The sequence below is a fragment of the Carassius auratus genome, chromosome 20, assembly GCF_003368295.1.
Source record: "Carassius auratus strain Wakin chromosome 20, ASM336829v1, whole genome shotgun sequence".
NCBI classification, from domain to species: Eukaryota; Metazoa; Chordata; class Actinopteri; order Cypriniformes; family Cyprinidae; genus Carassius; species Carassius auratus.
This window is the reverse complement of record NC_039262.1, coordinates 18,401,848-18,546,026: the sequence shown is the minus strand read 5'-3', so window position 1 is coordinate 18,546,026 and position 144,179 is coordinate 18,401,848. Positions and strand designations below refer to the sequence as shown.

General features: G+C 37.9%; 3 protein-coding genes, 1 long non-coding RNA gene and 1 other non-coding gene across 5 annotated transcripts; 1 reads left to right on the top strand and 4 right to left on the bottom strand.

Moving 5' to 3' along the window:
• Positions 1–1,526: 1,526 nt before the first annotated feature.
• Positions 1,527–10,217, bottom strand: LOC113037848 (uncharacterized). Its single transcript, XR_003274693.1, has 3 exons — positions 10,048–10,217; positions 1,723–1,902; positions 1,527–1,649 (listed from the first exon to the last, which is right to left on the bottom strand). It is a non-coding gene; the product is annotated as an uncharacterized LOC113037848 (long non-coding RNA).
• Positions 10,218–31,873: 21,656 nt separating this feature from the next.
• LOC113121103 (leucine-rich repeat-containing protein 52-like) lies at positions 31,874–81,353 on the bottom strand. Its single transcript, XM_026291345.1, has 2 exons — positions 80,508–81,353; positions 31,874–32,466 (listed from the first exon to the last, which is right to left on the bottom strand). Exons 1-2 carry the CDS (start codon positions 81,154–81,156, stop codon positions 32,135–32,137), a joined length of 981 nt encoding a protein of 326 aa, XP_026147130.1. The 5' UTR covers positions 81,157–81,353; the 3' UTR covers positions 31,874–32,134.
• A 5,849-nt stretch (positions 81,354–87,202) lies between these two features.
• On the top strand, positions 87,203–87,318 carry LOC113037976 (U5 spliceosomal RNA). The gene has a single exon (XR_003274720.1). It is a non-coding gene; the product is annotated as a U5 spliceosomal RNA (small nuclear RNA).
• A 7,178-nt stretch (positions 87,319–94,496) lies between these two features.
• LOC113121102 (transcription initiation factor IIA subunit 1-like) lies at positions 94,497–103,204 on the bottom strand. Its single transcript, XM_026291344.1, has 11 exons — positions 102,956–103,204; positions 101,096–101,197; positions 100,845–101,001; positions 100,677–100,752; positions 99,935–99,966; positions 98,348–98,362; positions 97,003–97,157; positions 96,119–96,220; positions 95,770–96,021; positions 95,486–95,575; positions 94,497–94,771 (listed from the first exon to the last, which is right to left on the bottom strand). Exons 1-11 carry the CDS (start codon positions 102,983–102,985, stop codon positions 94,664–94,666), a joined length of 1,119 nt encoding a protein of 372 aa, XP_026147129.1. The 5' UTR covers positions 102,986–103,204; the 3' UTR covers positions 94,497–94,663.
• Positions 103,205–107,590: 4,386 nt separating this feature from the next.
• Positions 107,591–141,526, bottom strand: LOC113121101 (forkhead box protein N3-like). The gene is made up of 6 exons (XM_026291342.1): positions 141,335–141,526; positions 122,604–123,154; positions 114,688–114,836; positions 111,511–111,569; positions 109,205–109,313; positions 107,591–108,185 (listed from the first exon to the last, which is right to left on the bottom strand). The coding sequence occupies exons 2-6, from the start codon at positions 123,138–123,140 to the stop codon at positions 107,708–107,710; spliced, it is 1,332 nt and encodes a 443-aa protein (XP_026147127.1). The 5' UTR covers positions 123,141–123,154; positions 141,335–141,526; the 3' UTR covers positions 107,591–107,707.
• Between the last annotated feature and the right edge of the window lie 2,653 nt (positions 141,527–144,179).

Here is a 144,179-nt window from a genome sequence, read left to right as displayed (position 1 = left end):
TATCTATCTATCCATAATACATTTACATTTAGCAGACGCTTTTATCCAAAATGACCTAGCATTCAGGCTATACATTTTTTTTTTTTACCTAAAATGTGTTCCTTAGGAATCAAACCCACAACCTTTTGCACTGCTAATGCAATGCGTTACCACTGAACCACAGGAACTATTTAAAATTGAATATTTTTATCAGCTGAATGGACTCTCATTCTGACGGCACCCATTCACTGCTGAGGATTTACTGGTGGGCAATGGATGTAAAGCAACATTTTCCCAAATCTGTGCTGAGGAAGAAACAAACTCATCAACATCTTGGATGGCAAGAGGAGGTGAATTTCCAGCAAAATGTAATTTTTGGGGGGTTTACTATTCCTTTAAGCCCGCAGTATATTTAATTTCTGATGTGAACTCTGTGCACATTGTGTACAGCCAAACACATAGCCTTACAAAATACTAACTTGCAATATATTTTTGCTCATAAAGGTAATTGATCAGGTTCCATTTATTAACATTATGTAACTACATTAATTACCATTAACTATTTAAAATGGTTCTAAAGCTTTTATTGATCTTAGTTCATGTTAATTTAAACATTTACTAATACATACAGTAATTAAAATCAAAAGTTGCATCTGTTCATTTTATTTAATGGAACTGAGCTAACATGAACTAACAATGAAGAGTTTTATTTTCAGATTTAACTTAAACATCAATAAATACTGTAGGAAACTCACAGCAAATACACTTTCGCCAGCAAAGATGTGTGATTTTCCAAGAACACATACTGCATTTCAGAGAATGTAGGGACATTTTGTTTTGGGACCCTTTAATTGTAAACACATTCCCTGTTTCCATTGCTCTATCCTACACATGACTTTTTGAATGCAAAGTGGGTCTAAGACACAATATCAAACATTTATAGAATGGGTGGGAGGTGTCTAGCTTCCTTTTTAGAATCATACCCTGAAGCAGAGATCCCATTTGCAACGGATTCGTTTTCTACGATCTGTTTGAAGTTGTGCTGTGTCAAGTATCAAGTGGAATAAATTCTCTCATTCCTTGTTGAAATCCATGCCAACCCCAGCCTAACTGCAGAGTGGGGTACATGCCACGGCTGTATCTGGGATACAGGGAACAGCGAGCTGGATAGTCATGATACGTAACGAGGCACTAAAGAGATTAGCTTCATCTCGACACATCACACTTTCTTTGATATCCATCAGATTTATCAGAGGCTTCACTAACTGAAGCATATAGAGTTGTTGGATCCAGCTATGAATGTTAATTGGATAAAAATACCTGAAAATATTTAATATTTAAATATCAGATGCACAAAAATCTGTAATATTTAGTTTTTTTGTCAAACACTTGCCGATTCTTTCATTTATTGGTATCAGTCAGTATTGTATATTCAATTGTTTATGCTCATTTGCATTTTTGCTTGTGAATATGAAGATAGTGAGAGGAAACAATCAAACTTTATTTGCAAAAAAAACAAAAAACTTGGTTTAACCTGTGAATGTCTGTCTCCTTTCCTGCCATGGGGATGATGGGTAACAGGGTCCTCTTGTAAGATGCAGCAGGGCGAACAACATCATGGTTGGAGGGTCGTAGCCCTAAACTTTGGAGTCCTCTTTTCCAGGGATTACCTGACAATAAAGAGCTATGGTTAATTTATTAAACGCTCCAGCTTCTTTTAGAGAGATGTATTCCCTGACGCACCTGTTTTGATGGAGATGAGGTCTCTGTGAAGTCTGCGCTGTTCTCTGGCCAGTGTGTTGAGGTGGTAATGTTTAGCCTGGTCGAGTCTCTGCAGACCCTCGGCCAATCTAGCTTCGGCCCTCCTTTCGTCTCGTCGCTGAGCCTCACCAGGCCAAGGCAACCAGTCTCCACGACGCATGCCTGATGATCAGAAATATCACAAAAAAGATAAAGCTATACCATAACAAAACACACTCAAAATCAGACCAACAGCACAAATGTACAGGCATGTCTTAATTTCTTCTTGAAAGTAAAAATAACGGCTAGTGCAGTGGCTGCGATATACATAAACCTACCAACATCTGTCGCCATGATATTGCTAGAGGAGAAAAAATAATCTTATGTGCATAACATTGGTTAATGGAAATGCATTTTTTTATGAACATAAAATGTTTGCAAAAATCTGTAATGGAAACACAGCTAGAGAAGCCCCCTTATTTCAGTTCTGAATGATTCAGTGTTTTGAAAGAATGGGTCGAGTGATTGCTTCAATGATTAACTGTAACCTACAGAAAGTGCATTAACAATCAGTGAAATGTCCCATTACCAAAACATCAGTGACAGATTCATTATTTACAAAAATGTCTTTCAAATACATAATCCAAAATATAAACCATGTGTATGTCAAACATAACCATATTGAGGAAAACATATACATCTACATAAACAAGCTCTCATTTTCAGTATAGTAGACTGAACAAAATTATAAATGCAACACTTTTGTTTTTGCCCCCATTTTTCATGAGCTGAACTCAAAGATCTAAGACTTTTTCTATGTACTCAAACTGTCAGAAACTGTTTCAGGGAAGATCATCTGCATGCTCATCTTCCTCATCGGGGTCTCGACCTGACTGCAGTTTGTCATCGTAACCGACTTGAGTGGGCAGATGCTCACATTGGATGGCATCTGGCACTTTGGAGAGGTGTTCTCTTGCGGATGAATCCCAGTTTTTACTGTACAGGGCAGATGGCATACAGTGTGTATGGCATCGTGTGGGTGAGCGGTTTACTGATGTCAACGTTGTGGATCGAGTGGCCCATGGTGGTGGTGGGGTTATGGTATGGGCAGGCATATGTTATGGAAAATGAACACGGGTGCATTTTATTGATGGCATTTTGAATGCACAGGGATACCGTGACGAGATCCTGAGGCCCATTGTTAGAGATAGGTATAAACGGAGGGCGGAGCCAGCTCCAAATGGGTGGGACTTCAGCTCCAAGTGGGCTGTACAAACCTCCAGAGCCTTTTGATTGGTTTATTTAATGTCACAGGGTTAATGCACGCTGCAAATTCCCCCCCCCCCCAAAAAAAGAAAGAAAAAAAGACGACGTCAACTTCCCAAGGCTTTTCAGCGTCAAGAAAGAGGAGTTTTTGAAGGGGTAAGTTTAGACTTGTACAACGTATTACAAGTTGCGAAAAAGTACAGTATCTTGGCGGTTGGTGTGTTAGTCTTGACGTAGTTAAATCATGATTACAAGCTCATTGCATTCAAGTTTGAAAACTGGAGGACATTCATGTGCAGTTTTTACCTTCAAAACTCATATTTACGATTATTCCGAGAGCACGTTAAGACAGCATTAGCAGCACAGATAGATTACATCTTTATTGTGTATGTTACCCTTTTCTGCTAAATATTTCTGCAATACATATAGGATTTACGCTGCAGATTACGGACACTGAAGACCATGAGCAGTTATTGTTACTAACGTTACGTAAAGTATGCAGGCCTATGTATTATAACTGCACTGATATTTAAGCGATCAATAACTATTAATAGATTTAGTACAGTGTTCCATAAGAATGAGTCTTCGTTATAACTCCTAACAGATAATGCTTGACTTTAACAAAGCTGGTCATTGTTTCAAAACCTGCTGTTATATTTTTAAAATGTTATCTATTTTTACGTGTAACGTTAATCCAAATAATATAATGCAATTGAAACATTTGGTTTAATTACCAAATTCATTTTTTTTATTTAATAATCTTAACAGTGGATATATGAGGATAACTGCAGTGTCCACTACCATGCATTACATATCAACAGGTGTAGAATTAATTTTGTCATTGTAGGAAACACAAACAAACAAAAACATTATGTGTAAACTTTGTGTTACAGAAAGTTCAAGTCTGGGTGGCCAGAAGTTACATTTCAGTGATCTGGTTACCGCCTCTCTCTGCAAACCCAAAGAATCACTTTCCTGTAAACTGTTTTTTTTGTTCTTTCTATGCATCAAGATGTGTCATTTATTTTTTCTGAAGATTTTTGACTAATGTGTGTGTATGTGGGTCTTTGTGTGGATAAATTATGTTCATACTTTAAAGGTGGACATTTGCAACAGCGCTTGTCCCTAAATTGCTCCAGGGGTATGGTCAGAGACTGTCCTAAATGACAAATGATGGAATGTAAATGACATTACATTCTGTAGACGTCTCACATAAATGTGCATTGTACTTTAGTTAATGTTAACTTGTCAACAGTGAATTATTTTAGGATGTCATTGGACTGAATGTTTAGTGATTAATGACACTTCATTCCAGTAAAAATATAATCCATAGTCTTGGAGTGAAAGCAGCAGCAAAGTGTTCCAATGCTGATAAAAATCGAGCAGGTTAAAACCTCAGGTTCCTTAAATATCTGTTCTACCGGACAGTATGGTGTTGAACAGATTTTTTAATGGTTTTGAAGTCTGATGCTCACCAGGCCTTCATTTATTTGTTCAGAAATGCAGTAGAAAAAGTCATATTGTAAATTGTAATAATATTTTACAATAACTCTTTTCTATTTGAGGCAGCAGCGGATCTACCCCAATCATCATTAACGGGACCCCAGTGGAGAGAGTGAGCAGCTTCAATACCTTCAAATGCCCTGCAAAGAGTAGCTGAGCACATCTCCAGAACATCTCTCCCCTCTCTGCAAGACATCCACACCAGAAGATGTAAATCTAGGACTGTTAAGATCCTTAAAGACCCCACCCACCCTGGAAATCCACTGCTAGAGTCAGGCAGATACTTCTGCAGTCTGATGGCAAAGACGGAGAGGCTCAGGAGGAGTTTCTTCCCTCATGTTATCAGACTACTAAACATGGACATTAAACACACTGCACTTTATAGACTGGTTGTTTAGGGCTTCCCAATAACTCTTTGCACACTGCACTTTTTTGACAACCTAACTATGCAACTCATCCTCACTGTACATTGTCTACATCTCTGCACATCATCTGTGTAGCAGTATCTATGTAGCATCTCTACAAATCATCTGTGTAGTAGTTTAATACAGTATATTGTGTATATTTTATACAGTATATTTTTTTCCTGTTGTTTCATTATTTTATTTTTTTTGCACAGTCTAAAAAGAGTATGCCAGACCTACATTTCACTGCTTTTCGCATGTCATAAAACAAATAAAACTTGAATTTTTTATGTTGTGGAGTGTTAACTGTGATTTGAGTTGGTGATAAAGAGGAGATGGGGAAAAGAGTGTCTTAAATTTGGACTTTGGTACCAATAATATTTTCCTCTTAAGTTTTGGAATGTTTTTTTTATTATTATTAATTCTTGTATTACTATTTAGATTTTTTTTTCTTTTTTTTTTACAATTAAATGTTTATTTGTAAATTTACTTCCACGTGTGGCTTTTTGTAATGTTGTTTCACCTAGAGCCAGGGGGTTTGTAACAATCTAAACAATATAATTTCTCCCACAGATTTCAAACTTGCATTAAAGAAAAACATTAATATACAGTAAACATTTTATTGCTCTAAATTACTCATTCATTTCCTTGATACTGATATAATTATAAAATTAATATAATTTAATATACTTGAATGTTTGTAGTTGTCAGAAAATTATATAACCTCTTGTTAACAAAATGTAAACTACAATGAAAAACAATAAATCTGTTTTTCATTAGTATCGCTACTTTATGCCGTCCTCATTCGCGCGCACCCCGGCAATGACGCAATGTGAAATTTCCGCTTAAACTCCGCCCATTTGTAAAGTCCCGCCCACTAGCGGCAAAAGTTCCTCCCACTTGGAGCTCTCCGTGAAGTCCAGCCCACTTGCGGCAAAAGCTCCTCCCACTTGGAGGTCTCCGGGCTGCAGCGATACCTACTTGCATTGTTATGCTATTCATCCACGAACCTCACCTCATATTGCAGCATTATAATTGCAAGGATCTGGAAACAATTCCTGGACGCTGAAAACATCCCAGTTCTTGTATGGCCAGCATACTCACCAGACATGTCACCCACTGAGCATGTTTGGGATGCTCTGGATTGGCGTATACGACAGCGTGTTCCAGTTCCTGCCAATATCCGGCAACAAGAAGAGTGGACCAACATCCCACAGACCACAATCAACAATCTGATCAACTCTATGCGAAGGAGATGTGCTGCACTGCATGACCCCCCCGGAACCCCCCAAAACAGTAAAACTGCGGCCTTTTATTTTGGCCATTTTGGTTTAATCAGCATCTTGATATGCCACACCTGTGAGGTGGATGGATTATCTCGGCAAAGGAGAAGTGCTCACTAACACAGATTTAGACAGATTTGTGAACAATATTTGAGAGAAATAGGCTTTTTGTGTACATAGAAACAGATCTTTGAGTTCAGCTCGTGAAAAATGGGGGCAAAAACAAAGGTGTTGCATTTATAATTTTGTTTAGTGTATATTCTCTCGATGGGCTTTCTGGGATGTCAAGCTTGACTTTGTTACTCATTCCATTGTTATGCACAACCATATTCAGCACATCCATCTCACTTGCATTATTAATTTAAAAGGGGGGTGAAATGCTATTTCATGCATACTGAGTTTTTTACACTGTTAAAGAGTTGGGTTCCAATGCTAAACATGGACAAAGTTTCAAAAATTAAGTTGTACGTTTGAAGGAGTATTTTTGTTCCAAAAAAACGTCTTCCGGTTTGTCACAAGTTTCGGAAAGGTTTTTTTGAGTATGGCTCTGTGTGACGTTAGATTGAGCGGAATTTCCTTATATGGGTCCTAAGGGCACGTCTGCCGGAAGAGCGCACGCTCCCGTATAGCAGAGCACAGCAGAGACATCACTGATCAGAGCGAGAGCGTCGCGAAAAATCACAAAATAAGTGTGTTTTTGGTTGCCAGGGCAAGACAACCCTGCACAGATTACCAAAAGAGAAACAGCATTAAGGGACAAGTGGATGGAGTTTATTTTTACAGAGCATCAACGGAGTTGTGCAAGTGTTTTTGTTTGTTCCCTGCATTTCGAAGATGCTTGTTTTACAAACAAGGCCCAGTTTGACGCCGGATTTGCATATCCTTTATTTCTTAAGGATGATGCAATCCCAACGAAAAAGGGTCACGATTGTGTGTTGGAACTGCAGGCGGTGAGTAAAACTGCTTCAAATATCTCTGTGTTGTTAACTTAGCTATCAGCGCGTAAGCACATCAAGTAAACAACATGCGATGTTGTCATCAAACTGCACTTTCCACATGTACAGCTTAAAAAAAAAAAAAAAAAAAAAAAGACGACATAAAGTGGAACTTAGTCATTTTCCAAAACCGCTAAGCGAATATATACAGTTTCAGTACATACCACATAGAGACGTCGTTTGCTGATGCTGCTCTTGTTAAATTTCAGCCTCTGGATCTGTGTCACAGCTTCCAGACGCTTTCAACGCAAAAGCTTACTGGCGCTTGTGATTCTTTAGCTCCGCTCACAAGTCACGCCTCCAGCCGGTCGTGTTTTTCCGGGAAAAATCGGTACAGACTATCTTTCTCTTATAAATATAATAAAAATAAAGACTTTTTGGAGTTATGAAGGATGCAGTACTACTCTATAGGTACTCAAGATTAACAGGATATTGAGTGAAAACGAGCATTTCACCCCCCCTTTAAATAAGGCTGAAATGAGAGATATAGATATTTGCTAAAAAAAAAAAATCTAAATGGTAAATAAAAAATATATAAAAAACAACAAAATTACTCAAACTAAAATTTAACTAAAATAAAAACCTATAATGATATAAAATCTTATTTAAAATATGAATAAATACTATAATACTATTGTGTGAAATAAATAAACAAATAAATACATAATACATAAATAAAAACATACATAAATACATACACACAACACTACCAGTGACAACCAGTGACAGGCTTCTGCAGATTAGAAGATGACTACAATTTGGTCTTCAGGAGAACGTCAGACGTAGATGACTTAAACACCCAGTAATTTCACAAGTTTTTAAAGACACATGTAACATATTCAAAATGTTTTAAGGCAATAGTCCTTTCCAACATCAAGGATTAAAGAGAGAGAGACAGGGCCCACAACAGGATAAGAGATACAAGCTTTGATGAAGCACGTCCTTCACAGCGTTCATCAGTCAAACGTGAGGAAGCGGCTTTCAGTCTGTTTGGGTCATTGTGAATGAGTTATGGGCTTGAATAAAGCAAAATAGAAGCACTGCAGATAAATCCTTAGATCTCTCTGTTCCATCTGCCCTATTAGCTTGTTATAGATTACAAATAAACTATCGACGTCTGGTCTTTAATCACATGCTGTTGGCCTTGGTGTAACTGATCAGAGTTGGTGATACTGTGCATACCCATCTAGAAATAAGTATAGCATTTTTACTGTCCTATTTATGTTTATATAGTCACAGAAAAGATTAGTTTAGATCAGTTTATCTCTAAGGACAGGGGGATATTGCTATCTGATAATATTATTGAAGTACTTGCAAGACTGAATTCTCCTGTAATTTGCTTTAAAAAAAGAGTATATCCATTAGTAAGGTGACTTGCTAAACTGGTTACTATGGAAGCCTGTTTCTACCGTGTGAAAGACAAAACCAAACAAGGTCATTACAACTTTTTGTCCTTCTATAAAGAGAGAAACTTTATTATAGAATTATACAAAAATTGATTGTATTAAAGAGTATTTGTAGAATAACTGTGAGATATAAACTCTGAATTCTTAATTGTTTTTATCCTCACAATTCTCAATTTATATCCCACAGTTCTGATATTTTCTCTGAATTCTGATCTGAAAGTTATTTTTTTCTGCCATATTATATATATATATATATATTGTGAGTTAAAAGAATGTTTTATTTATTTATTTTTATCCTGTGGTGGAAACTAGCTTCCACAGGTTTAATTGTGCATGTAAAGTGAAATGTCATAATAAGTAATAAATAATTTTTGTTTGCTTGCTTGCTAATGAACAACTCTATATCAACTTTTAGATTTTTTTAAAACTTCCCTTGAAATCTCTTCAACCAAAGTACTGATCTTAATATGTTTGTGTCAGTAAAATATTCCTAATTCCTCTTATCACTGGCTCATACCAGGCCTCTGTGGTAATCTTTACCTTAGACCAGCTTACTCATGCCTTTGCACATTGCATATGAAATCTCTATTAATGATTAAGTCAAAGCTCTCAGAGCAAATCTTTGTGTTTCTAATCTAGTAGAAATAGTTCAGATCTGTGTTCACATGGCCAGTGACTTGTATTAAAATCAACAGCCATCACAATCCATTTTACTCCTGCATTTCAATGCATTTCTGACTAAAACAGGATATTTAAAAAGAAAAAAGTATGATGGAGCTTGAATTGATCGAGAATTGAGATTTATTATATATATTATATAAATTTAATTTAATTTAATTTAATTTAATTTAATTTAATTTAATTTAATTTAATTTAATTTAATTTAATTTTTTGGAAAACATTCACAATAAAACCAAGTGCAAGCAAAAAGTCAATTCTGATTTAGTTAACTTTAACTCATTCACAACTATCAAATATTAACAATCAAGAACCTTAAAGCCTGAAAAAAAAGGCTTTTTTGTTTGTTTTTCAGCAGTGCATATTACTCATCGGCTCAGATAGCAGCAGCATGTTGTATTATGTTTGAAGAGGCCATGAAGAGCATTAGTCTCAATCAGAAATGGATTCCAGCAAGGACTGGAAAATCATTTTAATATACCTGCTTTAATTAGCGATCATTACCACCATCTGAAATAAATTCCTCATCTTCAGTTAAATCATTTAAAGGTCGAGTCCATTACGACAAAAGCATAACAATGGCAAAATTGCTTTCCCCCCACACACACATCAAGAGCTTGAATCACAGTCTCCGGTGAAAAAGCCTTTTGTGCGCACAGCTGAGAAACAGCAGCGGTCGCTGAAGTGCTCTCATTAAACTAAAATCTTCTTCTTTTTTTTACATAAAATTATGTTAAGGTTTGTAGCATTAGTAGTTCATAACGGCAAAAAAGAAATCATGAAAGGAACTTACTTTAAAGTCAGTCAAGCTTGAAAAGTAACCGATTTCAAACTAAGAAACAGGATCCATCTTCCAGTGCTAAAGTGAAAAAAGTTAACACTTTGACCATATATGTAATGAAATACAGACGAAAAAACAGCAAATAATCCAAAGTAATGTTTAGTTTTAGCTAAATGCCCTCGGGGCTGTAGTTCCTCACAATGAGATGCACACAATGTCTTCTTCTTTAGTTTGTTATTCAGACTCCTCTGTCACCCAGATGGTTACTAAGGGTAACTAGGGTTCTTGACAAAATAATGAGCAGTGACCAGTGACAATGACGAGCTCTCCATGGATACCAGCACACATTTATATTTGCTGGCATGGATAAAGAAGGGAAGATCAAAGCAGCTTTATAACCTGTTCTTTTAACGGCTTTGAACATCTTAAGGGCAGATGCAATTCAAAGCTTTTATGTTAGCAAACGTTTGGTTAGTAACTTATAAATCGTACTACAAGTGTGTAATAATGTTCTGTAATTGCCTTTAACACTTTAAGTGCTTGTCATTATGTAATCTGACAAATTTTAGCACAATATTGATATTAAAAGCACATAATAATGTAATGCTGTAAACATATCCCATTATTTGCACTTACTTTATCATAAGGTAACATAGGCTGCCTGTGATCCGGTTGATCTCGTCTCGTCTAGATAATTATTACTTGAATGTAATGAGATCAAACCCAGAGTGTTTTCTGTTGTGAGAAAGTTATAGCTTAGTTACACAAGAAATGCAATATTCGGTAACACTTTAGAATAAGGTTCCATTAGTTAACGTTAATGTATTAACATGAACAAACAATGAACAATAAAGTTTTTACTGTATTTATTCATCTTTGTTAATAATACAGTTATTCATTGTTTGTACGCTAATTCCAAGTGCATTAACTAATGTTAACAAACACAATTTTTGATTTGAATAATGCATTAGTAAATGTTGAAATTAACATTAACTTATATTAATAAATGCTGTAGAAGGATTGTTCTTGCTTTGACCATATTAACTAAAGTAGTTAACTAACATTTACTAATGGAAACTTGTTCTAAAGTGTTACCCAATATTCTCTAATGCGTCATTAGCATATCCAAAAAAATAAAACATTTAATAAAAAAAAAGAAAGAAAGACTTTGAATGTTTTTAAAAAAGCTTTGTATGCTTAACTTTGAATTAATTGATTAACAAATATATAGTGAAATATTATTCATTTAAAATAGCTATTTTATTTCCTATATAGATATATATAGTTGCATATATACAAAAATTAGAATATCATGGAAAAGGTTTGTTTTTTTTTGTAATTTAATTAAAAAAGCTAACTTTCTTATATTCTGGATTCATTGCACACAAACTGAAATATTTCAAGAGTTTTTTGTTTTAATTCTGATGGTTATGACTTACAGCTTAAGAAAATAAAAAATTTTGTATCTTAAAAAAATTAATATTCAACACTCAATACTTGGTTGGGGCTCCTTTTATATGAATAACTGCTTCATGAAGGTGATCAGTCTGTAGTATGTGCAATTTATTAAATTGATTGTGTGTGAATATGATCAGAGTGGTTTCAGATTTTGATCCTGAAATTGTGCGATGCTTTAAATTTTGACCAATACGTTTGCTATAGATTTTCATTTGACTTTGATACCTGCATATACAAAATAAATACTCACTATACACACATTTTCTCCCTGAATCTTTAATAAAATTCTTTGATTCTCAGCTATATGAGAGTTTTCAACCAGCACAAATGTTGCCGGAGGTTCTCGAACTAAAGAGTTTCTTACATCGCTCTTATATATAAAAAAAAACATTGTTTATTTTTTTCTGCATAAATGACCATATTACCTTTGAACACACCATGTTTTTCCCAGTGAGCTGGATTTAAGTTCGGCCCGTGACGCCTCTCTCATTCAAACATGAGCAGCCTCAGGCTAACTTATAATAGGATCTGAGCAATTTGGGTCAGTCTTGTAATGGCAAATCTCTAGCCCCATTGAGAATCACACTAAAGAAAAGCCAAAAGCGCAAGTGTTTATCTGAAAGCCAGCCTGGAGCACTGTCAGCCCAAGCTCTAGATTATTGGTTAGGGTTAGAGTTAACTGGCACATGTTTAAGAAAGATAACATTATAGACTCACAAGGATGGCAACATTCACCCTATAGCAAACTCAGTCAGGAGCAAACTAACTAAAGTGAAGATTTGTTTCAAAAAGTAATACATAAATACTCAAATACGGATTTCAAACCATCAGTAAACTATCATGCAATACTTCCAAATAACAGCAACAATCTGTCATTCTTTATTTTAATTTTAGACATGAATGTGGGAAAAATTATGAACAATGACATACTATATTGCTTCTTAAAACTTGGAATATACATAGAGTGCATAAGCTGTTAAAAATAGTTTGATTGTATGTTTGGTGTTGTTGGTTGTTTTAGGGCCCATTTACTCCAAGAAAGATCAATAATGAAGTTTTAATCATTCTAATTATGTGAGAATAAGATACAATACCAACACAGAGGAACATTTTAACAATTATAATGAACGATAAAAACATTGATAACCAATCAGAATCCAGTAGTTTGTGCATTTAAGCACTAAATTAATTAATCAAATTGTGATTTAGTTTGATTCGTTCATATAGTTCACACACAGAATTGTCTGCAGCGGTACTGATGTAATGATAAACTACAAAAATACTCACTAAAAAGCCACTGTTGAAAAACCTACATGCTTTATATCAGTTATAATGTGGCTCATAATTTTAATCTGTCTTAGGTAAAGTAAATGGTAGTTTGGTAAACACAGGTAAGCCCCGTATTTTTTTTTTTTTTTTTTAGTAAAAATCACAAAACATTTTATACTTGCAGGCTATTACTTTTTCCAAAAAGTTGCAGAGCTCACACACAAACACGCGGCCTCGCCCACAAAAACAATTATATTTTCATCCAAATCAATACTTAGCTCCCTCAAGAATGAGTGATGGGCCCATCAGTGGGATATACGCCTTTTAATCTTCGGTTCTTCATAGCTCACTCTGTTCTTATATTGATCCTGAAAGCATGGAACAACAGGCCTGTTTTTAGCACACGCCTGCAGCACAGGGCGAGCTTTCTAACCCCACCCCTCTCTCTTTCTCTCGGCTACCCCCAGAAGCTTTCATGTGAGCACAGATTCAAGCTACTTTTATGCACTATTACAGTAGCTCCGCCAGAGGCCTTCGATGAACAGATTATTCCAAGCACAAGGTTGAAACAGGCTTGTGTGCTAAATAACCAACTAGACAACAAACACTGGAGTGATTTGACGCATTATTAAAGTCTGTGTGAAATTACTTGAAAAGTAGTTTTATTTCCTTTTAAGGTTTCTATTTGTAGGTCCTTTTATGACTGATATATATATATATATATATATATATATATATATATATATATATATATATATATATATATATAGATAGATAGATAGATAGATAGATAGTGATTTGAGCGCATTTCTAATTCACAAAACATAGTGCTACAACTCATCTTGTATATCGACACTCCTTGGTCTCTCTTAAAGCCAGAGAAAGACAGAGAGATTGGGTCAGTGGTTTGCATTACGCTGGAAGCTTCTGCTGATTCAGCTTTTCAAGCTATAGAAAAGAAAGCTATAGAAAAGAAGAGAACAAAAGTTCTCCAAACACTCATACACGCCCACAATGCAGCACTACAACACACACATGCACTGCAGCACATCCAGTGCTGTAAGATCCGTCTCAGTTCACTATGCGATGTGGAGACATGCCAAGGTGCAGAACATACTGGTTGTGCCTTTACCAGTTCTTCCTCTCACTTTAGTCATACCAGGAATATTTTATTGCATCTTATCACATTGTCTTACCTTGTCTTCGATGCTGTGATCACATGAGTCCTGTCTGTGCAAATGGACGTCTGTCATCTGGTCATTCTTATTGCTGATTTCTTACACTGCTGATGTAGTATAATAGATAACTGATGTCATGTTGGATGACCCATTCTTATTCACACAGTTTTTGATTCTGATGTCAGCCAATGCATCTCTTCTGGCAGTCAAAATAGACTCCATAGTGGAAAAATAACATACAAATACCAGCATTCAAATGCATACAAATGTGATGTTAAATATGGTAAACAGTTTTTAAGGCACCCAGTCCTCTGTGTCTAAAACATCCGGGTTTTTTTTGTTTTTTTTTGCACTGACGCTGATGAATTTGGGTTATCTACATACTTATGCTCTGCTATACACTGCAAAACACTTTATAGCCCTGAGGGTCACTGTGAATGTGTGTGCGCCATGGTTATATTTAGAATATAATTGTTCAGTGATAATGATAGAAATCCCTCACCGCACAGTGTATTATACACACAAGGAACAGAATGACATGCTGGTTATAGCAACTGCATAACGTACATAGCAGCAGTCAGATGAATGTTGTAGCTGTTTGTTCAAGATATGTATCTGCCAGTGGTGACCCTGCTCCAATTACACAGCTAATTATTTGACACCAGCTCAAAGAGCAACACGTTACAGGCCCCCACAAATGAATCATGTGTGCTGAGTGATAGATATGAGTTTAAATGTATCAATATGTCAGTACGGCTGTACTTTGAGATTACATTTGCAATTTGTGGCCCTCTCTGTGAAATTCAGGCTAATGTCTCAAAACCTAATTATGAGATAACAAGCATCAAAGTTTGATTTCAACCATTAATTTTACTATACTTTCAATCGTTTGACATGGCCTTTCTCAAGTCAATATTAAAGTCTAAATATATAGGTTAAAAATATAAAGATATAAAGGATATAAAGGTTCAATTTTCACATAATGTTTTTTAACTTATGTAGGATGATTTTATGTACAAACCCGATTCCAAAAAAGTTGGGACACTGTAAAAGTTAAAAAAAAAAATGAATTGAATAATTTACAAATCTCATGAACTTATATTTTATTCACAAAAGAATATAGATAACATATCAAATGTTGAAAGTGAGACGTTTTGAAATATCGTCAAATATTGGCTCATTTTGGATTTCTTGAGAGCTACACATTCCAAAAAAGTTGGGACAGGAAGCAATAATAGGCCGGAAAAGTTAAATGTACATATAACAGCTGGAGTACCAATTTACAACTTATTAGGTCAATTGGCAACATGACTGGGTATAAAAAGAGCCTCTCAGAATGGCAGTGTCTCTCAGAAGTCAAGATGGGCAGAGGATCACCAATTCCTCCAATGCTGCCGTGAAAAATAGTGGAGCAATATCAGTAAGGAGTTTCTCAGAGTAAAAATTGCAAAGATATTAAAGTTATCATCATCTACAGTGCATAATATCATCCAAAGATTCAGAGAATCTGCAACAATCTCTGTGTGTAAGGGTCAAGACCGGAAAACCATACTGGATGGGACAACATTCCTATTCCTGAACTTGAGCAGCTTGTCTCCTCAGTCCCCAGACGTTTGCAGACTGTTATAAAAAGAAGAGGGGATGCCACACACTGGTAAACATGACCTTCTCCCAACTTTTTTGAGATGTGTTGATGCCATGACATTTTCTCAGTTTAAACATTTGATATGTCATCTATGTTGTATTCTGAATAAAATATTGAAATTAGAAACTTCCACATCATTGCATCATTGTTTTTATTCACAATTTGTACAGTGTCCCACATTTTTTGGAATCAGGTTTGTAGAATACCTGTTTGTAGTAAATAACACACACACACAAATATAAATGACTTTAGCTGGGTTTACACAGAGAGGGTCACATTTATTCAATTGGCATGTGCTGTTTTCCATAGTGAGAACTCATAGAATGCAGAAATACAGGAAATTCAGAAATTCAGAGTTCGCAAGTAGGAACTTTTAAGTGGAACATCCTTTCAAGTTAGAGTTCCAACTCGGAATGTTAGAGGAACCACAAATGACTTCAGAATTCAATATGGCTGTTCAGTGCATCAAAAGGAGCAAAACAGTAGTAATATATTGTTTATTAGCATTTCTGCTTGCCTCTGTTTCTGTCCCTCTTTTTTTTTACTTATTTGGTCATCTTTCTCTCCTTGTTTAGCTTGATTAGTCATCCCATGTACCTGTGTTTCTCCAATCATCCCCTGTATTTAAGTACCAGTCTGTCTCTGTCGGTTTCTATGTGTGTTTGCCCAGCTTCTATTGTGGATTATCCCGTGTTTTTCACATTAAAGACTGTGAAAGCTACTTCCTGCAGCAGTGTTAACATGACACTTACAAATGGACACATCCATCTTGGTGTTCCTACTTCTGTATACAAGTGAGGTGGTACGAATTATTTTTTATGAATTACTAAAGGGACACCTTTGTACCATCAAAGGGTATATATTTTGAAGGCACATATTTGTACCTAAAGTAAAGTTACATTCACCTTGTAGACTACATGCTAGCACATTTTAAAAAGCTATCACAGCAGTTTTATGACTTGTTTCTTAACACTGCCAAGTGAAAATTTGTCTTATCAACCATAATTAAGCGAACAAAGCTATGAACTCATCAAATGTTTTACCTCGTGTTGAAAAAGTTGGATAAATCTTGATGTTATAATGAAGGAAAGGTTGCATTGTATTTGTAGAGGTGACATAGCAAATGGCTTGCATTAGCAAAACTCATTAAGAGACTGTTGTTTTTTCTGTCCTACAATCTCTGTGGAGTAGTTAAGTTAGAAAAGAGCGGAGATTGAGGTGGGGTAAATCTTGCCAAAGCAGGAAAAGGTGCCGACCTGCCAGAGAAAGATCCCAAACGAGCATCCAGAGAGCACCCAAAGGATGTGCAGTTCTGTAATGAGCTTTGTTCTCCAGGGAGGAACCTTCTCTATTAATGAATCTGGTCTGCTATAAAAAGAGCCAGGCACATGGAAAGGAGAGGGGAGGGGAGGTCAGACCAGGGTGTCTGTTGCATACTTTGGGGGAGTGTTGCCATCATGCCTGGGCAAAAATGGTAGATGCCAAGGTCATTAAGTTTTTCAAAATGCTTTTGTATTTTATTCCCGTAGCTCAATTTTTAAAGGGTTACACTACAACACCAATGATGTGGGTTAGATTCCCACATAATAAAATATACAAATACTTAATAAAAAGTACATCTTGAAAATCCAAGAATGTAAATGTATTTTTATCTGTTTTCCCCCACATTATTTAGTACTTCCCTCCATCCAAAAGACTCCAGGCCGGACTGGGCCTTTATAAATAGCATTTGGGGCATTATGCCAACCTTCTGTCTCATATTAATAACCTCTCTCAGTTCATTTCAACGTTCTGAGGATTTACTGGTTTATCCCTCTGTTTGACCGTAAGCATTGTGTGGGTGTGAATGGATCCAAAACATTTCAGTTTTCCAAATTAAATGTCTTTGTATGTGTGCAAATAAATCTAGGATTGAAGACATCTCTGTTTGTGTGTGCATTGATGTGGTGACTAGATTTGTGTGTTTGCCATCTCTGCCCCGCTGTGCCGTTGTCCTCATGACACACATAACTGTCAGCTGCGATTGTGTTTCCAGTGAACTGGCAGTCGGCACAAGCCCTGGAATACCCCTGTGTTTGTGTGTTATGCATTTCTAGAACAGAAGGAGAGAAGAAGAGGAAGATAAATGAGAACAGGAAAACTGCAATGGCCAATGTGCAGGGGCGTTATATGTATGAATTCCAGTTAGGTAATAGCTTAGCCAGCTTAGCTCACCCTCATGTTGTTCGATGATGTGCATTCAGTCTCGCAAATTAAAAAAAAAAAATGCTGAATAAAGATCCTTCTTGCCAGGCTTGGCGTTAATGATGTAAACGATCACAATGCAGCACGTTTTAATATGAAGCATTGCAAATGAGATTTCCAGTGAATAATAACTTCAATTTTGAGTTTCCTCACCCAAAGCTACTGTATTACTTCTGAAGAGTATACATATATAACTTGTCAGCTCATCATGCTTTTATTTACAGATTTCAAACTTACTGTTTGAAGTTTCTTCTTCAACCTAAACAGGCATTTAATACAAATACTTGTCTGTTAGTAACCAGGTGTTTTAAGCTTTGCACTGCCTATGAGTAAGTTATAACCTTTATTTCCTCCAGGGTGGTCTTTTGTTTGTGTCTGTGCTCTGACCCATTTATCTGCCACTATGACTCATATTATAGCTGAGACCTGCATGTGTACATATTAAACTCCCTAGCACTGGCCTCCATCTCTGGGTGCTAAACTTACAGTGCAATCACAGAACAGTACAGTGTCATGCTCGACGCTTGGGAAACCAGATTTTTCTGTGTCTTCTTTGATGTACTATCAAAGGTTCTTCTCAGTTGAAAGCATAAAAGCAGAAAATTGTGTTAGGTTACCATTTGAAAGCCAGTGTAAAATTTGATTCATTCATGTCTGCAAGAAAAGGTCAAATTTTGAACTTTTAAAGTTTGTTAAAGCACATTACTAGTCAATTAATCAGAAAGGTTAATCAACACAAAAAGTGAATTCGGTTACGTTTGGTTAAAACAGACTTCAAACAAAATCACACTCACCAAGTTCACTCAGCACCAAATATAATGTATAAAAACTAAGCTGCATAAAAGCATAATCCAGATTAATCATGGCTATAACATCATAACCACAAGCTTATTAACATATAACTGCCCACATTTTAATTTTAACATGTATTCAGTAACTTGATCCACCTTGATAAATGACAAACTGTGCAAGTGAACCAATCATAAAAGAGATTATTTACATACACAAGTTAAACAGTGGCAAAATAATAGCATGTTCAATTCTAAAGCCACCAAAGTGTGCGAGTGCAAGCGCGCATGAAAGAGAAAGAAAACAGCAATAAAACAAGGAGGACGCCTTATTTTTCACTCAAATGACCTTTAATGTTATAAATACAAAGTTGACAGGCATGGACATGTGAGCCACACACACACACACATGTCCGGCCACACGCATGCTTACACACACTCTCATGTGGCTCACTTGTTCAGTCTAAGTGCCTCTGCACCAAAGCAAAAGGGATCAACTATTGAGCTTGTCTGCCTGCGTCCTCTTCATTTGTGCTAATACAGGTCATGTTTCACACCAGAGTAAGAAAATAAAACAGCAAAACAAATCAACAACAAAAAAAGTCCAGAAACATATTCTATTATTTTTCTGTTTTAGTAAAAGATATGTTACTTAATATAAGTTACTATAGTTTTATTAATTAGACCGAGCTTCTTGCAGAGCTGACAGAGCCCTAAATGTTCATACGGTGAGGAGTTTCTTGACTTGATTTCCTAAACACCAAAGTGTGTGAAGCATGTGTACTTTCCCACTTCACCGGTCCCGTACAAAGCACAATCCCATTACGACAGAGAAGAAAAAGGCCAAAGCATGAAAGACCATGTTCATAAAATGGTGACTTTACATTCAGCTTCTGCTTTACTGCAAGGATGGACATTGAGGTGCATTCAACAACCATTAAAGAGTGCAGTGGCATGGGGATTTCTTTGTCACTAAGGTATATATATATGACAGATTTTTTTTTTTTTTCTGTGAAATAATTGACCCTGGTTTCTATTGTATATTTAAGTTTTTGCACTTTTTGGACATGAAAGTCAAAGTGCCATTTGAAAGTGCCAAAAGCATAACAACAGAGGGAACACATGATACATGACCAACATGTTGAACAGGACAACTAACTGAATCATATTTGGCTACCTTGAGATTATTTGCCATTTTAGATAAACATTTAAACTTGGACATTTTAACTTAAATGTTTTACTAAACATCTTCTACTAAACTACTAACAATTTTCTGCTTTCAATAATTGTGGGCTACTACTAATGTGATGATCTCAGTTTAGTTTTCTAGCCATTCTCACACATCATCCCTCATTTACAAATCTCTATGAAGGTTGAATTTGTGTAATTTTTGTGTGTGTGTGTAGAAATGTGACAGACTCAGTGTGTGTGTGTTTGGTGTGTGACCAGTGGGGTAGGGGCTGTAAATAGGTCAGGGGCCCCCTTGGGCCCCTGTGTGATTCTGTGTGTCACCCCTTACACAACGAGCAGGCAGCTGTCTGAAATATTCACATTAAATCCCTACTGAATGTGGAATTGTCAATGTACACGCAAGCATTTGCATTTAAAGAACGGGTTGCTCATATGTGAATGTCAGTAAGCAGAGATTAAATGCTCGTGAATATTTCATGTTCTGCTTTTGGAAAACAACTGCAAATGAAAAGAGTCTCCACTTTCTCTCTTGTCGTAAAACAACTTAGACATCTTCCGAGGCCTCAAAGTCACCTGTTTATTGCTCCTGGAAGGCAGACTATGTGTGTGACCATGATATTGACTGATTACATCAGATGCTTTGATTATGTCTGAGAGATGTCCTCAACTTTAACCCTCCCGAATGCAGTATTATGAGCAGTGTTGCAGGGAATTAACTTAAAGTGGTGATGCTACTATATTGTGCAGTAGTGTGCTTTTTCAGCTGTTTTCAAAACATATAAATGGGAGTTTTGCATGCATTACCTGTTAAAAAAAAAGTGCATTATTGGGATGTTTGATTAATTTTAACCAATGTTTCATTAGTATGGTATGGTTAAAAAAAAATAAAAATTAAGAAATCTGCAATTTATTTGAGTTCGATTCAAATAAATAAAAATAGAGTGCCAAGTAAGTTATTTATGATTATGACTGCAAGGTTATTATGATAGGATTGCAAATCTAATAAACCTTATGATATCTAATGATAACTATGTTAATTACATCCTTAAAAAGATATTTATTTGAAGGAAGTGTGTCTATAATTTAGCCATTGTAAATTATGACTAGTCTGTAGCTTGATAAGCTGCAGTATCAAAGTAACTTCTGAAACACTGATTCTGAATGTGCACCAATAGCACAAAGACACAAAGAGGGTGTGAAGAAGAGAATAACTAATAAATAAAAGTTTTCAGTCTGCCAGAGATGATAAAGGGCTGATCCAGCTCTGTAGAGTGTGTTTGTGAGCATCAGTGTTCTCTTCCTGCTCTGAGCTGTTGTCACACTGCAGTCGAGCCTCTGCTGTGTTACAGGATGCCAAGAGCTCAAGAGGGGTTATCAGAATGGAAGACCTCTCACACACACTGAGCAAGTGTTTGGTAAGGGAGGTGATCTGACTCCACTAAATTTCCCAGTGAACTGACACACACCCCATACAAATGATCAGTGACCATATGTGTGGGGCTAATGTGGGAGATGTTGTTTCAGAATGTTAAGAATGTTCCTCAAATTATGTCCCGATGCCATTTGATGATGCACCATATACAAGGTCATAATGAAAACATATAGTGCTGAGAGCTGCTGTCATTCTTTGCTCTTTAGAAGAATGCAGCAGACATAGCAAGAGCAAGGTTGTGTTTAAATTAAACATAATCATGAAAAAGTATATATACATTCTAGAGTTAAATATATATATATATACATAATAGAGGGAAAATATCAAACTGTCTACACCCACCCAACTGCTAATGGGAAAATCAACATGACGCTTGAAGTGGATGAAAGCATTGCGAGTCAAGGCAGAGGAAAGTCTCTAAGCTTTGGTTCCCAGTGGAATCCTGTCACCCACTCTGATTTAGTCCTCCTCTTCCTTAAGACAGAGGAAGACGGCTTACAGCAGCCTTTATGGCACCACCCTCACTAAACCAGCACTAGAGAGATACGAAAGAGGAGGGCAGAGTCAGAACAGAGCTATTACTGAGCAGCCAACTGCAGAAGAGACAAAAAGAGACTAGATGGCACGGCTAGAGATGAGACAAAATGAGATGAGAGACAACAAGAAGGAGAGGACACAGGATTCAAGAATGAAACAAGACATATGACAAGATAAGAGACAAAATGAGACGAGAGACAAAATGAGACGAGAGACAAGAAGAGGCCAGACATGTTGGGAGATGAGAAAAGACAAAAGACAAGACTAGTGAGACAAGACAAATGGCAAGAAGAGAAGATGAGACGAGAAGAGAAGAGAAGAAATGAAAAATGAGACAAGTAAATGAGACACAACATGGTGGGACAACAGGAAAAGACAAGAAATGAGACAAAACAAATGATAAGAACAGACAAAATGAGACCAGGAGAACAAGAAAGAAACAGAGATAGGACAAAACGAGGAGAGAATATGAGACAAGGAGAAGGATGAGGAGAGGACAGAAGAAGAGATGAAACAAGACTAGGAGAAGACAAGAGACAAGACACGGTAGAGAAGAGACAAGACAGGTAGACAGAACAGGACACAAGATGAGATGAGACAAGGCACTACAATCAAGAGAAGAGAAGAGAAGAGAAGAGAAGAGAAGAGAAGAGAAGAGAAGAGAAGAGAAGAGAAGAGAAGAGAAGAGGTGTGATGAGACAAAGAAGAGAGGACAAGAGAGGAGAGTATAGAAGATGAGACAGAACAAGACAAGTAAGGAGAAGAGAAATGAAGATAACAAAAAAAGAGACAAGAAGAGAAGACAAGGAAGAGAACAGATGAGACAAGACAACAAGACAAATGATGGGAACAAAACAGATGAAAGGAGACAAGAAGAAAAAGACAGAAGGTAGAGAGGAAACGAGCCGAAACAACAAAGAGAAGTAATGAGATGTAACAAGACGAGGAAGAGAGAAGAGGAGAAAAAAAGGGTTTTAGCGACTCTCAGTTGAGGAAATTCTGCATAGCTCCATGACTGATGGACAGATCGTGACAGACACACCTCCACAGACAGCAAATAGATCCAGCAAATCTAAAGTCTCACAGAGCCCAAATTCAGTCCTGTGCTGCTGAAACTACAGCAAGTCATTCTTTTAGCCACACTGCCTCTGGTCCCCAAGCTCCAATCCAAACCAAATGTTTAAAAAAATAACTATTAGGTATAGTTTAACTATATAGATCAATATTATTTTCTAGACTTTTTACTAAAGGCTGAACCAAACATTTCTAAAATCAGCGACTCTCTGCACGCAAATCTAATTTGAAACTCTAATGAGCTTTCACCCACACTTTCATTTTGGTTATTGGCACAACAAGAATGTAAGAGAAAAACTGTGTCTCAAATCCTAACAAGAATGCATCTACATTGACATAAAAATGTATAAAAGTTGTACTTTTAGGTGCACAACAGCTTGTCCCTTTAAGGGTACTGTCTCAGTGACAACCTTGTACCTGACTCTTACCTACCTAAAAGGCATACTATTATGAACCTTTTTATGGGTAGATAAGCTACAATGTTGTCAAAGTTGTTGAGGGACAGTGTTCCATTAAAGATTGGTCATGGGAGTTTCCTACTTCAAATGTCAGCTCTACAATTATAGTATTCTGCTAGCAAAGTGATGTATAATGAAACAAAATCACAACACTCGCTTTGTTTTCAAGAACACCGACTTTATGTACCAAGCAGTAAATTTGGAAATTATGGTATGATGAACAATTTATTAGACAAGTGGAATAATGTTCACCTAAAACCAAAGAGGATTTAATTGGCTAAATAACTTTTAAAGAGTACTCAATTCATAACCTGGTTAGAAATCATATGAAATTGCTTGGTTTATTTTGTAGAAACTATCGTTACATCCAGAACACAATCTGAAAATGTGCAAAAAATTTACCTTTAGTGGTACAACAGCTTGTCACCAGGACAGTAACCTCAAAGGAGGTGAGTAGTACCTTAAGGGTTCATACGTTTTACCAGTGTTGGGGGTAACGCATTACAAGTAACACAAGTTACGTAATCAGATTACTTTTGTCAAAAAAAGTACTTTTCAAAAAGTAATGTCAGTTACTTTGTTTTCCTATTGTCACAGTGTCTGGGTTGTTGTTCCCTGGGGTTCCACTAGATGTCCTCCTTTCTCACGGTGTCTGTCACCAGATCACTTCCTGTTCCCTTATTTGGTCACCTTCCTCCTTGTTGTGTAATTGATTGTCCCCCACCTTTCTCCTGTTCCCTCATTATCCTTCTGTCTATTTATACCCAGTCTGTCTTATTCTGTATTACGGAGTCCTTGTTTAATGTTGAGTATTATTCATGTCCGTCAACCCTTGCCTTGCCTTGCCTTGCCTTGTCTTGTTTTGTGATCGTGTCATATTTATGTTGTTTGGATTATGTTTGGTTTTGACCTCTGCCTGGACTGTTTACCCCTTTGGATTATCCCTAAATAAACAACTTACCTGCAATTGGTTAATTTATTTTTTTATTATTTCTTAAAGCTGTGGTAGGGAACTTTTGACGCTCTAGCGGTTAATAAACAGATCTGCTTGCGTCTTGCGGAAGAACATCGTAGCCGGAACTACTTCTCTCTGTTTATGTCTATGAAGAATCACAAAGGTAATGGGTTACTACGCCGCGGTACCCCCGAAGCAATCTAAAATATTCAGAATATAAACACTTATTATAGGTGCACCCTAGTGATTCAGGACAAGCTAAAAACACGGTTTGGAAAATGGATTCATGGTGTACTCGCTTACTATATACATTTTTCTACATTTTGAACACAAACAAAGTTACGGACCGCAGCTCTGATTGGTTGGGAGGAGCCAGAGGAGCTTGATTTTTTCACAGATTATCTGTCTCATATTCTACTGTCAGGACATAATGACAGGTTTAACAAATATGTAAAAAATATATTTTTACAAAAGTTACCTACTGCAGCTTTAAGAGTGTTGAACCTCCTTCTCTTGTGTTCTACTGTACAGATTTGAATTTACTTTTCCTTCAGCCTGAGGCTTATTCATTAAATTTTTTGGTGTGAAAAGGCTTTTACATTTGCTATAAATAGAACTTCTTATATTAAAAACAATCAAACCATGCTCATATTTAAATATTAACATGAAAGTAACGCAAAAGTAACGTAACACATTACATAATTAGTTACTTTTTTAGGGAGTAACGCAATATTGTAATGCTTTACTTTTAAAAGTAACTTTCCCCAAAACTGTGTATTACTACTCTAAAGCCTGAGACACACTGCACAATTTTCAGCTGTCTCAGACAAAAGATTGATATCATGAAACAAACGTTTCGATTTCTGTGATCATGGCTCCTAATCTGTGGTTCTGTGTCGTACAGTGAGAGAGGTTCAAAGATGGCAGTTGTCACGGTCTTCTGTCCAAAGATAGCCTACAATACAGCATTATCAATGCACAGTGTGTTTGCTGGTACGATCAACGTTTACTGACCAAACTATAAAATGTGACATGATGTAAACACTACATGGTGCTAAAACATAAAACTGCTTAACTCAAGCTCTTATGCCTTTCTCTTTCGCCGGTTCCACTTTTTGTCAGCACAAAAAAAAAACCTACAACTGCTTAACCTATAGCATTATCATGTTTTTTTTTGTTTACCACTAGGGCATGCTGATAACATTTTATTCTTCTATAGTAATGTGTACAGTCTACACACATGTTGTAGCCAAGTTTATTAGATCCATGTCGCACAGTGTGACATGCAGTGACTTGCTACAATTAGAATTGCTACAATCGTGCAGTGTGTCTCTGGCTTTAGGTCCAAATTTGCACCTTTTAAAGGAAAACTCAGACTTTTTGGGACTTTAGCTTATTCATAGTATTCCCCAGAGTTAGATAAGTCCATACAAACCTTTTTCATTTCTGTGCGTTCTGTAAGTGTTATTTGACGCACCCACCGCTAGCCTAGCTTAGCACAAAGACTGGATGTCAATGGATACTGTTAGCATAGTAATCCCAATAAGTGACAAAATAATGCAAACATTTTCCTATTTACATGTTGTGATCTGTATAGTCACCGCGTGTACAAATAACAAGGCTATATGAGACAGAGACCATTTTTAATCGTATAAATACTGGGAACTATATTCTCACTAGGCGTAGGAGCACAGCTAACGTTACTTGGGCGGAGTGGATACTTGGGCAGAGTGATTAGCGCAGCACACGAGACTCGCTGTTGATGGTTCCGTAAACAAAACAAGTGACTAGCTAGACGTGACTCGTGATCATGGCTGACTTTGAGGAATCGTCAGACTCAGAGGAATTTTACTGTGTATCAAACCAAGATCAAGAACCATGTAGTTTTGAGCCAGAATACACAGACGAGGAGTTACAAACTTTGGAAGCTGTAAGACAAGATGTCAAAGGGAGAATCAGAACAGACACAGACTGGTGCTGTAAATGTGGAACAAGCCAACCTATGCCGACAGAAACAGAGTGACTTTGTTGTAATGAATGGGACCGGGTATTGCCATCAATGTCAAGGCTTGATGACAATCAAAATATTTGCGTCACTACCACGGAAGATTTCTCTGCCCTAATACACCCGACAGTTGTCGTTTTTTTTTCCCATTGTGACAAGATCAACTGGAAGAAACGCACCATGCCGAGTGAACCTAATGGTCAGCGGTCCACCAAGTAAGTGATTTTGTTATAATAATCACGAGCAGTGTGTTCATGACAACACAATAATAACAATAAAGGGGATACACGGAGCCCCTATTCACGTAATAGTGTCACTACTAAGGTTATATTACATTAGCATGGCACTGTTACAGTACGGCTAATGTTAGTCATCTCAAAACATAACGGAACACTTACCCCAGCAACAGGTGATCCAATTTGTCCTGTCTTTATTATCGATGGGATGGCTGTATCCTTTAGCACGCGTTTCATGGTCCGTGTGGCAACTTGCATTTTTTCAAAATAGTCGTCCAAAGTAAAATGTTCAGAGCAAATGAAACACTTCGTGATGGTGTTTACAGGTGTGTTTGGATCTATTTTCAGAGCAAGTAGCCATCGATTCATCAGGTCAGCGTTTTGGGTTGGAATTCAATGAAACATCATAGTATTACCTGGTCTCCGCTGTTTATTGTCGCAGCTCTTTACAATACAGCAAACACCCATGATTGTACACTATAAATTTACTATCTAGTGATTGCTGACTCTATTACTCCAACTCTGAGCGAACTCTGCTCCTCATCACGGCGCGTTTCGTGTGCTGCGCTAATCACTCCGCCCAAGTAGTCACTCCGCCCAAGTAACGTTAGCTGTGCTCCTACGCCTATTGAGAATATAGTTCCCAGTATTTATACGATTAAAAATGGTCTCTGTCTCATATAGCCTTGTTATTTGTACACGCTGTGACTATACAGATTACAACATGTAAATAGGAAAATGTTTGCATTATTTTGTCACTTATTGGGATTACTATGCTAACAGTATCCATTTACATCCAGTCTTTGTGCTAAGCTAGGCTAACGGTGGGTGCGTCAAATAATACTTACAGAACTCACAGAAATGAAAAAGGTATGTATGGACTTTTCTAACTCTGGGGGATACTGTGAATAAGCTAAAGTCCCAAAAAGTCGGAGTGTTCCTTTAAAGTTAGATAAGGTACAAAGTTGTTCCTCGAAGGATAATGTCCCAGTGACAAGTTTTGGTATCACTAAAGGTATAATTGTTTGCACGTTTTTATGAAAGGGCATCATAGAATATAACCAAAGATATAGATTTCTTATTTTTTTGCAAGCCAACCACTCAGTGACTCAAATCAGATTAGCACACTGCTAGCTTACTCTACACATATCCTTACAGACCTAAATGTAGACGTGAAACCTTGAAACTTTCCACAAAGCATTAGCTACATCCACCAATTATCATGACCAATGAAAATAAATGCTTAAAATGATAATGCTGATGACCACTGTGGATTCTAGCTGCATCTATCTGTATGAAAATGCTTTGGTGCATATTACATATACTTCAACCTCTATTATTAATACTCACTGCTAGCAGCTGAAGATTTGTTTGTGCATTCACAAAGAAATAGCCGGAGTTGTGTTGCTAGTTCATTAGCGTTCTGTTGAGTGTATGTGTGTGTCTCTACAGATTTTCCTGACACAGGCCATCCCTTCTGCATTGCTGATTGTGCTTGCGGTTTTGGAGCTGAGCAGACTGCAGTGTTGTGGCACTGTTAGTGCCTGGAGACTCAGATAAACTCCAGCTCTAACACTTAACTTGACTTTCGGATTACACTAGTAGGGAGCCCCGCACATGACATGCAGGAAAAAACTTTACTTATTCGTTCCCTCGATTTACTATTCCGTTCACTTGATTTATAAATTGTGCGCATGATTTACTAATTCTTTCCCGCAATAGTACTAGGGAATAATAGGGAACGCAATAGTAATTGTGTACATGTTTTAGTACAGTGAGGGAAACGAATTAGTAAATAATGCGCACAATTTTATTTTTTTTCTTGCATGTAATATGCGGGGCTCACCTGTTATGTTACACATTAATATTCATAGAGGGATAAAATAATAATACAACTCCCCAATTTCTCTCTTCTTCTAAAGGGCAATGACATAGTCATGCATGATCACTCTCAAAATTCACGGGAGGTGAAAGCAGCACACACACTTCAGTTGTTGCTTTTGATGCTAGAAAGTTTAGTACCTCTATGGTCCATCCTCATATTGATGCTGACATCAGCATGATTCATGCAACCTCTAGTCTATGTATCACAACATTTTTAGCAGTATTTTTCTTTCATTTGTTTTTGAGGAAGTGTCTTTAGGTATTTCCTGGCTCAACTGTACAAACAAAATCTTGTTCCCCCTGAAGACATGGTACTATTAGTCTTAACACTTTCAAAACAAATTTGACATGGTGACATACCACTGTAACCTGTAATCTGAAATGGCTCACCTTCTAACAAGTGAGAGACAACAGAATGAGAGAGACAATGAATGAGAGGCTGAAATGTAGGTGAGATAGGCGTGCCAACACACACACACGCACACACACACAAACATTCATTCCAGGGTTGTGACCTGAAGTTGAGACTCCGGAGATGAAAAGACCAGCTTGTTGGTTTTTGATTTTTCTAGACTTCTTATTTCAAATTACATTTTCAACAGGGTTTAATGAGAATGTGTATGTGTAACAGAGGCATTCCCTGACCTCTAGAGATGCAATAGCGACGGATGCTAGTGGCTAAAGTCTTCAGTGCTAGAGGCTAGTAGCCATCTTCTTAGTGGGTCCGCCGCCCATGCCGTAGACCCAAGTTCGAGACTGTGATGAGAGGGGCGGGTCCGAGAGCTGTGGGAACGGAGCTAGGCCGGTGGAGTAAATGCTAATGCGCAAAACCTGTGCCAATCGGTCTTGAGTCCCACGGCACTCCGGAAGAATAAAAGGAGTGACGACAGTGGGACTAGAGACCGGTGAGTGGTGCAGATGACGAGATTTAGCATATAGTCTACCAGCCTTACTCCATTCCCACAGCTCTCGGTCCCGCCCCTTTCATTACAGAGATTCACTCGGAACAAGAATGAGGAGTGGCAGTTATGACCCGGAAGAGAGGGGTTTCACATGTGCATGTTTTAAGATGGAACTGTCTTTTTGACTGACTAATGGCAGATAGGATTGGGACCCCTAAAGGGGACATGGTGATAAAAAACAATATGAGTTGGAAGAAAAGATGCTATCTCAATTGAGCTTTTGTGTTTTTTCACATTGAAATATAATTCCTTTTACAATCACCATTTTGCTTTAGTGGCTCTGTAGATGGGAGTGTCTGGGAAGCCTGTTCGGAAAAGGTCATAATTCCATTGGGTGCAACTTGTTGTGCGGGAATTACACACTGCGGCTCTAAGGGAAATGGAGAACAAGAATTCAAAAGAATATTAGCAAAAGAATATATAGATTTTTAAAAGCAGCAGCTGAGATTTTGAGAGCAGCCCAAGCCATAAGCATTATTCCCTTAAACTCTTTTACCCGTTACAGATGGATTTAGCAACCCTCAATCATCCAATAACCCCCAAATCAGCTTTCCCTCTCGTCTAAAAACTCTAGAAATGAGAGGACGTGACTTCTCTACACTTCTCTTTCTAAAGTTGAATTTAGGGACAAAACATGTTAAACCGGATGGGCGAATTTGCCAAAAGAGTTTTGTCACATTTTGTATGTTGTAATTCAGGAGTAAAACAGCTCCTTTTCTCTAATCACCAACACTCCAGCATCTCACCAGGTGCTAACTGTGTTGGAATAGTGCTCAACCATAAAGAAGTCACAAAAGATGTTGTCATTTGCCTGGAAAAATTTACTTTGCACTATTGCAGCTGACAGAAACCAATTTGGTTCAAACAAGACATTTGTGTACATTTTCTAATGATAATGGCAGCAGTAATTCATCCAGTGACGATCAAATAATGGAGAATATCTGTAGATCCAGACATGCTGTGCAATAGAGAACACTGTCAACATTTTAAAGAGACAATTAAGGTTCTGGATTGCAGTAATAATGCTGCAGAGCAAAGTATGCCAGATTATATTAGTCTGCTGAATCCTCCACAAACTAGACGATAAGGTTCTGTGCTAAAACTAATTTTTGAATGTGCCATTATCATCATTTCTTAATGGAATTGTGTTAAACAACCAGAAAACACAAACTAAAACAACACTCTCAATGGGCGCAATTCCTTCCAGTGCTGATGGTGCAGTGTGAAGATAGAGGGGTCACTTTATCTCTGCCCTTGAGTGGCATGATGTGGTAGCCACAGGAGGAATCACATTTGATTAAAAAAAAAAAAGACCTGCCAAAATTATAGAATGCTGACATATTTTATTCTCCCCCACCTTTACTGCAATGAGCCACACGCACTCACACACACACGCACTAACACTCACACTTTTCCCTCTATTGCTCTCAGTATCACCTGGAGGTGTTATTGCTGGACTGGTTACATCTTGTGTGTAAGGCTTTTCGGTGCAGTGCATACAGGCTTACTGAGATCAATAATGTCCCTTCCAATACAGGGCTCAACAATAAGGATGGTCCAATGGCCCAGGGCCAGTGGCAATGTTTTTGTCCAGTTCACTTGCCCTGTTGAGCCAGTGCATTCATTAATTATCTATGTGTGGTTTTATGCCTTGCAAAATTGTTTTCGTATTTACTATGTTTTAAAATGCTATTTATTCCTGTGATGACAAAGCTGAATTTTCAGCAGCCATTAATCCAGTCTTCATTGTCACATGATTCTTCAGAAATCTTTTTTTAATATGCTGATTTGGTGCTCAAGAAACATTAATTTTAAACAATGTTAATATTAATAGTATTATTTTCAGTGTTGAAAACCGTTTTGCTAATTAATATTCTTGTGGAAATCATAAAACATTTATTTTTATTTTAATAAATTGAATGCATCCTTGCTGAATATATTTATTAATTTTTAAAAACAAATACTGACCCAACCCAATTTTTTATTTTGATGATAAAAATGTATCTTTTTTAAACTTAAAATGTACATTATAATATTTCTTATAATTTGCCCATATAATTATTATTCATCAATATTTATATTATATTAGTCAGGGCGAAAACTACTAACCAGACAGGGCAAGCAGAAAAAATCCTTATTGTAAAGGCCTGGAATTTTTTTTTTTTTAATCAATCCATCATTTGTGCAGTCAGTCAGTCTGTGGCCACCTTAAAAAGCTTTTTCAGCCTTGCATGGAGTTGTGCAGACAGTTTAGAAGTGTCTTCCATCTTCTATTCGTTCATTTCACACTGCATGAATCTGGAGAGACTGCCTTGTATATCCTCCATTTTTATGCCTTTCTTTGACCAAGCAAGTAAATAAAAGCTGAGATAGGTTACTGGATAAGTCTTCAAGCCTCTCTACCTCTCTGTCTTTTCCCCTATTCCTTCCTGCTTGCCGTCTCTCTCTTAAGAGTGAAACACAGTGTTGTCACCCTGCCCCAATTACACTACTAACAGAGAGCATGGTGTGTGTGTGTGAGCATTATTTCTATGCTTTTAACCAAGACCAACCATCAGATCTGTCAGAAAAAGACAAGTTCTCTGTGACCACCTATAAGAATATAAATAAATCTAATCAGTCTGTCCTGTCCTGCCCTGCTCTTATCTTAATCTAACACTACTGTTGACACATTCTAAAAAAGTGCACTTTAAACCTCTTTATAGAAAAGAAAAACTCCTTTTCTCTGTCCGCAGCTCCCTGTCTGTTCATCAAAGATTTCTCAGCATCCCTTTGTCCTCTGGTCACACCTGCATGCCTGGTTTGCTCAGGTCCCCATTGCCATGGTTACCCCCTCCTCGACTTCCTGCCCCTCGGGTGACTGTCTCCTCCTCATCCTCGCTGTCGAGCTCCTCGCTCTTCCTCTTGCTGTAGCGCTCGTACAGAACCATGAGCACGCCCATCACCCACGCCGACACAGTCCCGGCACTGAAGATGACGAAACCGATGGCGATGAAGAACAGGTAGTCCCAGTAACCCAGTCCCTGGTGGCATTCCGATCGCAGCTGCATGCCCACCTCCGCCAGGCGCTGACCCAGCATGTCTGGCGGCCCCTGGCACACCGTCTGCCCCTCATCTAGACAGAAGTTAGAGAAGAGACAAGGATGGTGTACTTTCTTCAAAAGGGACAGTAAACATTTTATAATGAGACAAGCATTTCTATTTCAAAGAAATACTGTCTTTTTTAACATTCACTTTATATTCACCAAACAATCCTGAAAAGAGAACTTCAAAAATAGGGTAACCCTTTATGTATAATGCATTATAAAGGGCAATTAAAGGGTAAAATACATTATAATTATTAATAATCTATGCTGTAATAAATCATATCCTACAAATAATTATAACCAAATTTAAAATGCATAGTGTAAAGATAAACTTATATGTTTTATAATGTATTAACTGTAGGTATAATCTATTATTAAAATTATTCACAAGACTGTACAGTGCATTAAAAAGCATAATTAATGCATTTAAAATGCATTATACAAGCAGTTGTCAACATTAAACGCATGAAATGTTTTCGAGAAGCAAATCGGCATATATTTTCTTAAAGAACATGTGACACTGAGGACTGGAGTAATGCTGCCATTCTGAAAGGAACCTTAAGAATTAGTTATGAATTAAGTTACAAATTAATACAGACATTCTTATGATTAATAATATTAGTGTTAATAATAATATGTATGCATGTACATTTTAGCAAACATACTAAAACCTGAAAAACAATGTTTACTATTAAACATGCTGAACGTGCATACGTTTCTAAATCTGAAACAATTATATCCTCTGTGTCACACACACACACACACACACACAGTGTCTTGATCCCTCCAGCAGTAGTCCTGAGGAGGATACAGGTCAGTAACCATCATCCCCGTCTTTAAATCTGAGCCCAGAAGAGCATCAGCCTGTCATCTCAACATATCAGCCTGACAGAATGATCCACAAACACACACACACACACACACACACTGAGACTGAGGCTGAACACAGCTCAGCTTCTGTGATCCTCAGTTTTTCATTACATACAGTGGGAACTCAATAAAAAAAGTAGTTAAAGAATTCTCTTTTCTTCATTTGTCTTTTTGACATTACACTCAATATCTTTCGTCTTATTAACTAACGTCTGGCCATTTGGTGATCTGAGTTGTTAAGAGAAATGATGCCACGTCACCTTTAATCAAAAAGCACTATTTCCTTCATTACAAAGACGAGAAGAGACTGTGAGAGAGCAGGGGCGGCAATAAGTCACCTCTGGGTTTGATTGTCCTGGAAAGATTCCTGCATTCAGCAGAGATTTAATGAGCAACTCCACCAGCCAAATGTGCTTCAGATCTCAGTGTTCAGTCATTACGAGATGACAGCACACTCCATTATTTTTTTATTTAAAATAAAGCCCGAAAATTAACCGGCGCACAGGCAAAGCAGGCAACAGTCAAGCATGATATATGTATAAAGTTTCTTTTAAATCGTGTCCTACTTAGTTCACATTTTTGAACTGTTTTTGAACTGAATTTTTGAAGTGTTTCAAATGTCAAAGCACCTATGAGGAATGTGTACATTAATAACAAGTTTTTTTTTTTAAATGTTTTGTGATTTACAGAAACTAGGAATGTCCATATAAAAAAAAAAAAAAAAGAATTCCAAAAATTAAAAAAAACTGATTAACTCTTTTTAATCACTGAAGTCTTATGGCATTTCCATGCGCTCTTGATTTACCTGATCAGTTTTTTCTTCTCTTCTCAGAAGTTTTACCAGTAAAATATTTGAGTAGAAATTCAGCATGTTCTTTAAACAAATGCCGGTGTCGTTTATTTATTTATTTTTTTTCCTCAGTTTTCCCAGATCAAAGGTTGAGAACCACTGAATCTATCTGTATCATTTTATTTTCTATTTGCTAAAGAAATATTCTGCTCAGCAATCTCCGATCTCCTTCTAGTTTACTGAAATGCACTGATTGGTTACAAGAAATGTGAGAATCAATTAAGTTAAATTTCGCTGACGAAATCACGAAGGAAATCATTGAATTATTTTTATGTAATGTAACTATTTTCAGAATCGGAATCAGAATGAGCTTTATTGCTAAGTATGTTTACACATACGAGTAAGTTGTTTTAATGACAGAAGCTTCTGCAATGCAACAGAATTACAGTGACAGAACCTTAACACAGATAAAAAAAATTTTAATAAGGAATAACAATATACATATTTACAATTGTATATGCAGGTACAGTATATTCCAATAGACAGTTTCGTATGTGCAGGTAAATTATGTGCAAATTTGAAGTGTAGACTAAGTGTGTGTGTTAGATAAATAAATGTATGAGTGCCGGCAGCCATATCACCCTGGAGCACAAGACGGGTTTCCCACTGAAGCTAAGCAGGGCTGAGCCTGGTCAGTACCTGGATGGGAGACCTCCTAAAAAAAACTAGGTTACTGCTGGAAGAGGTGCTAGTGAGGCCGGCAGGGGGTGGGTCCTAGCACCCCAGTGTAGTGATGGGGACACTATACTGTCAACAAGCACTGTCCTTCGGATGAGACGTTAAACCGAGGTCCTGACTCTCTGTGGTCAGTAAAAATCCCAGGATGTCTTTCGAAAAGAGTAGAGGTGTGACCTCGACATCCTGGATAAATTCGCCCATTGGCCTCTGACCATAATGGTCTGCTAACAATCCCCATATCAGCTGATTGGTTTCATCACTCTGTCTCCTCTCCACCAGTAAGCTGGTGTGTGGTGGGTGTTCTGGCACACTATGGCTGGCGTTGCATCATCCAGGTGGATGCTGCTCACTGGTGGTGGATGAGGAGATACCCCCTGACATTGTAAAGCGCTTTGAGTGCCTAGAAAAGCGCTATATAAATGTAAGGAATTATTATTATTATTATTATTATTATATATAGTGTTGTGTGTTCCACAGTTATTGTCAAATGTTCATGAGATGGATTGGGTGGGGGAAGAAACTGTTCCTGTTTCTGGTCGTTCTGGTGCTTAGAGCTCTGTAGCGTCGACCAGACAGCAACAATTTGAGTGATTTTGCCAACCCTTTTGCTCACTCTGGAAGAGTACAGTTCTTGGAAAGTAGAGAGGGTTGTACCAGTGATTTGTTCAGCAGTCCGGACTATCCTCTGTAGTTTTCTGAGGTCAGATTTTGGTAGCTGAGTTGAACCAGACAGTTGAAGTGCAGAGGATGGATTCAATGATGGCGGAGTAGAACTGTTTCAGCAGCTCCTGTGGAAGGTTAAACTTCCTCAGCTGGTGAAGGAACTACAACCTCTGCTGGGCCTTTTTAACAATGGATTCAATATGAATGTCCCATTTCAGGTCCTGAGAGATAGTTGTGACCAGGAACCTCCACTGCGGTCACAGGGCTGTTCATGATGGTGAGTGAGGGGAGTGCAGGGGGGTTTATCATGAAGTCAACGATTATCTCCACAGTTTTAAGCGTTTTAAGCTCCAGGTTGTAAAGACTGCACCAGACAGCCAGCTCTGTAACCTCTTTAACCTCTAACCTCCTGAAAGCAGACTCGTCACCGTCCTGAATGAGGCTGATGAGTGTGGTGTCATCTGCAAACATCAGGAGCTTGACAGAGGGGTCCTTGGATGTTCAATCGTTGGTTTACAGGGAGAAGAGCAGTGGGGAGTGAACACAACCCTGAAGAGCTCCAGTGCTGATCGTACGAGTGCTGGATGATAGTTTTCCCAGCCTCACTAGCTGCTGCCTGTCTGTCAGGGAGCTGTTGATCCACTGACGGACAGAGGTAGGGACGGAGAGTTAGTTTGGGCAGGAGGAGGTTTGGAATAATAGTGTTAAAAGCTGAGCTGAAATCCACAAACAGGATCAAGTCCCTGGTCTGTCTAGATGTTTCAGAACATAATGCAGTCCCATGTTAACTGCACTGTCCACAGACCTGTTTGCTCGGTAGACAAACTGAAGAGGATCCAGCAAGGGTCCAGTAATGTCCTTCAGGTGGGCCAGCACTAGTTATTCAAATGACTTCATGACCACAGATGTTAGAGCCACAGGCCTGTAGTAATTTAGTCCGGTAATTTTGGAATTCTTTGGGATGGGAATGATGGTGGAGCGTTTGAAGCATGAAGGGACTTCGCACAGCTCCAGTGATCTGTTGAAGATCTGTGTAAAGATGGGGGCCAGCTAGTCAGCACAGGTTTTCAGACAGGCTGGTGTAACACCGTCTCTGCCTGGTGCTTTTTTCCTTTTCTGCTTCTGGAAGACCTGGCACACCTCGTTTTCGCTGATCTGAATTGCAGGTTATAAGTTAGATGAGTCCTGGTTGGAATGCACATATCTTCACAGAAACTGATATATGATTTTACAGTCTCTGTGAGCTCGTTCAGATCGGTGGCATCAGCTTCACAAACATTCCAGTCAGTGAGGTCAAAACAAGCTTGTAAATCCTGCTCTACTTCATTAGTCCATCTTTTTACAGTCCTTAATAAAGGTTTAGCTGATTTCACTAGATCGTGTAAGATCAACCAAACAGTGATCAGAGTTCCCCAAAGCTGCACGTGGTACAGAGTGATATGGATCCTTTATTGAGGTGTAACTGGTGGGACATGTAACATGCTGTCTGTATTTTGGCAGTTCACGGGAGAGATTTGCTTTATTAAACTCCACAAAAATTATAAAAAAAAGAGTCTGGGTGTTGTTGTTCTGTCTCTTGTGATCTGATCAGCGAGTTTCTGTAAAGCTGAGCTCACGTGAGCTTGCGGAGGAATGTAATCACTCATGAGAATGAGAAAGAACAAAAGTCCCAATGCAAATAGAACGGTTCGCAGTTAATGAAGAGCGCTTCTAGATCAGGACAGCACATCTTTTTTTAACACTGTTACATCTGTACACCACCTTTCACTGATGTAAAAGAATGTCCCACCGCCGCACGATTTCCCCGTTAATACTGCGCTGCGATCCACTCTGAACAGCTGGAAACTCAGCAGATTTAACGCACTGTCCGGTATGGCGTCAATCAGCCAGGTTTCCATGAAACACAGGGCAGCAGAGTGTGAGAAATCCTTATTTGTCCAGGAGAGCAGAAAGAGTTCATCTGATTTGTTGTGTAGAGAGTGCAGGTTCGCCAGATGGATGCTAGGCAACATCATTCGAAATCCGCGCTTCCTGAGCTTCATGAGCACGCCGGCTCTCTTCCCCTGTCTGCGCGTCCTGAAGAGCTTGATCAGCGCAGCCAACTTTGTTCAGCAAAACATCAGAATAGTGGAAAATCAGTAATATATAGAGTGATGTGTAGTGCTGAATGTCCAGCAATTCGTCTCTGGTGAAACTGATTGCAGGGATATTAATAAAGGCCGTTACAAACTAGAAATCGTCATCAACGCCATCTTGGATGTATTTCTGTGTAGATTATGAAAATATTTCCCAATAGGATCAGTTTTGCAATTAGTTCCAAATTACAAAAAAACATTAGAATCCCTCAAACATTTCATTAGGCTTCTTTACCTAGGAACATATACATAAACAAAACCCAACATCTGACCCATGTTCAATGGAGAAGCGTGGAAAACAACCACCTGCCCCAGCAGAGACTCTGTGACCTCTGGGCTTTATTTCCTGTTAAGTTGGTCTCAAACTACTCTCCTATGAGCCATGAGGTTATATCAGGACAAACTAGGAAAATGTGAGGCGCTCTGTGCTGTTATATTACCCACATTTTCCAGATAGTAATCCGATTATTAAAAGACTAAGTCTGAACTTTCAGTGCCCTTCAAGATGCAATCAAAGTGCAAAAGGATCATTCTGAATTAATTTTACAGCTCAAATAATGCATCTTTCTACAGAAGAAATAACAAAAATATAACCTGCTATCAATCCTCTGGCCTAAGATGTTCATGGTATGTTATTTTTGTATTTTATTATTTCATACAATACAAGTTAAAAGTTAAAGGGTCAGTAAACACCACAGAACAATAATGATAAAGCTAACTATATTTCTATCATGACAACTCTAGGAGGGTATGGCATGGTAATGTACATGACAATGTTAATGTGTTTGGTCTTGGTGGATTAGATCTGCTGTACTGAGACTTGCTACTGCAAATAAATCCAGCTGCTGTGAGCATGTATGAAATACTGCTGCTGAACACATAACACATATGAAATAACCCCATAGCATACACAAAGCTCCCCATAGCAGATCTATACAGGTGGAGCTGGGGAAGGTGGAGGTTTTCTGAAGTGAGCTCCAACTGCTACAGCAAACACTAGTCAAGTTTTTGAATGATGAGCAGCGAGTTCATTGGCCGTGGAAGCAAAAAGAACAACAACAAAAAATATTTTAAAGTGAAATATTATAACCATTTAAAATACCTGTTTACTATTTTAATGTATTTTAAAATGTAATTTATTCCTATGATGCACTGCTGAATTTTCAGCATCATTACTCTAGTCTTCAGTGTCACATGACCCTTCAGAAATCATTCTAATATGCTGATTTGCTGCTCAAGAAATATTTATTATTATTAGCTTGTTCTGCTTAATACTTTTTTAGTATAGAGATTTTAAAAGAACAGCATTTATTTTAATATATATGTATATATATACACATATATATATTCCCATTAAAATCTTCTAAAATGAAAATCTTTACTGTTACTTCTGATCAGTTTAAAGCACAATTAATTGCATATTATTGCTGTTGTTGATATTAATGACGATAATAGTTTTTTTATATATATCATTTTATATGGAAATTGAACTCAAAACATTTATTTAGACCACAAATCTGAGATATATTTGGCAGCAGATTATAAATGGCTTGCAGGCAATATCATTTTCCAATTAGCTCTATAAAATAACTGTCTTCCTATAAGCACAAGACCGAAAGAGGAGCTTGTAAGTCTCTACTCTGTCACGCACATCCATGCATCGATTTAAGCATTCATAAGACTATTTGAGTTCCTACTTTCAAGACATTAAATTGTACACACACAAGCTATATTTGGCTATGTTTCAGGCACATGCACTAGGGCTGATATGGTTTGGTCTGACAGGAAGCACTGTGGTGACAGAAATTAATGTGTTTCTTAGTGTCATCACTGAAGCTCTGCATGGATCAGAGATTAACACAGAAAGCATTTGCAAGATGCAAACAGAATGTGGCACTGAATGGACCTCGACGGCCTCAAACGTTTCTTTCACATACACATACACACTTGTCTCTCAAAGCCTTCCACAATGTACGACATAACATAACATCCCAGACTAGAGGGGTTTCTATGTGTGAGGAGGACACATCACTCGCTCTCATTATCAAAAGTCCCACAACCATAACTCTGTCATTTATGTGTAATCTGTCCTCCTCCCTCTATGATTAGCCTCTCTTTCTCCTTCTTTTTCCCCTCTCTCCATCCATCCTTCTTTTCTTGAGGGCATATTAGTTCAAACCATGGTCTCTTGCGTCATCATCTGTGACACACACGCGTTGAAAGAGGGCAATTGCTCATAAGATTGCTCAGAACGTGTCATTACAGAGATAATCTCACTGTGCCCACCGTCAAATTACTCACAAGTCACCATTTCCCCTCACCCCAGAGGTACAGCAATTTTTCATGCTGTTTTTGATGGGACATTATTACACAGGGCCGGCTCCAGGCGTGGGCAGAGATGGGTTAGCCTAGGTTATTTTATTTGTTTTAATTTTTTCGTGCATATTTATATATCAGTAACTAATCTGAAGCCGACTGTATTTTGCGAAGTTTAAGATATAGATTGAGACTGCCCAAATATAAAATAACTCCAGAAAATTGCAGCATATTGATTTTATTAGCTGGATGTTAGGCACTCTGAATTAACGTGGGGCTTCAGTGTTATCAGTTATCTGCGCTATCACCGGGAGTTTTTGAGTTATGAGGAGTTTTATACATTAATATGTATCATAGCCTACCATTGAATTTACCTGAGCAGTTTTTAATGTTCTAAAAAAAAAAAACTAATTCAGTAATGTGCGTTTACTGCATGTGAACCGTTTTGAATTGAAAGTTGGGCTTTCATTTATGGTACTTCATAATTATTGTGATGACAATAGCATTTTTCTGTCTTTTAAGCATTTTTCGCTATTAAGATATTAGGAATACAATTAAAGGTACAATTTGTAAGATATTTGCTGTAAAATGTTCAAAAACCACTAGTCTAGTGTTATATATTTTGTCGAGCTGATTACTAACAATATCTCTAATGTTTTCAACTACTTGTAAATCATGAGAAAATTCCCATTCTAAACAGTGACATGGGGCCTGTCCAGGCAGTCGCCTGTCAATGACATTAGTTACCCTTTGTTACCGCCTTTACTGACGTAGAAACCACATTACAACAGTGTCGTGGACAAATGCGGAAGTAGCTTCGTGACAAACTTCAACTAGAAAGAGATTCCGATTTCGTTTGTGTTTTACTCGACAGCTGAGTTTTTTTTATTTGGATCTTTACAGGAAACGTATGTTATTATAACGATCAACAAGATTAGTATTATGGGGCATACACGCCAAACGCGGGGCATCGCGTCTCTAGACCCGCGTGAGGATGTGTCTGATCCATAGTCTGATCGCGTCTTTGCATTGACTTTTTATGTAATCTACATAAAATCTGCAAAAATCATTGAACTGATCGTCTGATTGACGGCCGTCAGTGGTTGGGTAGAAGACTTTTTAGCGTCATCAAACCACACGATTGTTATTGTTTTGGTAGTGTAGGTTCTACAACCTGCACCTTTAACATTAAATGGGTGCATATTTTAAAATGGCTGAAAAATATTATTTGCAGTTCAGGTTGATTACAAAAAAAATCTTATTATTTATTTATTTCCTTTACCATTACCATAGTGGTCTGGTATTAATATTTTCCTGTAATTTAATGTTCTAGATATGATTGTGGCCTTGTTTGGTATAAATAAAAAAGTTAGTCGAAAAAATCAAAATCAAAAAAAAGCAAAAACTAAATTTAACACACTGCATTACTTAAGGGAAAAGTATGAATGCAAATGAATAATTAAAAAATAACATATTAAAACAGGGGTGTCAAACTCATTTCAAATTTAGCATTTTTTCTTTGAAATAACACACACACAGCAGTGAGAAGTGACCACACTCCTGGAGCAGTGGGAAGCTATGGATCCAGCGCCCGGGGAGCAACCGGGGGTTCAGTGCCTTACTCAAGGGCACCTCAGCCATGAGTATTGAGGGTGGAAGAGAGCACTGTTCATTCACATTAATTAAGCAAAACAATCATTTCAGGGACATGTCGAATTACAGGCTAGTGTTTTTTCTTTCATGCATTATAATGAAGTCTTTTAAAAACTGCACAGCATTTTTAGCTTTTTAAACACCATACTTCATCCTACAACAACTGCGCACACATTTCCTATCATGTATGCCTATGAAAGATGATTGAACCAATCAGAGTAGGTACTCGAGTTACTCGAGCAGCCCTGCCTCGATCTGCAGGCAGCAGCCGGGTGCGTGACTTTTTCATCACCACCTGCATGTGGTGGTTATCAGTGTATTACAAAGGTACAAAACAGATTTCAGTACTTCACAGGTTGGTATATTAACATTATATCAGTTAATGAAATTATTTAACTGTAAATTTAAAATCTAAAACATTGTTACCGTATTTTTTACGGTAGAATTCCGGAACCACAGCTGCCATTTTTTTACCTAAAGTTTTATGGAATGTTTTTTACAGTGTGCGTTCCACTCTATAAATATTCTTTACACAATGAAGATTTCTAAGGGAAATTTAAAGATGATCAAACATGAACAAAGGGCATCAGCAGCATTCAGGGTTAACCTAGAAGCCTGTTCTTTAATGTCCCACCAGGTTCTTGGAGCAAAAATGTACAGGGTAGCGAAATGTTCCGGCTCTATGTGAAACCAGGGCAGAAGGGGAACTATTTAAGTGGAACACCCTGCATGGGTCTAATAGCAGCCAGATAAATCTGAACAGAGAGTGACATCCTGCCTACTCATACAGCTTCAGTCAGCTGTAGTAATTATGGTCTCAGAAAGGGGGTCACTCCCGGCAATGCCACGGGGGACAGCCCTGTCAGATATGGCTCTGTCAAATGACCTGGGCACCGCTAGAGTAAACAGAGCTGCAAATCAGAGTGTGAAAATCTTGTGATGGGACTGTCTGTCTTCATATAGCTACATACTCAAATGAACACACTAGCTCAAACATAGCTTTCTGATGCTCAAAATATGAATAACATAATATATTAATCGTAATATTTAGGTTTTTGTCCAGAAAAAGGTCACAAATTTGTCACGAAAAATATCTTATCTATCATTCATTAACATTTTAAGTTAGCACATCAACTTGTATGAACCTAAAATACATTTAGAATTTTTTTCCCCCTATTGCTTTGTCTCCATTTAGTCTCATTGCTATTTAGATTTGTTTAGGGATGCATGACAGAAATTAGACAAATCATCTTTAATTTGTTTTCTTTCCTTTATTTTCTATTCACCTACTGAAACCAGTGAACGACAAGTTCCTTTTATTCAAACAGAGAATAGCTTTTAGATTTTGTCAAAGCTGTCAAATGTGATTTGCTGTTTGTTATTGCTAATTAAATTTTTAGTGGTATTTGCAGCAATGGACAAAGAAAAAGAAAGTTTGAATGGCAAAATATAAAGTTTAGTAATCAATATATCGGTTTTGTCAACTTATAGGAGTTCACTGTTACACCGATGGCCCACGGAGTGCCTAATGGCACATAGTAATGAAAAAAAATATATATATGATGGGAGGAAAAATTATAATTAAATGTCTCTGTGTTCGCTCACAAAAGTTTTACATTCACCCAAGAATTTTTGCTTTTGCGCGCAAAACCTTTCAGAAAAGTTTCCTGGGTGAGCAAGTTTTTTGAAGGAATGAAAAACTTTTGTGAGCAAGCACAAAATTTCTTAGAGTAACAAAAAACTAGTCTTGGGTCCGAGTCCAAGTCCTTAACCAACTGAGTTCTTAATTTTATGTTTGTTACTTATTTATGTTGCAGGATGTGGATTCGACCATATTTGGAAAAAGTCCAAAATGTCACAGTCCATGTCAAGTTCAAGTACAAGTCCAACAAGTGCATCTGAGGTTATTTATATGTGCAGTATAATTAAGTCTAAGTACCCCAACCCTACACTTGGAGTTATGTAAATCTTTTGTGAATAATCAACATTTTTTCTGGGGGAATGCAAATGTAAAACACTAAGTTTTTTGGAGGGATGCAAAACTTTTGCGAGTGAATGCAAAGTTTCTTGGTGGGAACAAAAGACTTGTGAGCAAATGCAAAGTGCAGGGAAACAAAACTTTTTTGAAAGCAAAGTTTCTTGTGGGAATGCCAACTTTTGTGAGTTAATGCAATGTTTGGGGAAACTTACACAAAATTCTTAGAGGAATGCAAAACATCTGCAAGTTTATCTGGGAACGCAAACTTTTTTTTAACGAGAAAGCACAATCATTTTGAATATAATTTTTCATCCTTTCCCAATTTTCCCATCACTATGCCCCTTTATAGCTCTGTAAAGACCATTTAGATGAAACAGATATTAACTAAAAGCTAATTGCCTGCTAAAAAATAAAAAAATAAAACCAGTCTAAAATGGTTGGCTGGATTTAGCTGGTCATCTGGCCTGGTCATAGAAGATTTGCAGGCTGGTTTTTGACCACTTCTTTTGCTGGTCAGGCTGGGAGTCCAGCTAAAACCAGCTATACTTCCAGTGTATACCAGCTAAGACCAGCTAAGGCAGGGTTCTGCAGGGTACGATTTAAAGTACCCTTTAACTTAACTTTTCACTTCACTAATTGGGCCGGTAGCATCTGAATAAATATAGTACTTTTTTTTTTTTTAAACATGCCAGCATATTTAAAAAGAATATTCTTCAGGGTACTGGAACTGTTAATTGGTATGGCCAAAAAGCATACCCTCAGCCTAATTAGATCATTAATACTTCATTATTAGCAGCAGAAGGATGTAGTAATGTTAATGTTCTAGTCAAAGCTGTCACATACCTTCACACACACACACACACACACACACACACTGTATCAGAGCAAGATCTGCTGTATCTGTCGGCTCCTTACAGGAAACCTTCCACAGATGGCATGCTGTCTACAGGAAACGTTCATCTTATCGTTATTTTCATTATTATTATTATTATTACCAAAACACCTGCTACTATGATTAAAGATATATAATGGAACATCTGTTGCCATTTGCAAAAAGCTGATTAAGTGTGTCAGACAAACGCCGCTGTTATCGTGCCTTGTTTTATCATCAGCAGTTCTTTCACAGACTAATTATTTGAGGTCTCTGGAGCCGTGATGTGTTTCTTTATTGTTATCGGACAAGTTCTGGAAAGACGCAGGCGGCAGGTCTTGAAAGAGACTGGGTTGTTTTTTCATTTTGGAGACACATGAACAGCAGGTGACTACCAGACAGAGAGAAATGATATCAATAACCATCTGTTTTGACAGAGAAGTTCATTTCAACTGTGTTTCTCAACTTTTCATCAGGGGACTTAAACAATAAAACTTGGAAAGGTCTCTCATTTGTCTTTGTATACAATCAGCGAATGACCAGTTCACTTAAAGGGATCGTTCATCTAGAAATGAGAAATCTGTCATCATTTGCTCGCTGTCATCTCATCCCAAACCATATGACTTTCCTTCCCCTATGGAACACAAAAGAAGTCATTTTGGGGTGAACTATGCCTTTAAAGACCAAACCAAACATTTCTCTATTCAGCAATAACTGAGGTGCCACAGTGCTGTTAATAGCTGTGAATTATTCAGTTAACTGTCGTGTTTTCAGTGACACTTTTGCTCAAGGTTAGTGTCGATAGCGCTGAGTGAGCAGTGTAGAGACTGTCCCGTCAACCTCAATTACAGAACACCCTGTGGCTTTACCGTTAGTCTTGCTTCGGCCACTACAACATTTAAACAGAGCTTTGGAAAGGCAGAGATGGGCACAGAATGTATGCAGGTTATTTTCAATCTCAGTTATTGCAGTCTGAAAGAAACTGGAAAGGACCTAATGATTAGGTAAAGGTACAGGGAGTGTTAGTTAAGCATCAAAATAGTTTAAGGACAGGTGCTATTTTGACAAGTTTTCATTGCTTTTATATGATTGTCAATGGTATATAAGAGTGTGCATCATAAAGAAAAGGCAAAATCATTTAAAAGTATATTATATTTATATTACTATATTAATGGAGAAACCTTCATACCATTATTAGTAGAAATAGTAGTAGAGGGGTCGTTTCTATGATGACACTGTAACGAATTACAACTCCATAATCATCGGGAAGAAGGAGGCGGGAACCGGCGCACAATGAAAACACTTTAATAATTCAAAAATAAACACAAACTAGCGCACCAGCCCCTCACGGCCGACTGGTGCGCATAAATAAAAAGCAAAACATAAAATAATATCCAGACCTGGTCCTCTCTCGTCCTTCACGGTCGTCGATCCAGTTTTATATCCTTCCATCTCCTACGTGGGACTCGAGATAGGTGGTGGGGCGCAGGTGCAGCTCATCTCAAATCACTACACCTGGCCTCACTCCTCGTGCCCACGTCTCTCGGCCCCGCCCCACTCGTCACATACCCCCATCGCCCCTCGCAGGCCGGGGGGTACCCTCGAGACTGCGCTCTACTCCCCCCCCCCCCCACACCCCCCGCTCACGGGGACCTGCAGGAACCTGGGGGTAGGACAGACGAGGCGAGAGAAAAGGAGATGGAAGGAGGAGCGACAGGGACGAGAGAAGGGAGAGAGGAAAAAAAAAAATTCCGGTTCCCAGACGCACTGCTGCTCGGCCCTCCACCAGCTGGGTGATCTCCTCCGCGGTGCCTGGCGGTGGCACTGGACGGCCCTCGGCGGACGGCATGACACTCCTCCGCCGCCCGATGGACGGCGACGGCTCCTCCGATTTTGGGCAGCGGCAGGAGCCCCCCGTTCCCTGCCCCTCCGGATTCCATCACGGAGGCAGCAGGCTCCGGCCCCCTGGCGAACGGCGCCGACTCCTCCGCTCCCTCACGGACGGCAGCCGCCCCTCCATATCGTGGGCGGCCGGCAGCGAGCTCGCCCGTCCCCGGCAACTCGCTCCAGCCCACCGCCTCGAGCGTCCCTGGCGGCACACTCATCGCCAGCTCGAGGGCACCGCGGATTCACCACAGCGGCGAGGGATCTTCAGCAGCGCGTCCCTCCTTCTCCCGGGCTTCGGCACCACTGTAACGAATTACAACTCCATAATCATCGGGAAGAAGGAGGCGGGAACCGGCGCACAATGAAAACACTTTAATAATTCAAAAATAAACACAAACTAGCGCACCAGCCCCTCACGGCCGACTGGTGCGCATAAATAAAAAGCAAAACATAAAATAATATCCAGGCCTGGTCCTCTCTCGTCCTTCACGGTCGTCGATCCAGTTTTATATCCTTCCATCTCCTACGTGGGACTCGAGATAGGTGGTGGGGCGCAGGTGCAGCTCATCTCCAATCACTACACCTGGCCTCACTCCTCGTGCCCACGTCTCTCGACCCGCCCCACTCGTCACAGACACTTCCTTTTCTTCCACTTGACCTTGGTTTGGCAGACAAAAGCTCTTTAGATATTACGAAGCTGTGAAGCAGGTTTGTATATATTTTATTAATATATATAATAAATTATGATGCCGAACTACCTAAGATTTCAAGAATTTAATTCTGATATTATAATTAGGGCTGTCAAAAATAGCGCGTTAACGACGAGCCCGACCTATATGGATTTTTGGGGGCCGATGCCGATGCCGATATTAACTCGAAAAGAGCCGATTTATAAGCCGATATTTTGATTTTGAAAATAAACTGGATATTAGACCCATTTCCTATAAACTGCACTTACACAACATTCAATAGCAAAATATCTGCCTGTTCTATGTATGTGGGCTGTATAAACCATTTTCCAGAAGGGATTTATGTAAAAAAAAAAAAAAAAAAAAAGCCTTAGATTACAGTCTCAATGACTAAACAATTCCACATCAAAAGTATATATTTTTTAATGATCAAAAAAGTCTGGTTTTAAACATTTAACACTTTTACTTTCTTCCAGTTGAAGCTGGTTTTAACAGTCTGTGTGTGTACTGTAAATAAATTATTATACTAAAGTTAAAGTATTTGCAGAAGTAGTCCCACACTTTGCTGCTACAGCATTCACCTTTTTCAGCCATCTGTAGGGCAGAAAGAGAAACAGAAAGAATAAGCATGTGTATTAATAATATCACCATGTATCATTACTCATGTCATCATTAGAATTATAATAATAATAAACAGGGATCTCCTACATAGGCAAAAATGAGAAAATATATATATATATATTTTTTATTTGTCAAGCAATAGGTATTACCTACTTATATTCAACTATATTATTTCAACATTTCCCTGTTATGTCTGTAAAGCTGCTTTGAAACAATATGTACAAAAAAAAAAAAAAGAAAGAAAAAGCGCGTGTTCAGCTCACATTTAGTTACATGTCCCCTCTGGTTTAATCATTTCTGACGCACCTACTGTAGTTACTGTAACTACACTACATTTGCTCTCACAGACACATTCACAACGGATCCGTATATCTTCTCCTCTTCTCTTTGTGCAGTCTGAATCAAAACATCGTCATGCGCTGGCGAACATAAAGGTAGCCTACTGTTACCGGAAGATCACGGAATCAATTCGAAGTTGAATGGTTAACGTTAGTGCCATGAACACACCGCTGTCAATTTTGAGAAGAACCACCTTCAAACAAGTTAATAGCAAGCATTTAAGGGGCCTGCTAAAAAGGAAGCTATATTAGCGTTAGAGTAACGTAACCAGCCTGAATTCACCAAATTGTGCTCTGGACCTGAGGGTAGCCTCTTCTTCCTTGCTTCTCTATTAATTTTCATCAGCAGGACTAGCCCTATCGCTCGCTTCTTACAACGGGACAGATACATGTTTGCTGCTGACCGAAAGGAGGAACAACAGACAATGAAAGAGCTCCCGCTAAAAGTTTTTAAAACTCCGCCAACGCCATAGCGCAGCGCAGCGCAAATCGCGTTGTATCTGAAGGGCAACGCTAAACCCAGCGGCCAAGCGCCGTGCATACCGCGTCCTGTGTGAAAGGACCATTACGCGGTCATTATGTGGGAAACACACCGCAATAGAATAACAATAAGTTAAATGCTAACGTTATAGTTTGACCTCCTATTAACGTTCGCGCTCTTCCACTGATAGACTTGGTATTAGCTTTGTGGCTAATCTAATATAGCAATGCATTAGCGGCTGTAAGTGATGTTACAGAATATTTAGAAGTGATAATGATAGGACCGTTAGCTAGAACTACCACACCGTTTTTATATACAGTGTATGAACTAAATCTACAATCATTTCACATGAGGAACGACAGACTCACCTGGGTGGCTGATCGCTTTCTTCTGTAGTGAATTTCTGGCGCTGTTGTCAACTCTGGAGTTGCAGATCGCCCTCTGGTGGGCAAACTATGCAACACTCATAACATGAGTGAAGCATGAGACTCCGTTTCTCATGTTCCATCGGCCGTTATAAACGCCGATGCCGATTTAAATGCAATTAGCTCATATCGGCCGATAATATCGGCCGGCCGATATATCGGTCGGGCTCTAGACGTTAATTAGTTGTCTGTTGTTAATTACGTCAAATTTTTTAACGCATTTAACGCATGCGCAGTGAGACAAATTATTCAGGTCAGGAAAGTCTCGTCGATCTCTGAATTCTCAAGATAGTAAAAAACAGCGGTGAGCGCCGCGATGAAAACACTGAATAACTTAAGGTTTTACCCCAGTTACTCTCAAATACATTCATGCCAAGCTCGATAAACAAAGACGACTTTGGTAGTTGATAAGCTGGAGCTTCTTCCTGTTATAGCGTCCTGTGTTTCACACTGTGCATGCGCAGAACGCCTACATGTAATACAGCTGTTTGGGAAAGCATATGCATTTTTACCTGGTTTTACTGGCACTTGAAGCCTTCAGAACGTGAAAATATCGATCCTAAAGTATTGTGGCAGAGCAAATGAACACCTCCCAAAAACAAGAGTTCCCAGAGTGCTGCTTATGTGATGGTGGCGCATGTTCGTGTTTCTGAGTTCATGCTTTCGAGTTTCTCTATGCATAATTTCATAGATATGTGGCTATATTTAACCACTGGTTCACCTAAAACTCTTACACTATTTGTAGTTAAATGGCATGGTTTGATATAGTGCTAAGGTAAATTTGATCTAAGTAAATGTTAATAAAATAAGAACCACATATTGATGAATCAATACATGAAAATTATGTATCTGTGTCCTGTTATTAATTTTTTTGTATGCATTTCAGAAAAAAAAATGGTTAGGATTCAGGTGTAATTGCAAATAGTGATTAATCATGATTAATCTACTGAAAATTCTGATTAATTTGATTAAAAAATGTATCATTTGACAGCCCTAATTATAATATAATTATATTATATTGTATGATATTATAATATTTATTTGATACAGAAAAATTAAAAAGCTAATCATAGAAGCTATATCATTATCAAGTCATTACTGGGTGTATAAACTTTTTTTCAAGGTGTTTTGTAATTATTTTTAATGAATGCTTATTGGTTTTTATTTGTTTTCAGATTCAGTATATGCTGTTCTACATTACTGCGTTTTCTAAAAGGGATGTTCCTCCAAGATCTCAGAGAGACTGAAAAACACACACAGTTCAACACATATTAAAATGTGCTTGAGGAAAAATGACATCATTCAAAGCATGATTCATGAATATCTCTGTGCTTGCCTGGCTTTCATGACTAAATCCTTGTACCTAGAAAATCCACAGCTTTTTTTTGAGAAAGGCCTGCCCGCCAATTACCAGTACAGTTCAGCTTAGACCTGAATGAATTTGTGTACTAATTCCAGTCTGAATTATCACTAGTTTGTTGTTGTTGATGTTGTTGTTGTTTTTGCATGTTGTCTTTCTAGTTAAAAAGCCTGGTAGGGACACCAAGATGTTCGGGACCATTATCCAACACACAGCATGAAAAAAATACAAATTTAAAACCTTATGGCTGTCAAATTTCAGATGCCTGTCCAATGCATCCTTTCCTGCCAAACACTTCATGGGACAGAGAGAGATATTATAACACTTGACGTAGCGCACTCACATGCACCTGTTTGTAGCTCATGAACTGTGCTAGAATATTTGAATACCTTGAGTTTATTTCTTTCATACCAATATACTGATGACATTTCATGGGCACACTTTTTTTAAACCATTCACCTTAAATGAACACTCCACTTTTTTTGAAAATAGGCTCATTTCCCAACTCCCCTAGAGTTAAACACTTGAGTTTTACCGTTTTTGAATCCATTCAGCCAATCTCCAGGTCTGGCGGTAGCACTTTTAGCTTAGCTTAGCATAGATAATTGAATCTGATTAGACCGTTAGCATCTCGCTCAAAAATGACCAAAGAGTTTTTATATTTTTGACGGATAAAAGACTGACTGAAAATGAAAAGTTGCGATTTTCCAGGCTGATATGGCTAGGAACTATACTCTGATCTAAAAGTGCTACTGCCAGACCCGGAGATCGGCTGAATGGATTCAAAAATGGTAAAACTCAACTTTTTGCCTCTAGGGCAGTTGAAAAATGAGCCTATTTAAAAAAAAAATGGCATTCCTTTAAGTTCTTTTCATGCTTTTAAAAGATCTTTAAAAAGAAAACGATTAAACTAAAAATAGTAACTATATGATGCTCTACATTAAAATGTCATAGAAGAAAACAATTACAGTTACACACATTAACCTAAAATGACCCGTTTCTCATTTACGTTCCATTTTCTAAGCATCCCTAGTAAAGTTCTCAAGCAATAGTGCATGGTTTAATCTAATATGGATGAGCTCAGATGTATTCAGAAGAGTGGCCTGCTATTTTTAAAGCCCAGTAATTATGTAATTGCATATGTAAATTTTTAAGAGGATGAAGTACTGGGAGGTGGGAGACTTTTCCTCACTCTCATTCTGAATCTCAGTGAGGATGGACTTTCTGATAAGTGTGCGGAGGGAGAAGATTATTGTACAGGAATTAGCCCAGGCAGCAGCTTTATAAAGTATCTGTTGTGTTTGTGTGTGTGTGTGTGTGTGTGTGTGTGTGTGTGTGTGGTCTTCAGTGTCACATGATCCTTCAGAAATCATTCTAATATGCATATTTGTAGGGACTCCTAAAAATACGTTGTGTTAAAATGTATTTGATATTATTTTAATTTTTCTTTATTTTGAAATATGATGCAACAACTACGTTTTGCTTGTATTCAATGAGAAAGTGTGTTCAATACAGGTGTACTATTGCAAGCCAATGACTGTTGAGCTTGAGGTTGCGTCATAACGTGAGTCACGTAATGAGGAAGGAGAAGAATCACACATGTTGAGAGAGTGTGCTGCCAAAAAAGGTCTACTGTTCCGATGAAAAGTGCGTCATCCTTTTGGAGACTAGTATATTCTTTGTAATATAAGGCCCAAAGTGTAAAGTGACGACGCTTGTTTTATTTTCTGTTCGTATTTTACGTGCATCTTTGTTTTGTTGTTTTCCGTGATCCTGCGAGTCATCACTTAGTAAGCCGTTTGTAATGATGGTTTAGCGGTTATAGAGACAATTTACTTTATGAACAAAACGGTGTTTATGAAGTTATTAGTCATTTGCGGTGGACGTTGGAATGACGTGTGAAATTGGACAGTTCACGTGTTTCATCGCTGGACTGGGATCGACTGGATTCGTCTCATGTTCAAGACTGATCGCGAAGGGACGCTGAGTGTTCGTGTCGTGAGAAGCCTAATATTGTTTCACTGTCATCGGATGAACGTAAGTGTCTTCGGGTTTTCGTGGGAATACTTTGAATTCATCATCTGATTAATGTGCACCAACGAACTGGGCCCCAACTATAATGATCGATCATACGTTTGAACTGTTGACTGACTCAAGTGCTTCATAACTGTTTGACTGACTCTCGTACATTTGAATTGATTGAAAGATATGTAACTAATGTGCATATATTACTGAAAAACAGTTTATGGTGTGAACTGCAAGTTATCTCAAGTGTTTAATTGAACTTGAAAGACCTATTTTGTTTTATTTAATTTTTTTGCATTATTTGGTTTTGGAGGAAACTGAGTGTTTGCTAGGATTCTGAATTGAAATTTTATGTATCTTGATTGAGTTCTAGTATTCTAAGAAGGAAAGTATAAGAAGTGTGAAATAACAAGAACCATACTGAGACTCCAAAAGAGGTTTATATTTTTCTTATTATTTAAAAAGAAAAGAAGCCACTTGCATATACCATCAGGAAGAATTGTTTATCTTCTTTAAAAACAAAGGAGTTGTTACCTTAATGTACAAATAAATTTTGTTATATTTTTTTCCCTTTTAACATTTGTCCTTTGGGTTTTCATTGGGACTGGAAAGTTAATTAATTTATTAAGTCACTGAATCCTTGGGAAATGTAAATAAGAATTGTTAAATTGATCTTTAGTGAAGAAATTGAGTAAAAATTGGTACAGGAGGGAAATTCATTTTATAATTGTTTTTTGTAAATTACAAAGAGGAACTACCGGCCTAATTCACCATCCAACTGCCGGGAATCCAGGATTCTTGTTTAAGTAAATAATTAAATTAACCCCCAGGGTTAAGGAAAGGGTTACATTTTGGAGGCACCGCTGGGATAGTTTTTTTTCTCTTTTCTCCTGTTTACCAACATTTTTCTTTATCTTTTGCATTATAATTCAGTATAGCAGTGACCGTAGATTTGAAACACTGTTTATTTCACCTCAGTGCTAGCTCCTTGCCTTGACTTTTGAAATTATGAATCTGGAAAAGACTGTTGAGTGGAGCAGAGAAGAGAATGCAAATCTCTCACGTGCCATTGTATTGAGCAATGTTCCTTTAGGCACAAGTGATGACACTATTAAAAAGGTGTTAAACACAGTAAAAGTTTTTGGTCGCACTAGAATACGTGGTCGCCGTGGTGATGTAACTGGCAGATGGTTGTTTATTTTAGTGGAGGCCAGTGCCGATCTAGAACCTGATGTTATACCTCCTGAGATAGGTATAGAAAATGAAGCTGGACCCTGGAGTGTCAACTTAGTGGGCAGTCTAGTAGTTAGTGGTCCTGCCTCTGAAGGTGATACTTTTCAGCTCAAGCTGCAAGCATTGTTGCAGCAGGAGGGTAAATCTATGGAAGAAGTGAGGGCCCTGATTGTGGAAAAGCAGTCTCCCAAATCAGATATCAGTGTTGACCTTGTTGATGCCATAGGTAAATTGGTAGATCGGTGCAACCAAGTTTCCAGTGATGGTCCTGCCTACAGAAAGCTGAGGTTGTTTTCAGGGCTGAAACCTGTCCCTCCAGGTGAAGAAGAGTATGAAATCTGGATGGAGCAGGCCGCTCAAATGATAAGTGAATGGCAGTGCACCGAAGCTGCAAAGAAACAACGCATCGTTGAGAGTTTACGAGGTCCTGCTGCTGATATTGTCAGGTTTTTAAAAGTGAGTAATCCTTCTGCAAATGCAAATGAGTATTTAGCCGCCCTTGAGACTGCATATGGAACTACTGAGAGTGGGCCTGACCTTATGGCTAGATTTCGTCACACCTACCAGGAAAATGGAGAGAAACTTTCAGCTTTCTTGTATCGCCTAGATAAACTTCTCCACAGAGCCTTGTTGAAAGGTGGGATTGATGCTAGTGGCATAAATAGAGCCAGAATGGAGCAGTTAATTAAAGGAGCCCTTACCAATGATATGGTTGCCTTGCGAATCAGAATGACTCACACTTTACAGAGTCCTCCTTCTTTTTCACAGTTGATGAAAGAAATACGTGAAGAAGAACACTGGGTAGCTGCAAGGGAAAATGTTAAAGCATCTGTGGCCACTGTCGTCTCTCCCCAGGCATATGTGCCATCTGAATTACAAAACCTGAAGAAGGAGGTTAAAGAGCTATCTACACAGGTGAGTCAACTGTTGAAGGTGGCGACTGTGCCTTGTGGTTCTGATCCTGCTCCTCAGAAAACATCCATCAAAAACTCTGAGACTGTGCACCGAGACAACTCTCAAAACGCTAAACCCATTCAGCAACCAGTGCCTGTGATCTTTTGCTACAAATGTGGTGAAGACGGACATAAGAAGTGGGAGTGCAAGGCACCTGAGGACCTCAGAAAAGTGAATCAGAAGCTGATGAAGATGCAGCGCCTGCAGGGAAACTGGGCAGGAGCTCAGTGAAGGAACGGCACGGGGCTCCTGAGACAACACGTTCCACTTGTGGTTCATCCATGCTTGATGCCGGTAAGCCAAAATTGCCTGAGGGATTAGTAGGACCTGTCTCAGAAGTGCCTGTCCAGATAGAAGGTATCTACGCAAAAGCTCTTCTTGACAGTGGTTCGCAGGTTACTCTCTTATACCGTAGCTTTTATGAAACATATCTGAAACATTTGGAACTTCAGCCTGTGGAAAACCTTGAGATTTGGGGTCTAAGCTCACATAAATACCCCTATGATGGATATTTGCCCCTTAGACTTGAGTTCACAGAAAGTGTAGCTGGAGTGCATCAAGTGATTGACACGCTTGCCATTGTATGCCCCGACCCTGTGAAACGGGAGGGAATAGCTATTTTACTTGGGACTAACACTAGCTTAGTGAAGAAACTGTTTGAGTCTTGTCGTGAACAAGCTGGTGAAAAATTCTTGAATGTGCTAACCATACATCCTGTAATCAGAGAGGCGTACGAGACTATGCAACCAACAAATGTTTCACATGATGACCCAGACAAGCATGGAACAGTTTGGTTTATGAAGCATAACCCTGTTGTTCTGAAACCAAATCAAATTCTGCAACTTCCTGGTCTGCTTAAGTTTCCTGGTCAAATGACTGAATCTTTAGTGCTAGTTGACAGAGCAGCAGTTGGTGACATAAGTTCTGATGACTTAGAGGTGAGGCCTGAACTTCATTCAGCATCTGTTATATCTAGTCGCAGAGTCACAGTGACCGTTAGGAACCTGTCTTCAAAAGAAGTATGGGTGAAACGAGGAACTCCTCTTGCTCATGTTTTTCCAGTATCCTTAGTGCCTCAACTTACTGCTAAACAGCCGCCAGAACAAAATACTCTGACACCTGCATCTTTTGATTTTGGAGATTCTCCAATGCCAGAGGAAGCAAAACAAAGATTGTGTGAGAAAATGATGCAGAGAAAGGAAGTGTTTTCACTACATGAGTGGGATGTAGGATGTTCAAAAAGCACCACTCATGAGATAAGGTTGAATGATTCACGCCCTTTTAGAGAAAGATCTCGCCGTCTGGCCCCTGCCGACTTCGAAGATGTGCGACTGCATCTACAAGATCTGCAGAGTAGTGGCATTATATCCGAGTCCCGTAGCCCCTATGCTTCGCCCATTGTTGTGGTACGCAAAAAGTCAGGGAAGGTTAGAATGTGTGTGGACTATCGGACTCTCAACCAACGGACTATACCAGACCAGTATACTGTGCCCCGTATTGAGGATGCTCTCCATAGTCTTTCTGGAAGTAGATGGTTCACTGTTCTCGATTTAAGGAGTGGGTACTACCAAATACCCATGAGTGACGCCGACAAGGAGAAGACAGCGTTCATCTGCCCAGTGGGGTTTTATGAATTTGAGCGTATGCCCCAAGGTATCTGTGGAGCACCGGCCACTTTCCAAAGAGTCATGGAACGCACTGTAGGGGATATGAACTTTTTGGAAGTGCTAGTGTACTTGGATGATTTAATCATATTTGGACGAACTCTTGAAGAGCATGAAGAGCGCCTTTTGAAAGTCCTTGATAGGTTGAGAGATGAGGGATTAAAGATTTCCCTTGACAAGTGTCAATTTGGAAGGACTTCTGTAAACTACGTAGGGCATATAGTGTCTCAGGATGGAATATCCACTGATCCTTCCAAGATCGAGGCTGTTGTATCGTGGCCTCAGCCCCAGACAGTGACAGAGCTCAGATCTTTTCTAGGGTTTTGTGGATATTACCGGCGTTTCGTGAGGGATTTCTCAAAGTTGTGCCGACCGTTAAATGAACTTCTGAAGGGGTATCCATCTTCTGCAAAGAGAAACAAAAATTCACCTGTGAGTAACACCAAACCCTGCTTTAAACCTTCTGAGCCATTTGGATCTCGATGGACGGCTCAGTGTGATACAGCCTTCCAAACCTTGAAGAATTGTTTGACTCAAGCTCCAGTGTTAGCCTTTGCGGATGCACAAAAGCCATATGTTTTGCATGTGGACGCAAGCATGGATGGACTTGGAGGAGTTTTGTATCAAAAACATGAGGAAGGATTACAACCAGTTGCTTTCATCAGTCGCAGCCTTTCCCCTTCGGAGAGAAATTATCCAGCCCATAAACTGGAATTTTTAGCTCTGAAGTGGGCTGTTGTGGATCGACTGCATGACTATCTTTACGGTGTTGCGTTTGAGGTTAGAACTGACAATAATCCTCTTACTTATATATTGAAGTCAGCAAAACTTGATGCAACGGGTCACCGTTGGCTGTCTGCATTGTCCACTTACAGTTTCAGCTTGAAATATAGACCTGGCCGCAGGAATGTCGATGCAGATGCGTTATCTAGGCGTCCACATACTCACCCAAGTGATGATGATGAGTGGCAGGAAATTCCAGCTGCAGGTGTGAGGGCTCTTTGTCAGGCTTTGTCTGTAGAGAGGAGAACAGAGAATGTCTCTTACCAATGTGTAGTGCAACAGGCAGGGGCACATATGTCTGCTGTTCCGAAAGCTTACTCTTGTGCTGTTGACGTAGCTGCAGATCACTTACCCGTGCTTAGTCCAGGTGAGCTTCAAACAGCACAGAAAAATGATTTGTTCCTTGGAGAAGTGTGGAGGGCAGTTTGTGATAAGAAACACCCTAGTAACATCCAGAGCAGCCACCCTAAGATGAAGATCTTGAAGCGAGAGTGGGAAAAATTGTCTGTATATAATGGATTGCTTTACAGAACAGTTCGTCAGAGTAATAACCGGGTGAAACGACAGCTTGTACTGCCAAAACAATTCCACAAAAGAATGTTAAAATCTCTGCATGACGAGATTGGACATTTAGGCTTTGATAAGTCCTATGGCCTAGTTCGTGACCGATTTTACTGGCCCCACATGAAGCGTGATGTAGAGGCTTACTGTAAGACATGTGAGCGCTGCATTAAAAGGAAGACGTTACCTCAAAGAGCTGCTCCATTGTCTCATATGCAGAGTTCAGGACCCATGGACCTCGTATGTATTGATTTTCTTTCCATCGAAGCCGATTCCCGGAATGTTTGCAATGTTTTGGTTGTAACTGACCATTACACACGTTACGCTCAAGCTTTTCCCACGAGGGATCAAAAAGCTTCTACAGTGGCAAAGACATTGTGGGAAAAGTATTTCATACATTACGGTCTTCCTACTCGAATACACTCAGATCAAGGCAGGGATTTTGAGAGCCAGTTGGTGACTGACATGCTGACTATGCTAGGGGTAAAGAAATCGAGAACCTCACCTTATCACCCACAAGGTGATCCCCAGCCTGAAAGATTTAACAGGACCTTGTTGGATATGCTGGGTACCCTTGAGCCTAGTCAGAAAAGTAAATGGAGTCAACACATAGCGCATATGGTACATGCATATAATTGTACTTCCAACGAGGCTACTGGGTTTTCACCCTATTTTTTGATGTTCGGCAGAGAGGCTAGATTGCCTGTCGATATTTATTTTGGAGTCTCTGGTGATAATACGTCACATGTGTCATACTCCAAGTATGTGTCCAAAATGAAGCAGGAATTACAGGCAGCTTATCAGTTAGCTCAGGCTACTTCTGAGAAGATGAATCAGAGTAATAAAGCTAGGTATGATCAGAAGGTACGCTATCATATTCTAAATGTAGGTGACAGAGTTCTTATTCGAAACCTTGGCCTAAAGGGAAAACAAAAGCTTGCAGATAGGTGGAGTGCTATTCCCTATGTAGTGGAGAGTCAATTCTCTGGTATTCCTGTGTATCGCTTGAAGCCTGTTGATGGTAATGGGTCATCCAAAGTAATGCACCGAAATCATCTTTTGCCTTTAGGACAAGAAGTGAGGTTAAGTCCTCAGGTAGACCTTATACCTACTCCTTCACCTAGAGCTTTGAGGCGTAGGAGAGCGAAAGAGAAGCGTAGAACTGCTGAGTCAGAAAACTCACCACTTGTAGTTGATGCTTTTCCAAGGGAATGTAATTCTTCAGATTCAGAGTCTGAGTTTGGGTTTTATGTTGAAGATGTGACAAACATTCCTTCTCAAGTGACAGAGGAGATACAAAGTGAAAACCCTGTACAAGATGTAGAATGTTCAGAGTCTGGTGATGCTCACATGGTTTCAGAAATACCAGTAATTCAATGTCAGAGTGAAGTTTCTGATGGTCAGCTAGTAGCTGAAGAGGGTGATACTGAAGTAGTTGATGTAATGACTGAAGCTCCTGATGTTACCTTACAGACTACTGCATCTGCTGATAATGAAACTCAGCCTGAGCTTGTACTTCCTGAAGTACGTAGATCAAGTAGGGAGAGGAGGCCTAATACTAGATTTACCTATGATAAGCTGGGTATGCCATTCATACAGTCTGTATCATCTCAACACTGTGGTGTTAATGTGTCAGCAACTGAAATACTAAATGCTTTTGGGTGTTACAACAGTTCACATGCTTGGTGGTGTAATCCTTATGCCTTGTGTGAAATATGTAGCAACCAACCTGTACTTGTGCCCTGTAAACAGGTGGTTATCATTTGATTGATGCATGGTCATTTTTGTAACCAGCATGGGGACATACTGGATTTTTGGTGGGGGGAGTGTGTAGGGACTCCTAAAAATACGTTGTGTTAAAATGTATTTGATATTATTTTAATTTTTCTTTATTTTGAAATATGATGCAACAACTACGTTTTGCTTGTATTCAATGAGAAAGTGTGTTCAATACAGGTGTACTATTGCAAGCCAATGACTGTTGAGCTTGAGGTTGCGTCATAACGTGAGTCACGTAATGAGGAAGGAGAAGAATCACACATGTTGAGAGAGTGTGCTGCCAAAAAAGGTCTACTGTTCCGATGAAAAGTGCGTCATCCTTTTGGAGACTAGTATATTCTTTGTAATATAAGGCCCAAAGTGTAAAGTGACGACGCTTGTTTTATTTTCTGTTCGTATTTTACGTGCATCTTTGTTTTGTTGTTTTCCGTGATCCTGCGAGTCATCACTTAGTAAGCCGTTTGTAATGATGGTTTAGCGGTTATAGAGACAATTTACTTTATGAACAAAACGGTGTTTATGAAGTTATTAGTCATTTGCGGTGGACGTTGGAATGACGTGTGAAATTGGACAGTTCACGTGTTTCATCGCTGGACTGGGATCGACTGGATTCGTCTCATGTTCAAGACTGATCGCGAAGGGACGCTGAGTGTTCGTGTCGTGAGAAGCCTAATATTGTTTCACTGTCATCGGATGAACGTAAGTGTCTTCGGGTTTTCGTGGGAATACTTTGAATTCATCATCTGATTAATGTGCACCAACGAACTGGGCCCCAACTATAATGATCGATCATACGTTTGAACTGTTGACTGACTCAAGTGCTTCATAACTGTTTGACTGACTCTCGTACATTTGAATTGATTGAAAGATATGTAACTAATGTGCATATATTACTGAAAAACAGTTTATGGTGTGAACTGCAAGTTATCTCAAGTGTTTAATTGAACTTGAAAGACCTATTTTGTTTTATTTAATTTTTTTGCATTATTTGGTTTTGGAGGAAACTGAGTGTTTGCTAGGATTCTGAATTGAAATTTTATGTATCTTGATTGAGTTCTAGTATTCTAAGAAGGAAAGTATAAGAAGTGTGAAATAACAAGAACCATACTGAGACTCCAAAAGAGGTTTATATTTTTCTTATTATTTAAAAAGAAAAGAAGCCACTTGCATATACCATCAGGAAGAATTGTTTATCTTCTTTAAAAACAAAGGAGTTGTTACCTTAATGTACAAATAAATTTTGTTATATTTTTTTCCCTTTTAACATTTGTCCTTTGGGTTTTCATTGGGACTGGAAAGTTAATTAATTTATTAAGTCACTGAATCCTTGGGAAATGTAAATAAGAATTGTTAAATTGATCTTTAGTGAAGAAATTGAGTAAAAATTGGTACAGGAGGGAAATTCATTTTATAATTGTTTTTTGTAAATTACAAAGAGGAACTACCGGCCTAATTCACCATCCAACTGCCGGGAATCCAGGATTCTTGTTTAAGTAAATAATTAAATTAACCCCCAGGGTTAAGGAAAGGGTTACATATTTATTATCAGTGCTGGAAACTGTTGTGCTGCTTTAGTGTTTTTGGAACCTGTGATCTTTTTTTCTTCAACTCTTTGATGAATAAAAAGTACAAAAAAAAAAAATGAGGATGACCAAAGAATCCTAAGATTTTTAATATGCTAAATTTGCTGCTCAAGAACCATTTCATGCTGCTTCATATTTTTATGGAAAACATGATACATTTTTTTTCAGGATTCTTTGGTGAATTTAAAGTACAGTAGAACAGCATTTATTACATATAAATCTTTTGAAACATTATGAATGCCTTTACCCTCACTTTTGGTCACTTTAATGCATTCTTGCCGAAATAAAAATATGAATTTAATTTAAAAACAATTCATTTTGATCTGTTTCGTATAAGATCTGATTTACAATAATGAAGAATAAAGACAAAGTTCACATACAAAAGTCGCAATTCCATAACATTGTGTTTTATGTACACAGGATGCAAAATGAACACATGCCATGTACCAAATATGAGTAAGAACTGTTGCTATTGAATAATAATAAAAAAAAAAAAACTGCAACAATACATATTGAAAAATTGCAATACAAGACTGATAGCCAATGATAATAGCACAAGCAAACTGAATCAGATGTTTATGTTTATTTGAGTAAAATGGCATTACAATTTGTTAAGCAGAATTCAGACTGCACTATAAAACTCTCCTGAAGGTCAACTACAGGTCTTAGTAAATAAAGCAACACAACAAGCCCTTGAGAACATGTATATTATTCATTCCCACCAATGGCCTCAGCTGAGGTAGATTACATTGCTCTGAGTCTGCGGAGTATGAGCTGCCACAGCGTCTGCTGAGATCATTACCAAACACATCACACGCTGCGTCACGTCTAAAGAACCACACTTGCATCATGACAATGAGTCAGTAACAGCACTCAGACACTGAGATGCATCAAGAACCATGAGGAATCGGATCTTGACTCACTGAATCGAAAATCAAATCCTGCTGTGCCTACAAATTCCCATGTGTTCAAAACAACAACAAATCTATTTTTGCTATCATTCGTCAAAACACCATTGACTAGCAGAGGAAATGACAGAAGGTATCTGCAAGTATCTGTTTGACATCTAAGCTTTGGAAAACCCATTCCACTTCTGCATATCTGTTATCTTATCTGCTTTTCTCTCTATTCCCTCTGACTCATGAATATTTAACTCTCATCCTGAGACCACCCACTTCTTCTTTGGTTCTGTGCCTATGAGCCTGGCCGGACTAGATACCCTTCAGCCAACCAGTGCACTTCATCAGGGCGAGACGGAGCGAATAACAGGGCTAAAATCAAGGGAATGGGACGGAGTGAAAGCAATATGGTACTGCAGAGAACAACACAAGCATTCAGTAACATAAACTGCTGCTATCTTTCCCTTCAAACAGCACTTGCTGGAAGGAATCGCTTTCACTGCTGCAGATATGAGTCTAATACTCTCTCCAGATTGGCCCCCTCAAAAAACTCACACATACACAACCATACTTCAGATATCAGAGGAGACGTGAGGTTGAGGACATTCAGTCAGTAAGGATGGAGGTCACCAGACTAATCTATTGTCCTTCTGAGTCAATCGATATGCGGTGTAATGCATAACACTTATGATATTAGTATAATACAGATCTTCTGACTATATGCTGCAGTTCAGAATACAATGTCATTATTACACAACACGGTCTCTGAGTAAATAATACAATAATACAGTTACAAGCATGTTTTGTGTATCTTTTATGTTGTTATTAAACAGTGTTCATCAGTTCACCTTCTTTTCAGACAACCAGTCATCAAATCTTGTGATTCACTCGTTTTGGGTCATTTTAAGTTCATATTGTGTCCAAAAAAGTGCCCAAAAGTAAGTCTAGCTCCTCCAGATATACAATGTTTGAGATATTTTCTAAAAATAAATTAATACTTTTATTCAGCAAGTATGGATTGAATTGATCGAAATTGACAGTAAAATTTTACTAATTAAAAAAAAAAAAAAAAAATGTTTTTTACAAATCAAATAAATGTTCTTCTTTTGAACTTTCTTTTCATCAAATAAAAAAGAAAAACAATTCCACCACAAAAAAAAAAATATATATATATATATATATATATATATATATATAATTCAACACTTATAATAATGAGATGTTATTGAAATGCAACCTTTGTAAGTGTAAGAGACTTAAATCTTTCAGACTCAAACTTTTGTATACAAGCAACAAAAACATAGAAAATTCACAAACCAAACAATAATTGAACCAATACAAAAAGTATAACTAAATTGAAATGTTACTTTAATAAAGTATTTAGAGCAACAAACAGCTTTTAAGCTTTTTACGTTTTATTGTTTCAAATGGTGCGTACATCTATAAAATCTCGTCATTTATGCCTTCCTAACATTATTTCTGCTGATATCGTGAGTCACATCTACTATTGCCAAGAGCATCCTTGTAACATCGCCCTCCAGTGGACTGCCTTACCATGAAGTTGACATGCGGTGCTGCCTTGGGATTTGGACAAAACAAGGTAGTTTATAAGCAAGCACAGTTTTACAGCCTTCTGTTTGGAATAGTCTTTCCGTCTTTTCCAAGTCTAACATGGTGCGTAGGCAGGCAGCTCACTAGAGTTTGGACCAGAGCTAATATGTCTCAGAGATTAGGTGATTCGAAAGACGTCAGATTGAAATAAAGTTCTCTGGGTGAGTGTCAATCAGGAAGAATGCTGTTCTGTCAGATGGTCCTCCTGTCTCTCTCTCTCTCTCTCTCTCTCTCTCCACACCGTGAAAGTGCTGACACTGAGGAGACCCATCACCTCTCCAGCAGCTGATCCAGAAACAATTGAGCCGCTGAGAAATATCATCATCTTTTGTTCAGACACAATAATTCACAATCACCTGGACTAGTTTATTAAGAGGTATCTTAGATGATGAGCCAGCAGTAATCATTCATATCCTGATGAGACCCTGGGTTCTGCTCCTAATAGACCGAGGCAGTGAGAGATATACAATGAGCTGCCACAATTCAACAGTCAGAAAGTAAGGGCACACAAATTATGAATAGACAGCAAAATTACAAAAATGTTCATCACAATGAGTGTCTAGAGGATGATTAGCTTTTTGATTGTGTGGCTGTCAGTAGACCTGTGTACTGTGTAGCCACACTTTTGACTGTAAGCAAAAAGTCTGTTCCACATTGCAGCTTATTCTAGTCACAAATCACTTAGACAGCATGAGACATTCTGTTTGACATAAGGATCTTTTACATGGTGTAGTTTTAGGAACTAGCCAGCAATTTCCCCCTCAGGACATCTTACTGGATGCATTCGCACCGGGAGCAGGAACTCTGAAGCAACCGACAGCGACAACTTTATGAACGGTGTTTATTAACAACATGGGGAAGTCGTGGCCTAATGTTTAGAGATTCGGATTCGTAATCCAAAGGTTATGATTTTGAGCAGAGGTGTCAAGTAACGAAATACAAATACTTCGTTACTGTACTTAAGTAGAAATTTGGGGTATCAATACTTTATTTGAGTAATTATTTTTCAGCCGACTTTTTACTTCTACTCCTTACATTTTCACGCAAGTATCTGTACTTTCTACTCCTTACATTTTAAAAATAGCTTCGTTACTGCTATTTAATTTCGGCTTGTTTTCATTCCGCCTTGTCATCATTCAAAAAAAAAAAAAAAAATATCCAGATAAATCGCGCCATCCGGATGTACCATTGCGACACCCTATTGGTTTGTACGCAATCCATCGCACTTGCACATGACACAAATCACATCACACTCCAGCAAGGACAAAGCCAGTGTTGGGTTCGTTTATCAAAAAATATATTTCTTAAAAGTAGGGTTGGGTATGGAACCGGCAGTCCGGTCTCCTCCCGTCTTTCAGCGCGCTCTTCAATCAGCAGACCGTGAGCGGAGCAGGGTGAGCTCAAACAGACAGAAGACACAAGGTATGTGTTTATCGATAGATAGTTAGAATATCCGTATCTGTGCAGTTCTTTGTCATAAATACAGTTTACAAAAGGTCACGAAGAAGCAGTCGCTTTCTCATCTACTGTAAAGTTTTCGCTTGTCACCGCTCATCACACCACAGCCGTTTCCTCCAGCGAAACTCTAGCCCTTAACACATATGAACGAACACATACTTTAATTAAACTTATTTAAATATACTTCATTTAATCATACGTACTTTATACATATAGCCTACTATGCAAAAGTTTTAGGCACATTAGTATTTTCACTTAAAAGAATGGTGTTGGGCTATTTATATATTTTTTCCTGTAGTGTGTCAGTAGAAAATATAAGTTCACCTTTCCAAACATTCATTTCGCCGTTGTCAAACTGCTTGTGCATTCAAAATCGCAAACTAATGGCAAACTGATATTTCCCACTGACACACTACAGCAAAAGATATAAATAACTGGCTTAAAACGCTTTTTTGGGGTGAAAATACAATTTTTTTCTTTTCCATAAGACTTTTGCACCTTACTGTATTTTAAAAATGACATTGTTGCTACTTTATAAAGAATGAGCATACAGTAATTCACAGAACTGATTTAAGACAGTGACAGACAGCACTCATCTTAACTAAATATCAGAGAGAGTGACAGAGATACAGTAGAAATATTATGTGTGCTTTTGTATTAAATAATGTCCCAGATTGTGAAATACATTTATTAGCCTTAGATTAAGGGAAGCACAACTTGGGAAATGAGAGCATCCAAGGTGAAAGCTATGGATTTATTTTAAATATTTGTAATGTTCTTTAATGTTATCCATAGTTTTTTTTTAGGTTCTTTTTTTTTTTTTTAGTATCGGTTCAGGCACCGTTTAGGCGATGGTGCCGTTTTAAAAGTATCAAAAAGGCACTGGACCCTACTTAAAAGTTATTATTTCTCACTGGCTCATTTACCAAATGGGTGCTTTCTCTTCCTCCTCCACAAATTAAGCTACTGTAGGTAGTTCGGTAGCGAGACGTTTGAATAAATTATCATATTTTGCGATTGATGATGCGATTGACAATGTTGTGATAACTAGGCTTTACCAACTTTGTAACTCGTTACCCCCGAACACTGGACATAGCAGACGTATGTAGCATATACAGGAAGCTATCAATCAAGAGGTATCAGGATTATGAGTTATTTTTCATTTTTAGTTTTTGATTAATCACTTGGATTAATTTGCATTAATTTTGAAAGCACTTTAATGTAATTGTTACTAAGCCTGCACCAATGTTCTTGTCCATTGCCCTCACAGATTCCTGGAGCTAAGCTTGGATGTACATTTACATTCCATTAAAGGTTATTGATGACATGCCTCTGAAGTTTGACTTTTTGCACCATAACAATACTTATTGGCAACTAGTCATCATATCTCTAGTCCTTTAATGTATTTGCATTGTACTAAAATGCGTTCATTTTCAATGGACATATATGCGGCTGGAACAGGTAGCCTAGTGCATCCCAAATTTTTTTTTTTTTTTTTTTTTACTTTTTACATTTGTACTTTAAGTAGTTTTTTAAACCAGTACTTTTACACTTTTACTTGAGTCAAAAGCTTGAGTTGATACTTCAACTTCTACAAAAGTCTTTTTAAACCCTAGTATCTATACTTCTACTTGAGTAATGAATGTGAATACTTTTGACACCACTGATTTTGAGTCTCGGGCCAGCAGGAATTGTGGGTGGGAGTGAATGTAGAGGGCTCTCTCCACCTTCAATACCACGACTGAGGTGCACTTGAGCAAGGCACTAAACACCCAACTGCTCCGGGTGTGTGTTCACTGCTGTGTGCCTGCAAATTTGAGTCAGTTTCCTATGACAGCTTGAAGCGTTATTGTCAAAGCTTAAAAAAGAACAAAATGCTGTAGACAACTGGTAAATGCCGTTATCGCTGTTTTCCATGTTCGTGGTGTTAATATTTTTGCACAGCTTTTTAAAAATTGCAGTTTAGCTGGTGTTTTATATGCATTTGGCCAATCAGCGTACACTACATCACTAGTAGTACCTATAGAACTGTTTTAGACCCTACTTTGAAGTAGGAGCTAATTTATGGCACTTTTCGCAAACCGAGCCGATTCATGCCGTACCGTACCTTACTGAGTCGTGCAGAGCCGAGTCATACCATGCATGGAAAAGCACCATTAGTTCCCCCAAACTGAATTCCTAGAACCAAATACATTTGTAGCTCCTGCGGTGCAAACACGCAAAAAATTTTTAACTTCCTCTAATAGTTCTAGGAACTATGAAAAGTTCCCTCCAATGTGAGAAAACATGCCTGAGGTGACAGATGATTTATCAATTTATGACAATTTTCTAAAAGCGCATTCGGATTTATCCCAAACAGATTAACTTAACCCTAGCATTTTTTATTACATTGTTTATTGAACTTATTGAGGCAGTCCAGAAATTAAATGTCCATTATGTGACACAAAATACTTAATGCTCTATTGCATATGAAAATAACACGTCGCCTACTCTAAACGCAATCCTAAACCTAACTGATAGTGTTAACAAAAGCAGATGTAAGATAAAACACATTTGAGGAAGAAACCATAACATTTTAGCTACTGCAACTCTTTAATTTCACTACAAGTTCTTTATTGTGACTCGTGTTTCACGGGACTCGTACCCAATCATTACACATCGCAAGTGCAATGCTGTACCAGGTGTGAAACCGAGCAAGTTTACTATGAAAGAAAAACCATACATATGGAGCCAATTATGTGATGCAAATATTATCATATTAGACAGCAATTTGTCTTTTGAAAATCATATTTCCAATGTTACAAAAACTCTGCACTGGCTACCTATTAAGTTCCGTATCTGTTACAAATTATCATTACTTACCTATAAGGCACTAAATGGTTTAGCTCCTGCGTACCTAACTAGCCTTCTACCACGCTACAACCCATCACGCCCCCTAAGGTCACAAAACGCTGGACTTTTGGTAGTTCCTAGGATAGCAAAGTCCACTAAAGGAGGTAGAGCTTTTTCACATTTGGCTCCCAAACTCTGGAATAGCCTTCCTGATAATGTTCGGGGTTCAGACACACTCTCTCTGTTTAAATCTAGATTAAAAACACATATCTTTCGCCAAGCATTCGAATAATGTATCTCTTAAATTGTGAGTGTGTGTTGCATCTGATCAAAGGTGCATTTTTATTCATTAGCTTGGGTTAAACTAATTTTAGTTTGTTGGATCAGCAGCTGCGCTAATGATGTCTCTATTTTGTTTCTCTGTTTTGCCACAGGATTTACATCCCGTGGTAACTAGGATTTACACAAGCTCCAGTCTGGATCCAGAACACCTGAGAAGAGATGATGCTGACCCTCAGAGGACCTCAGATGATGCTAACCCTGAATCAACAAACAGAACTAACAAATATTGCTACATGTGTGACTGAATCATATAAAAATTATTAATTAATAATATTAATAATGTTCATCGTCTAGTTGATTACGTCTTGTATTAATTTTTTCTAAAAATCCTGTCAAACGTGCACAAACTGACAGTCACCACCATAAGCTACTACTAAATATTGTAGAACATTATTTTCTGTAAAGATGCTTTGTAACAATTCGTATTGTAAAAAGCGCTATACAAATAAACTTGAATTGAATTTAATTGAAAATGTCAAAAATAATTAGTTTACAAATCATAAACTGTGGTAAAAGGTCAAAAAACAGTATTGTGCAAGGAAATGCAATGAAATAAGTCTTTATTCAACAACAATCTGCCACTGTATTCATAATTTTTGTGTGAAAAGGGGGGGGGGGGGGGGTTGCGTTTTACATGCCACTAGTTTTCAATTCAGATGTAAGGTGCAGAGACATGTACCTATAGATATATTTTTGTAGTTTTGCAAAAAAAAAATGTAGGTAGAAGCACTTTGTCTTTCACTGTATGGACAAAAACAACTTAAATATTCATCTTTTATATATTTTTGGTTTTCTTGTAAACTCAAGGGGAAAATTAAACAAATAGATATTGGCTGAGAGTCTGATTATTGCAGCCAGAGCCTTCTTAAATTTGTTTCCTTTAAATCCAGCCAGTAAGTTTGGGACTGGTGACATCAGTCAGATCTTGAATTCATTATGTGCACAAATTAGAAGGAATTGCAGTGAATGCATCTTTATTTTATTTTATTTTTCAATTCTGTGCATTTTACGTTGACGAAATTCATCTGTCTTTTATATTTTTGACTCAAAATACATGAAAGAAACTGCATTTTGTCAAGAAAAACTTTTTCAGGTGACATACAGTATTGTTCAAAATAATAGCAGTACAATGTGACTAACCAGAATAATCAAGGTTTTTAGTATATTTTTTATTGCTACGTGGCAAACAAGTTACCAGTAGGTTCAGTAGATTGTCAGAAAACAAACAAGACCCAGCATTCAAGATATGCACGCTCTTAAGGCTGTGCAATTGGGCAATTAGTTGAAAGGGGTGTGTTCAAAAAAATAGCAGTGTCTACCTTTGACTGTACAAACTCAAAACTATTTTGTACAAACATTTTTTTTTCTGGGATTTAGCAATCCTGTGAATCACTAAACTAATATTTAGTTGTATGACCACAGTTTTTTAAAACTGCTTGACATCTGTGTGGCATGGAGTCAACCAACTTGTGGCACCTCTCAGCTGTTATTCCACTCCATGATTCTTTAACAACATTCCACAATTCATTCACATTTCTTGGTTTTGCTTCAGAAACAGCATTTTTGATATCACCCCACAAGTTCTCAATTGGATTAAGGTCTGGAGATTGGGCTGGCCACTCCATAACATTAATTTTGTTGGTTTGGAACCAAGACTTTGCCCGTTTACTAGTGTGTTTTGGGTCATTGTCTTGTTGAAACAACCATTTCAAGGGCATGTCCTCTTCAGCATAGGGCAACATGACCTCTTCAAGTATTTTAACATATGCAAACTGATCCATGATCCCTGGTATGCGATAAATAGGCCCAACACCATAGTAGGAGAAACATGCCCATATCATGATGCTTGCACCTCCATGCTTCACTGTCTTCACGGTGTACTGTGGCTTGAATTCAGAGTTTGGGGGTCATCTCACAAACTGCCTGTGGCCCTTGGACCCAAAAAGAACAATTTTACTCTCATCAGTCCACAAAATGTTCCTCCATTTCTCTTTAGGCCAGTTGATGTGTTCTTTGGCAAATTGTAACCTCTTCTGCACATGCCTTTTTTTTAACAGAGGGACTTTGCGGGGGATTCTTGAAAATAGATTAGCTTCACACAGACGTCTTCTAACTGTCACAGTACTTACAGGTAACTCCAGACTGTCTTTGATCATCCTGGAGGTGATCATTGGCTGAGCCTTTGCCATTCTGGTTATTCTTCTATCCATTTTGATGGTTGTCTTCCGTTTTCTTCCACGTCTCTCTGGTTTTGCTCTCCATTTTAAGGCATTGGAGATCATTTTAGCTGAACAGCCTATCATTTTTTGCACCTCTTTATAGGTTTTCCCCTCTCTAATCAACTTTTTAATCAAAGTACGCTGTTCTTCTGAACAATGTCTTGAACGACCCATTTTCCTCAGCTTTCAAATGCATGTTCAACAAGTGTTGGCTTCATCCTTAAATAGGGACCACCTGATTCACACCTGTTTCTTCACAAAATTGATGACCTCAGTGATTGAATGCCACACTGCTATTTTTTTGAACACACCCCTTTCAACTAATTCAACTAATTGCCCAATTGCACAGCCTAAGAGCGTGCATATCATGAATGCTGGGTCTCATTTGTTTTCTGACAATCTACTGAACCTACTGGTAACTTGTTTGCCACGTAGCAATAAAAAAATATACGAAAAACCTTGATTATTCTGGTTAGTCACATTGTACTGCTATTATTTTGAACAATACTGTAATTCATTCAGATTATAAACACTAAAAGTCTCTTATGTTCACAGAGTCTTCATTTATTTGATCAAAAACACAGTAAAAAGAGTTATATTGTGAAAAATAATATTATAAAAATAACTGCTTTAAAATGTAATTTATTCCTGTGATGCAAAGCTACATTTTCAGCATCATTACTCCAGTCTTAAGTGACAGATGATCCTTCAGAATCATGCTAACTTGCTGATTTGCTGCTCAATTGTTAATAATGATTCTTCATATAGCAATGTTTAAAACTGTTTTGACTAAAAAGATATTTCCGAAATATTGTCAAGTTACTTTGATGAATAGAAAATTCAGAAGATCAACATTCACTTGAAATAGAAATCATGTTTAACATTATAAGTCTTTACTGACATATTTGATCAGTAGAATGCATCCCTAAAAGTATTATTTATGTACATTTAAAAAATAATCACACTTTTGAGTGGCAGTTTATCACAGTTTCTTCAAAAATACTAAGCAGTTCAAAATTTATAATAATTATAAAAGGGTTTTGTGTGTGTGTGTGTGTGTGTGTTCTCATACATGTTTTCTCTATTTGTCCTGGGCCTCAGAGAACCACAAGTTTCATTAACTCACACATTGAAGACTTCCTCCTTTGGGGATACCTCTTCTCCAGTTGTTTAGTGTGTGTTTGTGTGTTTCAATGAGGCTTCTTGTGCTGAGAAACTAAATTTCACCATCTTGCTGAATTGAAATCAAGTTTTACTTCAAATAAACACAGGCATTCACTTATAACTGAAAAAAGTTACATGCTGCTCTCTGCAGCCGTGTTTTTGTTGGGTAACGTGCTGAAGTGTTGACACATGGATAAGGGTGTTTGGATGATTAGATGTGAGAGGTAATTGTGAGTCCTGCAGTGGTGTAGTAAATGCAGCGTATGGGAGTGTGGGTGTTGCACACTGAGTGGATGCAGAGGCATGTGCGACGCCAGATGCTTCTGCTAATAGGGTCTGATTTAAAGGCGAGCCTGGGGCTCACGGTAAGTTCGTTAAGTGCCACCTCATCCTGTGGGTACTAAGCACATGAAAAATGAATGCGACAATTGTGTGTAGTACGTTTAGAGACACCATTTACACTATAGAGTATGTGACACATACAGTTAACAAATAAAGCTTTTAAAATAGCAACTATTTGTCAGTGGATGTATATCAGTATCAGTTTGTTTTTATTTTATTTAGAGGTTTCACTGGAACAGAGAGTGATCAGGTGAAGATATACTAAAATACAGCATGCAACTGTGATATGGGGCATCAAGTGCAACCTTACTAATTAGAATTAAAAAGTCAAAAGTTTTTGGAATAATTAAGAATTTTAATTGTGTTTGAAAGAATTGACTTGTATTCACAAAGGCTGCATTTACTTGCAATAACAAAAAAAGTAATAATGTGAAATATTATTCCAACACTTTTCTATTTACGTTAAAATTTAATTTATTTCTGTGAGGCCAAAACTGAATTTTCAGCTTCATTACACACACGCTCACACACATGTTTGTTTTTGTGAAAAGTGGGGACATCCCATAGGTGTAATGGTTTTTATACTGTACAAACTGTATATTCTATCGCCCTTCACCAACCCTACACCTAACCCTAACCCTCACAGGAAACTTTGTGCATTTTTACTTTCTCAAAAAAAACTAATTCTGTATGATTTATAAGCGTTTTGGAAAATGGGGACATGGGTTATGTCCTCATAAATCACCCTCTCCTTGTAATACCTGTGTCATACTCATGTCATTATACAGAGTTGTGTCCTGATATGTCACAAAAACATGCCCATCTACAAACACAAAATGAAGTAATCAAGCCAGAAGACATCATAACAGAGCTGCTACTGGTCTGTGTATGTTGTCGCTCTAGAAAAAATTCAATGACCAATCCCAGATGTCATTTGCTGACTTTATAGACCCAGAAAAATGATGTCCCACACAATCCCGAACTCTTCACTGGGGAGTCAGCAGCTATCCTGCACTCAGATATATGGAGGCCCTTTTCTACATCATACAAAAAAATTAAAATGGCAATTGGGACAGTTTTAAAGTCACAATTTTCAGAAACTGAGTTTGTAAATTGCAGTTATAAGATATAAAGTCGCAATTACGCAAAATGAAGTCACAGCTAAAAGTTGTGAGTTCAGTTATCAGAAACAAAGTTGCAACTGAGAGACTGCAAGATAAAAAGACAAATTCTGAGATTTATAAAGTCACAACCAGAGACACATTGTGAAACAAAATAAAAGATGCATGAATTATGTATGACAGTATGAATCAAACCCAGATAATTATAATCATGAGAAACAGTCGCAATTACTAGAAAAGTCGCAAATGATAAGAAACAAGGTCACACTTTAGTTTGAAGACCAATACTCAGTGTTAACTAGTAACTGTGATTTTTCCCTTAATAAACTTCTTTTGGATGATCACAATGACAAGAATTAGAGTTGAAATTACAAGATCAATTGTGAGATACAAAATGACAATGTGAGATAGAAAGTTACAATTTTGAGAAACAACATTATACATAACAGCTAAAAGATCACAACTGCGCAAAAAAAAGATCCAATTGACCATTCTCAGGGAGCTTTAACATGCAATCTGCCCAATCTGAACATGGATATCATGTGCAATCATTGCTATCCGCCATCTTGTCCTACAGCTACGGCCGATGTTATGCCCATAACTGTATTTATTATTTTAAACAATAAATAAAGAGATTTATAAAGAGAAGTAATGTCACATTGTAATATATAAAGTCACACTGGAAGATATATATCACACCCAGATCGTTATAATTATGAAAAATAGCTGCAATTGATAGAAAAGTCTTTAAAATTACAAGAAACATTGCAACTGCAATAAAATCAACTGTGCAAAATGAAACTGCCATTGTGAAGATATCAAGTTGCAAACACATTTTTATTCTTTTCACTCAGACTTAGAAATGGGTTTCCATGGTGACATGAAAAGCAGCAGACAAGTCCACGAGAGCAAAATCAGTATTGTAATAGAATATTATCATTATATGTCGCTTGTTTTTCATTTAATTAGCGTAATTGTTATTGACATTTAAAAGAAATATATACTTTTTTAGCTCAAGAAGATGTAGTTATAGTGGCTAACTGGGTTGTGTTAACTCACCAAATACCCGACCATTGCAAACCACCACCAACTAGCAAGTAGCAAAGCATAGTTTTTCTGGGCTGTGGTGTAAACTAAAGGCTACTGGCTGTAAAATAATAAGCACAAGCCCTTCAAAATGTCCTTTTGTTTCAACAGTAAATATGTCAACACAGGAAAGAAATTAATTAATTTACATTCCTAAAGTCAGTTCAAGGGGTTGTTAAGACAGCACAAGCCAAGAGTGATGCTTTGTGAAACCAAAGAAACTGCTTTACTTCACGTTAACTTCTCTCAGTGCACATAAACTGCAGGAGATATCTTTAAAGATCAATAACACCCAACGCTGAAGGAGGATGGTGATGGATCAGGATTTCATCCTACATTTATAGCTCAGGCTGACACCAACTCTACAACATTGGTTTCGGCACTTTCTCTTCTTAAGGAACCCTGCGCGGAGAATTGTAATTAGCATACTGCACTGGACTAAGACATTGATTTAAATAGAAGCATTTTGAAGGCCTGTTTGCGAATATTTCAGGGTGAAAGAGAGAGATAGGGAGGCAGAAAATGCAAAATGACTCACAGATGCTAAAGTGGTGTGAATCACACAGAGTGGTCACTCAATCTGCACCAAACACACACTTAATAGACTCTATACACACCAACACACACACAAAAGAGTATTATTACATACTTCAGTGTTTCTTTCTACATTTTAGTTACAAGTAGACAGAGGAGAGTGCGTTAAAAGAGTATAGCTCACTAAAATTGTGCATTGCCCTTCAGAATTCCAGAATAAAGAAAATCAAACAGGTTTGGAATGACTACTTACCTGTATGTTGTTGCAAAAAACTACAATGAATGTGAACTGGAGCTTTCATCATATAATAGAAATAGAATACGTTTATCAATTTGCTACAAACTGTGGCAGCAATTGTGTGAAGCCATCCTCCTGTTAAGACTGAAGAGTTTAAAGACCATCGACTCTACCGTGCAGGGACATAAGTATCGCTTTTGATTCATCCTCTTTTCTACACTTGCTTCAGTTCGGTTTCAGTTTTAATGACCAACTCTTACTATGTGTTTCCATATCCATACTATTAATACCACTCACAAACCATGCATCACAGATCACACACTAAAGGCAGTGCAATAACAACCTGCGCACTTTTCCCATGTCTGCTAATACGCTACTTTCTTTTTCTATTGGTCTCTGGAATTGTTAGTCTGCAGTCAACAAAGCAGATTTCATTACATCTATTACTAGTAATTCAGGACTGAACTCTAAGTTCTAAGCTCGGGGCTCCTGAAAGTATGTGGCACAAATCAAAAAATCCTACTGACCTATTTATCAGTCACTCCTCTCTTCCTTCTCTGATAATGTCTCCACTGCTAAATGTCTCCACTGCTAAAATGACATACTATCATAACAAAATTAACAATTCGTCTAACTCTTGCATGCACTTTAAAACATTTTCCTCACTCCTTTGTCCTCCTCCCCTCCTTCATCAACTCTAACAGCTGACGACTTTGCCACATTCTTCATTAATAAAATTAAAACCATCAGCAAACAGTTTTCCACACCACAATCTGACAAGCACATCTTACCATCAACCATACACTCGTTCACATCCTTCTCTTCACTCTCTGAGGAAGAAGTCTCCAAACTCATCCTTTTTAATCTTATCCACTTGATCCTATTCCATCTCATCTCCTTCAAGCCATTTCTCCTGCAGTTGTACCTGCACTCACTCACATCAACACATTCCTTCACACTGGTGTTTTTCCCTCAGCAGTTAAAACAGGTTCCCATAATCCCACTACTTAAGAAACCCAACCTTAACACATCTCTTTTAGAGAACTACAGACTGGTTTCCCTTTTTCCTTTCATTGCAAAAACATTTAAACGAGCTATGTTCAACTAAGTTTCTGCCTTTCTCACTCAGAACAACCTCCTGCCTTGCTCTCAGTTTTTGAAGCCCTAAGAATGGCAAGAGCAGATTCTAAATCTTCAATAATAATCTTGCTGGATCTGTCCACTGCTTGAGAGGTGAAGTGTCCAAGTCGCAACATTAACTACTGGGGTGCCTCAGGGCTCAGTTCTTGGACCACTTCTCTTCTCTGTCTACATAGTATCACTAGGCTCTGTCATTCAGAATTATGCTGATAACACTTAATTCTACTTCTCATTCCATTCTGATAATCTGACAATAGCTGCTCACAACTCAGCTTGTCTAACAGACATTTCTTGCTGGATGAAGGACTATCACCTTCAACTCAACCTTGCTAAGACAGAACTGCTTGTTGTTCCATTAAACCCATCGTTTCATCACGATTTCACCATCCAGTTAGGCACATCAACCATAACTCCTTCAAAAACAGCCAGAAGCCTTGGAGTTATGACTGATGATCAACTGACTTTCTCAGACCACACTGCTAAAACTGTCCGATCCTGCAGATTTGCTTTATTCAACATCAAGAAGATCAAACCCTTTCTTTCAGAACATGCTGCACAACTCCTTGTTCAAGCTCTTGTTCGGTCCAGGTTGGACTATTGCAATGCCCTCTTGGCAGGTACTCCAGCTTCTTTTATCTAACCTTTACAATTAATCAAGAACACGGCAGCAAGATAAATTTTTAATGAACAAAAAAGAATGCATGTCACTCATCAGTTCATCAATTTGCATGGGCTACCAAAAGCTGCTCGCATAAAACTAAAGGCATTAATGTTTGCCTACAAAACTACCACTGGCTCTGCACCCCTTTACCTAACTTCATTATTTCAGAGTTATGTGCCCTCTAGAAGCTTGCGTTGTGCAAGTGCATGTTGCTTTATTGTGCCATCACAAAGAAGCACAAAGTCACTTTCACAGATTTTTTAATGAAATGTTCCCTCCTGGTGGAATGACCTGCACAACTCAATCCGAGCAGCTGAGTCCTAAGCCATCTTCAAGAATCAGCTAAAAACACATATCTTCCTTCTTTTTTTGACCCTCTAAACTCTAGCACTCTCTATTCTAATTAAATTCTTCAAAAATCTTCACTTGCACTCTATTCATTAACTGTTTTTTTCTTTACAAAAATATTAGAAAAGCTAGTGTTTTTTATTCTAATTGTTTTCTTTTTATTATATAATAAAAAAACCTTGCAACATGTACTGCATTAAGCTGAGACTTGTTATAGTACTTGCATATGATTGCTCTTTTGTTGATTTTGATTGCTTCCATTATCCCCATTTGTAAGTCACTTTGAATAAAAGTGTCTGCTAAATGACTAAATGTAAATGTAAATGTAAATTTTCAACCAGCTTTGTAAATGAATAATGTGAAGCACTTTTTGCCCATGTTACCTGCAATCACATAACCACATATTTTTTTCTCAGCAAATATCCATTGGATGATGCAAAATGTGTCATCTGACTTTTGACAGCTTCAGGACTTTTGTTAAAACTATAGATCAAATTTATGCATTTTGGGGGATTAACACAGTTTTTTTTATTCCGTAAACTGCTGTGCCTAGATCACTGAGTGAGTTGAATTCAAGAACTGGAAAAGTCTGATTAACTGTAGATCTGACTCAAAACTAGGGTTCATTAAATCAGACATCACTTCTCTCAAGTCGAGATGAATAACTGAGAAGACTTGAAATATAGCACACAAGTCATATTAATCACTTTTATGATATTTTTATGGTGATTTTGTATCTGATTAAAGGTAGAAAGCTCATATTCTCATCCTTCAGAATTTTTCTGTTCATGTCACACAGGTTTGCAGCAACATGAGGATGAGTAAATGATGACAGTATTTTCATTTTTTAGTGAACAATAACTTTAATTTGCTCACAAACAAGTATTCTCATCTGAAGCTGGTGATATTTGGTGATTAAGAGAGACGCACCAGTGCTCTTGTAAGCTGGTGCAGTCAGAGTGCTTGGACAGGATTATATAATGGGACAAGAATTCTCATATCATCTTTAAAAAAAAAGACATAATTAGCCATCTGCTCTCTGTGGACGTAGCAACACCAAAACGTCAGAGAGTCTAATCAGGAGAGAGACAATGAGCAGACAGACAGCGTGTCTTTGAATAGACAGAGAAATTAGGTTTTTGCATTCTTAGGGTTTTGCTCCCCGATAACGGAGAGGCCAGAGCTTATGTTCAATCTCAACGTCTGGAAAAGCTCCATTTTCTCTATTAAGTTCCCAGACTACATTAACTTATTTCTGGAAAGATGGATTGGACAGATTGTGTGTATTGTTATACTTTCTATACTTTCTATGCTCTATCTTTAACAGCTTAATTATGGTGTAACAGCTGACAAAGCACCAAGAACAAAATTGCTCTGCAAAAAAATAAAATAAAAAGTTGTTCAATCTGATTTTAGCACACCCAAATCAAATCCATTCAGGTCTTAATAGCAAAACACACAGAAGACCCAATGCTTACAAATCTGATTTAGACTTTGGAGGTTTTTAACCAAAAGGTTTTTAAACAGGGGGCCTGGACTCATTGGGGGCCTCAGCAAGCTTCCAGGGGGCCCAATAAGTTAATTTACATTTATTTAAATAAGTGCCTTATTAGTCCGATGCATTGAGAAACTAAGTAGTTAGTCATGAGTGTTTTCTGGAAAATGTAGAAACTTCGTTACACATTCATCATTTGAACTATATTGTTTAACACATTATAATGACGTCAAGTAGCTGATGGAGCATAACGTAACTGCTAATTATTCAATTTGAGATCAAATAAATGTCAGATTTTTGCTGTAAACATCTTGAAACTTGAAAATGCTGTTTTCAGATCCCTGTTGGAACTATGGATTCGGGAAACAACATATCGTTGAACAATGTTGGTAGAGGTGGGATTTGCAAACATAGTTATCTAACTTTCTGTAATTGTTGGGAAATGATAAAGTTTCTAAATTCACATAAAGGGAACCACTGATGTCACATGGACTATTTTAACAATGTTCTTATATGTTTCTGGGTTTCAGAACATTTCAGTAATGTGGAGGGTCAGAAAGTAACTCAAACCACATTGAGAGGCAATCCAAAACCTATTTGTACTGTAGTGTAAACGCTAATCTGGCCAAATGCATTTCGGACAACACTAAAGCTCTTCCTATTACCTTGTCAATCAATCATTGCACTAAAGCAAGGTTTTGAACTGGAAGAAAGAAAATAACCATCCACAAAAACTGGATAAGCCCTTCCACACGCATGCATTATTCATATACCGTGACATGGATCATGTGAAGCACACACATCTGAAGTTCAATTACAGCTGCTCGACTAAAAATAACGATGAGCATTCAGCTCAAAATGTCACGTTTGTGCAGAGATTAACATTTGAGTACATTTGCCCTAAGACTAAACTGTCAGGGTCTGCCTGTGCCCTGCCCTCTGCTCCACCGAGACACAGTCTTCAGATCAAATTATCAGCCTGAATAACTCGATAACGTGAACTGGGGTGATAAGACTGATAAAGACCTACTCACTCTAGAGGTCTAATGGTGGAGATAATTAGCTGGCCTTTCATTCCCTTCCTCTCTCTCCTGGCACCAACACTGGAATTAATTGAAATCACCTTAAACTACATATTGTATTTTTTTAAATAATGATATTTCACTGACACACAGATTTAATATTCATCAGTGTGGCTCGAAGGAAAAAGAAAAAGCAACGGTAATGCATTCCAGTCATTAACTGAGGCTGGTTGTTGGTCAGACTTCAGAAGTTGGGGCTGTGTAGATTAGTGCTCAACTTATTTGAAATGGTTGAATCTTAAATTTTTATAACATTTATGTTATCCGACCTGGAAACTGTGGTTACTTCATCACTTGTTAGTGCTGACACACAGTGCCCTTGATCGTGAAACATAACTCCAAGTTGCCCCTGGGAGACTGTATAATATGTGTACGAGGACGCTTTGTATAAAATCATCAGCTAAATGACTAATTAACAATTAGCACTTCCATTATGCTCAATTATGATGCCTGGAGGAAAGGCAGTAACATTTGTTAATGCAGCAGCGGTTAAAGACTTTAGCTCGTAGCTGAAAGAGATGATCATAACTTGCTCCAGTATCTTCATATTATAAGTCACTTAATTATTAAACAAAAAATTACTTATTGGCAATTTTGATACATTGATATGATGCACAGTAAAAAACGTTGTTCATCCTATTTGCATACAAAGGCTTTTAATTAGGGGTGCTGACTTGTTGAGGGGTGTTTAATGTGATGTGTTATGTTTGTCCTTAGGTTTTTTTTCATGGTTGTTCGGCACTTTACAGAACTATAAGGTAGTTGAAAAGTGCATCATAAAATAAATACTATTATAAAATACTATTATATTTCTATTATTTAAAAAAAGTTAATTGGCTTTATTTGAGCTTACCATACACAGCAGAAAATATTTTATTTAAAAAAATAAAACAATGTCAGTGTATTGTGAAATACTGTAAAAAGGCCTAAATTACTACAAAACCTACTAACCTGTGCATTTTTATGGTACATTATTAAAACCATGTTTGACAAACATCGTTATTATAGTTGTGGCAACCATGGCTGCCGGGTTTTTAGCCATACAATGGACTTGGAAAGTTTCAGAGCATGCAGCTAAAGACAAGAAGCTCATGATCCCACCTTGGAACTTGAAGCCCTCTATCTGGATCCAGAGGCACAGGTCCTCCGTGTCGCAGTCGCACCTCCAGGGGTTCCCGCTGAGCCCCAGCGAGCGCAGCGCCGGCAGCGCGATCAGAGAGCTGATGTTGAGCGCCGTCAGGTTGTTGCGGCTCACGTCCAGCACCTGCAGCGCCGCGTTCTCCGCGAACGCGTCCGGGTGGATCTCCGACAGCCCCGGGTTATCCGTCATCCTCAGCATCACCAGGCTGGCCAGCGGGCCAAACGTCCGGTCCTCGATCTGCGTCAGGCTGTTGAAAGACAGATCCAGGTAGGCGAGCTTGCGCAGGTTGCCAAAAGTAGACTCGGAGATCTCCGTCAACGAGTTGTTGCTGCAGTCCAGGTACACCAGGTCCGACAGGTAGTTGAGCTGCAGCGCCGGCAGGTCGCCGATCCGGTTATTGGAGATGATCAGCTGTCGGGTGGCCAGCGGGAGATCCACGGGGAAGTCGCTTAACTGTTGCCCGGCGCACTGGACCACCAGCTGGTCGTCGCACACGCAGCGGTCCGGGCAGCCGGCGGTCAGAGCCGGTGACGGCGCTACATCCATAACAAAGACGAAGAGAAACACCAGCCGCAGTGACTGCGCGCTCGGCTCGGGCAGAACACGCATGATCCCGCCGCCGGCTTCATCGACTGTGCGTGCGCTCGCGCATTCTTCATTGATCTGCGGGATCCGGTTCGCTCGTTACTGCTGGCCAGGGACGCGTCGGAGCTGTTCTTGGGATCCCCTCGCAAGTCTCCTCAACAGCGAAGGTGACCGTGCTTGGCGCGTGGTCCGTTCTGTGGAGATCACCATGAGCTCATTCGTTGATGTGTTGATTTAGGGTCCAGGAAGTAGTTTGCTTGTCCATTTTGCGTATAGTTCAGGTCTGAACAGTTGAACTGATTTGCCTCACAAGTCCGTGAGTTTGATTGCGTGTTGAAACGCAGTTAAGTTGCGCGACGCGGTCCTGAGGCGCACCATCGCGCTGTGTGCTGCTGCTGTATGGCGGCTCCACTCTGGTGCTTCTCTCTGCAGCTGTGAGTGAGTGAGTGAGTGAGTGGGAGAAAGAGAAAGAGAGGGAGGTTGTTGCACTGAGTCTGACACAAGTCTGTGTGTCCTGCTAATTTGCACAGGAGAAAAACACACTCTTCAATGCTTTCAACATACAGGTGGATGACATTTATTTAAGGTTAAATAGTTATATATTGATTAGTGATTAATCGCATCCAAAATTTAAGTAAGTTTAAGATATATGTGTGTGTACTGTGTATACTTATTATGTAGCCTATATGTACATACACTCACATACAGCATATATTTTGGAAATATTTACATGCATAAACATTTATATATTTATGTTCTTTTTATATAATATTTAAATATATTTCATATATAAACATAACATATTTTTCTAAAATATTTTTATGCATGTGTATGTGTTATACATAAATATACACAGCACACACACATGTAAACAAAAACTCTGATTTGGAATTGATAAATTGTGATTAATGGTTGACAGTACTATATATACACAGTTTATAGGTAGGTAGTCACATGATCAAACATTATTCAAACATTCCATTTTAACATTTTTTTTTTTTAATTTATGGGAGCATTACTTTTGAATGTTCTCTGCACCTTCTGAAACAAGCAGCCTAATGTTAGACAAACATTCAGGAAAAAAAGTTTCATGAATGTTTATTGTTTTTTGTTCCAAGATTTTAAAGCATTCATAAAGAACTTATAATTTAGAAACACTCTATTAATTCATTGCTTCATAAAATGATGGTGTAGCCACTGATGTCACATGGACCATTTTAACGATGTCCTATCTACATTTCTGTGCATTGATCATGGTAGTACCTTTGCTGTCTATGATGGGTCAGGCTTTTTTATATAGTTGAAGATCATTGTTCATTCGAATTGTGAACCATGCACCTCGAGCAGGGCATTTTTTTTTCTCTTTGTGTTGTGAAAATAAATGGTAACCATATATCTTTTGAACGGCACCAGGGAGAGTAAATAATGGCTGAATTTTTATATTACTTTTATATTGTGTGAACTTTCCCTCTAAGCAATATCCACTATCCTCGAGCAAGAGCGTTGCATTTTGGATTGTCTGACGAATGTCTGCATCGAATCTATTGCTAAATCCGTGCAGATAGTAAAAAAACAAAACAATGCTATTGCGATGCTGATATTGCTTTTATACAACAATTCAGAGAGTCCCAACATGTTTTGAACACAAGCACTCAAAGATGAGATTGTGTGTGTCTGTGTTCTCCTCAGTACCTCAGGCATGTGTGTACAGTGATGTCACAAGACTCCATCCCTGACGTAGCAGAAACAGAGGAGGGACAGAGTGTACAGCCACTGACTTTGACCGTCTTGTCTGTCTCTGTCTCTCTCTGTGAGGCGAGACAGATGGAGAGAGAGACTGTTACATTCGAGCTGACGCAGGTGCAAGAGAAACATGATATGCACATCGTCTATAGCACCGAGTCTGTTCTATTATTGTTGTGGGAGAATCTTTCTGTCCTCCTGTATTAACAAACAGGGCCAATCGTTATCGAGTGAAACTATTCTTCATTTGAAGATCTCAATCTGTTCCTCCCGGGGCTTTGCACCAGCAAGCCTACATTTGAAAATCATGATTCATTTGATTGTGTAACTTTCATTGTGGTGGAGTAACACTTGCCTTTAGCTGTTCAGGCCTCCCACAGGTAAATCGACTCACCAAGTAGAGCCGTTGTTGTGTATGACTGGGGCACGATACTCCATGCTGGTTGTGTGGGACTGAAAAAAGTAATAATAAAGGATGTGTACAGTGTGATATGTGTCTAAAACTCTGCTCGAGGGTTTAAGCTGAATCAAATTTGTTCCACAGTCCACAACAATAAACAAACATGCACTGATACTTTAATGTGGGTGGATTGTATTTTAAGTCGAGGAATACTCAGATTATTGGGAAAAAGTAATGCGATTTTAAGGTCTTAGACTTGGGACTTTATTTGTCATAATTGTGTTCTATATCTCACAGTGTTATATACCACAATTTGACCGTATTACTTGCAGTTGCAATTTCGACTAACTTGATTTTAAGTAGCCTAAATGTAACTTTATTTCTTGCCATTGCAATACCGAGTTTTAGAATTTATTAACAATTGCTCTTTCATATCTTACAATTAACGTCATTTTAAGTATATACGACTTTATTTGTCATAATCACTGATCTATAATAGATCAGTGGTAATAATTGTTAGTTTTTTTTTTATAAAAAAAATTTCAAATTTTTTTACTTCGTCTTCGTGGCTGTTTCTCGCAGTGTGACTGTATATCGTATTTTCGTAAGTCGCACCTAAGTATAAGTCGCATCAATCCAAAAATACGTCATGACGATGAAAAAACATATATAAGTCGCACTGGACTATAAATCGCATTTATTTAGAACCAAGAACCAAGAGAAAACATTACTGTCTACAGCAGTGTAGACTACAGGAGCACAGAGCAGCATAGAGCGCCCTCTCGCGGCTGTAGGCGGTAATGTTTTCTCTTGGTTCATTTCTCTTTTTCATGTCAAAGTAATTTTGATAAATAAGTCGCAGTTATTTCTTAAGTTATTTCTCACAATTGAAACTTTTTATCTCACAAAGGCAATTTTACATCTTGCAATGGTGACTTAATTTCATCATAAATGTCTTTATATATATATGTATCACATCTGCAACTATTTTAATTGCAACTATTTATCTGAATTTTTACTTAATATCTAACAGTTTGACTTTTATTTGTCATATCTGCAATTTCATATCTCACAGGGTGCATTTCTATTCTAACAATTGCTACTTTCATTCTCATTATTGTTATTTTCTTACAATTTATTTCTTATTTTATCTCGCGCAATTATCTGTTATATTTTTCCTCTGACTGATTGCACCAGATTTGTTCATCTGTTCTTTAATAAAATGAGCCACATTTTTTAATAGACACACATATCTATGATCTTTAAAGCTGACAGTGATCGAAAGTCTCTCTCTTGCCCACACCTGAGACATCATCTGCAAACGGACCTCTGGAGCCTGTCCAGAACCGAGGAAGCTTTAAGATTGTGAGACAGGTGTGAGGGGATAAAGACTTGGGTGTCTTCAGTATATAGGGCGGTTGTCTCCCCTGAAAGGTAAGCGCCAAAGTAAACCGAATGATTGAGCTCATTAGTCTAACTTTCATCCCTGGATCATCTCCAGCGTGTCAGTTTGCAGACGACAGAGTGTCAGGTGAAGTTGAGGAGGGAGACTTTGTTACTATTTAATGGCTGGGTCGTCTGTCAGAGGCTGTGATGCATGACACAGTCCATGAAGAAACTGGGAGATTAAGAACAATTTGCCAACAGAAAACGTGATCGTAGTATATTGTGTTTGAGCGATATCTTTACACGCTTTCACGACTTAGTTTTTAACTCTTCGTGGGATTCAGGGTTAAGTTTGTGACATTGTTGAGATCTCTAAAGGAAATATTTGAGATTTCTTAAGGGAATAATCTGAGAAGCAAAAGTTTCCACTCTGTTTAATCTAATTGCTGTCTAGAAGAAGCATCTGAGATACTAAAGAGATCTTAAGGGATTTAAAAAATGCTGATATAGTTTGATTTTCTGTGCCACCCGAGAAAGATAACATCGAACAATTTCTGTCTTTGTGCTCTTTTCTGCATTTGGTTTTTAGCAAAGTCAGCAAAGCATGCTGTGGAGTTTGTGTTGGGGCATTTGCACAGCAGATCCTCAGAATAATTACACACAGAGGCACTCAAACACAGGCATACTGTACATAAGCATAAAATGGCCTTTCAATTAGAAAAGACACAGCAATATGCAGGTTTTTTTCTGACACAAATCCAGGTGTTTCATTCAGACACCAAACAGCAGAATCAGTGCAAAGAAACTATTAAAAACACTTAGGCCTATATGTTATTTATACATGTTTAAATACATCTTCCTCCATACAGAAAGAAAGTACCCAAGTCATTTTTAAGATTTTATTTGCATTTCTCCTCTTTACACTCTCAAAATGTGCCGAAATTGTACCTTTAGGAGTACAAAAGCTTGTCACTGGACAGTACCCTTAAAGAGAAACTTTGTACCTTCTTTACCCCAAAGAGTTCATAATAGGACCATATGAGTAATGCTAGTTTAAGGGTACTAATATGCACCCTTCAGGGGTAAAGAAGGTTCAAATGTGTCCCTTTAAGGGTACTGTCCCAGTGACAAGCTGTTGTAACCCTAAAGGTACAATTTCTGCATTTTTTTCTGGCAGTGTAAATATATAGGCCTATTAAAAATAAACTTAATATTCCTATTCATTGGTTATATATTAAATAATCTACAAACTTTTAAAAACTTGCTTTTATATCGTAAAAAGGGGCGTGGCCAATTGTAAATTGGCTTCTGGTCTCATCTGCATCCACTCAGTCCAGCTATTTTTAGCTGAGCTAAACAGTTAGTTTTGCTGCTTGATATTGAAAGTTGGGGTGTCTTATCATATTATTTTAATGTATTATCTTAATTATGAGCACACTGGTTTGTAGTGCAAACAGTTTTACCGTTAGCTGCACGTTGTTGTTCTCCTCATTATATCGGCTAATTAACCGGAAGTCTCACCCATAGGGTTACTTCCGCTTTGAAGAAAATTGGTGGAAAAATTTTGAAAAAATGTGATGATGACCTGTTCATATTTTAAATCAATACAGAGGTAGGCTACTCGGTCATGATTAGCTAGCTATTATTCATATTGATATCCTAAATTGTCCTAAATCTAGATTCGTATAAATTAATGGAAGGGTTATGCCTATATTTTAATGTAACGTTAATGAATAACATTTTTAGCGAGGTCGCCTGGAAGACGTCACATCGTAAGGGTTTGATGATGCGTGAAAAGTATGATTAATGCTGTAGTTTGCTATAATGTTCTTCTTCTTTTTTTATGTCAGGCAATCTTTCAGCAAATGTTAAAAGTGCAAAAAAAGACCATCCTCGTTTGGTGTCGCTTGAGTCGCCATCCAGTGAAACAGCTCGGTTTAGAAAGTCCCCTAAAGTTGTGTAAACCATGAGACTGTTGTAAACGTGCTCAAATAATGATACTAAACCAGCTGAAGTGGGAAAAGGCAGCACACCGCCTGGGGAGAGATTAGTGATAATCGACTCATGTTTCTCTCTCCACTCTGCACTCACAAGAGTTTATAATGTTTATGAAGCTCCAGTCAGGTTTAGCAGGAATGACCCGAGATGGTTTCATGAATGGACCTGTTATAATCATGTATCGACAACTGTTATGATATAACACAGTTTATATGCTTTAGTGTCTTTAAAGAGTGAAGGTCTTTGGTCAGATCTCAGAGTCACGGGAACTGAATGGGGCATGACGTATCAGGAAGACCACGACACGAGCTAGAGCTACCCACAATGCAACACGACACGTTATATTTCACACACATTTCTAACGTTTTTATTAACTGTATTTGATTATACTAGCTCGGTAGACACATGGATAAGACTCTTTATCGATGTTGCTGATGTTCAGCTGAGTTGAACATGTCTGATAATGACGAACGTGTCTCTTACCGTCGTTACGCTGCGTGTCGTCATTGATCTGAACCTCCTGCTTCTCTTCAGATGTTCAGTACACTCTTGTTTTTCCTCAGATCGTATGAATCTTTCGCCTTTTACTAAAGATTTCCGTGGGGAAGAACACTATGAGTATAAACTAATTTTTTGATGCCCTGCCTTTTGGTGGGGCTTCCTTACGGTGTGAAGAACAGGTAATATCAAAAACTTAATTGTATATATAGACGATTTCTTTATGTGTTAGAGTTATATATCTCATGTAGTGATGGGATTTATGGCTCTGTGAGGGGATCCGGATCTTCACGATCCGTTCCTTTCAAAGAGCCGTTCAAAAGAACGGCTCTTTTGGCTAGTGATGGGATTTATGGCTCTTTGAGGGGATCCGGATCTTCGCGATCCGTTCCTTTCAAAGAGCCGTTCAAAAGAACGGCTCTTTTGGCTCTTTTTAAATATCTAGTCAGTTTTAAGAAGCCAGCTTAGTTTATCCTGGAAATAATCACTGGGAGGAATGATGAGGTGAGATTTGTAGTCAAATAATTAAAACTCGGATATCACACACCAATATCTGAGTTTGAATTATTCTGAAATATTGACCTCATTTGTCATGTGTGGACTGTATTCCATAGGGTTGCACAAATCCCTCTGCTTAGACAGTGACATCACTATTTTGGATTTACCTTTAGTACAAAGTGTGTGTGTGTAAAGCTACGTTGACTTATGTTATTCATACAATACCTACTCACAAATAAACATCAAAAACAAAGCCGGCTGCAATGAATTTCTGTGCAAAACAGCTTTTACTACAAACACTTCCACACAAGAACATTATCACACAAGAACATTTTGATAGAAAACAAAAAATATTTAAAGTAGATAAAATTAGAATAAATTAAAGCTGCAAGCAGCGATGAACGGGCCCTCGCACCTGGGCTCACCGCCATCGTGTGGCTTTAGTAAAAAGGAGAACGTTGAGAAATATGCATTTAATGTCCTAAATATAAGTGGAATATATCAAAGTATATCCCATATATGTGCCAATCTTACCGTTGCCAGCAGGTGGCGCTATCATTATAATGTCATCACGCTATAAAGGGTTGGCCTGCGCTGGGTGCGCCCCTCCCCCTATAACTGTTCTGTCTCGCGGAGGAGCTCATTTGTATGAATGTGTGTGAAACACGCATAGGAAAAAAGAACGATAGAAAGAACGGCTCTCCTCCAGCCGCGACTCGGCTCCCATCGTTCATGTTTATGAGCCGTTCAAAAGAATCGGTTCGTTCGCGAACGTCACAACTCTACTTTTGGCTCTTTTTAAATATTTAGTCAGTTTTAAGAAGCCAGCTTGGGGGCATCTCAGTTTATCCTGGAAATAATCACTGGGAGGAATGATGAGGTGAGATTTGTAGTCAAATAATTAAAACTCAGATATGACACACCAATACTTATGTTATTCATACAATACCTACTCACAAATAAACATCAAAAACAAAGCTGGCTGCAATTAATTTCTGTGCAAAACAGCTTTTACTACAAACACTTCCACACAAGAACATTGTTATCACATCACACAAGAACATTTTGATAGAAAACAAAAAAATATTTAAAGTAGATAAAATTAGAATAAATAAAATGGAAATGTCTACATACTACATACTATTACTACTGTAAACTTTGCAAATAGGACATCAGCCCCTTCAAGTCAATGAACAATAAGTGGGCTGCAATGAATGTCTGTGCAAAACAGCTTTTAGTGAAACATTTCTATACAAGAACAGTATCACAAAAGAACATTTTAATGTTTTTAAAAGAACAAGTTTTAAATGAACACAAAATTCAATGTAAATAAATACATAGCAGTTCCTTACTTTATGGCTTTTTCTGCCTCTCTTTTTTTGTCCTTGGGCAAATTTAATATCATCACGCTGGGTGCGCCCCTCCCCCTATAACTGTTCTGTCTCGCGGAGGAGCTTATTTGAGTGCATCTGTGTGAAACACGCATAGGGAAAATGAATGACAGAAAGAACGGCTCCCCTCCAGCGCGACTCGGCTCCCATCGTTCATGTTTATGAGCCGTTCAAAAGAATCGGTTCGTTCGCGAACGTCACAACTCTAATCTCATGATGATGAATTAACAGATATTAAACGATGTCGGTAACCCCTTATTTATCAGTTATTCTTTGTCACTATTATCTATGAATATTCTGTAAAACAACAAATGTGCTACATAAATGATTACTCTTTATATAATTTTGAAGGAAAATGTTAAATAATTTATATTACTTTCAATATTTATCTATGTTTAATTTTACTTTAGGTGGATGTTACTATTTTTTCCATGTCCTTAAGTTTGAAATATAAAATATTGTAGATTCACTAAGTTAAAACTTTCGATTAAAACATTAATTAGCATATCACGTTTTTAAGAATGTTATTTTGTTAACAACTCCTTTCTTCTAGAAGTAATATTATTTTAACAAGAAACTGACATTATTATTAACTCTACACAAAGTTAAAAGCCATAAATCACTATAAAAGGAATATTAAAAAAAAAACACGAAAAATATTTAATATTGTATTTGTTTACTTGCATGTCGTGTGACCGTAACCATTACACATTCAGTTATTATTCATTCATCATGTATAAAGTGGTGGAGTGGCAGTCTCCTTGTTATATAAGCTTGTGGGTGGGTGTTTATGTGTGTTTTTTTCATTGCATGTGCATGTTACAGAATATCACCTTGCTCTTCCCTGTCTCAAATGTTTCAGACAAGCCTGGGATGCATGCATACATTCATGTGTGTAGGTATGTACATGTCTAACCACAGGGCCTCTGCCCATATCGTATTGCTAGGACCGTCGTGTCTCTCCTGGTCTGAAATAACAAATCCGTTTCTGCATCAGTTTAGCTTTACTGAACCCTGCACCGTGTCATGGCCTCTAGAGCCATTAAACCCGTAAGGTCACTGACCTGCATGTGAGCCAAGTCTGATCTTCCCATTACACTGCAGACTCCAGTCTTTTATTCCACTAGCAGTATTGATGTCACAAGAAGAAACAAGAGCGTGATCAAGAACAGTCAGTGCACTTTAGATGAGATCCAGGAGACTGTTTCTGGCCTGCAGTGCTGCCATCGCTCTCGTTTCAATCTTTCATCAAACAGTACACCCCAGCGTTCAGCTGCTTCTGGTCACTTCACTCCCTCATCGCTCTCACAAAGACTTTTCTTCCTTTTGGTTAGGCGCTTAAAGTGACTTCGTAAAGACCTGCTTGCTATGTTCGACAAGCCATGCCTTTCTCATGCCACGCATTGTGTTTTCATGCAGTGAAAAATAAATCGCAGCACAAGGAGACAGAGCAGTTAACTTTAGGTATGAAACAAAGTTTCAGCTTTCAAATTCTGTAATTCATTTTAAAGAAATTCAAACAATAACTAGCATTTTGTGGCTCTTTAATGTAGCAATCCTAGTAGTGATCATCTACACTACTAGTTACAGCATGAAATAAACATGAATGAACATGAGAAGGTACAGTATCTTGTTTCAAATGCAGGAAGAGTCATCTTTTCAAGTTCAAGTCCACCGGCATTAATCTACCCCGTCTGTTCATCTGTAATGCCCCCGAAACGGAGTCAAAATATTAACAATATGAATCATGTTTCTTGACTATTGTCTTTCTACTGCTTGAATCATATGCTTCCTCCATTACATAACCACTGGGTTATGCGTGTATTCAAAAACGTTCACTAGGTTTGAACTGTCAGGACGTCCACATGGAAAAACACACTTCAACACACGGCCCTCTGTACATGTGAACAACCTGCCGGGTTTCAGAGGACAGTGAAGAGCTGAATGGTGGGTGTAGATAGTGATAAATATAAAAGCTCAGGGCTACTGCTGTACTTTCCACAACCACACCATAAAATACCTATTTTAAAGAGTGGGAGATAATCTGCTGATGTTGTTGTAGGCGTTAAATTCATCTGAAACCGAGGCATTAACACAGCTGTGCTCTCCATTACAAGCCTAATGGAGTGTGTGTGAAGATTGATGAGGCATATAAACCCAGATGGTGAATATACGCACACTTGTGTGGCTCTGTGACCTCAGACGAAAGGAACGGATGGGACGAAGGGACTTGTAGGTATTAGGACATGGACTGTGATTGAAAATTCGAGGCGAATGTCATCGAGATAAAATGATGGAGGAAGGAGAGAGAGAGACTTGGGCTGATATGGTGCTCAATCAACCTCAGAGAGCAACGCTGTAGACCTGCAGCAGAAAAGTGCTGATTCAGGAGGAACGAGGTGTGGACCTGGAATGGAGGGATTCTTTTTTTTTTTTACTGGAGATTAAGCATATATGTCATGACCAAGGAGGAAGAAAGAGGCGAAAATAGACTAACTTCGTTTTTAGTGTTCCTCCCTAAATGTTTTGTTCTTGTTAGTAAAATAATTTCTCTCCCCCAGTCATCACCACTATATCTGTGAAGCAGTATCTGTACAGTCTAGTCAGTACTTTAATAAATTTACAATATGATTATGATTTATGGGCAAATTATTTTTGCAGGAAATATCGCCACCTAGTGGACTGTTGCAGTAAAGAGCAACGTTTTCAAGCAGATCATCATCATCAACAGGCTCATTTAATGCCTCGACATACTGTGGCAGTAATATTGGTATTGTTAAACCCAGGTGATTCATATTCAAAATACATTTACATTTTCAAGGGTGGAAAATGTGCGCACATGCAATATTATATGACACTAAACAGTAGAGTATACAATATTACTGTTTCACTTGTACTTGTACAAACACTTCTTTATATATATATATATATATATATATATATATATATATAAATATATATAAAATCTTACTGACCCCAATTTTTTTGCATGGTATAGAGTGTCTCTTTTTAGGGATACTATATTTTAAAGGGGTTATCAGATGCAACATGCACTTTTACTAGTTTTAACTGAAATGTGTGTTGGCTGTGTGTACACAACCGCCCTATAATGATAAAAATCCACCCAGGTTTTTATTTTTTTTAGTCTCATTAAATAATTTCCCCTTTAATATATCAAGCAGTTCTCGGCTTCTTGACTGTGACGTCACATACACAGGCCTCTCCCACACTTATTGATTGACAGCCTTGATTTACCTTAGACCCGCCCTGAGTGCGATGTCATCAGTCTCCCATCGCGTCACCGCTGGAGCAGAAGTAGACGAGAATGACTCCTGAGCGATTCTGAACCAATCATGATCGAGGTGAAACGTTAGAAGAGTGGTTTATGACGGGGTAAATAGGGTGTTGTTTAACACTACCACTGAGAGATTTTAACCAATGTATTTATTCACCCTCAAGCAATAGGTGTATATGACTTTCTTCTTTCAGACAAATACAATCAGAGTTTTTTACACAAAGCTTTATAAACCATAATATCCAGCTTCAGCTACCTGAACATGAATCTGTGAATGATAAAGGACTTCGGTGTACTGTAAGCTCGGGTGTAGGGATGTTCACTTCAGTAATTCTCCTAACAACAGACACAACTTTTGTTTCTCTATAACACAATAGTATAGTCCATTTTAACCATGCAGCAAACATTTTAAAATATTTTGATAAATTAGGCATACTGTAAAAATAAATAAGACTTAAAACCATATAACATTGTAATAATCGATCAATTGAATAATTGATACAGTCGGTTAAAATGAGCATCCTTAATCCAGTCAGAAATGAAGGTGGAAGACCAATAGACACACGTGTCACAAATTAGAAATACAAAATGAGCATTTGTTAAAAATAAAAAAAATGGAGGATTATATTATAAGCCAAGACGAGATTAGGTTTTCCTAGGACATTTAATAACTACAATTGTATTCGTCTCAAAGGGAAAAAAATAAACTCATATATGCCTAGGATTGCTTTAGGGTGAATTATGGACTAGTTTTAATTTTTGGGTGAACTATCCCTTTAATAACCCAAACAACAAATGACAATAAGGGAAAGTAGTTTCACAGGCAGAACATTTCATGACACTTAACCAATACATCTTTAGCAAAGGTCAGTTTCAACAGAACAAGAACAAACCTACATGTGAATAAGTTTTCAGATGACAAGTTGCAAAAGGCAAATGTAGCTCAAGAATGAGAGTCCATTTTAATAGTGCTTTAATAAAGTTCAACAAAGGCAAAATAAAACAATGTTTCAACAACATACTAAAGATCTCTACTTACATAACACGAACTTCATAGAGATGAGAATCAGAGACAGAGCAGTTTGATTGTTAAAACAGTATATGAATAAACATGTTCCCTCACAGTAGTTCTGAAGTTTTCTTTACTCACGATTAGAAAAGCGAAGCTAAATGTACAGTTGGTAGGATTTGTTAAAGGCTCTCCCCCTTTAGACAAAGGACCTGATACCTAAATTAAATCTGAAAGGCACAAACAAGGAGAAAAAAAAGCCCCAACACTAGTCCAAGCCATTTCATCAAAAAAACGTACCAAAATGTATCGATACTTTCAACTGCTGAACATACAGACACAGCAAACTGTATGAGGGCACATCTTAAAAAGCCAGACTAAATACTATAAAACAAAAATAAAAGCACCCTAACAAAGCTCCACAGTGCACTGAATCAGGTGCTGAACTCCTCCTCTGAAAGGAGCACTTCTTCCAATAAAAGCACAGTTCGGTTTAATCAACGCTGCCCGAGCTTCAGGAATAAATACAAACTACTAGAAATGTGTAAAATAAGCCTGACCGCAAGTAAAGAATGAAGGGTGGCCTGACCGAGCACTTCATTGACACCTAACACAACAGCTTGCACACAAACACGCAGGACAACACGAGCTCTGTCAGAGCAGATCTTTAGTCAGAGTACAGTTAGAAAAATCCATGACGGACGTACAAACACGACAACAATTCGTGAGATCGACAATTTTGCACTAAATTTGCCGCTTTTCATTGGTATCTCTGCTGTTCAACATACAAAGGTCTAAAAACATAGCAATTACGGAAGGAAATTATGGGAACACAGTTGTTGGTTGCTTGTTTTAGTGTTAGTGGAAGGTGACAAATGGTGATGAAATGTTCCTTGTGTTGGACGATTCACTGGATTCAGATTACTGACCTAGCTACGGAAATTACCAACAAACGCGCGCGGCTGCAGTAGAAACTGGCCGTCTTAACACACCAGAGTCAATTTTAGACAGCGCCAGACGCTGAAATTGGTTTCATTCATCTGAGGGGCAAGAACATTGTTCTAAAAGAGAAGTTATGGGTCCTGTGAAACTCTACAGGTAAAAGGGCCATCTTAAGAGGGGGGGGGGTGGAGAAACAAACAAATCTCTTGGATGGCACACGCTATTTTCATGCCGCTATCATTTAAACAGCACAGTAGCACTGGGACGTTACTCTTCAGCCCCTGAAGTGGGAATCTCCTGAAATGTACAGTTTCAGGTCTCGATGTGTCTTGCCTTAAGAGTGGACAGTTCTGGGTTCAGTTCTTTACCATCTACCACTCTGCATCTCCAATGGCTTTGGAGAACACATAATCCCGCCCGTTCAGATTCATTATCCCGTCTTTCAGGTGAAATTTCCATTTGTTCTTACTTCTGTGAATCTGAAGCACAAGACATCGTCTGAATTTAATTTCATTGACCATAAAAAAAAAAAAAAAAGATAAAAAAAAGTTTGCATTACATTTCTAAAGGTTTAACATGTCAGTGACGAACCGTTTTGTATGCATTCATTTTGTTCCCTTCAAGTATGAATTTTTCCTTATGCAATGTCACATTTCACATACAGTAATATAATTTTTTTCAATACATTTCTATGTAATCATACACATGTCCAATTTCACTTTAACATTAAATAAAAATTCTATATTTTTGCATTTAATTTGCAGGTTATGGATTGTGACCGTTTAATAGTTTGTTTGCATTTAATGCCATTCCAGCTTCCGTGGCTTTTACATGGCGAAAAATATCATGGCTGAATTATAGCATGTTTTTATTAATTTTTGTAATTCATGTTATTTATTTTTGCTAAAAACCCAAAACTGTATTTGGCTCAACTCTGGTAAAACTATCTTCAAAAGAAATTTTAAGATAAAAAAAAAAAAAATTTAATTCTCATTTTGCCAGCACAGGTCACATTTATATATAAAACTGTGGGAATCTATACATTCTATGTAGACCCAGTTATTACCCATTTAAGAGAAACGTAATAAAAAAAAAAAAAAGTATCCCCGTTTATCATGGTTTAAAACCTTCAATCCAGAATAAACATGTATATATAGACTTACAAATGTGTTAACGCAAGTGACAATACTAACCTTGTCATACTGGCAAACCACCACGTTCTCAGTGTCGAACAGCTCCTGATCTTCCTCATCACTGACGTCATCTCCACTGTTCAATGGCTCCTAAATTAAAAGACAGTTTGTCTACTTGACAAGTCTATGATTGGACCAAACTAGACACTGTCCAGCACATAAATATCATTTATATACCTTTATATCTTTATTCATCTTCAATCAGTTTTGAATTTTATATACTCCTTTTATCAATTTACACTTTTAATGGATTTTAATTAACAATAGCACCATCCAAAGAGTACCTCCTCCACTTGACCATCTTCTGCACCATCTTTCTCTTTGTCTTCATCCTCGTCCTCATCATACTCGTCCTCCTCCTCTTCGTCCTCCTCTGAGGACGTGTCTCCTGCACCGTCCACCTGGAGCACCATGGGAGGTTGCTGCGAGGCCTGTGTCTGCTGTGGCTGTTGTTGCGGTGCCTGTGCTTGAGGCTGTGTCTGCGGTTGAGCAGCTCCCTGCTCCGGCTGCACAGCCATCGCTGCTGCCTGCATGACCTAAAGACATGCAACTCCCCTCAATACACGCATGCCTCATGCATTTTTCAGTATCGGAGACGCGTACTTTATGCTTGAGGTCAGAAGTTCTGCTGACCTGAGTGTTCTGCTGTACTTTATTTCCTGTGAGGACAATCTGCTGCGGCTGGATGATGACTCCGGTCCCCTGGGAAAGACCTCCCGGAAGAGGAGTCAACACCTACATGAAGAGAAACACACATTCACTGCACTTCGGTTCTCATACACAGATCAGTTGACTCCTCACCAAAAATAAAATAAAAAATAAGCTACAGTAAAAACCTGGTAATTGGTTAATGGTGAGTTTCCATACTACATATGGTGAAAATAGTAATAGATTTACTGGAACAATACTACTTAAATTTACTTTACCACTGGGATCTCTAAAAAGTATTATCCATTTTAAATGTTTCTTCAACATTAGGGCAGTTTTACATTATATGATAAATGCACCATGGTGTTTTTTGTATGACAATATTTTCAACTTCAGTATATTAGCACTTAGCTCAGTTTGTGAAAAAGCTACCTGTGACACATTCTGACTCATCACATGGCTCTCTTTATGTAGGTAAAAGGGTAAAATCACTTTACCACACAAGTATATTATATCATATTTACTTGCATGGTAATTAAATCTATGCAAAAAAAAAGAAAAGTAAAAATAGAAAAAGCTAATTACACTAAATGTTATCCATTGGAGTAACCCTGCAATAGCAAAACCTGCTCTACTTCCATCAGATATTTTCCAGTAAAACCATCCTCCATCAGTTCTGATATTGCATTTTAAACCAGACATGATCCGACAGACTTCTTGCATTGGTTGTCTATGATGAGGACCTCTGCTGACTCGGGAAACAAATCCCACTCATCAAGTGCATAGACGTAGTCAAAACACACCCTGCAGTGACAGAACTAGGACAAACGTGTCACTGTTGTGTGTTCAGTGAAGTATGAAGCACTGACCTGCTGTATGAGGGGAGCCTGCACAGCTCCAGGCTGCATCTGTGGCAGGACCTGCTGCTGCAACAACATTTGCTGCTGGGGCTGAATGAGGTATTGAGCTCCATTAGAAGCTCTGACCACCTGCAGGATCTGACCTGAACACACAGAGAGATGGGCTTTTTTTAAAGGCATTCACACTTGTGTTAACATGCAGATAGTTGTGAAAATGTAAACCGTGAACAACACAAAAGAGGGATGACAGAACTTGATTCTGTCTACCAGGAATTTATTGGATTGTAGAAAGAGGACGTTGCAAACTAAATGGATGATCAATGCGAGTGAAAGGCTGCTGGCCAGTTAAAATTATTAGCTTATTAAACAAAGCTTCCACAATAATGATGCAGGTTAAGGGGTGGATCAAAGAGAATCACAATGATATCCCTGATTTGAACTAGGCCAACTGATATATCACCAAGGCCGATATATCGGCCGATATTTGGCTTTTTTTTTTTATATATCAGCATCTGCCAATAAATATTTCTGCTTGGCCGATGTATTCGAGGTGACTTATTTTGACGGCACTGAGAACTCACATTCTCCTTGTTTATGGTCTAATACAGATAGAGGTCTAATAATCTGATAGAACGTTTAAACAAAAAGGCATTAATGTATACAAAAAGTATTATAACAAAGTATTATAAGCAAACATGTGTTTATATAATTTAAACAAATCTGAATGACAAATGAACATTTAAAATTTCACAAACATTGCAAAATCCAATTGTGGGTTCTTGTGAATTGTGTATGTGATCTGCATGATAGTGTGTTCTCTGTGTGATGGTCAGTCCGCTTTAATGCTACAAACTTGTTTTCAAATTATGATGCGCTTTATGCATTTGCCCACTGTCATATTACATGGTCTTAAATTACAAAAAAAAAAAAAAAAAATATATATATATATATATATATATATATATATATATATATATATATATATATATATATATATATATATATAGGCTTTCTATTGGCTATCATCACCCCTGCTTTCCAAGATATCAGTAGTCAAAAAAAAAAAAAAAGTACAACTTTAATTTCGGTCGACCACTATTTTGAACTACCGTACTTGCTCAAATAAAAATCTGAACCTTATTTACCTGAAATGCAGAATGTAACGCTTTATTAGAGGCAGGCCTTTATTTCTAATTCAATCCGTTTGATAAGTAATTGTTTTAAATAAACCGTTTTAAAGCTGCAGTTGGTAACTTTTGACGCTCTAGTAGTTAATAAACAGAACTGCTTGCGTCTTGCGGAAGAACATCGTAGCCGGAACTACTTCTCTCTGTTTATGTCTATGAAGAATCACAAAGGTACTGGGTTACTCCACCGCGGTACCCCCGAAGCAATCTAAAATAGTCAGAATATAAACACTTGTTATAGGTGCACCCTATATACATTATACATTTATATACATGTTTCTACATTTTAAACATAAACAAAGCTACGGACCGCAGCTCTGATTGGTTGTTTCTTAACGGGAGCGATGTATTTCTGCAAATGGCAATAGGACCACTGGGAGGAGCCAGAGGAGCTTGATTTTTTCACAGATTATCGGTCTCATATTCTACTGTCAGGACATAATGACAGGTTTAACAAATATGTAAAAAATATATTTTTACAAAAGTTACCTACTGCAGCTTTAAATTAAAAGCGATAGCGTTCCAGTGGACAGAGATCAATTGATTAAAATTAGCACATAATCAGTTCAGAATCAATCACCAAAGAACCAGTTCGGTTCAGATGCGCTGTGTTAGTCTGCTTCACTCTGAATCACGCATGCGCAGTATCATCAGATCCGCTGTTCTCGAATCCGACTGGTTCCTGACTCGAGAAATGCTCCGGCAGTGGGCGTGTACGTTCGTTATCTTGCTCTGCTGATTATCCACACACATTTCCCCTGGCCTTTATTGTCCGTGTTGACCACGCCCCTGGCCACTATAAGAGGCCCGGAGTTTATTTGACTACCGTTTTTTTTTTTGTTGCGGAAATACAGTACTTTTTTATTAATAAATTTGTCATCCAGACACTTTTCCACAGCAACCTCACAAACCAAGAGTTATGGTCAAAAATAACTTTGGTCTGATTATAGATTGCATGCTTTAAAGGGGTCATGAACTAAGAAAACAATTCCCTTGATCTTGACATTCTGTAAGAGGTCATTGTACTATAAAAAAAAAAATATCCCGCAAGTTTAAAAACCAAAACTTTGTCTAAAACAGCTTGTATTGAAGGCAGTCTGCCAAAACGACAGTTTGTGGAATGTTCTACTCTATGATTGACGTAATAGTGTGGCTAAACACTGCCTCCGCAGAAGATGATCAACGACTGCTTCTACATCACCGCCTGTTTAGCCCCGCCCACCACTTCACACAGGAAAATGAAGAGCGGCAAATGCAGCTCTATGCAGAAACCAGACAATACACTTTATCTGAAGAACTTTAATCTTAATGAAGGTCCAGACCGCATCAGTAAGACTCCTTTGTTCACTTCATTTTACTGCAGATTAGATTTAAAACAAGAAAACAGTTTGATGCAGGATATTCAGAAAGGTAGAAACTTAAAGACGATGCTGTGCTGACTACATTGAATCTGACAGTAATGTCACATAAGTGTATTACTGGAACACAGTTCATTGATGGAGCTGATTATCTGAATCAGGTGAGAGAGCAGAGCGTGTGCGGAGCAGGGGGACACGGGGAACCACCGCTTTAGAACACCGATTTTGGAACTTGTGAATCCATTAGAATCATTAGAAGACAATTGTGATTCAATTATGGAAGTGAAAAAGAATTTGATATGAATTCAAGTTATTTTATAGTCATCTTGAGGCCCCATGGTTGAGAACCACTTAAGATTTTAATGTCTTACCTTGATGAGTGATAAACTGTCCTACACCTGCGGGGTAAAGCCAAAGTTGTTGCTGCACTCTAGTGAAACAAAAGATTGAAACAAGAATTTAATCCACAAAGAACACGCATACATTAATGATCAGGTAGAGAGGGAGCGAGCACAATATCCTCGCTGGAATCTGCTGTGTAATCTAATTTGAAGTCGCCAGTTTTGTCTAAATCATTTTCTAGTAAGACTCCACTCATCTGTTCTCCTGCTGGCATTAATGCTGATCCTACAGAGCATTCACATGTACAGAAAACTACAACTGTGACTGTTGGTGGAGTGATGCTGGCATGTTCAGATTTGCATCAAAGTTGGAAAAATGAACAGTGATGCAGTCAACTCTACAGGCCCGTTCACACCAATGACAACAACATGGTATTAAAAAAAAAAATCATTCTAAATTTAAAAACCGCTATAATGCCATTGAGGAACAATAAATATCAATGGAATCACTTTCAGAAAGACTTCAACTCATTAAATGATAAACACCCCAACAGCCAATCAGATTCAATCCTGCTTTAAAGAGCTTGAACATTTAAAGCATCAGACAAACAACGCCCTTAACCCAAGCAAACAGAAACAACAGAGCTCACAATTTTCTGTTTGTGTGAACTCTGAACTTCAAACCTTAAATCAAGTCAATAAAGTGCAACAGTAACAAATTTTATTAAATGCATGAATCAAGCCAAAAAAAACATTAATTTCAAAATTCCAAACACTAACACGTGAATTAGAAGAACTCGACACTCACCATTCCAGCGCCGCTCATGTGCTGGAAAATCTTGGGATCCTGAACAATGACCTGCTGCGGAGTAGCTGAGAAGAGACACACAAACAGTTGGCTATTAGATATTTACTGGATCTTATTTCATTTCTAAGAACACGTGCATGTCCGGAGCAGGCCTCACGCTGCTGCACTGAAGGCAGGAGGACTTGCTGTGGTTGGGTCTGTGGTTGCGTCTGCTGAGCTTGTTGGGCTTGCTGCTGTTGAGCTTGAAGAGCCTGCTGCTCCGCCGTATGAAAACCCTCCACCGCCTTGGACTGCATCAGCTTATTCTCCCACAGCTGCTCAGAAACAGAAGAGCAGCAAAATGCAGGTCTGAATAAACCATCGATCCATGCAGCATATTAGTATTCATCGTAACATCAAACATCTTACCGTTTTCAGCTCCATCAGCACCTGTTCATCCACTCCTTCATCCAGGAAAAGCTCTCGGACTTCACTGATGACATCCTCCATCACTGCTCTGTACACTTTAGGCTACAATGAAAGCAAACATACTGAAATAACTTCTTACTAACGAATTACAATATATTACAAATCAATGTAATAAATTAATAATTGGTCCAGAATATCAATTAATATAATTGGTTTACAAAGTGGACTAAAATAAAACTGACTTCTGTATTGAACAAAGCATTAATTGTCAATGTGATTCATGATGAGCCAAGAAACAAGGATTTAAGATGATTTGGATTGAACTGCGAATTTGACAAATGAAGAAATTTTTTATTTTTATGATCTCATAACAGAAGTTGTTAAAAAAATAAGATGCATTTATGTTCACAGTTTGGCTTCATGACAACTACCAAAAACATTTACGGTTTAAATCTTTTTCAGGCAAACATTACTTTTTGTATCATCTGTAAATTATTGACATTTTTTAAATACATAAATATATTTTGTTTCTAACACACTTTGTTATTTAGTGGAATCATGTCTGCAACAAACTGAACCGGGACAAAACATAATATAAAGTAGTAAACATCAAATGTGTGCCTAGATGTGGAGAGTAAAGAGGGTAAAAACACACGTCAATGATTTGAGGGAACACCGGGGATGACGTAATTACGCAAAAATACTGGATTGTTTTTCAACCAACTCTCGGAAACTGAAGCGTTCAAAAGAACCGATCTCATTGAGTCTGACTCCCCAATCACCATTTGGTAACCGGGTCGAAGTCAAAGCAAAAAATAGACACACACTGCGTTCAAGTAACGCGTCCATAATGGCTGCTTTGTCCATAAACAGCGCGTGCACCACGGCCAAAATGAAACGATATTCAAAACACACGCACTTCCGGAATGAGAAAGCAAACGTCTTTCTCTACCCAGAAACCACATCGCTATGGCGCCACTAATACACAGTTTCTCTAAAAATGAAAACAGGCAGCGGGCTCGCGGTCTGCGTCGCGTCTTGTCCGTCGGCTCACTATTTAAAGCGCGGTCTGGTGTTTATATGCAGAGCCGGTGACGTAGCGCCGAGTAGCACCTTCCCATCCCGGGCCGACTATATTAGAGCCCCGGTATGGCTGTATAAAACCGGGCGTCTGAGAGAAGGAAGGTCAGAGGCGGAGAGAGACGCAGACGGTAGCTATGGTGAAACATTGTAGCGCTCCGGCTTCCGTGAACGGGCTTTCTTGTGGAAATCGGGTCGTGTTTGGGTTTATATGCAGGGGACTCGGTAACATTGGGGGTCGTGTAACGTTACAATTCGTTAAAATGAGATTTTGTGATATAACGTAGCTTAGAAAGGCTTTCGTTGTAACGCGGGTCAACGAACAACACAATTCGGCTCTTATTTGAAATAAACGCAGATCTGTTGATTTTTTTTTGGTGTAATTTCAGACTCCAAGGGTGCTTTAGTAACAGACTGTAATATATCGAGTTAACTACACGAAGAATGCGAGCAAACAGGTTTTATTTTCCGCATCAAACACAGCTTTTTATACGTAAATGTACCCAAGTCCTTGTTAGTTTAGCACTTTAATGCGCTTTTTCCAACACATAATAAAGCTTACTGCAATGGATCAGAGCCACTGTTTTCTCCCCATCAGCAGACACTCACACACACTTCCCTACAAAGAGCTCAGATGGATCAGATTGTGTGTGTACGTGTGCCTAATATGTTTTATTATTGAAAATGCCAAGTGTGGGTTTGGTTTAAATGCGCTGCGTCTAACTACAATGCTTGGACACGTGTGTGATTAGGAGTATGAAGGCGTTTTCTGATCCTTACCACTTGGTTCGAGTTAGCCGAGCTCGCCATTATGAGCGGAAACAAACACACCACGACTATCAAGCAAGAACCCCAAAAACCATTAAAAAAAGCACAGAAACACCTAAAACGTTTAAAAAGTTGCCGATTAAAGTTTCTGGAAATAAAAACACAGCGGTTTACGGTCTTATTCACAGTCCCAGGGCTGCCGCTCCCCAGCCGTCCGTCTTCTCCGGTCCTCCGCCTTTATATACGGAGCTGCGCGAGACACAGGGCAGGGTCAAGCGGGTGCTGTGCGAAGTATCGCGAGAGTTTGACGCGGTCTTACATCGAACGCGACGGGGTTAGTCAGCAGACCCTGGATCAGCCCTTCTCTATGGAAGAAGCTGTAACAAATCCAGCCGATATATCTTTAAGCTTTATGTTTTTAAAAACGAATTTAAACTCTCAGGAGTCGCTCTCTCATAACATCAAAGTTTGCCTCAGGGTTATGCTTAAATTGCACAATTAACACAAGATAAATGATTAAAGCAAGCTATGGTGAAATGAATAGTTAGTCCCTGAAGGAGTTATCATGTTGTTCACCACAAGAGAGCGATGTGTACCACTCCATAAGAAACTACTAGTTCTTATCTTAAAATGTATTTTAATCATTCTTTTTCTTGTGTTTTGACTAACAGTGTCAACATTCTTGGAGATAGATATTTAAAGACGTTTACTCCTACAGGGAAGTGAGTTACTAGCCTACCTCATTAGAAAGTTAAAGAGTGGATTGCCTACACTCAGATCTTTTCTTCAGGTTTTAGGTGCCTTTACACAGAAGCCTTAAGGCTCAAAATTCAGTGTAAAGATACTATGCCGCATAAATACAGACTAAATTATGCAGCTTGTACCCACGTCAGCACTTAGTATCAAAGGCAGTTTATGCTATGCATTTATGCCTCCTCTGGGAAGCGTTAAACACCTAAATTAAATCACACATCAGGTGAAGCTCCTGTGCCACTTGAATGCAAAGCTGGTTTTAGAAGATAAATAGAAATGATAGAGTTCATGTTTGCCAGGAGTATGGCAATGGAGTGTCAACATCATGGAATGTATTAAAGGAGTAGTTTACCCAAAAATGAAAACTTTAGTGTTTACATACGATTCTGTGAAATATAAGTGAATGAAATTCATATAAACTGATGACACCCAAATTATGTATAAATAAATGATCCAAATAAATTATATAATTGTGTGTGTGTGTGTGTATATATATATCTATTAGTTTTGCTTGTATGCATATTTCAGACAAGTCCCCTTTTCACTGGAGAAAGAAATTTTATGGATAGAGGGTTTTGTTTCTTTGATATTTAATTCACAAGACATTAATTGATGAACTTGAGTGGTGTGGATTACTTGTGCATTATTGTGATGGTTTTATCAACTTTTGGGACTCTCATTCTGACGGCACCCATTCACTACAGAGGATCTACAGACGATCAAGTAATATAATGCCAAATTCTCTTTAAATGAATTTCACTCACTTTCATTTCACTTAATCTAAAATGAAACACTCTCTATGCATTGTTCTCTCTGAAATTTTAGGCCTGTCTTTCGAGCAAGAAAAGGCACTCAAAATGAAATGTATTAAAGGTATAAAATACAGCTGTAGTGTTTTACTCATAAAGACTCAACACAAAGACTAATAAAATGTATCAAGCACAGATTGCTTGCTTATGGCTCCTGGAGTTGCATAGCAACAGAGATGGGCTAAAGTGAGCTGGTGGCTGCTGATTGAGCCTGGATTGCCTTTAGTTATGAATTTTCTATAAAAGTGATGATGTATAATATCAAGACAACCTTGCCAGAATGTTAGAAAAAAAAAAATAATAATAATAATAATGTAATATGATATAATATACATTTTGCTATCAGCTGAATTACCACTGAAAATAAATAAATGAAAACGACTCGTCATTTAAAACTCTGATATTTTTATTATTGCAACTGGAAGACAATACATTACATAAACATTATTTGAAGTTTCAGGAGAAATATGTGAAAAAGTAACAACATGATGTGACATTTATTGTCATACAGACGACGTGGTTATTTACATGTGTTGATGAAATAGTTTGATCTTGTTCTTTGGCAATATGATTGCACACCAAGGAAATAGACCGCTTTATACTCGTACAGCATTGGCATCTGAGTGTATTGAAAATAGACCTGGTCAAATACATATTCATCATGATTCCACTGTGCTCTAAAAATCATACCGGACCACTTACGCAAGTACAAGGATGAAAACATATTTGGCAAAAACAAACATCAACAACACTGACAAAACCCTTATATTACTTCACACATAATTTCAGAGGCAGTGAATGTTTTCAACAATTCATGCATACTTTTCTCCCCCTTTTGTCTTATATGGATTTGTATGAATCTTAGCCATTAAATCAGATGTTTTGGGTACACAAAACAAATGGCATATTTTGGGACTGGAATCACTTTCAAGCAAAACAGCATAGCAGCAGCTTATTGCCTATATGTGGATCAAATAAAGAAGGGCCATCCCACTGTACGTCTCTAATTTTACATCGTACTCACACTTACAGTGCCGCTCCATCACTAAACCCCCTGCCTAAGACAACAGTCCTATCTTACTATTGAAAAAAGTGCTGAAATGTTTAATTAATATATCTGTGCTCAGCTCCCCCTGGGGGACACATGACATTCAGAAAGCGATTCATACATAGAGGATCCATTGGTGCGATGCTCAATTTCTTTAAATCTTTTCAAAAGAAGCAGCAAACTAATCTACATTTTTATTTTTGAGTGAACTATTCCTTTTAAGATGACTGTAGGACCCCCGTGCACACTTGGACATTCAGATTCACAGATTTCGAGGGTTGGAAGCAAAAAATAAAGGAAACAGACAAGCCAAGGTCAGTAGCGAAGTATCGCGCCAATAAGGGATTATCCAAAAGCCAATTCTAATTCCTTGTCAAACTATTTCAGTACAATTTATGATATCAATGCTGCAGACTGCACAATGAAAATGACCGAGTATGGAACCGGTACAAAAGGACTGAAGAGACATCCAAGCACATCAACTAAAGGCAGGCACAACCTTAAAGGGTGTACAGAGTGATAGGTCATCCAACACTGATTATTAACAACATTTGAACACTTACATCGATGAATTGAAAAGGACCACCAAACAGAGGACCACGAAAAAGGCAAAATCAGTTTCACCTGATATTCAATACAAGGCAGATCTGTTCATAAATGGGTTTCCGTGAAGTCTCTTCCTTTGGAAGAGTTGTCTGCCGCAGAAGAGAAATACAGCTTTAAAAAAGAAAGAGTCAAGAAAGAAACCTACGCTTTTAGAGAAGCCTCTCTGTTTTCTTGTAAGAAAATAAGCCATGCCTCATGCTAAATATCTATCTTACATTATCTTTCATTTAGAAAAGAAAATACTTCTTTCTTATGTACAAGCACCCATGCAATATAACTGAAAACCAGGCAAAAACTGCCTTCTGTGGGAGTAACTTTTTACAGTGTTATCCTGACAGGACAAATTGCTTGGATTGTGATGAAGATTACATTTTTTTTTTAAAGAATCTTAAAAAACACCAACATTTGGCAACACAATAGGCATTCGTGACACATTGCTTCATTGGATTAGTTTTAGTGTGCTTCAAATAAGACCTAACTGCAGAAATGTTTTAAATACCAGGCATGGAATATTGCATTTGACCTTTACGTTTGTTATCCACTGGACACAGGTCATTTTATACGAAACATTTACTGCTTAATAAATAACTGGGTCACTGACTTATTTCTTGACATCATGTGGTGTCACCGTTAATTACACAAATATTTTCCTTACACCTCAAAAAAAATGTAGTCTCTGAAAAAACGTTTTTCAAATTATGATTTTTTTTTTTTTTATGAAACATGTGTCATAATTTGGCAAATCATCTTTAAGTCTCATAGACACAATCATATGAGTTTGATGTTGTTGTTGCATGACATGACTTTGATTTTGCAGACCAAAAATAGATCGTTTTAAACTATTTCATTATTATAATATGACTTTAATAAAATACTATTATTTTTAAAGGAATAAAATGTAATGCCATATTACTTTTAATGAGTACAGCTGTATCAAACAGACATTTTTAACTGTATGCCTCAAAAACTGCCACTATTAATACAGAAATTAAACCATGCCCATCACAAAAAAACCTCAGTATGTATGAACTACGTATTATTAAATCAATCAATAAACCCAGACCAAGACAACTGAGCGTCACGTCACTGACCCAGATATTCATCAGATGTTATTTTGTAATATAGGTTGGTATCACTATTTTCTGAACCAATTATTGGCTTTAACAAGTGTGCATGTATTAGCTGCACTTTCATCAACAGGTTTCATATCTTTGGCACACTTGAGAGCAGCTTTCTGATGTGAACTAGAAGGATTGCTACAACATAATTAGTTCATCTCAATTGTTCGGTAGGCTTGATGAATTAAAAGAAAAAACATTTTCACTCAAATGACCCAAATTTTACTATGGCTTTTCTCCCTCTTCACACACACACACACACACACACATTCACACAAAACAACATGAACATGAGAATCTTTCACCCTGGAAATCAGATTTGACAAGGGACAACAGTGATTTTATTGATATTGCAACAACTGACTAGAATTCACCTGATATCCTGGAACAGAAGTATTTAGATCTGTGTTAACGGGATTTTCGTTCATTGCTAATCATCGGCTTCCTCTTTCAGCTCTTTCTTGCATGTACGCAGAGTGTTTTTATTCACGCCGGAGTGCACGCCGGCCAGGTGAAGCAGCGACCCCGCCGCCTCCTTCATCTCCTCGTCCTCCTCCTCTTTGACCAGGAGTTTTTCCGCCCGTCTCTTCTTCAGGGGAAGCGTGTCGCCGGGGGTCCGCAGGTGACCTTTGGTCCACAGCAGTCTTCTGCGCTGGAGCAGCTGGGAAGGAGGTGGTGTGGCGTCCAGCGGGAAGTCTTTTTGCTCCTCCTTGACCTCAGTGAGTGTCACCTCCTGACCGGGGCTGTAGACAGAGAGGGAACCCTGAGTGGAGGAAGAAATGTCCCCCGTTGTATTTAGGGACTGCGAGCTGCTGTATGTGTGGTCCTCCTCCTGATCATCGCTGGGTGGAGGAGAGTCAGAGAGCAGGCTGTTTTTACCCCGTGTCAGATAGTCGCCCAGGGCTGATCTGTTAAGAAGCCAATCATTATTAAAGTTACACAGATGCTATTCTTCAATATGACTTGCTGTGTATTCAGGGTATATATGGTGTGTTATGTTATGGCAGGTAATCAATCAATGGCTGATATTACAATTTGAAATATAATATTATATATATATAGTATAAGACATGATTATTCAGTTTGAGATTTGCTAAGAGCACTATTCTATGGAAGCCTGTTACTGCTAATGAATATATATATTTAAAAAAAACTATCTTTTTGACTTTATAACTCACAATTTGAGTTTGTATCACGCAAGTATGATTAAAAAAAGTCTTAACTATGAGATTAAAAAGTCACAATAACATATATATATATATGTATATATATATATGTATATATATATATATATATATATTTTTTTTTTATTATTATTATTATTATTTAGTGGCGGAAATGGGCTTCCATACTATTCAGTAAGCATTAGATGCACTGTAAATTTAATAACATGGAAAACAGTCATATACATTTAAAAAGACCATTTTTTTAAATGTAATTTTCTAACATTACTTCTCACTTTAAGCACATATCTAACACAATTTTGTAAGGTTTATGTCAAAAAAATATGTACAAACATTTTAACAAGACAAAATGCATTTTGTGTTTTCTTTTAAACCCGCTTTGCATTTGCATTTTATTATGTAAGCTCCATTTATATGGAGCTTGAATTGAAATTGAATTGAATTATATGAATTAAAGACAAGAAAAATATTATTTATTCACTATTATAGTAATTATTAATATTCTATAATTCAATTTTAGTTTTATGTGCTTTTGCCATTTTTATTATTGTTAAGATCTCTATTTAACTTTCATTTTTGTTTATATTTATATTTATTTTATTTATTTTTTTGTACTTCAAACTCAATTTCTCTTTTATCTAATATTTATATTTTATTTTCAATTATTTTCTTTTTTTCAATTACTAAAAAACTATTTCAACAGTTGAATAAACAACAACACTGATGGAGCAGGATATAGTTACCTCACGGCTGTGGTCCTCTTGCTCACAGGACTCAAAGGAAGGGGTCTGATAACCGGAAAGAGCCCCTGAGCAGCCACCCGTGAGCTGTGCTGTATCACTCTCTGAGGAACTGTGAAAAACAAACCCCAATTACAACACAGAGAAAATATATCCGACTGGATTACATTCCTCCTGTTTACATTACATTACTTCCCATTTCTGTAAGATATTTATCAGTGATATAGATGTTGTATGAGCAAAACAAATGCTCAGAGAGCAGCATAAACTGCATGTTCGACAGCAGAACATGTAGTTTATGCTGCTCTCTGAGCATTTGTTTTGCTCATACAACATCTACATCACTGATAAATATCTTACAGAAATGCTTAGGAGAACTGAAAAAAAAACAGCGGTTCTCAACCTTTTTTCTCTCATTATCCACAGTCTTGAAAACTTGTATGAATGAGTGAATTTAAAATAAAACAGAAATGACAATTGCGGAGGTAAGAAAACGTGATACATTAAAATGTCAATTTACATCTAGAATTGTAACCGTTTTTAGGTCAAACTGAGCTTATTTGAAACCAAGTTAAGCTATTTTAAGGGGCCTTTGGAATAGTGCTGACGCCCTCTAGTGGCTCCTGGTGCCCTGGTTGAGAACCACTGCCCTAAAAGATCTGAAGAACATCACCCTGAGAAAAATCATCACCTGAAAATGAAAATCCTGTCATACGTTCTTAAAACAAAAGCTATCGTATGCCTTTAGAAGATTTGGAATGTAGTATGCAAGTCATATGAATTACTTTAAGAAGGTGCTTTCGGGCGCCGTTCTGCATGAAAAAAGAGCAGCCTGAACATTCTGTTAAACTTTTCAAAAAAAAAAAAAAAAGGGGGGGGGGGAATCATTTGTATTTGAAACAAACATGAAGGTGAGTGGAAAGTAGCACGGACACATCATAAACCATTTCACCAGAAATATTAACTGACATTATGTTTCGACATTAAGGTCAGTAATAGTATTCAATCCACTGCTACTGGTTTCACAGCAGACAAAAAAATGGAAAGTGAATAAATGATGACAGAAGTTTCATTATTGAGTGAACTATCGCTTTAAGGGCCACGACAAGAAGAGCCTTCGCAGGTGTCCAGCCACTCACAAACTGTAAGCTAGGAGCAAGATTAAGTGAAGCAGCCTTCAGCTGAGAGTGTCCGGTCCAGCAGTTGACACACACACACACACACACACACACATAAAGACATTGACATCACTCAAATGTGTCTCAAATCACTCAGACACTTTTCACAGGCAGCTCTGCCTCCATTATTCCATTATCCAGAGCAGACGAGAAGGAGAGAGGAGCCACTACAGACAGATAATGTATCCATTTCCTTCCATTTAGCTGCTCGCGGTGGAGTGGAAAGAGAGCACCCTGATTGGAATCAAATGGACATTTAAACGGCAGGGACACCAACAGGGAGTGAAAGAGAGAGAGAGACAAACAGATGGACTGAAAGAGAGATGAAGGAGCAGTTGTGGGAAATGAGATATTCCCAAGATATTACAAAGGTAATCCGTAGGTGCAATGCAGCTATTTGTGCGATAAAGAGTATTTTTCATTTATTTTATAAATCACAGTCAAGGATCTCTTGCGTGGTGCTTTTACAGGGCACGTGAAATCACGTTTCTTTCCTGGTTTGTCATATTTCTTATTAAAACTGAAAGTTTGAGTGAGACTTATTGGATTTGTTTTAATAAGCTACTGTAGAAGGCTAAGTTGCAACCATGAATATTTTATTTGCTGGATGGTGACAGGTGGTATTAGGAGGTGGGTTATTTTATTGTAATTATTTAATTGGACAAAAATCTGTGTATTACAGGATGAGTCATCAATATTTTTGTTCTGTTTTATTGTAAGAGACAAACTGTAAATTTTAAAAAAGTACATTTTTTAAATACAAATTAACATTTATTCAGCAAGGATGCATTAAAGTGATCAAAAATGACAGACATGTCCATATATTTGTAAAATTTCTATTTCGAATAAATACTTTTCTTTTGAACCGTCTAGTCATTAAAGACCAAATCAGCATATTAGACTTATGTGAAGACTGGAGTAATGATACTGAGAATTCAGCTTTAATATCATGGGAATAAATTGCATTTTAAAATATATACATTTTTTAAATCATACTGACCCCAAACCTTAGAATGGTAATGTATTTTCACTTTGGCTAATTTATCAACAGCGAGGAGTACATGACTTTTGATTATAATGTAGTCTTTAAAAAATAGATTAGAAGAAATGACAAAAATATAGGACTTTTACCTTGTAAGAGCACTCCTCCATTCTTTCTGAAGAGTGGACTTCCTGGCCATAGTGGAGGACTGAGGGTCATAAACAGAGAGCGAGAATGAGAGAGAAATTCCAGATACTGTGAAAATGATAATGAAAAAACGTTTGTTTTATGAACTTCTGAAATCCTAGTCAAAGTCAGATAAAAACAGGGGAGGAAACTAAGTAAATGAGATCGGATGGTGTGGAATGCAAACTGGAGCCTGAGAGGTAGAGCAAGAATCGAATTAAACTAGTACAGACTTTCTGGCGAGGCTTGCAAATCCCATTATTTACCATGATTACTCATTATAGACTGTCCAAGAGCAATGGATCCAAATGGCTTGTTCTTCCAATAACAATCGCTATGATCCTTTAAACTTGGACTGACTCGCTCCTTTAGTCCTGAAATCCGATCCACAAACTCACCATGTGCATCACTTTTTTAAATGATAGGAACAGCAGGGGGTGTTAGATTCACAGATGAGCAGACTGACATCACTTTAATCATTTACCTTATAAAATTGATCCCACCTTCATAAAATGTACAATTTATGAATGAAGTATGAGCGGTTCTAATTGCATAATAAATGCATTAGTATGCCAGTGGATGGATTAAAGAACTATATATCAAAAATCAATTACAACAACTATACAGTATTAAAAAAACAAATACTTTGAGTAAAGCATAGCCACTCAATACAACACACATTAAAGTCGGCATGAAATAACAATTCACCCAATCTTATTTGTAAATGCATGTTACTGAAGTGATGGTAGTCCTCACAAAGTCTACAACGTCGCCAAGGCTCACCCCAATCGGCCTGACAAGGGCGCTACAGCGGTCAAAAGTATGAAATCTCTCATAACTCCTAAATGGTTAATAACAAACTCAAGTGTCTTAGGTCGGAGACACACTGGATGCGTGGCGTTTCTGCTGCATGTCAGTTGTGTGGCGGATGCTTTGCATTTTCTGTGTCTTTACACACCAGAACCGTGCCTGAGGTGGCGCTGGCATGCTGCTGCTGCTGCTGTAGGTGACCGCCGACAGACCAGGCTCTTGTCTTCATGACAACAATTTCAACTTTTACACACCTACACCTTCATGTTAAGCATAAATATAAAGCCTACTGTTAAAGGAAACCATCAACAGTACTGACGGAAAAATAGACTATGTTTGACATGTGCAATATTTGAAAATCGATAATTATTATTATTTTATTAATTTATGTCAACCTATAGACTTTCAAACATCAAAATGTCATGAATTAATATGCATTTGTTTACAAAATGACATATAAACACACTTTCCTATTCTATTTTGCCTGGAAACGCTTCCAACATGCTTGCGTGTCGTGTGAAAAATAGGCATCGGTTCTATTTCTAGCATGCGCGCGTCTCACGCAGGCAGTCTGCAAGCTCTAACCTGTTAACATGGGAGCCGAATTATATATATATGTGTATGTATTGTAAGATCTAGACGACGAATCATGACATGTGATGGCATAGTAGTGGTGTCCCAATCCTTAGGGGAATATTTTCTCCCCTACCCGTTGACACTCCGTTTCAAGGGTAAAGGGGAAGGGGTAGGCGGAGGGGTAGGGGAAGGGAAAGGGGTATAAAATAGAATTGCGATCGGGCCTAAACCTACTTGGACCATCTAAATACCATGTAAAAATATTAAGCTATCATATTTCCACAATGTAAAACAAAAAAAATCCATCCTATTTAAACTAAAATGCTTTACTTCAGTTGCTGCCTTGAATTTTTTTGTATTAGTATATAAGAAATTTCAACTTAAATTACATTAAACCAACTTTTTAAAAACATTGCTCAACATATTTTGATGAGTTAAAGTAATGTAAAAGCATAAGCTGCAATAACTTTTTTTTTTTTTTTTTACAGAAAATACATTTGGAGTATCAGGTTTAATGGATGGATGGATAAGGTATTTATATAGCTATTTACAATCATATGAAGTAGATATCTCCTCAACCACTACCAATGTGCAGCATCCACAGGACAACGACGCCACTGCTTTTACCACACACCAGTCACAGCTGGAGAGGAGAGAGTCATAGAGCCAATCAAGTGGAGAGCCCATGATTGACAAGGTCCAGTGGAGGGAATTTGACTAGGAAACTGGGGATACACCCCTACTCTTTACGAGAAATGCCATGAGATTTTTAATGACCACAGAGAGTCAACTTCTCATCCAAACGATGGTGCTTTTTACAGAATAGCATCTCCGTCACTATACTGGGGTGTTAGGAGCCACAACTGTGTAATTTAATATACAAACTTTTACAAAGCAACTGACTATCATTACCCAAAAGAGAACTAGAGACCACAAAACTACCGAGAGCAGCTCCTTCATCCAACAAGAGGAAAAAAAATCAAGGAAAAAGCAAGCAAACAGCCACCTGAAATCTTCTGTTGCTATGGAGTTTAGTGTTGCTAAGTCTATAATGTGTTTCTTAGCACTAACTGTCTGTCCTATCTCTGTTGTTTCTTCTTCTTCTTTTGCCAGAAAAATAGCTTTGTGCTACTGTTCCACCTGTCTTATGCATGTGTTGCCATGGAGGTACTCTGGTCGTCACAGCAACAGCAGAGGAGAAGAAACGACTCAGGAAGGGCATGTGCCGTTTCTTTACATCCCACAGATTCCCCAGAGGACCATGTCCAGTGGCTGACAGAGTGATCAAGAATGAGTGAGGAATTGACCCAAAACCCTCACACACTGGATCAATGTGTTCTTCCCAGGAAGGTCATAAGAGAGGACACCAAAAAAAAAACTTGTATGTCATCTTTCTTCTCTTCGGGTTCCTATCTTTCTCTTTCTTAAAGATAAAGAGAAGATTTGTTTAATCCAAAGCTCTTGTATGGTTAAATTGATTCAAGCCATGGTAAAGTTAACGTCCTCTCAGTCACATTCCACACTAAGACCGTTTTTTGTGCTCATGCACTTTTATTTAGAAATGGAAAAGTCTGGACTAGGATTTTCAGGGCCACACAAAATGGAAAGTGTGAATGAAAGTACCAGAAGAAAACAAACCGCCAAACAGGAAAAAAGTAATAACTGGTAGGTGCAAAGGAAAAGGAAAGAGAGGGAAAAGAAATGGATGGCCAAAACGAAAAACAAAAAACCTGGGTGATAAATTGAGGCGTTACCTGTGGTATTGCTGAGGAGAGGCAGACGGGGAGGTAGAAGGTTTTGGAAGCCGAGGGGAATACGGATGATATGGAGTCTTCTTCAGCGCCTGAATCAGATTGTGTCTGTAGTCAGGATCAATAGACCAGAGAGAACCCTTTCCTATGCTCTGAAATACAAAGAAGACAAAGTACTGTCATGATACATCATTAATCTTTCGATATCTGTATCAAGATTAATATTATTACGAGATACTTTATAGCAAGGGTGGGCCACTCTGACACTCTAGATCCACTTTCCATTAGAGTTTAGCTCCAACCCTAATCAAACACACCAAGGCAAACCAATCAAGGTCGAAGCTATAGGCAGAAGAGTTTGATTTGGGTTGGAGCTAAGGACCATCCCAAGAGTGAGGTGAACCTCGACTGCCAGTGTTGTGGACTCACTAGTTACGCCATTAAGTAAATTAATAATAATAAAAAAGTAACTAATCCATTACAGAAAGATTGTATGGTTGCTTGCACACTGAGTTCACAGAAATTGGTGGTCTTTTTTTTTAAAATATGTGGCTCTAGCATCAAATTAAGCCACTGAAATCCTGAAGTAAACTTTGAATCGTTGGTTATAATCCTGCTGCCCCTGAGGGTGAATGCTCCTTCCTGTCTCTATGTCAAGATTGGATGGCCCCAATATTTCCTTTCTTTTCCTCCTTTTAAGAAGCGAGAGGACAGCAAAATCATCCTCACTGCTTGAAGACTCCATTTAGTACTGTTCTGCAGACTCAGTGTGCAAGATTTCGGTGCGTGGCAATTTTTTTTTAGGATGACGAATACGAAAAAAATGCATACTACAATTTCAGTCTCAGTGTGCAAAGACCTTTACTTGCAAGGTGGGCTAAACTAAAATTGGTGCTAAAGTCTTAAACAGCCCTACTCTAAACGCAGATTTGAATTTAGACTCACTTTAGCCTGATGCTATCAAGGACTTCAAAGTTTATTTTGAAATAAACTGTACATCATCACCGAGTACATTTTTGCGAAGTACTGAGAAAAAGCGGGGAGGAGGATTAGACCTAGCACTCGAGACCCTCGTTGTCTAGTGAATAAAGAGGCACCTTTAAAACTGCCTCAACGGGCAACACTGCCATATATTTTTAGATCAAAGAAGCTGTTCTCCACCTAATTAAGCTGTCTGCCCTCCATCGGGGGCTTCCAGGGCCACATTTCACTTTACCAAAAACACAACTCACAAGGCATGAAATTCAACCCGTGCTGCTTTGATCTCAGTTCTCGTATTAAGCACAAAAAAAAGTGAGACGGGATGATGAAAGCACTCTGATATTTCCGTAGTTACAGAACAGCCGCTATAGCAATGATCAGCAGTGTTTACCGACACACTACACAAGGCAATTAAGGGAAAGGTTTGATTAGACGGGCCGACAAGCTGCCAATTGCCAAAAGGTTGGGGGAAGTAACTTTATTTCATGTATCTGTGTGTGTTTGTGTTTTCCACACTGCTGGAGGAGCCATTGGCCCAGCGTGCCGCTTCCACCCGGGGTGCAGGATAATTCAAATACACTCCCTATGACTTCATTCATAACTTCCCCCACCAGTCTTCCATCTGCCCTCAATTATCTATCAACACGCCTGCAAAACAACAATTGACGTACATCATTCACCAGCTCCGACACGGTATACAGCTCCAGCTCACCTGCCTGCCAGAGCCACCAACCCCTCTCTACAGGAGACAGAGGAGGAGCAGACATGCACCTGTGGTTTCACCGGTCTCCATGGCAACAGGTAGAAGAGAGGGATGGTTGGAGGGTTTGGCATGAGTATCTCAGTCTACATGGAGACAATGATGGCGCTTTAAAACCAGCCCAGACCCAAGTGCTAATCTTTCCCGACCGTAGTGAATGAGGAAAGCAGATCTCTGCCACAGACTCTACGCTCAGAGAGCCAGAATACATGATTGCCTATGTTTGAAAGAGAGGGTTTCTACTCATGGCTTATGAAGAATACACACATTTCCATGACTTTTAAAAGGGTCAAATCATGGAAAACTGGATTTTCCACTTTCGGAAACTAAGCTGCAATAATGGCTTCTTCAGAAATCCTCATGGTTCTATTGACACAACCTCATTTAGACATGACACCCTATATATTATATTAATGCTTATTCAGTATTTAAGTCAACCCTTGTATGAAGTGCAACCTGCTCAAAGAGAGGAGTCAAGGTTTGTCTGGTTAGAAGTCCCTCCTGCAGCAATCACTATAAAAAAAATGTACTGTAAAGAAAGAAAGTCTCATGGTGAACCAAAGCCCTTTATAAGCAGCTTTTAAATATTAAGATATATAAAAGATGCACAGTGTCACTCACACAAACACTAAACACCATAATGGTAACACACATGGATAATGCAATAAACATCAACTGAACAACATTAGATGTAACATACCCCCTAATGTACACAATAAATAAGACCCATCAAATGTGAAATGCAATGCATTCTGGGAATGTCAATTTACGTTTTTTTACTGTAACTTATAACGTTCACCATTTTCAAAAACTATATTACCATGAAAGTACATGTAATGTACAATACAGTTTTTCACTGTAAATAGTGGGGGAACTTACCATTAACCAATAAATAGTTTTTTACAGTAGCATTTTTACAGTCTTTTATCGTTAAAATCAATTTTTGTTTTTTACAGTGCACAACATCTGAACATGAAAAGCATCTCTATCTACAGTAATTCAAAGGTTGCCATGTGTTCTTACAAAATAGAAAATAGCAAATGACTTATTACATTATACTAGATGTTTTTGCCAAGCTCTTTAAAAGTTTGTAATGGAAAGTCGCCACTTCAAAGGCTTGGGACTGTGCGCATTATTTTTGTGCCATCAGCCAAACAGCGTTCTCTCAACACAATTTTGCAGCTTTCAGAGTGTTCAGCCACATGGCTTTTACAGCTCACGTGATTGGCTAAAAAAACCTGGATGGAGAATGAGTTTCCATGAGCCTGCTTTGGAGGGTTGTGTGTGCCAGCTAAACAGACGATTGGGAACATTAACAAAATGCATCATGGACACCCTTGGGTTAATAACAATACCATTTACATACAGAATACTTAAAGGTACAGAAACAAAAAACAGGCTGCTTAATTAAGTGCCAGACAGAGGGTAAGAAAAGGTCATGTAAAATTAAATTTTGGCTTATGCTACCTTGACTAACATTATAAGATGACTTCATGGGAAAAACGGTGTTAAAATGTTTAAATATCATTCCTTTAAAACACAGACATACACACAGTGCACTGAATATTGCTAATTGTTAAAATGCTAAATGTTAAATTTCTAAAATGTTTAGTACTCAAAAAATGAAGTGCAGACACATTTGTTATCTTTAACCTGTAGTGTTTGGCTGGATCTCTGTCGACTGAGGCTTGTAAGAAAGCTGGGACTGATCTACCTGAGCATTCAGTGTCTAAACATCTGCTACTGAGTAACACACTGTGAATCATTATACTTAGTCTGCTGTTAAACCACTAGTTAGCCTTCTGAAGGGACGGACGAGCTCCCGCTCCAGATGTGGAGGGACGCTGCCGTCTGTGAGGGAGTGGAAGAGTCAGCGCCGTTCGCCTGGTGAGGAGCAGGGAACGGGGGACTCCTGCTGGCTGCCCCAAAACCGGAGGAGTCAACCACCGGGTGGTGGAGGAGTGTCGTGCCATCCACCTCCGTGATTTTGAAGTTTTTATATCGTTACAATCACCAACAGTTAAAAATCTTAAAAACAAAAATAACTAACAAAAAGGGTTCAGAGTGAAAAATGAAACAAATTTAAACAATGAAACATATATATTCTAATTTGATTCAGTTAATTCCCTACAAATCACAACCCATATACACACACACACACACACCTCAGAACGTTTGTCAGCCAATCAGATTCAAGCATTAAACGGCCCCGTAGTATAAATATGTGTGATGCAACTGGTCAAGTAACCTGAACTTTACCCATCAAAACAGATCACTGTGCTTCATGCCACTTTCCTGAAATGCTCCCACATTTTAGCCACACACGCATATACAGATCTACTTACACACATACCAACACAGCCAATCAGTTTTGCTGTTGCTACAGAAACAGCATACTTTTCATGTCAACTACAGCTCGGTTGCTATGGGAATACATACACACGGAAAACTATTTGGGTCAAAGTTGAGAACCAAATGACAGGATGACAGCTTAGACTGGTACACACACACTCTTACAGGCACACACATACATAACAACACACACACTCTTACAGGCGCACACATACATAACACACACACTCTTACAGGCGCACACAAACAGTACAGACCAAAAGTTTGGACACATCTTCTCATTCAAAGAGTTTTCTTTATTTTCATGACTATGAAAATTGTAGATTCACACTGAAGGCATCAAAACAAGAATTAACACATGTGGAATTATATACATAATGAAAAAATATGTCATATTCTAGGTTCTTCAAAGTAGTCACCTTTTGCTTTGATCACTGCTTTGCACACTCTTGGCATTCTCTTGATGAGCTTCAAGAGGTAGTCACCTGAAATGGTCTTCCCTTTTGCCTTCTGTCTGTGGTCCAGCTCACCCCTAAATCATCTCGATTGGGTTCAGGTCCGGTGACTGTGGAGGCCAGGTCATCTGGCGCAGCACCCCATCACTCTCCTTCTTGGTCAAATAGCCCTTGATGCCTTCAGTGTGACTCTACAATTTACATAGTCATGAACATAAAGGAAACTCTTTGAATGAGAAGATGTGTCCAAACTTTTGGTCTGTACTGTACATCATAACACAAACACGCACTGTTATGGTTCCTCGATAAGGAACGCAACAAAATCAGGGAGACGCCACACAACAGCTTAATTTGCAAAAAGACAATTTATTAAACTGCTTGCTCCACTGACTGTCTACCCGCTGCTGAGCTCTGGCTGGATCTGGTTTTCCCGTTTTGCTGAGCGGTGCCAGCCAGAGTTATTTTCTGTTCATTGTCAGTTCATTCAATAAACACAGTTAACAATCTAGCTTCTGACTACTAAGTTATTAACCCAACAATAGCGGGGTCAGTTAATTTTTTTGGGCCACGCAAACATATGTGTTTGGTTTTGTGGGTCGCGAGTTGAAAAAGGTTGGGAACCACTGCTCTAAATAATAAACTAAAGCGTTGGTAAATGTCTTAATGATTAAGTCATTGAGTCATCTGTTCATTCGTCAAATGGCTGATTCATTCAGGAGTGAAGTAAAGTGTTCTTTATGAATGGTTCACTGAATCATTAGGTTTGTTTGACTTGAAGCGGATCATCACCATCAGACTGACCGGTGTGTGACAAGTACCGCAAGAGCTTCAGAGAGCAGACGACTCCTTTTCGCCGTATTTTGACGTCATACACCGATCGGTCTGCGCAGCACTACTTCAAAGCCAGCGCGACTATGGCCAATGGTTCACCAAATTAGTTCAAAACGTGGATTAAGAAATGAAATGCCGCTGTGGGTTGCTTGGGAATGAAAAGTTTTGATTTGACTTTATATTTTGGTTGGCAAAACGGAGCAAAACAGACAACATTGTGGCTAAAATAACACAATATTAACTTCTTAATTAACTGACTGTTGTATAAGTTGACTATAACATTTGCACTCGTGTGATATTGCACTTAGCCTACAGCTCGTGTGATATTTCCTAACTATGTGATGTAAATATGAGACAATTTCAAACATGCCCCATATCTTGAATTTTAGGGGCATTCTCTAGGCTCCATCACACAGTAAGTTGTCGCTCTGCCTCGTATTAGTAATCAATCAACTGTATTAAATGGCAGATAATCCACATAGGTCTGGGGCTGCGTTAAATGCGTTAATAATTTTAATGTGTTATTTTTCTCCATAATTAATTAATTAATCAATCTAATTAACGCGTTAAATTACCAGCCCTAATAATAACACAAACACACTCTGGCAGAGCAAGCGGTGCTATCTGTTAATGTTTCCATATGTTTTGACGCAATGTACGATTTTATCATTATTTGTTAGATCTAAACAAAAAAAGCATGATTGCATTTTGATTATAGTCATGCATTGATTACAGTTGTATTATATTTTGATTATGATCATGGACTTGTTTACATATCCACATCCATAAAATCTCTGAGAAACAAACCATAAAAATAAGCCTGTGTTGATTTAGAACTCGTTTATTCTCTCCTTTTTATTAATTTATAAAAAAATATACTAAAATGCCATTTATACGTAGAGACATGTTTAATGTCTGTATAAAAATTCATTTTGCTTATCTTATTTAGTCTGTTTTGTTTATTATTTAGTTAGTTTTATTATTATTTTTATTGTTTTTTTTTGTGTGTGTGGGGGTTGGCGGAATAAAAAAAATCTCTTATTACCTCCAGGAGAATAACAAATATTTGTACAATACTGTTTCGCTGCTATTAATATTTGAAAAACTTTTGACTCCAAAGCCATGTGATATGACCTACAAAATTCATTGGGTTCAACCAACAAAAACAAACAAACCTTAAACAGGACATGATGATATCATAGAAAAGACCCTTGCGGACCCAAACAACTGTGGGAAATATCTTATAACTTGACCTTTTTATGACAAGTTTGGTTGTAAAAATGTCATGTGTTAATGATATTTATGAATTAATAATTAATTTGTTATTTTTCGTAAATTAATCATCAAATTGACATATTAAAATTAGGGCCGGGACTCGATTAAAAAAAAAAATCTAATTAATTAGAGGCTTTGTAATTAATTAATCGAAATTAATCGCATTTTAATCGCATATAAATATTTGACCTGAGAACAGTGAGAAGTATTTTTTTTTCACATGGATTTATAGTATACCATTGAATAATGACTGAATACATAAGCTTAAGCAACAAAATATTGTTTATTTTTGTTCAACCAAGTCTAGCAGACCAGTGCAATTTTTGCCATCAAGTGTAGCAAGGGCATACTTAGAAACAATTTAGAAATAGTACATTTCAGAAATTCAGGAAGCTTAAAGGTGCTGGAACCTTCTGCAAAGTGTTTTTTAAGTAAAACACAATACTGTCAATTACATTCAGAACATTGGAAACACTGACTATTAGAAAACATCTCTCTGTTGCTTCAGAGGCCGTAACATACTAAGTCCAACTCTCAATAACCTTGGCCAAAACAATAAAGAGTTCAACATAAACAGCCAGTTGCACCAACAAAATAATACATAGTTCAACATAAAGTGTAAAGTCCATGCTAGCTGCTCTTTGTTTTGCGTTGAGGTGATACTTGAGGTTCGATGTGCTGGGGTGATATGCGAACGCTAGTTGGTGCTTAAGTATAATCGGTCCGCCGAAACTCATCCAGTGAGAAACTTTCCGCGGTGCAAAAATAAATTATTAAAAATGCTGAATTTTTTTTTCTGTAATTAATTAATCTTAATTAACACGTTATTTTTTGTGTAATTAATTAATCTCAATTAACGCGTTAAAGTCCCGGCCCTAATTAAAATATATTTAAAAACATGGAAATAATTATTTAGATGATGTTTTCAACATGCAAATAAAATGTTATTAGCATAGTATAACTTGACATTTTTTAAAATTATTTAATTGAAACAGAAATTAATCAAATTCATATAAAAAAATTGCATGAATACAAATAGTAAATTTCAAACAAGTTGGCAAATGTGTTTTAAAAAAGTATTTTTTTATCATCATTATGAACCCAATTGGTATGTTTTCATAACTCCTAGACTATAAATGAAAAGAAAAGCATTCAAGAACATGTGAACGCCTCTGGGTGAAGTATCTAAAGCAATCAGGACGATGCACTACTGACGGAAAATCACTCACGAAGATGAAAATGTGCAGTGAAACATGAGCCCTCACCTGACTGCGATCCTTATCCACCTTCTTGAAGCATTTGTTTAGTGACAGATTATGACGCACTGAATTCTTCCAGCCAGTGGGGGCGCTGGCGAAGTAGGGGAAGTGCTCCAGTATCCAGCCGTAGATGTCTTTGACAGGAAGTCGCTTGGAGGGAGCGTCCTCTATTGCCATGAAGATGAGGCAGCTGAAGGAGTAGGGCGGTTTGCGGCTGGGACCCGTGGACAGGTGGTACGGTGGCTCGCTGGGCTCAGGGGAGGACGACGGCGAGGAGGAGGGCTCGTGGCCTCCGTTAGAGTCCTGCAGGGGGCTGACGCTGCGCAGGCCCGAGTGACCCAGGCTGGTCAGAAGATCTGTGCTCTCGTGCAGCCAGCTGAGGCTGGTCAGCTCCTCGTCCTCGGCCCGGCTGAGGGAGGCAGACAGGGCCAGAGAGAGGTCAGCTGCCTCGGTGTCCTGGTACAGCTGACTCAGACCCCGCGCCACGCTCCCGCTGCTGGGACCCTCCGCCTTCTTCCCGGGGGGCATGACCACTGGACCCATGCAGCCCTCGGCTCCTGCAGACACACCAGAGAAACACAACACTGTGAAGTGAATTATTTTTTTTTTTTAAGTTTGATTGGAGCTCTTATATAATCTGTATTGGTTTGCAATTTTGGACACACACAATTGCAATTGTTGTAATACAAACTGTGATTAAAAATGGCATTAAAGGTCTGTTTGTTTTGCTTTGGTTATGTTTGTGATCGTTTGTAGGGCTGCACAATTTGGACAATTTTTTTTTGGGGGGGGGTTATATATCAATATGACTATAATAATAACAACAATAAACTAATGAAAAGTATTAAACAAAAAAAAAGAAATTACAACTACAATATTTCACTATAAAATAGAGCCATTTAAATAATAATATACCTAAAATAATTTAAATAATAAAAAACATTATTAACAACTGCATTTTAATAGGCCCAAGGTTTTAAATAGATTATATATCAATGTAAGTCAATAATAATAATAAATGTTAAAAAGTTCAATTTTTATAATTATTATTTCACAGTAAACTAAAGTATTTAAGCATTTAAAATGAAGTATTTAAGAAAAATTTAATTATTATTTATTTATTTTATAAATGAAATATTCTTAAATTAGGAAATATTAATTGGAAATAAAATAATTGTTTTTAACAACAATAATATTTATAATAGTCATAACTACTTTCTTTTCAATTGTTAAATCCTCAAGCTATTTTCTCTCAGGAAACTGCAAGAAGCTTTAAAGCTCCTTTTTTTTAAATAACTGTTTATAAGGAGCATTTACTCGCTATGAGAGACTGAAAACACAGATCATAAGTTGCTCATGTGTTTTACTATGAAAAATGCAGCACCATCATATCAAAATAAACCTCCAGTACTACAGTAAACAAACTTAGTAAAAGTATGTCTGGTTTGTGTAGTTTGCAGGATCAACAAATACATGAGGCTAAAATCACTGCATGTTAAGTTATCTCTTATATCGGTAGATATTGGTTCCCCATGAAACAAATGTGTACTCTGTGAACTCCCAAAGAGAAAGGAGACTGAAAAATCAGCGTGAGAATGGGAATCCACTTCCATATTTCAGAGGTGAAATCAGCAAACAGGAAAAAGATGACAAGAGTTGAGACGCTCTCAACAAACGCATGCAGTTTATTCAAGCTTAAGTTTCTCAAATTCATTCATTCATTGATAGTATATTAGTGCCAACGGAGAAACTTCAGAGCTGACAAACCACTTCTGCTAAACTCACCAGTCAAATTAGCAGCATTTATGAACTTTTGTTTTTAACGGAGCATAGATATATTAGATTTTATGTCTCCATAAAGAATGAAAGGTAAGAATGAAATGAGGGTGAGTAAATGATAATACAGTTTAAAGTGAGATCAATAACATTGCTTTAAACTTTTAAGACTATTGTATTTTATAAATAAATGAATGCATAAATCACTCCCCTTTAACTTTTCCACCAAAGTTTAATTGCTGGGTTCGAATTATAAGCCAAAACAAGTTCAAGCATTAAGTGAACTTGATCCAATCATTCAAAATTTCTTAAAGAAGAAAATCAAGTGCAGAATCCGGGATACTCAACAGATGGTGTAGAAAGCCATTGTGACGAATTAAATGGAAACAAAGATAAGGCAACTGGGTTTCAGAGTAAAAAAAACTAAACATTTGTGAGATAAAAGAAATAAGCTCGCAATTTTGCAGTTTAAAGTCACATTGCGAGTTATAAAGTCATTGTGTGAAACACAATTAGGAGCAATCAGGAGAAACAAAGTCACAACTGTGAGTTGATTTCTCACAATTATGGGAAATAAAGTCACATCCATGCAATGTAAAGTCACAATTGCGAGAAATAAAATTATAAAAGGACTTAGTTTCCCATAATTTGAAGTAGTTGTGAGATCCAAAGCCACAATCACCTTTCTTTTTAGGCTTCCATACAACAATTATGTTATAACAATGATCCTTTTTTACAATGGAAAATCTGATCCGCCCTCTCTTGCAGCAGCAGCGTGTGTGTGTGTGTGTGTTTGAAGTTTCAGGGCGGTAAGGTTAGCAGGAGGTTGGATTGTAGAGGAAGTAATCCCATCTGAAGATGCATAAAATCTAAATACGAATTTATCACACACTGCCCGAGTCAGTTAATCTCTTCCTACAGCGTTCCCCATCACTTTTAACTCTCTCTCCGACACCCGTGCCAACATGCACCCACACACAATCATACATACGCCACGCGTGCATGTCGAGCAAAGTGCCAGGGGCAGCACCCCCTGATAAGGCAATTCAATCAGTCAATAACAGCATATGCAGCGGAGCGCTCCTTGGAAAATGCACAGTCACGCCTCAGGGCTGCTTCTGACACTCGCGCTCACATGTCAAAGCAGCAGCTCTCTTCACTCGCACTGACTGACAGCTGACAGCTAGCGCCGCACGACCAATACAGCATCTGTATCCACAGCAACGGAGCGAGAACATTATCGCCCCTCACAATCTGGAGCAGAGACTCCCTGGGGTCAGCCGAGGCACGGCTGCGCTTAGAAGGCAGATTATACAAATGTGGACGGCATCACATCCACATCACAAGCGAGGAAAACAAACGTGTGGGTTTTCCAGCTGGAAACAACTAGATCATGATAAAGGCGTTTTACATTTTTTACTAAAACACAACAGAAAACGGTTATAGTCCACTATTTTGTTCAAGTCTATGAACGTTTCCAATAATGACAAAATAATAGTAATAAAGAAGTATTTTGGTAGTCTAGTGATGGTACTTTGCTACTAGCACAGTATTTACATGGTATTCAAAAGTACTTCAAGGAATACCATAGTATTTTGGGGGTTCGGCTAAAACCAGCTAAGACCAGTCAACCAGTCTAAGCTGGTTTGCAGGTTGGTTTAGAGGGGTTTAATTTGACCAAACATATAAAACCAGCATTGCCAGGCTGGGAGACGAGATTAGCAAACAACTAAAATCAGCTAAAACCAGCTTGGCCATCTTAAACTTAAACTAGCCTGATTACAACTGGTTTGCAGGCTGGTTTAGAGGGGTTTTTGGCTGACCAACAAGATAAAACCAGCTTGGCCAGGCTGGGAGATCAGCTGGACCAGTTCAGCCAGGATGGTGGTCCCGCTAAAACCATCTTCTTCCAGACCAGTCAACCAGTTTAGGCTGGCTTTAGCAGTCGTAAGCACAGCGAACTGACACATCAATCATCAAGGGTTACAATGTGAGGTTGTTTTCTAGGAACGTAAAGACACACATATATACACCCGATATGCAGGATTGCTTTTGGTGCATCTGTGGTGGCACTGCCACAAAACATTACATCTGACAGAAAAGGGCCAGCTAATTTTATTGTTGCTATGACAACAAACTACTCCTCGAACAGGCTACCGTTGGGGCTGCCAGTGAACTTCTCTTACGCTCAAGAATCAGCTACGTTTTACCGTTCACAAACAGAAAGTTTGAAACCGGATTTGCTTAAGCCCTTAAGGAGCGCTTTGAAATAAGGGGAATTCAGCAAGATATTTCAGGGGAGAGTCGTGACAAATGACTAAAGAGATCTGAAAACTGCAAACAACAGCTCGCCCGACTGCCCATCAGCGTCTCAAATCTAACAGATATTTCAGCTCGGTACAAAAGAGACGCTGCAAGCTTGACCGCTTTAGTTAGAACAAATGAACAAAAAGTCCCATGGTATAATGATGATGTTCTTTGATGTACCTTGGATAACAATGGATATACTTATGGCATATATATATTATAACTAAATTTAAATTTGTTCATTTAAGCTTTCTCATTTCACCTAGCATAGTTGCAAATAAAAAATAAAAAAGTATTTCTGCTTTTTCATTTATTTTACTTCACAAAGGGAACAATGGCCATAACACCAATCAATAAAAAAAGATACATTTTGTAATATGATGCAACTAGCATTAAAACACACACACACACTTTGTTTGGCTTTTTTTTTTGTACACCTGTTAGACCTTACACTTATTCTTGACAAAAATTTAACCAAAAAAACTAAACTAAACAGAACATACTAAGAAAAACTAAACAAATAGAGGTGGTAAATATGACCAAAATATTTTATCATATCTTTTTCCATGATCATAAACATTTATGCTTTAAATAATATTTTTATGTTAAAATATTTGAAACCATTGTAATTTCAAAATTCTTCATCAATTTTGAGATCACAAAAAACAACACAAGGAAATGAAATGGACATGAAAATTTTCAAACAACAGAAATAAGAAATACTACCTAAATTGTATGTCGTACAAAAAAAAAACAGTAACAGTGTGTAAATTAAATGTGGATTTATTCCTATTAAAATTACAAAAGTGAGATTTCTTTATGACACAGACGGCAGCAGGTTTATTAGACTGCTGTCACTTTAAGACCAAAAAAACGATCTGATATACTGATAAACATGTTTTCTTTCTCATCTATTATGGTTCACTTAAAGGGGGGGGGGTGAAATGCTCGTTTTCACTCAATATCCCGTTAATCTTGAGTAACTATAGAGTAGTACTGCATCCTTCATAACTCCAAAAAGTCTTTAGTTTTATTATGTTCATAAGAGAAAGATAGTCTGTACCATTTTTTCCCGGAAAAACACGACCGGCTGGAGGCGTGACGTGTGGGCGGAGCTAAAGAATCACGAGCGCCAGTAGGCTTTTGCGATTCAGCGTATATTTATGATCCAGAATCAGATCCAGAGGCTGAAACTGAATGAGAGCAGCAGCAGCAACGACTACAGAAGGACATCTCTATGTGGTATGTACTGAAACTGTATATTTGCTTAGCGGTTTAGGAAAATGAATAAGTTCCACTTTATGTCATCTTTTTTTTTTTTTTTTTAAGCTGTACATGTGGAAAGTGCAGTTTGATGACAACATCGCATGTTGTTTACTTGATGTGCTTACGCGCTGATAGCTAAGTTAACAACACAGAGATATTTGAAGCAGTTTTACTCACCGCCTGTGGTTCCAACACACGATCGTGACCCTTTTTCGTTGGGATTGCATCATCCTTAAGAAATAAACTATGTGCAAATCCGGCGTCAAACTGGGCCTTGTTTGTAAAACAAGCATCTTCGAAATGCAGGGAACAAACACAAACACTTGCACAACTCCGTTGTTGCTCTGTAAAAATAAACTCCATCCACTGGTCCCTTAATGCTGTTTTTTTTTTTTTTTTGGTAATCTGTGCAGGGTTGTCTTGCCCTGGCAACCAAAAATACACTTCTTTTGTGACATTTCGCGACGCTCTCGCTCTGATCAGTGATGTCTCTGCTGTGCTCTGCTATACGGGAGCGCGCGCTCTTCTGGCAGAAGTGCCCTTAGGACCAATATAAGGAAATTCCGCTCCATCTAACATCACACAGAGCCATACTCGAAAAAAAAACTTTCCGAAACTTGTGACAAACCGGAAGAGGTATTTTTGGAACAAAAATACTCCTTCAAACGTACAACTTAATTTTTGAAACTTTGTCCATGTTTAGCATGGGAATCCAACTCTTTAACAGTGTAAAAAACTCAGTATGCATGAAATAGCATTTCAACCCCCTTTTAACAAGACAAGAAGCGGCTGAATGCACACAGGGTTTATGTGCGTGCACACAATCAATCTCAGAGCAAGCATACACCAAAATATTTGCTGCTTATTGTAAAAAGAAAGGGAAAACAAAACCAGAAAATCAAAAGGAAAATATATAAATAAATAAAAACATCAAAGAAGTGATTTACCAGACAAAAGGGGACAAAAGACTTTTGCTATAAATGAAAACACCATGAGACAAAAAACATTATTTGTTTAATGTGTTGCAAATGGAAACCACAAATAATATGTGATCACTTACATCCGTTACAGCAGGAATTCTCACGAATTAAATCAAAGCAAATAAAAGCAAATGTCTCAATGCACTCATGTTCATTCAAAATATTTAAATTCCACAAAACCTGCTAAATAAATCCTTCTGCCTTCCCATAACCCCGAGGTGTATCTCGCTCTTATGAGATTTCAGTTCTGGCACGTAGAGTGCAAATAATAGACCTTTGTCTCGATGTCAACACCAGCACTAAGAGAGATGGGAGATTCCCCCTCCTTTTCGGCACTGAGAAAAAACAGACTTGTTTAGTTTTCATTTCCTCAGTTCTCATGACAACAGTGTTAGGGCACACCAGGGCATGTACATACGGCCAACCAATCAGCCAAGCCATGCGCAGATCAACGTATACGGTCCATCCTTTCAGCCAGCCACATCAGAAAAGCCCATAAGCAATGGCAACAAGGTGAAGGTTCATTGTCCAAAGGGGACGGAGCTCACAGTGCTCCCTGCGGGGGTCGCGACGCAATAGACTCAGGGCGAGAGCTTGCACTGCTCCGTATGAACCACCGCTGCCAACCAGTTGTTACCGTTGGAAGAGTTACAGCCCTCATTTGCTTTATTCCCCTGCTCCCCTGTTCCCTCGCTCCCTTGTCTGATCTGAGCTTAGTGAAGGTGACCCGAGCGCTCTCAGCCCGAGGGTCTGCGAGTGAAGTTTGGTGCAGAGAGCAGACTTCTACTCTCAGAAGTCAGGCTTAAAACAGCACTGGCCCCGGGCCCCTGCATTCACAGCATACACTGGCAGCATGCTAAGAGACAGTTTTGCAGAGGGTCCCCTCTCTTTCTCACTCGGCTTTTCTCTCGATTACACGGTCTCTGCTTTTGACCTGAATAGTAACTGACGGGAGAGGAGTAATGGGGGAAAGAGCAGGGAAGGCAGAAAGACTCCCCTCTTTGCTTTTATATCCGGTATGACAGTATCTGCACAATACATAATTTCATCATTATAATAAAGCATTCCTAGAGCATTTCTATGGATATACCGGGCTGTAGTGCAAAAGGGGCGAGTAATTCCTGGTAGTTTATTAACCAAATACATGAGATATATACTTGGGATGGAATAGAGTACTACATTTGATAAATATTTATTAAAACTTTAATGCTCACTGAGCCTGGATTTATTTGGTCAAAAATACAGAAAAACCCCAGTAATAATATGAAAATGTATTAAAATTTAATATAACTGTTTTCCATTTTAATTTATTTTACAATGTAATTTATTCATGCGGTGCAAAGCTGTATTTTCAGCATTATTTCTCCAGTCTTCAGTGTCACATGATCCTTCAGAAATCATTCTAGTATACTGATGTGCTGCTTAAGGAATATTTATCATCATCATCAATATTGAAAAAAGTTTCAACAAATACTTCATATTTTTATTTAAACCGTCATTAATTATTCAGGATTCTTTGATGTGGTGAAAGTTAAAAATTAAATTAAATTCTCTGACCTCAAATTTTTGAAATTTTTTATATATACACAATTATATAAATATACATGTTAAAATAAAATTACATTTACAAATCTTTGGAATAGCGTATATAACAAATACTCCTAGGCACAAAATCCAACCACACAGTTAGTACGGACTCGTCACTTAGTTGGTAAAAACGTTTTTTTCTCTGACGTTTAAATTGTACTGTTTTATTTTGCTTCAAACTGTTACATTAATTATCCAGCACAAACAGCAAATGATCTAAACTGTCATTTTGATATGTGCACTTTTTTAAGTTTTTAGGCGTTACACTCCTTATTTAAAATGGATATAATGTACTAGATTTACATGATTATGACAAGAATTGAAAGACTGTGTACTGTGCACAGACAAGTGAATGTATTACAGTAGTCTCCTATTATAAACTCCACTTTGAAAACAGTGGGATAACTATCTTTTTAATGTTTCCATAAGTCAATTCTAAGTTCATTACAGTCTATTTTTAAAAACTGAGGCACATTTGGGAGCGATTTTCAGCGGTAAACATCATAAAGCTACAGATGCAATCGACAGAGTAAATAAAGCTGAAATATTCCCTTAAAGGTCCACCCAAAGGTCAATTAAAGGACATTCAAAGTGTCCATTCATTCAAGTCTTAAGTATTTACAGAAACTTTCCCCTCCCAGTCTGAAGTCTGGAGTTGAAGTGGTTCAAAAATACAAAAGCAAAGGCTTCATGCCGGTGGCATCACCACTTATCTCCACTAAACAGGAGTACGGGCCGCTCGCCATCAGCCTGAAGTTGGTTCCCGCAGGTAACACCAAATGACTAGCAACCCAGCATTGTTACCAAGCTCTTTCATGGCCCTTGACCATCAGGAGAGAGAGGGAAAAAAAAGAACATCCTCTAGTCATTAGCAGCATTTCAAAGTCAACACGTCCTCCAGCGTATGCCGTGTGACAGGCCCTGCCACGGTAACGTGACTGAGGGATGATGGTACCATGATTAGACAGAAGCTCTAGGGAACAGCCACACATCCATGGATCTGAGCACAAAGGACAGGAGGAGAAGTGGAAGAGGAAGATGAGACGAGGATGCTTGGAGATGCCTCCTACTCTCGTGCTCCTTTATTTTGTGGGGTCCCTCAGGGATCTATTTTGGGTCCTCTTTTGTTTACTATCTACATATTCCCCTTGAGTCAAATTATGTGCAGTTATGACATTGAGTTCCACTGCTGTGCAGACGATACGCAATTGTATGTCCCGGTAAAGCCTGGTATTTTGATGTTCAGGTGATTAAAGTGGTGCAGTCTTGTTTTGCACAACTGTGGCAACTAACAAAGATAAAGTCATTCCTTTCTTTGACAGAATTGGAGAAGGTCATTCATGCTTTTATTTCTTCCAGACTTTTTTATTGCAATGCACATTATTGTGGCGTTAGCAAGAACAATCTCCAAAGTTTGCAGCTGATTCAAAATGCTGCAGCTAGGCTTTTAACACATACTAAGAAAAGTGACCACATTACACCGATTCTTGCTGCTCTTCACTGGTTGCCTGTGAGTTTTTAGAATTGATTTTAACATTTTGCTTCTTGTTTTTAAGGCCTCGAAGGGTCAGGCTCCTGCCTATATTAGTGATTAGATCATTTCTTATGAGCCTGATCGCTGCTTGAGATAATAATTGAAAATCAAAGTCATGTGACAGCTTCAGAACAATTACTAAGAAAATGTATAATGTTTGATAGATATTGTTGATAATACTTGTTCATATTAAAACATGGATAAACTTAATATATGACCAAGATTATTTATTTTCCTAAATCTTGTCATTTTAACAAATAATACATAAAATGTATTTAAAATCGCTCCTGCTCTCATTAAGCTCAGTTTGCTCTCATTAAGCTCTTTCACACTGAACATCTAAATACTTCATAAACAGACTTTAAATATTAACTGATGGTTGTCACTTTAAGTTAACCTTTATAAAATGGTTAATAACTTATTTTCACAGCTTTAAGTTGACAAAATCTAGGTGTACCTTAGTTTATGCCCAAAGAGGCATGTTGTCCATTCAAAGGAGCCATCAGAAACCAGTAATATCTGTCCAGAAAAAAAAAAAAAATTGAAAAGTTTAAAATTTGAACTTTTTAAAACACCAGGCATCATACGTTTACCAACTTATAGTATAACCTTATTGTAAATAGTCATAAAGGAAAACTGGCCATTGGACACTAAAAGACAAAGGATGATAAATTACCAGGCCTTTTTGACTTTGAGGTCCCGTTCTTCGTGATCCTATGTTTTAAACTTTAGTTAGTGTGTAATGTTGTTGTTAGAGTATAAATAATATCTGTAAAATTCTAAAGCTCAAAGTTTAATGCCAAGCCAGATATTTTATTTAACAGAATTCGCCTAAAAACAAAAAATACCTGTTTGGACTACACCCCTCTAGTTCCTGCAGTAATGATGTCACTAAAACAGTTTTTTGACTAACCTCCGCCCACATGAAATCACAAAAAGGGGGGCGTGGCCTTGTTGCGCTCCGACAGAGAAGGAAGAGCTGTGTTTGTCGCCATGTCGTTGAAACGCTGTTATTTTCATCTCGGAGTCCAATCATTTGTTTGGCCTTCCCAGTGACGCTGTACTTGGAGATTAATGGTTACAATTTATGTTTAATTGGTTCCCGAAAATTATAATCCAAATGTAAAACTATGTGCAGCACATTTTGCTGAGGACAGCTTCCTCAATCTCAATCAGTTTAATGCCGGATATACACAGAGATTATCCTTGAGAGATAGAGCAGTTCCCTCTTTGTCTGGAGAAGGCATTGTTTATGGACCACAACCGGTTTAGTGTATTTTATTATTTAAGTTGGTGCGTTTAACAGTTTCTGTAACTTATTACGCAAAGGGAAACGCTGTTTAGCTTTGTTAACTATATGTTAGAGCTGTGCAAAAAAACGAATGCGATTTTCATGCGCATCTCGTCAGTAGAAACACTCCTGTGATTATAACTACATCTCCAGCACATGCTCCTGCCCTCTTGCTTCTCAAAACTACTCCAAAACTAGCCCAGTCATGTTTCCAGGAGAGCAGCCTGCGCTCAGCTGCTGTCGAATCACAACACAGGAACCACTGGCCCAATCAGAACTCTTTACGTATTTCTGAAGGAGGGACTTTATAGAACAAGGAAGTCATCAGCCCGTTTTTATGACTGTGAAAACAGCGGTATACAGATAGGTGAATTGTGTGAAAAATACTGTTTTTTTACAAACGAAACATGAACACATGTTATATTGCACATTGTAAACACAATCAAAGCTACAAAGCGCGAAAAACGGGACCTTTAATTCCATTATTCAAGATTCATAAAAACCCCTGTGCTCTGGTAACAGACATGATAAATAGACTGAGAGTGTGAGCTGCACACTTTGGTGATACCTGATTCCTCTGAGCGTATTCAGAGCATTAATCAGAGGAGTCAGCATCTCAGCACCATGTGTGCAGCTCTGCTCCTGCTCTACACGAGGGTCCCTCTCATAATGGTCTTGGGCACTTAATCACCACGATAAGAGGACAAAAGTGGAGCTCTCCTCAATGACAGCTTCTCGAGAATAACAGACTCTTTATTGTGCCCAAGAATAAAAGTTCAGTGCTGAGATCAAGACCAAGGAAGTCCATAATACCGGCAGAAACTATCCGTTAGCATTCCCATGTACCTCAATGGTAGCTGTAGATGTGAGTAGATGTGATTTGAAATCTGCCATATCATTTTCAATGGCCGTCAACAGAAAAAGATGCCTCCATAATGGAATCGTTTCAACACTTGGTTCAATCTTCAGCTGGTTGATGCTGAAGTCAGTGAACTTTGAACCTTGAGTGTGACCCTTGCCTTGACCCATCAGGATTGTCCAGGGGGACTGAATTAAGTGCAGCGTAAGTTATTTTAGCTGAAAATATCTGCAGCATCTAGGGATTCACTAAGATTTTGGTCACCAGTTCAAATAAAAAATAAATAGCATAAGATATAAGATTTTTGACTGTTGTCTGAAAAAGCCAGAAGTTCCCATTCATAAAAAGTGAAGCAATCACTCTCTTAATTTTCAGCACATTAATAAAGTGTTCATTTGTGCTTATTCAGAGACTATAAGGCAGTTAATGTAACACACAAGAAGAGAAATCGTCCCACATGTAAAAGTCAGAGGAGTTTCTGTTGCCTGCCACCTTCCCTTTACAGACGGGAAATACATATTTGTCCATTTTTGTATATTCTTGTATATGAAAGGAAAACTGTGCTCATAGCCAAAAGTGTAAAAAAAAAAAGGTTTATAAAACAAATGTTTTTAGTTATCAACTCTAATAATATAAATATATATAAATATAAAATATATAAACAAGTTTATATATACATATATATACACATGCATACATATACATACTCACACACATATACATACATATATATATATATATATATATATATATATATATATATATATATATATATATATATATATATATATATATATATGTTTAACAATTAATATTTTATAAACAATTATAAACAATCTTCATTTAATAAACTAATATAAAAAGAAATGAATGTCTAGTTATCAACTGTGATAAAACCGATTTGCAGTTTTGACTTTACCACGTTTTTCACTCTGACACACCAAAATAAATATAAACCAAATTATTTCACTGCCTCAGACAGAGTATTGTTTACTGAATCTCCTCTCCAAATACAACCACACACAAAAAGCTGAAATCTGCCTCAACTACATTCTTACTGTCGCTAGTTACCTGTCTTTTGAGGTCATCTTGGAGTTTGAGCGACTTCTCTGATTTGTCACAACACTCTAAAAGCACTTTCTTGTAAGTCAGTAAAGAAATAAGCACAAAAGTAGACCAATTCATTATTCATTAAATGCATTAAACACTCAGCTATAGCCACTGTATGTTTATGAACTGTATGTGTGGACCTCTCCAAACAAGCGCTAGCAACATTTCAGACAGGAGAAACTAGACCTGCAGCGCACTCATGGCCATCACAGCTGTTCGTTCAGACCCGTTCTCAGATGACCAGCGCGCCACAGCCTCGCCAGAAAGGACTATTAAGGTATGAACGCTAAGCAGCAGCAGTGAAAAAAAGATGATCCTCATTCTTGCTGTTGTTTGTGGAGAGTGAGTTCAGGGCCTCTTTCAGACTGTGTTCTGCTTTGCTCTAGTGTTTAAGCGCTGACATCATACAGGAAGGTATTTTTCCCCTTTGCATTGCCAAAGAACAGGCCCACGCATGGTCCAGACAGAGCGAAGGGAGACGCACAGGAGCAAAGGGACAAGCTCATGAAAAGTGACTAGAGAGATGAGCAGAGTTCACATAAGAGATCTGAAACACAGCTCTTGCTGTTGAGATCTGAGAAACAGAAATCCTAGTGAACCTGGATACGCAGTCACCTAGCCAGTGATTTAATCAACACACCGGTAATGACAGACTCAGTACCACAACAGAAAAAGTCATTTAGATGCATGTGTGTGATTTTATTTGTGGCGTTTGCTCAGAAGGAAGATTATTGTTCTTGCGTCAAGGTCTCAGCTGGAAACAATCAGAGCGCACCTGAGATTTCCCTTTAAACTAACACAGAACAAACACTTATCTCACCGATCACTTACACCAAAGTCAACAAACCAAAATGATCAACACAAATCAGATTAACTTTACTTTCTTAGTCTAAAATATCTTTAAAAAATTTGGGGTCAGTTAGATTTATATACATATAAAATCCAACCCATAAATGTCCTACTTCTAGATGACTTTCTGCATCAGAAAGTGCGATAGGAGACAGTATTTTACATCATAAAATGACACACTTCAGCTTTAATAATATAATGTCTTAAAACTGAAAAGCTCAGCTCAAGCTGTTCTTTGACCCATGAGGTTTCCTCTGAAGTGCCGAGTCTGAGAGATCATTCAGCCGGTGCACTCAGACCCATGCTGTAAGTGAGCTGACACAGAAGAAAGAAAAAAAAAAAGACGAGGATGGAAGAAAGAATGCTGTGAAGGAATGTTTCATAAGGTTTCCAGGGTGACAAAATAGCACATAAACCCAAAATATGGACCCAATTATGTGGCTGTATAGAAAACAAGAGTTCTGTTTGAAGGTCACACGTCATTTTAGAATCACTGAGATTGTTTTTTTTATTGATACTATGAATTTGTTTTTATTTTTAGTTAGGGTTAAAGCCTGTTCACACCAGGGACAATAACTATAAAGATAACGATAAAGATAATAGTTCTAAAAATCGTTGTCGGTTTTCAATCCGATCAAGTGTTTACATGTCCTCTCGCTCGGATTACAAAGGGGATTATCCACCCCTTACAATCCGATCAAAATTTTAGTCGGACCTGGCCAATTCAATCCGATTGACGTGTTTACATGTGACTTTTATTCTGATTGTGCTTCTAGTCCTATTACGATCGGATTAGTAGTGTCCATGTAAACAGCTACTTTTAGAAAGATTTTTTTCCCCAGCTGATGAACAATATAAACATTGACAGCCAATCAGAATCCTTCCTGCTGTAACGACCTCAAGAATTTAAAGCGACAGATGCACGTGCGTTCCGAATAATCTGTCGATATAATTCGCTGGTGTGGACGCTAATATCGTTATCTTTCAAGTTATCGTTCTTGGTGTGAACAGGGCTTTAGTCATGTATTCTTTTGTCTATATAGTTTTGATACATTTTTATTTTAGTTTTACTTTGTTATTTTAGTTCATCATGTTAAGCTAAATAAAAATTATAAATATTTCCAGAAATTAGCTGGGGCCTGTAACATGAAGCTGGATTAGCTAGCTAGTAAGGCTGGGCGATATATCTAACGATATGATCATGCGCACCTAGTCAGTAAATCTGGTTCCATGATTATTGCTAAATCGCCATCACCTGCTTTTAAATGGAGAGGCATTTAATAGACAGAGCCGTAGATCCCTGACAAGACACGTAATATCGCGTTCCTTACCCAAGATGAATCGCCTTCGATAATGAACGCGATATTGTGTAGCTTGTCGGTAATCACGGAACCAGATTTACAAACTAGGTGCGCATGATCATATCGTTAGATATATCGCTCAGCACTACTGGCTAGCCAGGTAAGTTTCAGGTTATTTTGCACCAATCCTGCGTTTTAAGTACCATGTAAATGGCTTGGCTTTTAGCGGCATTCATTGCCATAGTAACTTAAACTCCATGGCTAACCTGCTCTGGGGCAGATTATGTTCTGGTTTAGAGATCTCAAACTGAAGTTTGACCAAACAGATGTGAGAGAAGTGACACATGTCTGACACAGTCACTCCAGTTTATCTTGCTCCAAATTAAAGGGCACTAATGCAAAAAAAAAAATAGAAAAAAAAAGAAAAAAAGAACTCTGGCTTTAATGTAATTACTGAGTCATTTTATGATTTATATAGTTATTATGATTAATTATTATTATTATTACTATATTTATCTTTTACACAAAAGCGATTTTAGTTTAACAGTTATTATAAATTGTGTATTTTAAATAAATATTAATGTATACAGACCATGAAATATAAATAAGCTGTAGTATCCAAAGATTGCACTATTTAAAAAATAAAAAATCTGACCTTACATGTTCAAGTCTTTATCACTATACATTTTCAAATGTATAAACTTAACAAGTTAAATTATTCATATGACGTTTACATTTGTCATTCTTCAATCTCTTAACCTTTAGCAAAACCTTTAACCTTTAGTTTTGAATCTCGCTGGGTCTCTCACAAGAAGTAAATCAAACTTGCTTTGTGTTGCAAGGCTCGTGATTGGCTGTTTGCCAGTGATTTCACATTCATGTGCACGCGCTCCACAAACACAGGATCAAAGCTTAAGTTGACAAAGAAAGTTGATGATCAGCATCATGCTACCAACAAAGCTGGATTGGAGAGGTTTGGTTTTGTCAACTCAAAACTAATCCTGTAACTCTGAATTTGTTCAGCTACCATCATGGTACAGGCCCCTGATATAAAATAAGTTGTTTGTTTGTTTTTCAAGGAACAAAACTTTAAAGTAAATATTTTTAATGGTTTTAGTTAACTATAATAACACTGATTAATAAGGTTACAAAATATTTGCAAAAAAAAGAAAAAAAGTATACTAGTATAATAAATTAAAAGTATAAAAATAGAAAAATAACAAAATTAACAAAGCAAAAAAATAAATTCCAAAATATGAAGAAATGCTATAATAATATAGAAATAACGCTAACATAAAAAGCAATAATAATAGCGATGACCTAAGCACCATTAAAATATTTCAAGAATAAACAGCCCCTGTTAAAACCATTTTAGAAAATGACACAATGGCCCAGTGGAGAAGATGATCGAATCACTCATGAGCCACAGAGGCATGACATCATCATCATCATCACATGAAATCTGGGCTTTTACAGCTGCTTATACTCCAGCTGTAAAGATAACCGCAGCTAATCATTACTCCTGATTACTGAGGGTTAGTTTGGACGATAATACATACACAGTGCTCAAAATGCTTCAAATATACACTGCCCTACTACAGACACACACACACAGTGCCAACCACTTTCACCAACAACCGGCCAGTAAATATTTTTAGACAATAAAAATAAAAACAGTCACTGACTCACGCAGCCAAAGCGGTCATCGACCAATCAGAAGCAGAGCAATCAGTCAGACTACAGCATGACATCATGAGTCATGACATCAGCCCCTGAAACTAAACACCCTCTCGCTGCTCGCTTTGCTCTCTTCTCTCAAACAAGTTCAAGGACACTGAGAGGAAACACAGCGTTCTTGCTCTTCTCGCTTGGTTCTGTGGCCTGAAACTCATTATCGTGGAGCATTACATCATATCATCATATCAGTAAAACTGTGGCCGAACAGTTCCTTGTTTTTGCAGTGTTCCACACATTTCACATCTTAAGATCAATTGGATTCGCACTCAGGGACTGATCATCATCAGCTTTACACACTGCACTGTGAAAAGTTTGTATAAATAATATAACGTCTTTGAATCAATCTTACTACATTTATATAGATTTTCCTTCACTTATATATTTCATATACATTATACTTCAAGCAAGTTGAATTTTGTTGAGGATTTTAAGATATTCTGACTTAAAAACAGGACAAAACAGTGGCCAGTGATATTTCTGTATCACTGATATAGCCTAATATCAAAGATTTCATTAATTTTTTGAATCAGATTGCAATTTTATAGTTTGATTTTAATTTAATTTTAGTTTTAGTAATCTAAAAGTCATTTAGTAATCTAAACGTTTTAGTAATTTTGTTGCTCATTTTATCCGTTTTCTGAGGAATGTCTATATAGTCCTTATGGGTTTTATTTATTTTTTTATTTATTAGGTTTTAGTTAATTTTGTTTTAGTACTTAAACTGAATGAAAACCATGTTGCCTTGGCAACTTTCTGAAATAAAACAAGTTTTGAGTTTTTTTTTTATATATATATTATTTCAGTTAACATTTATTTTGTTTCAAGTAACAAAACTGTGTTTGTTTTTTAGTTTAGAGTAGTACACATTGATATTACACATTGAATTAAAATAATAATAATAATATTATATATATATATATATATATATATATTTTTTTTTTTTTTTTTCATCTTGGTCGGCAGTCAGAGAGTGCTGGTATTTAGTATAACCGCACTGGAACAGTTTCACTGTAAAAAAAAAAAAAAAAAAAAAAGGTAAAAAGTAGCCACTGAGATTTTGTCTGAAATAAGAAACAGGTTTTTAAAAAAACAAAAACACCTGTTTTCTCGCACATTCGGTTTGCTCAGAGCAGGTTTTCTCCACGTAAGTTAATGGTCACCAAAACTATTTGATTACCAACAATCTTCAAGATATCTTTGTGTTGAGCAAAACAAAGAGAGTCATACAGTTTTACAGAAACATGAGGGTGAGCAAATATGACAAACTTTTCGTTTTCAAGGTTTATAACATCATATCCCTCATGGGACCTGCTGACTGGTCGCCACATATTGTAGCTGATTTCAGATGACAGTCCTGTGGGGACCTTTGACCCAAACACTCATTCCCAAAATTATCAAATAAACCGAGCACCACTATACAGCGTTAATACCAAAAATGGAAAAACAATCTGGCAGATAACAATGTGATACAGTCACCCTAGAATCCAAAACAACGTCCCAAACAGACTCCACACACACACACACACACACACACACACACACACACACACACACACACGTGGCAGGGCGATTAGAAGCGTCCATGTGTACAGTCAGCTGTGTATCTTTCTGCTGTTGCTGTGCTCCTCATCAGATCTGCCTCTCTTAACTAGTTTTCCGCCTGACTGACACAACACACACACACACACACACACGCCTACCACCATCTGTCCAGGCTATCAGAGATCACAAGAAGTCTGTGGTGAACCGGTCTTCCCCACAGAAACGCTCCTGAGCTTCTTCAGATGGTCCAACAGATGAGAAGTTAATGACAGAACTGTGACCTTTCAAATCCACGGCAAACTTTTATCTCTCGCCGTTCTCTCCCGATTTCGCACCGAACAAACAGCCTCGTGCGCTTTCCCCTGTAAAAACACTGCCGTCTTTCCCCCCAGACAGGAAAAGCACCCCAAACACACACACACACACACACACACACACAAGTGTTCCTCTCGTGCACAGCGATGACTCATTTCCACAACCCGTCCCTACACTCCCAAACACACTCCAGCCTCCTTTTGTTAAAGCCTCTACGACAAACACACTCAGACAAGCGCGCATGCATTCGCACGCGTGCCGTGAAGATCAACAATCGCGTCACCTTTTAATCCTGATCCGCTCTGAAGAAGCCCTTCCTCATGTACTCCTGTCCTCCCGACGGCAGCGGGTCAGTTCCTGCACTCCAGCCTCTCCATGTTCCCGGAGTGACCACAACAACAGAGCCGCGTTCCTCCAGTCTCTGCCTCCCTCAGTTTTCCTCAGCAGGGGTGTGTGTGTGTGTATGTGTGTGCACTGAGAGTTGAGTTAGGCAACCCCTGGAAGAACACGCAGCGCTCTCTGGGTCCTAGTGCTCGTCCTGTGCACTCAGATGACATTGGACGGAGGCTCATAGGGAAGCCCTGCTCACCAGAGGCTCTAGGGGGGCTGCATGCCGCTAAATTTAATTCTGTCATGGAGAATGTTTTTATGTATCAATTATAGGGTGATAAATCAAATAAATAGTCAGATTTATCATCAAGGCTGCTCCAGATCACTGTAAAAAGTGTCAACTGCAGCATTTCACTTATGCATATACTGAAAAAATGGTAGAAACAATTTTGACTCAACAATTAATAGTAAACCTGTTAAAATATCACAAAGAAACATAAACTACTATATTTTTCAAGTACATACAACAGAAATTTTATTTTCTTGTAAAACATAGGCCTACTCCAATAGTCTGTTTTATTTACAACTTTTTAGAGATAAAACCAAAAAAATCTTTATTATAGTATACTGCTATTGTGTCATTTACATATGCATTTGAATGTGCTTTATGTTTCACTCTTGTAAAGGTCTTGAATTACTGATGTATGAAACAACAGTGAAGTTATTCAGCAACACTCAGATTCTTGGGTTATTTTAGATGTGCAGCCTAAAGAAAAATCTGATCTGCAATGGCCATGTATTTTAAAACGTATTTTTATTTATTGAAATTATTGTGATTGCATTATCGTGGGAAATAATCAACTATTCGGTTTTTTGTCATTAGAAAAATGTATACATACATTTATATATATATCTATATATATATATATATATATATATATATATATATATATATATATATATATATATATATATTAGAATCATTTCTGAAACGATCATGTGACACTGAAGTAATAACCCTGAAAATGTAGCTTTGCATCACATAAATAAATTAAATTTTTTAAATATTTTAAAATACAAAACAGTTATATTAAATTGCAGTATGATTTTATATTAGTTTTTGTTTGTTTGTTTTAAATAAAATAAATGCAGCCCTGGTGATCATAAAATAATAAATCTAACCATTTTGAATGGTACATATCCACAAGAACTATACAGTATTTTCTGCTTTGATTTGTCCATTACATTTATGTCCATGATAATTCATTCGTTATTCATTTTTGGACAGAAAGAATGCCAGGTTACAATAACAAAAAACAACAACAACAACAAAAACAAATTTCCCAGTTACTTCTGGATTTTCTATACACTGAAGTGCAATTATTTTAATATTTCCATTACCATCAATTATTACTACACTTCACTCTTAAAAAAGAACAATCTATTAGTTTGCTATGCAGGCAGTCATTTTCTTCTCAAGTGGGCGGTTCTTGGCCAAAATAAGTGGATCAGACCTTATACAAACCCATCTATATGAGACATGGCAGTCAACTGACCACTCAGACACTGGCTGGAGGAAAATATGCAAGGAATGGGTATAAAAACACAGCATATTTTGAACACCACGCATGAAGCCGGCCTCTCGTTGCTCAGGAGACTATAATAACAGGCTTCAGCAGAAGACGACATACCAATCTGCTGAGAAGATGCCAAGGGCATTATAGATCTCTGACATTCATAACATTATCCCTCCACTGGCAGTCATAGTTCTTTTTAGCGGGATTTAGATGCTTTTACAGTAGTTGAGCACAATGTTGGTCATATAAATTAAAGGTTTACCTCCAAAAAGAGACAAAGACATCAACTCCAGGTGAACCACAATTGCAGGTTGAAAGACAAGATGATTGTCCGAGTGATGGATTGAAAGGCTGGAGATAAAGTGAGAGAAGGACAGATTACAGGGAAAGCAAAAACAGGGGGAAAAGCGATCTCGGCCTTGCACGCTCGTCTTCAGCGGCGACTCGGATCGATAGTAATCCAGAGAGCAGGAGTTGTTTATTTTGGAAAGTCTGAGGGGCCTGAAAGGGTGGCTGCTTTCTCACACAGCCATTAATCAATCGGAGGGGAGGAACCAGCTATCAATGCCCACATGCCTGTCCACATACCACACAGCAGACACACTTCACTGACTTACTGTAGTCGTAGCTCACACACCCTCTGGCCAGCCCGGCTCCTCCTCTCCCACACGTGCTGCTGAAGGCTTGTGCAAATAAAGATGTCGAGATAATCGAAATATTCATTTTATCTGTAAAGCTGCTTTGAAACAATGTATTTCGTGAAAAGCACTATACAAATAGATGACTTGACTTGACTTTATGGTGTTCATGTGAGGAGAGTAAGCTGTAACAAAAAACTTTACCCGGCCAGGGCAACATATAAATTTGTCCTTAAAAATCACTCACTCAGATTATTACAAAGGTTTACATTATTAGTTGCCCCCTAACACAAAAATGTTGTGAAATAGTGTCAAATAGCCACAACGAGCGATGCAATGAACTGTGGGCTTGATTTAAAGACCCATGAAATGGTTTTATGAAATGTAGGACATATCAAGGTCTTAAAAAGAGCCAAAAGCCTTAAAGGGACAGTACACACGGAAATGACAATTCTGTAGCCATTTTCTCACCCTCATGTCATTCTGAGGTGATTAGACTTTAGATAAGAAACGAGAACGAACCTCACCGTTTGGACTAATTTTATCTTGTCTTTATGAACTTTAGAAGCGTCAAAGTTTTAGT

Bases quoted from the DNA above. Each gene is read 5' to 3' on its own strand.
- LOC113121103 (XM_026291345.1), bottom strand. From the start codon at position 81,156: ATGCGTGTTCTGCCCGAGCCGAGCGCGCAGTCACTGCGGCTGGTGTTT. The intron at 32,467-80,507 runs GTGGGATCATGA...ACTTCTGTCTAG, and splicing joins AGAGGGCTTCAAGTTCCAAG to ATGAGGGGCAGACGGTGTGC.
- LOC113121102 (XM_026291344.1), bottom strand. From the start codon at position 102,985: ATGGCGAGCTCGGCTAACTCGAACCAAGTG. The intron at 101,002-101,095 runs GTAAGATGTTTG...GTTTCTGAGCAG, and splicing joins TGCTGATGGAGCTGAAAACG to CTGTGGGAGAATAAGCTGAT. The intron at 94,772-95,485 runs GTTAGTATTGTC...CTTGTGCTTCAG, and splicing joins TGGTTTGCCAGTATGACAAG to ATTCACAGAAGTAAGAACAA.
- LOC113121101 (XM_026291342.1), bottom strand. From the start codon at position 123,140: ATGGGTCCAGTGGTCATGCCCCCCGGGAAGAAGGCGGAGGGTCCCAGC. The intron at 114,837-122,603 runs GTGAGGGCTCAT...TTTGTATTTCAG, and splicing joins TGGATAAGGATCGCAGTCAG to AGCATAGGAAAGGGTTCTCT. The intron at 108,186-109,204 runs GTAACTATATCC...GCTTCTTAACAG, and splicing joins AAGAGGACCACAGCCGTGAG to ATCAGCCCTGGGCGACTATC.